At 39.2% G+C, this 144179-nt stretch overlaps 3 protein-coding genes and 1 long non-coding RNA gene across 14 annotated transcripts; all 4 read right to left on the reverse strand.

Annotated features, from left to right (window-relative positions):
• Nucleotides 1–648: 648 nt before the first annotated feature.
• LOC114061357 lies at nt 649–26863 on the reverse strand. The gene is made up of 4 exons (XR_003572100.1): nt 26852–26863; nt 26312–26319; nt 23022–23024; nt 649–1363 (listed from the first exon to the last, which is right to left on the reverse strand). It is a non-coding gene; the product is annotated as an uncharacterized LOC114061357 (long non-coding RNA).
• On the reverse strand, nt 2365–11449 carry RAB9A (RAB9A, member RAS oncogene family). 4 transcript variants are annotated; one of them, XM_027891774.1, is made up of 2 exons: nt 11302–11449; nt 2365–3386 (listed from the first exon to the last, which is right to left on the reverse strand). In XM_027891774.1, the coding sequence occupies exon 2, from the start codon at nt 3350–3352 to the stop codon at nt 2747–2749; it is 606 nt and encodes a 201-aa protein (XP_027747575.1). In that variant the 5' UTR covers nt 3353–3386; nt 11302–11449; the 3' UTR covers nt 2365–2746. The 4 variants fall into 4 exon arrangements, with proteins under 4 accessions (XP_027747575.1, XP_027747576.1, XP_027747573.1 ...); XM_027891775.1 differs by having other exon boundaries at nt 11307–11447; XM_027891772.1 differs by lacking the exon at nt 11302–11449 and adding an exon at nt 11066–11154 and having other exon boundaries at nt 2365–3387.
• Nucleotides 19041–31216, reverse strand: TCEANC (transcription elongation factor A N-terminal and central domain containing). 7 transcript variants are annotated; one of them, XM_027891760.1, is made up of 2 exons: nt 31180–31216; nt 19041–20412 (listed from the first exon to the last, which is right to left on the reverse strand). In XM_027891760.1, exon 2 carries the CDS (start codon nt 20402–20404, stop codon nt 19322–19324), a length of 1083 nt encoding a protein of 360 aa, XP_027747561.1. In that variant the 5' UTR covers nt 20405–20412; nt 31180–31216; the 3' UTR covers nt 19041–19321. The 7 variants fall into 7 exon arrangements, with proteins under 7 accessions (XP_027747561.1, XP_027747563.1, XP_027747560.1 ...); XM_027891762.1 differs by having other exon boundaries at nt 31176–31205; XM_027891759.1 differs by lacking the exon at nt 31180–31216 and adding an exon at nt 24948–25121 and having other exon boundaries at nt 19041–20413.
• An 8372-nt stretch (nt 31217–39588) lies between these two features.
• On the reverse strand, nt 39589–79413 carry EGFL6 (EGF like domain multiple 6). Of its 2 annotated transcripts, XM_027891756.1 has the most exons (12): nt 79335–79413; nt 72940–73049; nt 70769–70861; nt 67831–67950; nt 66188–66307; nt 64903–65037; nt 63057–63179; nt 54481–54810; nt 45050–45130; nt 42923–43009; nt 41280–41545; nt 39589–40090 (listed from the first exon to the last, which is right to left on the reverse strand). In XM_027891756.1, the coding sequence occupies exons 1-12, from the start codon at nt 79400–79402 to the stop codon at nt 39995–39997; spliced, it is 1629 nt and encodes a 542-aa protein (XP_027747557.1). In that variant the 5' UTR covers nt 79403–79413; the 3' UTR covers nt 39589–39994. The 2 variants fall into 2 exon arrangements, with proteins under 2 accessions (XP_027747557.1, XP_027747558.1); XM_027891757.1 differs by lacking the exons at nt 45050–45130; nt 72940–73049; nt 79335–79413 and having other exon boundaries at nt 39761–40090; nt 70769–70855.
• Between the last annotated feature and the right edge of the window lie 64766 nt (nt 79414–144179).

The following is a 144179-nucleotide window of genomic DNA, read 5'->3' on the forward strand; positions in this document are numbered from 1 at the left end:
TCACAGTTTAGGTAACCTGTCATATCACTTCAAGGAAGATCCGTTTGAGGTACAGGTGTTGAAGAAAGCAGCCTGGTTCTGGCAGCAGTCTCATGCTAAGCACTGATACAGTTTGCTGTGACATGAGCTCTCAGCTGCCCTGGCTAGTTTCTTCTTCCCCTTTCCATTCTGCTGTCTGTTCTAACAAGCATAGCTTTCAGCAGTCCCACCGATCCGCCACAACACTATTTTTTGCTCCTCATTTTCAAGGACATCTGGAACTTTGCATACATGTTATGCAGTATGTTCTGTCACTCTACAGAACTCTAAATAACCGCTAACAGGACCCCATAATATTTGAGGTACATCAGCACGTGAAACAAAACAGTGAATTGAAACATAAGCCACAAATGCCTACCTTACACGCAAATGGAATGATACTAAGCTTTTACAAAGTACAGAAATGAATGGTTGTTATTAAGCATTATTTTTTTTGTACCTATAACTGCTTGTCAGAAGACTTTTGCTTCTGTGAGTACTCAGCAGTCTCCCTGTGAGACCAATTCCTGACCTCAGCGTAATTCCTATAATTACTACAGCCACTTCTGTGATTAGTGTACTGTTGTGGTAAAACAGCTCCCAGGGCATAAGTAATACACTTCTATAGGATTATGTTTTATTTAATTTTATTAAACCTAATTCTCAGATGGAGGCTTGGTAACCATGATGTTATGTGGAAAGGGGACAGATGGGAAGACACAGACGGATGCCTGGGCACAAGAAAGACCACAGTGGTTCTCATTATTCAAATAAAATTGCTAATAGGAAAAAATTAAGGATATCTATAGTCATATACTCTAGTCACAGTATCTTCAGCTCCTATTTTGTTTCAACCTTAAGCTCTGCTAAAATGAATGTTAAAGGAAGCTTCAGTAGTAAGGTAGTAGTTGTACAACAATTTCATGTCACTAGCTTAGTAGCCCCTAATGCAAACAACCTTCATTTCTAAAGCTTTTTGTTCTCTCATAATAAGATTAGGAACCATTTAGCTACGATTTTCTTCACAGATCTTTTCATTCATTGACTAGAAATTAAACATAACAGAAGTAGCAGTTCAACCTGTATTTATCTGCTCAATGACTGAAGCTTAAAACACAGTTCTGTTGCTGTATATGCAGGACTCCAAGAATGAATCAGCCTTAGAAATGCACATAAGGTAAGAAGATGTCACTTTTAAGCAGGAGTAGCATATCTGCAGAGTAAAGTTGCCCTGGACAGGTTCAAGCAAGAATACAATAAATTCAGAAAAGCGTACTAAGAGTGACAAGGAAGGTTTGTTTTTGCAAGCTTTACTTCCAGTAAGTACACCTGGTACAGACTGATGCTTGCTGGTATCATACTCTCAAGAAAGGCTTTTCTATTGGAATAAAAAAGTTGCTGTACAGAAAGCAGTTGTGTAATGAATAACATGGCCTGTCCTACAGGCCTGAGACTTCCTTTATACCTGTGTGCCTCTTAGCAGTTAGATTACAGATGGAAGCAACAGTGCACTATCAGTTTTGCTACTGCAAGGACAGTGGTTACTCTGAGGGCCAATATTGAACAATTTCTCACAGAAGTATTCTATCACAAACTGCAACTGAAAGCCTCAAATATACTTTCTGTGGTTTTGTCTGCATGACTGCAAAAAAGACTTCATTAAATACAGAATTTGCTCCTGTTCATCATTATGAGTTCAATAATAAAAAAGATATTATCTTAAATGTACAAGTCCATATCCTAAAATAGCAATTTAAATAAGGATCAAATTCAGCTCAAACACTATCTATAGTTATACTTGTATTACACTGAAAGCTGTCAAAATCCACTGTAAGTCAAGAGCTTCCTGAGTTCTCTACATATTGCCAATCCTTAGTTTCACAGTGCAGGTTATTACTGGTCAACACATTCATAGCTCAGGTTAATAGGAACAAGAGGTTTGGAACTTCAAGGCTATACACTAAAAATTTTCCTAAAAAGTGTCATAATGTGGATCCTTTCAAGTGCTGTTAAAGCTGACTGAGTTTTCTTTTTCAAAAAATGTTTATACTTAAGTTACTCAGATTTTTCACCTTATTAATCAGAAACATGCTAGAATGGACTTAAGGCAAAGACACATTAGCTTTAAAAATCATCAGTATTTTGAATTCAACTGCTGGAAAAATTAGTGCAGCATTAGAAGAGTAAATGAAAAGAAAATGGACATTGAATATGTAGGAAATTTATTTCCTACTTAAAAACCTACACAAATTACAGCAACATTAGGCAATTAGAAGACCTAGAGGTAATTTATGTTAACTTATATTAAACACTTTAGAGATGAAGTACCACTCACAGCAAAAGGAATGTAGTGAGACTGAAGTTTAATATCTAGCATTGTTAAGAAACTGATGCCTAATGAAACAAAAGTGGAATGTTGATTTCATAAAAATATACACATATAAAAGTATCTTTGTGCCTGAATTCCAGAACAGTTTCTCCAAAGTAGTGCTTCCAGAACTTTCAAGTTTTAATTATATTCAAAGTATTTATCATTTGAGTAAAGTTGGCAAATTCAGTAACAGGTCACTCACGAATGGAGATTTTTTTTTTCCTCCCCCATGAAAGCAGCAGAATATTACAATTTTAATATTAGAGTGAAACCCATTTGTTATTTTATCTACTACACCTTCCCAATTAATTTATAGAGCAAGCTAGTCAACAATAATTTGGCAAAAAGAAATTTAAGTCAACAACAAGATGAACTGGGTTTCGGTTTCCGATGTAGGTTTACTGTATCTGTTTGAATAAAATGATCTGATCTATCTTCAGAAGCTAGAACTCTTCTGACAGCTTCTTCAAAGGCTGCTGCAACATTAGTGGCATCTTTTGCACTGGTTTCAAAATAGGGATGGTTGCCATTATTCCTGCACCAGTCTTGGGCTTCTTCTGTAGACACTTGCCTTTCATCAATATCAACTTTGTTACCCAGTATCACAAAAGGGAAACTTTCAGGCTCCTTTACGTCTGCATAGTAAATGAATTCTTTCTTCCAGTTGCTTAAGTTTTGGAAGCTTTGAGAGTCATCCACGCTGAAGGTTAGCAGGCAACAGTCAGAACCTCTATAGAAAGGAGTCCGCAAGCTCCTAAATCGTTCCTGACCTGCTGTGTCCCATATCTGCATTGTGACAAAATGTCCATCGACTTCCAACTCTTTATTTAAGAATTCCACACCTATTGTATGAAACAGCTGTGCATCAAACTTGTTGGTGACGTATCTGTTCATCAGCGAACTCTTTCCAACTCCACCATCTCCCAGCAGTATTACTTTAAGGAGCGATGATTTTGCTGCCATTGTTACAGGAAGAAACCCTCCTGATTTCCTAGACCTGTAAAGATTAAGAAAATCATTAAAAACAAAAGTTGTGAGCAGCAAATTTTGCACACAGAAATATCTAGAACTTGTTAAAGTCCATCAACATCAAGTTTCAAAATCAGAAGGATACACTAAATGAGTAAAGTCTAGATACTCCAGTAAGAATACCCTCTCAAAAATAGCATGTGTAAGAGATGCCTCTTACACACTGCAGTCTGCATGGCAGTCTAAACAGTACATTGCATGAATTACTGGTCTGTCACTTAAAACACTTGAAAGTCCCAAACTCAATCACCTCCCCAGTCACCTCCCCTTTGTACAGAAGGAGTATCAGATCACACTGAACAAGTGCAATGATTCATTTATGTTCACTGAAAAAGATCCATGAAAAAAAAGCGGAGTGAGAGAACTTTATAGAGCACATGCCTTGAACTAATAACTTCAGTGCTGCATTTCATTAGCAAAGTTAATCTAAACTAACTCACTGGGAACACAGTTATCTACAGAACAAATGCAAATGCTGTAAGTTTATTTTAAGTCACATGACTAGGTATCAGCAGACAAACATTCAATATTTTATAGTTTACTCCTTGCACAACAGCATTGATGAATGGAATACTATTACAACTACAAAAGCAAATTCACTGTTGCTACTTCAGTGGTACTCAAGATGCCAGATTACTGAGGCCAAGCCTACACTGACAGTTCAGTTAGTAGGTGTCAACTTCCCATAGTAAAACTGTCAAAAAATCTGGAAGTGCTACTGAATAGTCTGGCTGCCAGCATAGTCAGACTTAAAAGATAAATTAAAAAAAAAAAAAAAAAAAAAAAAAAAAAAAAAAAAAAAAAAAAAAAAAAAAAAAAAAAAAAAAAAAAAAAAAAAAAAAAAAAAAAAAAAAAAAAAAAAAAAAAAAAAAAAAAAAAAAAAAAAAAAAAAAAAAACAACACAAAACGCAAAACCTCTAGCATTAAAGTAGTTTGCTCATTAGTGCTTTGTAGCAGCCCAACCTTTGCCATCACTGCCACAGTGTTTATCTAATATTGTAAAATGGTGTTTTAATTGCTTGGGGGTAAAGTTTCATTTGAACAAGCCCAAACTTAAGTTTCTGTATGAGGAGAACTGGTGTTCCTAAACCTGGCTGATAGTAAAAGAGCTCAAAGTATTCAGTCCAAACAGGCTTCTCTGAAAATAGCACCTATTTAATATGGAAATGGGTCATAAGTTGCCTAGTCTGTCTCTTTCTTTGAAGGAAGGAATGTGGTCTTGCTAGTTGTAATTAGTGTTACTGGCATATACATCACCCACAGAGTGACTGTAGAATTAATACCTGACACAAGCTGGCATGAGAGTCATATGACTCTGTGCCGCTTTACAATCAAGGCCTACACTGGGAGTGAGAAATTTCAGGAATTTTTTTTATCAGTGACTTTCTATCTTTGAGTGGTTTTTTGCTAGGCACAACCTACAGTGAGACTGAGGGAATACTTTGAAGCCTCAACACAAATTTCAAAATATAAGGACCTGGCTGCTTCCATTAAAAATCTGTTCAGAGCAAGTAATTTAATCATTCATATGTGTAAATTAACAACATTATTTATAAATCATTAATTTTGTACAGATTTGTATCACAACAATGTTAGAACTGCTTAAGAGCAACAAGTAGACTCTTCAATTAGCCTTCGGAGAGCTATGGGATAACTGCTGTGGCTCGGGGTATGAACACACACATTTTAATGTATGTGAAATGCCTTAGCAGAGTCATTGGACTACTTGCATAAGAGTTACAGGTTCATGCTTAAGTCTTGAAAATGGTCCAGTGTATTCATTTATCTCCCTAATTTCTACTGTTAGTTAACAAATAAGTTATCTAAGCTACACCATTAGATAGGAGCTGCTTCTTAATAAATAATGCTTTCATGAGAACAGAATGTTCTTCTGTTCTTCCACTCCAGTGTAGGGAACAAGTTACAATTTATTTTTTCTGTCCTACAGAAATCAGAAGTTCCCTAGAAGACACAATGTGAATAAATAACTGGCCTAAGTAGTTTTGACTGGTACTAAGCACTTGTTTCTTTAGCTTCTGCATTTTAAACAATGACGGTTAAAATTCAAGTAAGGAAAGTGTTAACAGTATCTAGTACTTCTGCGCATCCAGAACCTGCAAAAGTTATTTTGCACAATTTCAACTATGTGGGCCATTACAGTGAGGTGTAAGAGAATGATGACCATCAAATTAGTTTTACTGGGCAGACAATTACTCACCAACCACAAACTATTAAAAGTGTTTTTTCAACTAAAACCAAACTGTTCTTTTCACACTAAGGCTACAGAAACAGTCTTCCCAGGACTAACTGAAACGAAGTATCTCAACTGGATATTGCAGGACACCTTGCTTTTCAAAACATTCAGTTCCCACAACATGCTAGGCTAGCTTTTAAGTTTTTGTCAAGTTTTTAATAAAAAATAATGGAATATATATTCAGTAATTTATAAATGCTTACACACTGGACCTGAAGCAGGAAAGAAGCATGTTACAAGCACTAAGTATTTTTGTTTGGAAGCAGCAAAGTCTTTATACAATTATAGTTTTATTACTATATAAGGGACTCGTGTAGCCTCAGTGATTTAAAGTATCTGCTGAACCAGAGTGATAGGTTCTAGCACAGTAGACTGCTGCGTTTTTTTTTTCTGCTTACACATCTTTAGATAAGATTTTTAAAGAGCTTGATTTTTGTAATTGTTTTTCAATTCAAATAAAACAATGATAAAATATTTAAGACACTTGCAGAATTAAAGTTATGTCTCTTATTATATACTTTGAACTTATCTGAACTTTTTGAAAGTTTTTTGAAGGGATGGTCAACATCTGATACCATGTTTCTGAAGATTTATTACCTTAATTGTTCAGTTTAAATCGTCATTCAGCATCTGAAAACAAAACAAAAGCTTAATTCCTAATGTGCACCTGATTGTCCATCAGTAACTGCAAGACAGAATTACAGGTAACTAATTGTTCCATTTATTTCTTACTGAGCTGCACAATTAATTTAAAGTAAAAGTAGTCTCAACACAGAGGAGTCTGTAACAAGAAGAATTTTCCCTCATGTTCGCCTATCAATATTCAAAGTCAGAGCAAAAAGATAAAAAGCATCCCCACTCAGGTTCATTTTGATAATATTTCTGAACTGCTTCCACCAACTTAGGACTCAAGCGCTTAAATCACTGACTTCAGTATTCCTGTTAAAAACAGAGAATTTTTTCTACTAAATATAACTTCTACCATGATCATATGCTGTAATACAAAAAGTAAATTAATTGTACCTTTCAGTATGTCCCTTTTAAACAGTCAAATGAACTGCAAGTCAAACAATTCCATTATCAGTTCAAATATTTGCTGTCAAGGCTAAAGATGACATGCTAAGCAACCTCAGAAAAAACAGCATTACAAAATCTTTGATTCTCAGTCCCTCAAAGCCTAGTGAAACACCACAGCCTTGTCCAGTCTGTCCGTCTAGACTGTCTTATTTCTTAGTCCAGGAATTTGTCTTTTTTAACTACAAAAATAATTTCATTAAGGAGGATCTGCTCACACCAGAGTACTGAAGGCTGAAGACAAATGATGAATTTAAGTTTTCTCTATGGAAAAAGTGTTCCCCAACACAGTAACTGCATTGTATCTATGTTGTCAGCAAGCTACAACCCCACATAAACTATTAAGCAAACCTAGTCAACTGGACCTATTTACAATTTCACTTTCACCACACAGATATCATCCACCGCAGCATACCATGAAAAAGTCCAGTGAAACAGAAAAACACACATAGGAACTGATATCTCACCTCCACTCCCCTTATTTTAATAAGACACCAAAAATTGGATCTGTTGAAATACCACCACTGACTTCCCTCAGCATTCTTGAGGAAACAGATGTAAAGGATACCTCTAATTTCCAGACTATTGTTTTTCCACTTGTATCTACTTTCTTGGAAACAGACAACAAAATTTATTTCAATCACCATTTTAATTCAGTGGTCACTGATGAACCAACTATCTGCTGTACAAAAGCAAGATTAGACCCAAAGGTTTTCTTGAAGATACGCAGTACACTGTCCTTTAACTGGAGCTGTCAGAGAACACCTATTTGACTTGGAGAAAGATACAGGATCCAAGGTGATACAGAATCCAAGGTAAAGACAGACTCAAGTGTTTTCTAACTAATCCGGTTTAATGACAACCTAATTGGCTTTCAGCCAAGACTTACTGAAAAAAGGGGATGTCTTTGATTTGAGAAAAAAACCACTGAAGTTACCAACAAGCAGAATTAGCAGTTCCATATAAATTATGTCAGCAAACACTGACCCTATTTCATAACTTCCTCTCCTCAAATTTACACATTTACAGCACATCTATTTCAGCTTTGAAGCTTATTCACAGTTTCATTTGCTAAGCCACCTTATTTTGTTAACCACTGGCATCAGATATTAATAGTTTAAAATGGCATACCAACACTTCAAGTATTTTGACTGACAAAAACACTCGCCTTTCAATAGAAAGGTAAATTCACAACCTCATTAGTAATTAATTGCTTCTCTGTAAAATATCTGAAAAGAAGTCCCAAGAACTATCAGAGTTGCAGTACAAGGAGCAGAATCCAAAACTGTCTAGTTTTCAACACTTACTATTTGTGGAGATTTTACATCTCTAAACTTGTTGCTTATAGCAGATCTGCAAGTTTCCAAAAATCTGAAAAGAAAGGACAGAAACAAATTTTCTCACTTTTCTCCCCTTAGCCAGTCCTTGCTCTTGTATTTAGGAGGCAGTGGTTTACACCCTGGCCAATTAAGTGGCACAAGAATGTTTTCTTTTAATGCATAAGAGGTCTGTTTGACCTTGAAAGATTTTTCAATTCAAAGGAAAACATCCAGATATGAAGTCAAGATGCTACATGCTTTGTACTTTTGAATGTGCTACAAGCACAAACATTAGTCAGCCTCCAAATTGACTCTCCCCTCCACGAGGCACTGATGTAATAGCTGTGGATCAGGAACACCCCTTCACTGACAGCCACTTGTCAGCTGCCTAGTTCTCCGGAAGCCTGGAAGCCCTTCAGTCATGCAGCTCCACCTATCAAAATCCTAATCTCCTTGCAAGTCTTCCTTCCTATGAAGATAGTCTGTGTTTTCTTTCAGATAGATGTTTAAGAATTTGCTGGCAGGTTATCTGAAAATTGCCTCTATTTTAAGCAGCCTAGACATGCTTTATATAACACCAGAATATCACTAGAATTTATTTGGAATTTCTAATATGAACCCAACCCAAACTGAACTGATATACAGCTATTGCCAGTCTTTTGGATACCAAAAAAGTTGTATTTAGGGGTATCTTTATGAGCTTGTTTTTAACTCCTATTCAGGACTCTAGTTCAAACAGTTGCCTGGCATGACTCAGGACTATGAACGAAGCAGCAGCCAAGGGGAGGAATCCTCAAGTCTCTGTAACCCTTGGATCATGAAATCATCCCAGTACCTACTGCCAGAATCACTTCTTTTATTCTAACTTCTATCTAGCCACAAAGTCAATCAGCAAAACTTGTCAAGAGAAATACACACCTCTGTCAGTTTAATCTTGCAGAGACCTGGCTTCACTTCCCAGCTCATTCCCTAGATTCAAGTAGAATGAGCAAACTATTATTTATTGGGATTTAATCAGAGCTGACATTTCTCAGCAGCTCACAGTTAAGTATCTTCCAACTTAAATATTCTATTACTTGCAGTCAACTTCAAAACACCCTTCGGTGCTGCTGCTCTTGATCCAACATTTCTAACAATGCATTAGCTATTTGACATTCTCCTTGCAACCTACTCCTCTGTTACTGCTTCCACTCTTTCAATAACTTATCCAACAATTATTTCTGCTCATGTGCTCATCTTGCTCTCTGGCATTGGTTTCCCTTTTCCTTCAGGGAATCTTAGTAATAGCAGCCTCTATTGGTCAGGCTACATTGTACATTCATATTCTTCTCAGTATAACTATGTGACAAAAGCCCATCCCTAAAGCATTAAGTGGGTTACACTGTACCAGGCCAACATAATGTCTGCTCTGTAGAGAATGAAACCAAAAACAAAACACCACGGAGAATGAACATTACTATTAAAAACAAACAAACAAACAAACCCTAAGGACTTCTTACAAGCTTTTTTGCTGGGAAGGTTTTATTCATTGTGAAATGTTTATGTAAAATTGCAATCCTAAAGAGCTGAAAAATCTGTTTCTCACGATTTCTTACTAAATTGACACAAAATAAAACAAAGCTTGAAATCTAAATATCTTATTTGACCCTCTGCACATATTTTTAACTCAAGGAAACGGATGGTTTGAGCACTCAAAAGCAAAACAAGGACTGCTAGAGCTTTGGGGTTTTTTAATACACACTGTCTGTCGCTTTTTAACTTTACAGAAAAGGCTTTACTAAAATTAAGACAGTGAACAGAGTTTCATGCAACCTGAAAGAAGACAGAGGAAAATAAGAATTCATTATAAATTTGATGTTGGTATGAAACACAACTATAGCTGTACCATCCTTTGGTTAGGTTTCTCTGGAAGTAAAAGTATTTTGGGTATGTCTGAGAAACAGCTCTCCCTCCAGTCTGCCATTACCGCTTGTTACCTTATAAGCTACTATAAAGTCATAGAAAAATAGGAAAAAAAAATCATAAAGGAAAAAAAAACCCAAACCACACACACCAAAAACCCCCAGCCACGCAAAACAACCCTTGCTCTAAAAAAAGCAAGCACTGACAACTTCAGTGTTGCACAACAGTTTAAAAGTAAAGACAAATAAAACCCACATGCTTATTTAGTATAGCTGTAAATTGTTGTGGGCAAGAAGGAAAGGATGTAGGACGAGAGGCTGCATAACAGCTAACTGCAGACAAGTGTTTTAATTCCTGACGAAAATTTATCCAAGAAATTCCCTACCTGCCTATCCCATCCAAATTAATAAAAATTAAGTGGTTTCTACGTAGTTCATTATATGTAACCTTGGTATAAAGGCTACTCAGTGAGGTTCTTAGAACTAGTTTTTTTTCACTTTTCTGTAATCCACTCAATTGTTTTGCACAAGTTAGATGCGACAGGGAATCACTTGCACTGCCCATTAACCACCCAGACGTAAGCGACTCGCCAATCCTGCCCTACCCCTACTCCTATCCTCCCCAGTCCTCCCCACACCTGAGCCCACACAGCCACCTGCCACCACTGGAAACTCCCCGGGCCCCGCAGAGGGGCTGGATCGAGACTCTGCTGCAAAAAAGAAGAAATGAAACCCAAGGGTGCCCTGAGCATTTCTGTCCCTCTTCAGCACAGAATCACAGAATCGATTAGACTGCAAAACTAACCAGTCTATGACCGAACACCACGATCTCAAGAAGGCCATAGCACACCACTCAGTGCCACGTCCAGTCCTTCCTTAAATCTCCAGGGTCGCTGACCCCACCGCCCCCCCGGCAGCCCATTCCAAGCACACAGCAACGAGAAAAGGCGATCAAGGGAGCTCTAATATTTCTTCTTTTTCCCATCTGAAACGTGCTGAGGACACAGGTACGAAACCGAGCTTCACCCTGACGGATCGGAGATCTTTGTCAGTGGTGAGGAAGCGCCGCCGGGCCGGAGCCGGCTGGGAACCGCCTGGCAGGGGCCGCGTCCCAGAGGAGCCACCGCCTGTCCCAGGTCACGGGATCCCGGATCACGCCACATTCCCCGCCACCGCACCGGCCCTGCGGAGCGCCCGGGGCCCTCTCCCACCGCGGCCCCGGCCAGGGCTGACCTCCCGCTCCCCAGGAGCGCCAGGGAGCCACGGGGAGCGCCCGGACAGCACCGGGGGAGCGAGCAGGAACCGCGACGGCGAGAGGAAGGAAAAGAACGCAACCTCACTGGGCTCCAGACCGCGGGAAGGGGACTGCCGCGGCTCCCGGGCGCGCTGGGGAGGCCGATCCCTGCCCGCGGGAAGGGGCTGTGGCTGCTCCTGCCGCCGCTCCCGGCCCCGCTCCCGGCCCCGGGCTGCGCCACTGCCGGGCGCTGGGTGAGCAGGGAACATGGCGGGCCGGGCAGGGGCGGTGCCGGCACCACGTGATCCGCGCCGAGCGCAGGGCCCCGCCCCCGGCGCAGAAACCCCGCCCCCGGCACAGAGACCCCGCCCCCGGCACAGAGACCCCAGCCTGAGGCGGCTGCTCAGCCCGGGAGGGGGACAATGGGAGGCGGAATAGGCAATGGGAATGGGCAATGGGAATGGTATGGGAATGGGCAATGGGAACAGGCAATGGGAATGGCTATGGGAATGACTATGGCTGTGCCCACAGCTAGCACACAGCACGCCCACGCCTGTCGAGGGCCATACCTCTCACAGAACACTATCGTGTCACGCCTGAGAGCGGCCCACCGTTCTGCTGGAAACACATAACACTTACTTGCTCCAGAACGCTCTGAATCATTAGACCCTAAAACGCCTAAAACCATTCAGAGCTATTTATTAAAGGCAGTAGAGTCCCACTGTGTTCCACATTAAGGACCCCAGGCAAGCAAACTCACAATTGTAAGGCAGCTTCACTTTACAAGCAGAAACGTTGAAAACTATACTTGTGTCAATGAAGGAATTAATCGACATACAAAGCACACTATTTAAAAAGAGTAGCCATACAAAGCACACTATTTACAAAGAGTAGCCAGGCGCTTTTTTTTTCCCCTATAATAATTCAGAATAACAACGACTTGACTGTTTAAACAAGATCACAGGGAAAAAAGGCTAAAGAAGCTGGTGATAGTCTTTTCTGTGCTCTTACAACTCACCACGAGGATAGGGCAAAATATAATTAAAATGAAAAGAGTAGAAATTAAAGAGGTTCCCACATCATCAAGAGAAAGAGGTGGTGACAGGCATAAGTACACCCATTAGCTCAAACAGTCATCACATGCTTCCGATCATAAGGGAGATGCAATCAGACTGGAACTGCCACTTGGCAGAGTCATTTTGTTTTGGATCAGACCTATGAAACGGCCCAAGGAGTGGAAAACAAGATCTCAGTACCATCAAAAAGAGATGTCTCCTATTGACAGGAGCAGGATTATGAAAAGGCAGTCCATGCTAGAGGCAAATATGATGACATGAGACCCATTCCAATTTAACAAAGCTGGACTTTGAAAATTTTCAAATACTTTATTCCCAGGATCTGCTTTCATCCAATGCTAAAGTAAAATACAAGTAAGTGCTGGAGAGGTAGAAAAATGGACTCTTTAAATGATGATAATTCTAAGACATGAGAGTGCTGATCATCTAGGGCATTATTTTGTGATTTAAAGAGAAAAAATTCTTCATTTAGAAGTGGAGAAAATACTCTATTTTGCACTTAATGCCTTGTGGGGTGAAGCTACCATGTCTTTGTTTTGAGACAACATTGGTTTTCAGACACTTGGATATATTTAAGGAAATTTAGAAGCACATTTTGGGTTTGAAGGGACCTTTTAAGGTTATCTAATCCAATCCCCCTGCAGTGAGCAGGGACATCTTCAACTAGGTCAGGTTGCTCAGAGCCCCATCCAGTCTGACCTTGAATGTTTCCAGGAATAGGGCACCTACCACCTCTCTGAGCAACCCGTTCCAGTGTTTCACCACCCTCATTGTAATCATATTCCTAGTTTGAATATAGTCAGTCTGTCCAGTTGAATCTAGGCTTCTTTAGTTTAAAACTGATACCTCTCGTCCTAGTGCAAGAGGCCTTGCTAAAATGTCTGTCCCTGTCTTTCTTATAAACCCTTTTTAGGCCCTGGAAGACTGCAGTGGGGTCTCCATGGAAACTTCTCCAGGCTGAACTACCCCAGATGTCTCAGACTGTCCTCATAGGAGAGGTGCTCCAGCTCTCTAATCATCTTGGGATCCCTCCTCTGGACTCGCTCCAACAGGTCAATGTCCTTCCTGTGCTGGAGCCTCCAGAGCTAGATGCAGCACTGCAGGTGGGGTCTCATGAGACCAGAGTAGAGGGGCAGAATCACCTCACCTGCTGGTCATGCTGCTTTTGATTCTTTCTGGATTGCAAGGGCACATGGTTGGGTTGTGTCCAGACTCATCCACCAGAAACCCCAAGTCCTTCTTGTCAGGGCTGCTCTCTGTACATTCTTTTCACCGCCTGTATTGACACCAGGAGCTGCCCTGACCCAACTCCAGCACCTTGCACTTGTCCATATTGATCCTCATGAGGTTCACATTCTTCAGCTTGTCCAGGGATTACATTTTTTTCAAGTTCTAGTTAGAAAACAAAATTCTTGAATTTCTCAGGTAAGATGTATTTTTATTTCTTGTCCATGGGAACATAAATCAAAATAGAAAAGAACCATGGTGTAACCATGCCTATTATGGTTATGATTTTATAGGCATAATGGAGTATCACAGGGTTACACTCATGGCTTATACACACTCATGGTTAATACACACCTATGAGTGCTTGAGGATTAGGAACTGAAGGCCCTTTTCCCTCATGTCCACCCTGTTACTATTATTCATGTACATAACAAAACCAATAGATGCTGTAGAACAATCAAAAACTGTAGAACAAATAATGCCACTTATAGGACTGGGCACACCAAGTATACCTGCCAGTTCTGAGGTTAGGTACAAGAAAATGCCGAGGTAGGATGTGGTTTGAAATGTGTGCAGCAAAATCATTCCCATTTTACATCCTGCAGACAACATAGGGTCCCAGTGGTGGGTGTTGTGCAGTCTCCCCCTGCCTGAAGCTGCTCCCTGACCATTGGAGGTGAGCAGGGCTGGGGCAGTGCTGGTGGGGGCAGCTGCTTCAGGGTCCTGATGCCAGCTAAAGCCACATTTTGACTTAGTCACTGAACAAGCCTGGTGGCCCCGTTCCTGAATCCCACCTTGTGCCCCAACACTCATGCAACAGCACAAACTCCTCCCCAGACCTGTCTGGTTCTCAGTGGAGTTTTGGCATATTATTGTCAACAGACCTGCCCTGCTCTTATTGTTTGAGTGATGTGGGACAGTGACCATTTTACTGAAGTCACTGTCCCTCCAGGCTTGTCACCCTCCCTCCACTCCTCGCTCACCTCCTCCTGTGCAGCAACCCGCCCTTGCTGCTCCCCTCATGTGCACCTTCCTCTGAAAGCTGACTTTGCACCTTGAGGATTTTACAGAGGTCTATTCATGAAGCCGTGTTGTTATGTCACATCATAGCCAAGGGCACAAAAAACATCCCAATGGCAAATAAAGGGCAAATTTTTTTGTGCGAGTATGGGGAAGTTCTGTATCAGCAAAGCTCTTGTATAAAAGAGCTTGTGAATGCTTTTTACCATCTGTAGTTGGCAAGGAGACTTTCTCCCATCCTGGCAAGTGATGACATGGCCTCAATAAAACATGACTTTGTCACCTCTTGGATGAATTACAGCAGTACAAAATAAGGGGATATGAAGTCATCTGCCTTTATGGCTCTGTTCATACCAGAATGCAGCAGGCCAGCCCTCAAGCAACCCAAGAAATTATCAAAGTGCTCTTGTTTCTTTCCTTATCTTTCAGGCAGTCAGTGAATTGGCCATTTACACTGTGAAGAGTCTCTGAAGGACTGTAATTCAACATATTTGCTCCTTAACCACAGCCTGTTACCAGGTAACTTTCCTTTTTGTCAGAAAAAAAGAGCTGTTTTTTTTTGTTTGTTTAAAGGGTTGCAGTTCTTGGCCTCAGCAGCAAATGTACATAGCACAGCAGACAGAAAAGGAACCCATTTTAAATAAAAATAAAGAGCACAAATTTCTTTTTGGATTTGAAAGGAAGCAAGAGTCATAAAAAACAAATGGCAGCTGAGTATCTCCCTAAAAAGTGTACAGTAAGAGAGTTATGAGGGAGATGGAAAAGGTGCTCAACAGAACAGAATTAAATGGATCTCACAGTAAATCTCTAAGAACCAGAGTTTTATCACTGGTGTTAAGGAAGCAAGATTGATTCCAATTATAGAGTATGTTTTAGAACAGTATCTTTGTTTTTACATTAAAAATTGTGTGAAATTCATTGTTAATTTAGCTCTCATCTTCTCAAGTTATGTATCACAAGTTCTGCAGCCACAGGCTCCTTGATCTTTGAGTGCAATTTATGTTTAAGATCTTATTGCTACTGTTAAATCACAGGATCCAAGAAGCAGCTGAATTTCCAACATCTCTGGAAAACCCAGTGAAAACAAATACAGACTTTAGCCTTATTCAACATACATTTGTCCTATGTTTTTGTGGATCACCTCTTATGTCACGCTCCTTTTTGGAATAGCACCACGGACATACTAAACATCCTATCAAACTAATTGTCTATGCTTTAAAAAGCTAAGAGATCTTTTCACCACCTGGAACAAATGGAAATACGGCAACTTCAACAAAATAAAAGAATCTCAATTTTCTTTTATCCTTGTTTCTGGACTGTATACTCCCTGTACTCCAATGATCTACACACTCCTGCTGGTATGTACACTGTGTAGCTGCAAGCTGACTTCTTACAGACATTTTGAGACAAAGCATACAATCTTATCCAGTCAAATATTTTAAGCCTGCACAGTTACACAATCTGGGTAGGGACAATATAACCTATTGACAAACTGTGGCCTGGAGTAGAACTTTGCTTAGTGAAACCATGACCACACCTACTTAAATAAGAGCAGTGATTCACCTGAATGACCATCTCTCATACTTGGCACTTCACGTCTGTAGACTATTCCCATATATAGTGGTACATGCTGCCACACATGACATTTGGCTTCTACTGAACATTTCAAGGAACAAGCATCAGGTACAAATAGAGATGGAAAAATGGCCAAATTGGTAAAGACCTGTGTGAGGTAAAAATAATCAAAGCCATAAGATGATCAAGAAAGTAATACAATAATTTATGACTTTTTATACAGTTTCACTAACTGTGACATGTGAAGTTGTGGCAGCGTGGTTATCAGCATGAACTAAGCATAAAGTGAAATCGAACCTAGATCAGTTTTTTTCACCAGCCCTGGAACAACAAAGCCTCGTTTCCTAGAGATTTGTGTCCTCAGCATACTTAATACAGTGCAGTTCACTCTCCCTGTCCCCTGCTCTTTTCTGCCAGTACTCCCAGGTGTCCTCCTTGTCCCAGACTACCATCTGAGGAAGTGGAAGCATATTTTTTGCCTGGCTTTTAGGTAATACTAAAAACTGTGTGTGTGTTTTGAACCAGCAGCCAGCAGCTTAGACTAGGTAACTCCTCAGTAAAGGTTAAGGGCTCTATCAATTTCAACAGGAACAGAAATTCTTTTTATTACTGGATTTCACAAAATTTACCAAATATATTCTCATCTTTTGATGTCTAGTTTTAACTGGACTTGCTTCAATTGTCGTTGGGAAGGAAAACAATGGAAAAATGCCTGCTCACAATGTATTACCACATAAAACTAATTTAAAATGCTGAGTTTACAACTGCAAGGGTACAAGTACTTGCCCTAAGAGTTCTGACTGTTCTCGGCTTGTAACAGAATAAAGTTAAGGGACAGTTTTAAAGGGGCATGGTTATAATCCAACTGATGACTATCTGTAGTTTGTATACCATAAACTGCAACTGCAGTTGCTAGTAACTGGATTTTATTATTCCCACATCTTAAAAGATAAGATCAAGATGTGAAAGGCTAAAACCAAATGACCCTCTTGCTGCTGCTGGCATGGCTCACTCAGATCACAGAGAGGCAGGCTTGCTTAGGGATCTGAAAGTTTTGAGATACCTGCTGTTTGCATACTTGCTGTTTACCTGCTCAGTAAATATGGATCATGGATATAGCTTAGCACTACACATTTAGGGTGAGCAGTTCAAAAGAAAATTATGTTACACATTATGTCACAAATGTAGTCACTATTACAGCTATAGATTTTACCCTTGAAATATATTCTGTCAAAACCACTGTCCATGCCTTGTAACATTTCCCTTTGGCAAGATAAAACTTGGATGAGCTCTACATTACTGGAATGGCTTCAAAACCAACTGCAGGCAGAAATTATTTATAAGTGTCTGTTACTTGCAGCTAAAATAGTCTTCTGTTACGCAGTGTTCTGACACAGCATAGTACTGGCGTACAGCTCTCCTCAACAGGACCATGACCTTCAAAATTACTGCACACAACGACACTGTGCTTACTGTGAACCAGTCGCACATAAGTTGGCCTTCCTCTAGTTTCACTGAAAGTTAAAAATAATACTTTACACAGAAGTACTCCCACTTAAACAAGCAGGACTACTTGTAACCAGCAATTCCAGCACATGGGTAAGGGCTGGGAAGGGCAGATATTAACTGATTGGTTACACAGTTGAACACTAGCTTTAATAAAGTGTAAAGCTTTAATATGTATTTTACATCAGTGCAGTTCCCCTAGAACACACATTTTCATATGATAAAAATCTTAAGTAATACCTCAGTAAATCACACCATTGAAAGTTAACTGTTAATACTCCACTGAATGGAAAGATTTTTTCTTCTTTTTTTTTAGTAGAAAATAATTTAAGTGTCTCTTCTTAATAACAGGTTGCACACCATTTCCCCCATATACAGATAAAAGCCCTGTCTCTTAGTCCTGGCTGGCTTTTAGTTCACCAACAGCTATTTTCTCATCTCATGTCCCTAACTCGTTTCTCTGACAGGTCATGTGGCTGGAGAGCTCCAGGGCAGTGCCTCAGCCCAGAGGAGCTGACCAGCCCCAGCAGTGTCAGAGCCAGATGGGAGCAGGAACTGACCTGAACTCCTCCAGCAAATACTCACCAGGTTTTTCTGCTCTGCTGATGCTGATGTTTAGCCTTGAACTGAAAAATGCCTGTTGTGCATTTGTAAGAGATACAGGGCTACTACTTAAGTGAGAAGAATGAGAAAATGTTGGGTTTTGTTGTGGGTTTTTTGACAAATAAATTCTTATAGTATACAATCAGTGACCATCCTGTTGACTTTGGAAGAAAAATATGCATAAAAACTGTAGCTGTTAGATTTCCTTCTATTTGCTGTTTCTGCTTAACCAGATGCACAATATAAAAACATTAATTTTCTTAGTTCAGGACAGATGTCCCAATTCAAGTGACAATATCCACTCAGAAAGTAATTAATGCCTATTAATTTCATGCCTTTATAACAAAGATAAAGTCAATAATATATTTACAAAATTTTCTGAAACAAACCATTCTCTAATCCTGCATTAATTTCTTAATGGTTGCAAGACACATCATCTTATACTGTAAATCTGGACTGCCTACTGACAGACTATCACAAGTCCTGTTTTCTTTCCAGTAGTTATAAAAAGCTAAAGCAGGATGTCATTCTTGTTTTCATTTGCTAGCTGTTTTCTCCCCCTTTTACATTGTATTTTTTGTTTCTTTTTTCCCTGTTAGAAATTAGCTCTCGAACCAACTCAACAACTTAACTTACTTACTTGCAAAAAGTGATTTAATTAAGGAGTGAACCCATGCTGAACATTCTGCAATGCAGGCAAGTACGTGAACTGCAGTTTCGGAAACAGTTTGTTTAGTGTAAATGAAACTTAGGTTCCATGACAGAACTCCTGCTGAAGGTAATAAAATATCCAAATACTCAGCCCCTTGAGAAAAAAAATGCAGCACCTGGAATATTTTTAATGGATTTCCTAGTGAATAATTTTATTCTCAGATATAGCGTAACCATGTCACAATTTTTTCCCTCTACTCTTTTATTTTCTTACATATTTACATTACTTAAAACCACATAGATTTATTGAAGTCATCTTCAAAAATACATTAGTAATTTTTTAAAACTGATTTTGCACTTTGTAGTGACAGCATCTACATAGTATCAATACAGAGTTTAAAGTTTCAACAGAGGCACCTTCTCGTATCAATGTTTCCAAACCATTTATTAAGGAGGGATAGTGTTACAAACAAATCCATCTGCTGTGATACCACTGCTCTCCACATTCATTACAAATAACGTAAGTCAGCATTTGTTCATCGGGATTTGTGTTTCGCACCCAACCGGGAAGAAAGAGAGTTCCTCTGGCGATCATAGTGACGGTGCAATCAAATTTTTCACAGCGCCTACACTTTATTTTGTTTGTCTGTGTGCCATTAATAACTTGTGGAAGCTGATGCTCCTGAACAGATGATTCGGTGTACAGAGCCCTGAGCTGTTTCAGTTCATCGCTGGCCATTTCCATCACTGTCATCTCAGCAAAAGCCTTTGGGCTCAAAGTCCCTGTAAAAAGGTTATGTTTCAAGTGGCAATTTTTAGGATTCTTCAGGTTAGAGATTTTACTTCTGATGCAATTTTTATATTTTTTGTCATTTTTAGCATGAAGAGCAAAAACATGGTTTTCAATTTCTTTGGATAATTCTAGCCATTTAACAGTTTCTTCTTCATCTTTGGCAGAACTAATCAAAGCTTTATATAGAAGATCAGTACATTTGCACCTAAGAGCTCTCACTGGGTCCTGCTGCAGACTTGCTTCATTATTAACAGATTTAGAATCTTCATTAATAGTGTGTTGCTCCTCAGCAGAAGAAAGCTGATTAATACTGCCTTCTGCATTGTTACAGATCAGATTTTTAACAATTTGTGATGGGACCAAAATGTTGGAACTAGTACTACCTAATGCCTCCTGCTGACATGGTCCTTCCGACAGCAACTGCTCTCTAGGAGCCACACTGCAATGCTCAATTTCCTCTTTCACATACACAGAAACGGACTTCTTAACTTGCATTGACTGAACACAGTTATTCTTGTAAAGTGCTTTCCACCTTGATAATAACTGCTTCGCTTTCTTTTTCAACCCTCCTGAAGGGCAGCTCTTGAGTACTCTGTATACAGCCTTGGCAACTTCTGTCCCCTGAAGATATTCTACAGTCATATCAACATCTTCAAGTTCTTTAAGATGATCCTCAATATCTTGCAAATTGTTCTCAGACAGTAGTTTTTCAATACAATGGGTTCTGTGTACAATACTTTTCTGATCAGACATTTTTAAACCTGAAAGTCAAAAAAATCATCACATTTACTGTATTTATGACATTAATTCATCTTCTGTATATTCACACAACGTCTTCTTTTTCATTTTATGTTATTTTACACTATTTTATTTGTAGATATCACTGGTTTTGCCACCATTTTCTTGAAATTGTGTACAGAAGAATTAGTGAAGCAAATGCAAAATGCAGGGGGAGCTCAGGTCCTGGAAAAATGCAAATGGACAAGCTAGTCCAACTCATTCCAGAAAAATACTGTCAGACAGGAGAGCCCAGAGGGACTTCTGCTGGGGTAGGCGAGTATAAATGAACTCAGTAAAAGGCACAATGACACAGAATAATAGAAAAATCAAAGTGGGCCCAAACCCTTCACATTGTAAGGTGCTTTTTTTGGCTGCTGTTTTTTGGGGACTGCATGTTTAGTTTTACTTTTGATTTTGGTTTTTTAAATTAGTCATTCCTATAAATATACATTAAGTTAATTTTTTCTTCACAAATTCTTATAACAAATGCTGCAATGTTTGGCTATCTGTAGTTTTGTTTCAGTGAAATCTGCAAGTTTCCGCCTGGTTTCTCATAAGAAATCCTTTAGATAAATTCAAATACATAGGATTTGGCATTAGAAGACTAACTTGAAATAGGAAGCAAGGTTTATCATAGCTATGTTTTCCGCAAATTTATTTGGTTTTGCCAGTGTATGTTGTAGCTTGTGCAATTGTCTCACTGATAAGTGTAGAAAATAGTCATATGCATAAAGAATGACCCAGAAAACATAAAGTTAGAAAGTTTAAGAGAATTTGCACAGTCACATTGTTTTAGGTAAAATTTTAACTTCTATAGCAGATAGATGATATACCTGTGATTTTTGGTTTTTTCATTTCACACTTTTTCCTCAAGTCTTTGTTACTTCAAAAGAATAAAATTAACCAGTTAATGAGGACTTGGCATCTGACCAAAAATTACTGACCTAAATGAGTTTTTCAAGTACCTAATGGAGATGTCAGAGTTTTCAGGCCATTGGAGTACTTTTTTGTCACCAGAACTTGATGTTAGGGATTTCTTCAATTAGTGAACAGCAAGTAGGTGAACACATTTTATTGGGAGCTGCAAACTCAAGTTTTGCGGTTACTCTGCAGCAAGTTTAAGTAAGTGAACTGACATAAATCAGTGAAACTTCAGCCCAAAACACCATTCTGGTTCCTACATGATCCTCTACTTTTCACTTGCTATGCTATATCTCTTCCTAAAGTTTCTCTTTATAGGTGTTATCAGAGAAACAATTCAAAGTAGTAAACTTCTAACTCATGTCCCCACCGCCACCTTTCTCTTGCTAGCTCTGGCTTCATATTACAGTTGGATTATCAGGATAGGGAAGCTTAAAAACAGTGACACCAGCAAAAGTTTCAAAACTATGACATCTATCAATTTTGAAAATTTTTAAAAGTTAAAGGCACATCCCTCTATTTCCTTTCAGCTGTAGCATTATTAAAGCATGCTCCCATATATTCCAATCTGTAAAGGAAAACAAAAGGGTGTTTTCAGAATGCAAAGTCTCATGGCTTGAATAAGATTTCCTTTTGATTTGTTTGCAACAAGTCCTTTGACCAAAAAATGCTCAGTGCATTGTTATTGTAAATTTACACACAAAAATATGTTGATATTACTAATGTTATTCTTCTGCTTGCTGAAAAGGAGAATTAAATGTAGAATGCAGAAAGGGATGGTGTGTTAAGTGTTCCTCTTTTCTGCAGTTAGCCTTCTAAATTTATGCACAAAATCAGTGTTTTGTCTGAAATTGCATACCTCCTGATTCTACTCTAGAAAAAGTCATCTGCCTGACAGAGGCAAGGCTAGCTACACACATCCATATGCAAAAGAGCTCATAAGCAGGGTTCTCGCAGGATCACTGTTTTCAGGATGAAAACTCCTGAGGACGGAGGTAGAGGAGGGACAAGTGATACAGCTGGGGAATGCGCACGCTCTGTTGCTCTCTATGACCACCAGCCTTACAAAGAAATTACCACACACAAAGTGCTCTGCTGATGATCTGTCTATGCATATACTTTTACCTGTGACAAAGGCGAGGTATTTTGATCTTTCATTGAGGACTATGCTTCATAGAAAGTTTCCTCTCTAATATTGCAGGGTGAACATCAGTATGTAAGAAATTGTGCATGGAGCCCATGGATATCACCTGCTTCACGGTAGTGGTCCTTGCTCACAGTGCAAGGTGCATCCACCTGACCCTTGGAAGCCCACCAGGGTGGCAAGGTTCTACCTAAGGACATTTACACTACGGAAATTATGAGATTAGCTCAGTTGGTTAGAACATGTTGCTAACAGCACCAAGGTGGCAGGTTTGATCCCCACATGGGCCATTCACTTAAGAGTTGGACTTGATGATCCTTGTGGGTCCCTTCCAATTCAGAATATTCTGTGATTAGAAATTTTAAATCTTCTTAGTCATGCATTGACCTTTACAAGTTTATGCAGCACTACATTTAAGTTCATAAATATTATAGCAGGAGTTAAGTAAACAAACTGAAAACAGAATATGGACATCAAATTACGAACAATTATTTTAAAATAATTTTGGAAATTAAACCACCTAACAGACTGTTCACATTTAAGTCAAAACAGTCACTTCTAAGGGAATGCTTCCGTCAACATGTACAACTTTATATGAGGTGGGACTGAATGACTCCCTTCAAACTTACTAACCAAAGCTAGGTAAAAGTAACAGAAAAAGTAAGTAATCAAAAATATGACAAGAACAGAATTAAATCCATAAATAAATATTGTAATGGAGTGGGATATTCACTTGTAAATGGCAGAAGCAGCCAGCAGAGAAACCATTGAATAAAGGTAAAAAATCAATGACACCAGAAAGATTTCTGAAGGGAAAATATCCTTGGAATGGCCCTGGCTTTGTTGTGTGTACCTAGTTTGCAAAAGATTTTAAGATCTTTCAATATACACTTCTGAAGTATTACACTAACTATTAAAATATTACACTAACTACTCGAGTATAAGCTTCATCTGTTTCCAAATTAAAAGGAAGTGTAGTGAAAAAAAAGTTGTGCATTTTTGCCCTATAAATCAAGGAAGGACTGGACTGATCACCAAGGTTGAGACAGACCATTGTTTTATACAATCAGAAATTAAACAGAGACTCCTGAACTTATAAGGAAATATATAAGGTAATCAAATGTGATTAGAATTTTTAAATCTTCTTAGTCATGCATTGACCTTTACAAGTTTATGCAGCACTACATTTAAGTTCATAAATATTATAGATAAATAAATAAATATTAGATAAATAAATATAGATAAATAAATAAATATAGATAAATATATATAAATATTCATTCAAAGGATGAAGCAAAGCTCATTACTACTGGGAACCCTGTGTACCATTTCATATTAAGTCCAAATCAAGCACCAATTCTGCTTTTCTAATCAATACACAACATGACTACGTCAAACAACTGTAGAAAACATGTTTTTCACATTCTTATATGGAGAAGTAAGAAATCACTGAGGCTGTGGTAATACTGCAGTGTATTTTCTAGCTGAAGTTCACTGGGAACCCAAGCATAGCAAGCCTGAGTTCTTCCCTTTTCCATTTGCAATTCCATATGGAAAATTATTCTACCACTTGAGGGAGCTGTAGCATAGAAAACCCATGGAATCTTGTGCAATGTGCATAATGAGAAACTCCAGCCTGCGAAAAAAAAAAAACCAAACCGAAACAAAACAATTTCCCTATGATCTTCAGGAGACTTCACATTTTTATGATACCTATTTGTCTAATTCTGGCAAAAAAACCCTGTAGAGTCCATAGCTGCTGGGATACAGACAGGAAGGAAAGGATGGACCCCTTATCCAGCCATTGTCCTTTACATTGCTCTTTCATTTGACTTTTTAAATTTAGAGTTTGACTGCTTTTCTACCTGATTCACTGCAATTTGACAAATGCTGCTGAACAAATATTTATAAAATTAACTGAATTGCACTCAGTCAGCACTGTTCTGCTGTCTTCCTAGTTCCAAGGGACAAGAAATCCAAGCAAAACTATTTTCTTTCTTAAGTTATTAAATGAATCATGCACCTTTGTTAAGGCAGGGATGTAAGAAAGAAAAAATGTGTCACAATTTTGTGCAGTACAACGGAAACTTTCTCACCCCTACCACAGCTACACAAGACATTTCATTTAAGCAACGCACAGAATCACATAATCAGAGAATGGTTTGGCTTGGAAGGGACCTAAAGGTCATCTAGTTCCAAGCCCCCTGTCATAGGCAGGGATGCTATTTACTAGACCAGGTTGCTCAGAGCCCTATCCTGGCCTTGGACACTCCCAGGGATGGGGTATCCACTACTTCTATGGGCAACTTGTTCCAGTGCCTCACCACCCTCTGAGTAAAGACTGTTGCCATCACTCCATCACAGGCCACCAGACTGGTCAGGTATGACTCACCCTCAGTAAAACTGTGCTGGCTACCTCGAATTGCCTCCTTGTCTTTTATGTCCCTTGGCATATCTTCTGGGAGGATCTTCACATGCACAGAGGTGAGGTTCACTGGTCTGTAGTCCCCTGGATCTTTCTTTCTCCCCCTTTTTAAAAATGGGGGTGATGTTTTCCCCTTTTCCCTTTTTCCAGTCACCAGGGACTTCACCTGACCACTGTGGCTTTCCAAATATGCATAAGAACATCTGCTTGAAATCCAAGAGTATATTGAAGGTTACAAGCTAAAGATTGGCTCATGTTTACAATAAGACTCTGTAATGACATGCTGATGAAGCACTTTCATTAAGAGTTTTAACTCTGACTGCACAGTATTATGAGTCACTTGTGTGTACGAGAATAAATTATGAAAATCAATAAAAATCTTGTAAGTCAGTTTGCTCCCAAAAAGACAAAAAAAGATTAGGCTACCTCAGGTTTACAATATGGCCATCCTGTAATAATGCCAAGTTGAATCAGAACATTTTTTAACAGTATTATGACTAAGTAGGAGAAAACAAAAAAACAAACAAAAAAAAAAAGCCCAGCCTAAGACACTTGCTGCTAACTGCAAAGTCAGTCCCTGGGAAAAACACTGGCCTCTACAAAACCATTTGAGGTAAATGCCTTGTCTTTGCTATACACCTTATCTAGTGCAAAGCCATAGTCTATTTTGTCTTAGCACGGACAACCCAGAAAACCCAAGACAAACTCAGAATGCATCCAAGTAAATGGGTATGAATATCTTGGAAGAGTGAACACCAGTTCTCCCTCATCCCATCCTCAGAAGAAAATCCAAACCACAGCCAACACAAGGATCAGAAGTCAAGTACACCTAATGGCATAAATTTTCTGAAAAAAATGTGGTAATGCTATAGCAGAGATGATACATAGGACAGTCCTGGAAACACAGGCTTACTTTGGGCAACCTAAATTCCATATAAACCATAAAAAATTATCAGTGCTATTTTAAATTCAAGAGTCTACACAGAAATCAGAGAATTCTCACAGCCAGCTTCCAGACCCAAAAACATTCCTTCATCCCATCTGCAGCGGGAGAGCAGATTTCAAAGATGTCACCAAGAAACCATTTACTGGGGCTTTTATTTCATCTTGGCAAAAATCAGAGCTCTTCCTGCCTCTCAGCAGGACTGCCTCCCACCCCTAAAAATTCTGAACTAGACAGAAAATCATCTTCAAAGAACAGCCACATGAATAAAGCTCAGTTGATACAGTAAGAACTGAGGCAACACAACAGCATAATTGCCAGCTGTCCATGACCACTGACACCTCACTGACCAAGAGAGTCACCTCTCAGTCACAAATGCAGAGGCAGCGGAGTGCACAGCACTATGAAAGAGAAATAGCTTTGTTCTGTATCTTTTACATCAGTGACTGCTTCAACTACAGCGCTTTTAACTAATCTGAAGCTGTATTGTCTCTGTCCCCTGTTTCTCTCACTGAAGTCACTCTCCCACAGCTTTCTTCCTAAACCAGGGAGTTTGCAGGGGAGAAATGGCAGAGTGCATCACATTCATGTGAAGATGTACACAGTAGCCTCTTCTACAAGACAGATTTTTAATCTGGATTTGGAGTTCCTTCTCCCAGAACCCCCATTTTTAATTAAAATAGAATTCTTATTTTCTTAAAAAAAAAAAAAAAAGGGAAATTAAAAGATAAAACAATCAATAGAGTGCATAATGAAATTCTCAAGCCTCAGGGATCAATTCCAAACTAGAGCTGTCAGCACATTTTTCTAATAAGATCAAACAAACATGCATGGATTTAATGAGATAGGAAAAGCTGTTGTCCTTACCAGACTGCTTAGCCACTGGCTTCGTTTGACATCAGCCAGAGCTCAGGAAAAGGCTCAGAATATTACAGCTACACCAGAGGAATAACACCCTCACTTGTTCCACAACACAAATTACTAGACGAGAAAATTCTTTACAAATTGAACAGCTACAGCTATTTTGAGTTCTAGTTGATGTTTGAGTGGGCACACACATCCCAGCAGAGACGTTACCTCGCTAATGGCTTCTCTTAATTTACTTCAGAATTAAATTGATTCTCACTAGAAGATGTTTTAGCTTTTCCTATATCCTAGCTGTGGAATTCTTCTACTGATTTAAGTACTTAACTAGTTGAAACCCTGAAAATGTTAAAAGTAATGCATTATTCCACTGATATCTTTATTTGATCTTCTTAATAAAATACTTTTAAGGAGTTAAAAATTACTAAATTTACTTTTAACAAGTTACAGATTACAAGTATTGAGTGGAGTTATGAGCTAATCTCTTCCACAATAGGACAGCTATACAGACTCACAATTCATTCCAATATATTCTGACTCAATATAGCAATAATAAAATGTTAATATAGTTCTGAGATATTTTTTTTATCAACAGTTTCATTGGAAATTATGTATAAATAATGTGTGCTTCTATTTGCTTTAAAATTTGCAGCATTTCACATACAGAAACACTTGCTTGGTTTCTCTAATCTACAACCAGATTATTTTTCAGTATCCACTAACTTTATTCTACATCCCATTTCCTAGTTTGGGCACAAGGTCACAGAAATGTTCCACTGGGTTATCTGGTTTTCCAAATTTTCATGACAAAGACTTCTCACAGCTGGCAGAGAAATCCCTTTTCTCTCAGCGTCTTTCCAGTGCTTGTCAGTATGAGGTACTAGCTGGGGCTTCAAGCAGGTCAAAAGTCAGGCTTTTGACACACAGGGTACATTTTCAAAATGTGAACTTCCACTGCGGCCACAAGTGCCAAATACACATCAGAAGAGTGTTGAATGAAACTAAAACAGATGACTCAGGCATGAATCTATGTTACCTAGCTATGGAAAAGACACAGATTGTGACAGATGTATTTTGCACTCATTAAGGTGACCTGCTATAGTGCAGTTTATCACAGGATTCAGGCTTTTTGTGGGGCTGCACATAATATTTCAAAAATCATATAATATTTTTTGTGATTATAAATTAACAGTCTCCTGCAAACTAAAGACTAATGCTTATCATCTGCACAAAAAAAAACAAGCTTGTTAGAAATACCTCTAGAATTTTCCCAACTTGCCTCTATCATGAAGAGCAAACCTTAAGCTGGGACAAGCAACAAATGATAATACTATTCCTGTAACATCACCTGACTCAGTACCCAACCAAGACTTCATGGTGTGAAAAATTTTTTTTGCACTTTGTGAAATCATTGCTCCATTTCCAAACATTCATGTTTTTACAACAGTAACAGATTTTAAAACAAAAAATAATTATTATTGTTAAATCCGACAGACAATATGAAAAATATTTCACTATTTTCCCACAGCAAGAGGATGCTATAAACATTCTTCCTCACTCAAGAAACCTATCTGGCAATAGAAATATGATCTAAGAAGCTTTGCGTAATTGTTTACTAATTAACTACTTTTATCCAATATAGCTTAGTCTCTTAAACTGTTCATCTGGATGGATGCGAATGTTCATATCCATATTTCACAGAATCACAGAACATGCTGAGTTGGAAGGGACTCACAAGGATCATCAAGTCCAGCCCTTAGCTCTGCACAGGACTATCCCCGAAAGTCACACCACATGCCCAAGACTATTGTCCAAATGCTTCTTGAACTCTGTCAGTGCTTCCCTGGGGAGCCTGTTCCAGTGCCCAACCACCCTCAGGGTGAAGAACATTTTTTTAATATCCAATGTAAACCTCCCCTGACACAACTTCAGGCCATTCCCTCAGGTCCTGTCACCAGTCACACAGAGCAGAGATCAATGCCTGCCCCTCCTCTTCTCCTCATGAGGAAGCTGTAAACTGCAATGACGTCTCTCCTCAGTCTTCTCCAGGCAAACCAGCCAAAGAATTTCAGGAAGGCTGTGATACCTTTAAAGTGGAAGCTGGTTTCTTCAACATATATAAACCATATTGACTTACACAGGTAACAGTTCAGGAAGTATGTGCGCGCTCTCTCTCTCTGAAGACCACTGGGATTGCATCAGACATCTGGTCTGCTCCCTCTACTCAGTGTCTGCACAAAAGAAGCATTCATAACAATGTCCTCCCAACACTGGGAAATCATAATTCAGAATTCCCAATACACTGAGATTGGCTTATACACCATAATGCTTTCAGAAGTAAAAAACTGGGAACTCTTCTACATTTCTTCTAAGGCTGTAAGTCTCTAGTGTTGCCATCTTTCCACTACAGATAAAATCACTAAGAGTTTACTTTTTTGAAAAAAATATATAAATCAGAGTTTTACATGTTCTATCATAACTGCAAAAGACAGACAATTCTTTCCTTATTTTCCCTTAACGATGTTACCAGTCATGTTTGTGCTTGGTATTAGACTTTAGATATTCCTCCACTATTTTGTATCTTCCTCTGGAATTTCTTGTTCAATTAGAATTAATAGCATTAATTTTTTAAACCTACCAAAGAGAAGAACATGTTGTGAAGTGCAGGTTTAACACTGGTTTTTAAGTGGCAGATGTTTTTACAGTCCTCAAAAATATTGCTTGTATCCCCTTGCAGATGTCCAGGATGTCTGAAACCTGGACAACTTCAACCTACATGAAGCTTTCCTAAGGTGGATCCTTTCAGCTAGCTTTTGCACTGGCACAAAAGTCCAACAAAACAGACTGGCTCAAATTTAGGAGCCTAAATAAACAAGTAAAAATGTACTTAAGATGCATCTATCCAAAGTATATTTGTTCACTTAATACTTTAGAAAGAAAACATGAATCATTTTGGAGAGGAACAAGCAATTCTTTCTCTGGAACACATTTCTTTGATAAAATAGCTTTAAAGATTATTCTTATATAGAGCTAGCAAGGACTTCAATTCTAGCACGCTACGAGTAAAAGTAAATGTTCAGTCTCCAATGTCTTTTTATGGATAACTGTGCTGACAAATTCATATTAAAATGGAACATGTAAATAATAAAAACATGCTTTATTTATAAACTTCTGTGAGTTTTTCATCATTTTTCAGATGAACACCAACATTTTATTGCTTTAATGTTCATTTTTTAAGTTAAGCATCAGCTCTATACTATTTCTATTTGTCATTCCATTGCCAGGGCCATACTTAGATTAGATACCAGTTTATCATTCTTTTACAGGTTTTCCATTGAAAATTTATATAACTTTTTTCCTTCAAAAACAAATCCTTTGTATGCAGAAGAGAACATATGTTCCTGACCCCTCTACAGAGATACTGTGATATAATCAAAAGGTATTTGTAAGATATTAGTGTCTGCTAAAATTCTTTCTGCTATAATATGAATAATTAAGATATAATTTCAGTCTTGATCAAGACACCTGAGGTACTGGTTGAAATTAAGTGAAATACACTTGAAATGAAGAGTGGGTTTATTTATTTAACTATTAAATGTACTACACTGAAAAGTGCAAAGTCTCTAATTCCCTTCTATATTTATGCCAGCATGTCTTACCTCAAGACATCAAAGCTGCATAGCGACCAACATAAAAAATACTTTAAAATTCCCATAACAGTACTATTGCTGCATTTTTCAAGGTCAGCCCCTTCTGTAGAGTGGAATTATAGGCACTTTTGATATAAATCAGAAGGATAATACCAGCAGCAAGGAGCAGCAGCCCAGTGTGTATTTGTCAGGAAGCAGCTGAAGCCAGCAGCAGCGACACCTTGTCTGGCCAAGGTTTGGGGTCGGACTCACAGCACCAGTAGCTGAGCATCATCGTCATAATCCCCATCTTGATCACTGGCCCAAGAAACCTGGTGGGGATCAGCCTGAAAATAAGCCAGCAGTTGCTCCCACAAAATGGGTGGGCCAGTGAACATGATAACTGATCCATAATACCACTAACTCTGTGTTTTTTCTCCAAATCCTTCATTAAAACTTCACAGAATCAATTAAGTTGTAAAAGACCTTTGAGATCATCCAGTCCAACCTATGACAGAACACCACCTTGCCAACTAGGCCATGGCACTGAATGCCACGTCCAATCTTTCCTCACACACCTGCAGGGATGGTGACTCCACCACCTCCATGGGCTGTCCATTGCATTGTCTAATCACCCTGTGAATAAATTCTTCCCAATGTCCAGCCTAAACCTCCCTGGCTCCTCATGCCCGTTCCTACTAAACATCTTTGGACCCCTCTAGCTGGAGTTTGACTGTCTTGCTCGGGGCCCACATGCTGCCTCTTCTCGGATCCCTGGCACGGCGCGGGCACAGGAGGAAAAGCAAGCACGGCCCTGCCTACCGAACCCTGCTTCCCAGGGAGCTGTTACCGCTGTTACCCGCTCCCCCTCGGCCCCCTCGGGCCAGCCGGAGCCTGCCCCGTGCTGAAGGGCAAACCGGCGGTGGGGACCAGCGGGACGGTTCGTGTCTCCCGGGGCTCTCCCCGCCCCTCACCCCCAGCGCCAGGGCACGGGGCAGCGGCTCCCCGGACATCACGGAAGAGGGGAAGCCGCACTCCCGTTAGCCCCGGCCAAACAAACACACAGCGCTGCCCCCGCACCCCCCGTGCCCCGGCAGCAGAGCCGGCGCCCTCACCTCCGCAGCGGGGCTCGATATGGCGCCTCCCGCCCGGCCCCTGCTCCGCCGCCATGTCCGCGGGCTGGGAGCGGCTGCGCGCTGGGCCCGCAGTGCCGGAGCGCTGCAGGACTGCGGGCTCGGGCGGCCCCGCTGGGGGCGGGAGGTGCCCCCAGGAAAAGAGGGCACGTCCCTAAGTATCAGAAATAGTGTGGCCAGCAGGACCAGGGAATTATTTGTCTCTTTGTACTCGGCAGTGGTGAGGCCGCACCTCCGTCCAGTTCCGGGCGCCTTAACTCAAGAAGGACACTGAGGTGCTGGAGCGAGTCCAGAGAAGGGCACTGGAGCTGGTGAAGTCTGGAGCACAAGTCCTATACGGAGCTGGGGTTATTTAGCCTGGAGAGGAGGAGGCTGAGCAGAGACCTTACTGTTCTCTACAACTACCTGAACGGAGGTTGTAGCTGGGTGAGGGGTGGCCTCTTGTCCCAAGCAACCAAGTGATGAGAGGTCATAGGCTTCACCAGGGGAGGTTTAGGTTGGACATGAGGAAGAGTTTCTTCACAGAAAAGGCAATTAGATGCTGGAATGGACTTCCCAGGGAGGTAGTGGAGTTACTGTTCCAGGAGGTGTTTAAGCAAAGCTGGTCATGGCACTTAGTGCCATGGTCTAATTGGCATGGTGGTTTCCATCAGTCATAGGTTGGACTGGATGATCTCAGGGGTCTTTTCCACCCTAATTGGTTCTGTGATTCTGCCGTCAGAGGGCCGTGGTGGATTGGGGTGTGGTCTCCAGTGCTGTCCCCCAGGGCTGGCACAGGGTGAAAGCATTCCAGAGAGGGCAACAGCTGCGGAGATAACTTGCTTTCCCGAGCAGCCTCAGGTGTGAGTGTTCGGCTTCCACTGAGGCTGCCAGCACATTTTGGTCATGGGTCTGGCACCTGACATGGCCATGGGGTGAAAGGGACACCACAGTGCTGCCTTGGGGTCCCTGTGCATGGTTTTCCATGTGCTCATCTGTGTGGTGGAGGGAGCCCCTCCATGCTCCCTTAGCCCTGAGATGAATGAAAAATAGGTGGTAGTCATGTGTTTCTAAACATTAACCTCAATCATAACATGGTCCTTTTTAAGCAAACACAGCTCAGGAAAGGCAGTGAGACACACCAGGCAAGTGACTATCAGACTTAAGGCTAATGGAGAGCAGAAAAAAACATTGTAAAAATTCTCTTTTTCAACATGGTACTATATTGCTTTAGGTATAATCAGATCATCTTTTGGATGACAAATGAAGCTATGCACAGGGTTAAAAAAAGAAGCTTTTATAAAACTTAACACAGTTACAGCTTTTGGATATAATGAAGTGTGCTGGAGATATCAGATTATGTGTCAACGTCTAAAATTTGATGTATTTTAGTCGAACCAAAGGTATTTGTCATTGCTTTCCTCTTTCCCATATGTTTTACATAGGTGTTCAGAATGATTTCTCAAGAATTTTGGCTCTACAGCAAATGTACAGGCAATGCTGGAGTTTATACTCAGATGCAGTAAAAAGTCGATATGATTTTTTTAGTACGTGTTTTGGGGTTTATTCACTAATGAGGCCTGTGTTGCCCTCTGCTGTCAGTAATCTGAGTTTACCTACCTGAACTTGACAATATGTTTCAGCAAGAATATTGTATACTGCAGACACATTTTCCCTATTTTCACATAATGAATTTCATCAGTACTAATCACAATGGAAAAATAATAGCCATTCATTTCTGTAAAGGATGTTAAAAATCACAAGTTGCTTAATTTATTAAATTATTGTACTGAATCAGATGATCAGTGGTCATTACTGAGTGGTCTCAAACCTTACCTTCCAGGTCCAAATATGGAGTGTCATCCAGTGGCCTATCTTAAATGTTTTGAAGTATCTTTGCAGCATTCATATGTCATGAACTCAGCAGCAACTATCATTGCAATATTCACAAGTCAGCAGTTTAGTTTCAGTTTGGGGCTCCCAGGATAGGGCTCTTAAATTATTGCTTTCTTTAGTCTTTCTCTATTTGTGTGGTTGTGAGCACAGTACATACAGGATTTTTTATGCCCTCAGCTCGAAGTACCTCACCTACTGCAGAGGCACAGAGCTCCCTGGGCAGGAAAGCACAAAAAGGAACATGACGTTCCTCATGATTAACCTTCCTCTGAGCAGGGATCAAAATGGAGGATGTCCCTCCTGGAGGTGTGTTCCTCACTCAAAGAGTTGCTTGGGCATCTGCATTAAATGGTCTTCAATCTAATGAATAAGGGATCATTATTCCAGTTTCCCATTTATAGAACAGATCCAGTGACGTTTTCTCAATTACCTATGAAGTAAAGCAAATCAAAACAAAAATATTATTAAAATGATATATTCATTAAATTTATATTTGCCATTTTATAATTGTGTATATGTATGTAATGATATATATGCACATCTTCATGTTTGCGTGGTTTAACAGGAATGTAATAAGCGCTACTCTAACAGTGACCACATCCTTGAGACTTCAGTATTGGCAGTGATAAATATCTGCTTCTCTAAATACCTTGGCTTCTATTCAACAAAGTGAGATATTTTGCCGGCTGATAAAGTATTAAGTATTCACAGAATTAGTAGGAAAAGTGTTGGTCAGTGTCCATTATAAGGTTCCTGTAAAGAATAGTATAAGTTTCAAATAAGCTTCCATATTTTTTTTTTCTGAAACAATGGTTCTATTTAAAGAAAAAAATAAAAGCAGAGTGCTTGGCTATTATTCATTCATAAAATTACTGTTTATATTTTTATTTTATTTTTAAAATTATGTCATATCATGTCATAACAGGACCCATGACATTCATTTAATGGTTCACCACTATTCGGGGCCCCTCCCCAGGCAGATGGAGCTCGTTAGCCCTGGAAGGCAATCCATCTACGTCCTGAGGACCTCGCTGCCACCGTCCAAGCGTGCTTGGCCCCGGCAGATGAACCTCAGGATTAAAGGGTGGGCTCAGTTCCGCGCACACTGTGTCTCACCTAAAAAATCCAATGTGCAGGCTGGAAGGTGGAAAGACCTTCCCCGGTTCTTCGTTCGCGAAGACTGGCCATTCACCACTATAGTTCTTTCTGAAGACCTTTCTCCAGTTTCAGATGTATTTGTTTGAAGGTTTTTGTGGCAAGAAGTCTGAATTTATATTGATTTTAGAGTTTCCAGAAAAAAAGCCAAATCTATTTATGATCTAGAAATATGATTCAGATGAAATTAGATGTTTTAAACAATCATCTCTTCCTCCATCCTTAATGATACATGGAAGAGACACTACACAAATGTCATGTCCATAGACTGTGAAAATCCGAGAATTGGGCCCTACTCTGGGACATGGACAGATTTAATTTTGTGAGAGTATCTCCCCCAACAGCATTTGGAGTGTGTTGATGTCTTGGGTGGCTGTTCATTTCAAAAGTCACTTTCACATTTTTAGGCTCTGATCCAGTTTGGAGAGGGAGATGGATGAGACTCTGAATTTTCTGAGGCTGGCATTGAGCTGATGCTACTTATGTGTGATCAGATAAAACCTTCAGCACAGAGCAGTGGATAAGTTTGGCAGTAGTGCTGCTCAGCTCTCCTGGTATGGCTGCTCATGCTGTTTATTTCCATGTCCTGAGATCCCTGTGCATTTTCTGTAACACTGGAATGTCCTGAACTTAGGGTGGATTATAAGGATGATGCACATAAAGTTAACTGGGTAGTGTTAATGAGACATTTCCCATGTGTTTCCTGGCTCTACCTCCTGGCAGGAGTACCGCTGCGTAGTGGGGGTATCATGCCACCAAGAAGACAAAATTGGATTGCCGGGAGTATCTGTGAAGAAATTCTGCCGGAGTCAGTGGAGTATTACAAAGCCATCTGAGTAACTTGCTTAGTTAAGTACTGCAGAGTACTTGACTTGAGAGAAATTGAGATAAACAGTTGTCTCTCTCCATGTCTCCTTTTCTGCTGTGAACACACTGAACCAATCTGATGTTAGCTAGTCAAATATGAATTTGTTGTGGCAGCCCTGGGGTTGTTTACGTACACACAGTGCCCTTGAAGTAGTAACTAAATGTTAAAGAACAGAGCTCTCAAACTATAATGGACATGATTTAAATCCATTGACGCTTCTCCTGAAGGAACCAGCAAGAAGATCAACTACAGAGTGCCCCTGTATGACATGGTGGACAGCAATGTCAGTACAGGAAATATGGGACAAATATATGGGAAATGGATCTGGACAGGGGGCATTACGTGCTTGATCTGCTTTTTTTTTTTTTTTTTTTTTGTCTTTTTCAGTGCAATTGAGCTTTCCAAAGGAAAATGCAGTCATTCGTAGATCATTTTCCTTAGAGGTATTAGCTAATTTGGAGCCACTGACTACATATATGATATGAAGAAGATTATTTATTCCTATTCCATTGCTTTGCAGTGATCCACAGTTAATTTTCATATCCCATTTGCTTGCACAGTCACTCAATATCACGAGATTCTTTGCAGCCACCTTTCAGTTTGACTGTTTGAACCATAAAGGCAAACATTTTTATCTTTTATCTTGCTGTTCCCACTCTGACACACATTTTCAATAGTGCACATAAGCCATTCTACAAGTCCCCCTTACCCTTAGAAAAGGTGACTGTTTTAACATTCTGGCAGTTTCAAAGAAGACAAAGAAAATTAGGACTGTCGTATATTTGCATCCGGGGCAGGAAGGTGATGTTAATGAATAACTCACTGTAAGTGAACATGTGGCTTTCCTGAGTACAGAATCTTTTCTAGCACTTTTTAAATCAACTGTGAACATTACTGAGTTTAGAATAAAATTAGTGCTTGAGGGGAGAATAGTTTTTTTTGTGGGTGAATTTGAAGATTACCTTATGGCATGTACTTCTTAAAGTTTTTTATTATGTACCATTTTGTACCATTATCATGTATGATAATTATTTTGCACCATTTTATCATGTTTGTGACTTCCTTTTTTGATGGTACTAATATAGTTGTAAATTGAGTCATTTTTCAGGTGGGAAGACAAATCTTATGCAGTATCCAAAAATACCATGTATTAAGCTATCAAATATAGCAAGAAAATATAATACTGCAGTGAGTCAAAACACAGAGGTTACAATGACTGTAATAACCTGCAGTGAATAAAACCCCAGAGATTTAATGTTAAACTGCCATCAACCTGAACTTAAGGCCAGATTCTGATTGCCTGCTTTACCCGCTTAAGTCTGATTTACTGACTCTACCCCGAAGGTGTCCAGTTCAGCAAACAGATTTTGGGCATCAGAGTTAAGCACTAATGTTCCCTGTAGAGCCAGAAGAAAGCAATGGAGCAGGGCAGTCAGCTTTAGAAAATTTCAAGAGCCTGAATGAGCTGCTAACTTTGCTATTGTCTGTCTATAGAACAAACAGTAAAAAATTAAACATGCCAAGAGAACACATGGGGCTTTTGCAAGTGACCTGCCTCCTTGGAATGATTCTTGGAGCATTTTGACTCTCAAGCTCTGCCTGGGAATTATTTGAGGGAGGGCTTGGACTTGGACCCTGTCAGAACATGTCTAGGGAGCTGTTCAGTGCTCCTGCACACTATCCAACTTGTTGGAGAAGCACCAACTTTTCATCGAAGTAAAAATGATATGAAGAAAAAAGGATTAAGTGCTGTTTTGAAGCAAGTCTGTTTCCTTTACCTGAGACTTTATTTCTATTGGCATCAAATACACTTTTTTATAATATATTGTATTATTCTACATAATATTTAGCTTTGAAATATTTCCCTTTCATTTGAAATTAATTAATAAAACCCTCTACATGTGGTATTTAGGTTAGCTTTAATCTGAGAATCTAGAAAGATCACTTTTTAAATGATTTCTAAATTGTGTCTAAAGAGAAGTTTTTTCTCTGGAGTATATTTGAAATAGAATTGGTATAATGCATTACAGAAATGTTGAGAAATTAAGAGATTTTCAGACTGAGTATTGGGTTATTTCCTAAAAGAAAAAAAATTTTAAAATCACTGAATCACTGTAGGCTGAATATTCCCCAACTAAATATTTCCCAAATAAAAAATTAATCATCAGTGTTCCCTCAATAGTTCTATAATGTGCTCCTCCTGAAGAACTGGGGAGGGTCAGAGAGACTGTGTCTAACTTTGTTGAAATCAAACTTTAAGGTCAGGTACTTGAGAGGTTAATAGCTATTGAAATTAGAAATTTGTTTCTATTAAAAATCTTTTGCTGTGATAAGCTTTAATGTAACAGTTACGACCAAATAAATTCTTAGTCACACTTTCTTGTATTTACCTTTTCATTAATATATTGTCTTGAGTTTCAACACTTCCAGTACATGCAGGTGTATGAATCTATCATTAACAATATAGCAAATTTGAAGTAAATATGAACCCTTTTTTTATATATAAACATAACATCTAATATCTGGAAAATGTTTTAAGTTTCTTTCAATTGCAGGTTAAAAGAACACATCTCTGCATTTCCATGTATTCACTGTTGACAATAAAAATGCCTCCATTAATTCTTTTTTCGGATGAAAAAACGTGATTCAAACTTTTTGTTACCACATTTAAGATTAAGTGATCACATCTGTTGAGTAGCTTTTGAAGGATGTAGGGTAGATTTGAGTCATTAGCTAGAAGCTCTTTTTTTCCCCATTAACTTGTAGGCAGAGTACTGTCTCCAAAGTGAGAAGACTTATTAGACTTAAAAGTTATAAATTATGTTATCAAAGTTCAAGCCACTTGATTATAGCACACATGTGACATTCTCAAATACTACCAATGCAGTTTTCTTCCTGTCTAAAATAATCAAGCAGATAATAGATTTCACATTTCACAGTAATGGAAAACTGTCAGGAACATTTTGAGGCATTAATGACTGTAGGCTTAATATGCCTTTAACTGTTTTCATCTGAAGAAGAAACGTGTAGCTTTTGCCCTGAGCAGTTCCATCTTTGGAATGAATGTTGCAAACAATATCAGTTAATTTGGTGATGCACTGATGTGGTTTATATGAATGTCTATACAGTATGGATTTATTTGGGTGCTTCTGCAGAAACTGTCTTTGAATTTATTCACAACAAAAAAAGATTTCAGTTTTGCTATTCAGATCTTATTATGTCAGAGTTATTTTTATTTTTCTGCTATGATGCAAACTATCTTGTATATGACAATCCTTTGTAAACAAATGAGAAACAACTTCAGCATCTACTACAGAAAGAATTGTGGCAGCTATTGCGGTTTGTACTGATCTGTGCAAATAATTTTTTTAACTTGTTCTCACCTCTATGGGGTAAAGTAGGCCTGCAGTCCAGGCCTTTTGTTCCTGAAGGTCAGTACATAAGGTTTCTTAAATGTTAATAATGCGTCATTGGTTTTGCTATTTTTTCTCTACCAGTTGGTAACATCATCTGTTAATGATGAATATTAAATGCTTATAAAATTATAAAGGAATTATTCCTAAACAATGATTTGTGTGACTCAAAGACAGTGATGACAAATAAGGTATTTTACATACTTTATTTTTAATGAAAATATTCCTCAAAGGCATGGATCCACTTAACAACTTGCTTAGCTCCCTAAAGAAGGAAATAAAGCTCCTCACTTTCTTCCTACTTGTTCAGTAGGTGGAATATTTACCTGATGTCTAAGACAAATAATTTGTCAATAGAATTGCCTTATTAAAGTTAAGGGCTTGACATGCTTGAAAGACCACAGACCCAGAGGGGTAACAAAATCTGGGAGGAAAGGTGTGCTACTGCAGGACACCCAAGATAAGAAGAAACTAACAAAACCAGCTCAGCACAGCTCAGTAATAATAGAATAGTAAACACTGAAGACCACCAGGTCACCCAAGATAAGAAGCAAGCTCAGCAATAACAGAGTAGTAAACACTGAATTTATATTAGATGAGTGAAATACATCAACAGCATATAAATAGTGGTCATCTTTTCTCCTTGGTGTGCTAACTTTGTAGCTTTGCAGCTTTGCTATCTAGCACCCATTTGCACTAATATAAAATAAACAAATACGTCAGCTTTGTGTGTGATTGGCTTACTGCACAGTGGGTGATGAACCCTGATTTTTGGTACAACATACCCACTAAGTAAGAAGATAAAATTATGTCACCAGAAGTAGCAGCGTCCTCTTAAATACTGCTTTATGTTCTTGTGAAATAGAAGGCCTAAGTGTAGCCTTGAGAAGAACTTTAGAAATAAAAGCATGTAGAATTTGTAAAAAAGTTAGACAAATAATACTTTAGAAACCCTGACCTTGAATTATAAAATACAGTAGTATTACACTCAAAGCATGTATTATAATTAGAATAACTCATAAAAAAGTGTACTCTGCACCTTGCATTTTTCCATTTGCATCGTTGCATTAAGTTCAAGGCAAAGTTTTATGGTTTTGGTTTGCTTTTCTGTAAAGAAAAGGATACAAAAATACACTACTAATAAGGCAAATATGAAAAATAAGATTAACTTCACTATAATGAAATGTCCATTATCAGGTATCTTCTGGGCATAGACCAGAAATTAGTATAACATTGTCCACTCCAATTTCTCCAGTTTTTCCCTTCCCACGTTCTGATTCAAAAGTGACCTGTCACAAAAAAATACATGTATTAGCAGTGAACATGTAGACTATGCAAACATTTAGCAACTCTTAATGTTAATTAATTATAAGTCTGTATCTGAGGAATATTTTATCACAATACAGGACTTAATGACTTAAATCCTTGCCGTTTTTAGAGCTTCCATGTGTTACTGGAACTATATTTAAAATCCTCTGTGGAGATTAACAATACCAAATGGATTACTTTAATAAGATTATTTATTTTCATTGTACAAAGAAAATGCAAATTGAGTGAAATCCTCTCATAATAATGTAGTTTTATCACAGTATGTGATGTTAATGCACTTCATTTATTAAAGACATTGCAACTGTTCATTTTTGATCTATTTGGATCCTTGGGTTTTTTGTATATATATATATATATATATATATATATATATATATATATATATTTACTCTCATGTATATTGAGTATAGTATGTATATAACATGGAGATAGGAGGTTCATTTTTATGAATAGAATGCCCGGGGTTTTATTTTCTAGTCTTTTTCTGCTTTATGTGAGGGCTTTTCTACGTCATTCCAGCTGTGCAAAGGACCTTGAAAAGGGCTTGCATTTCCTTTATAGTCACCATATTCAATTATATAGTAGATGCCTTTGCACAGCACTGAAAACGTTCAGTCACATAAATGGAAAGCAGACCCCAGAATGCCGAGGAGAAACTTGCTGAAGTCCTGAGTGAGGCAGTTTTCAGGTGTCCACCAGTGCACAGTATTCAAAGGTGATTGCCCACCCTTGATCATACATGATGTTGTCTCCTTTTTCTATAATGGTTTGGCTTAGTGTGGCTTGAGAGCACCCTCTTCTATGAAACAGAAAATTTTCGTTTTTCCAGGCATGTATGTAGGCTTCTGTTGCATGAGATATTAAGGAGAGATTTTGCTAACTTGTGTTAATTTATGATGTGATGCAGTTTTTTTACAAAATGACAGAATTACTGGTATCAGTGTTCTAATCAATTGTGGTAATTCACTTCTGAAACTACAACCAGGTGATAACTTCTCTGCCTCCTAAAATGTGGGCTCCTGTTTCCCCTTTCAGATAAGCCTTTCAATTGCTGATGCCTGTAAAACAGTTGGTGGAACGCTTGAGGATCAGGAAATTAAACTGTTGTGTTGGTTATGGTAATTGGCTTTTAAATTCTGTTATACTTACATTGTTAGTTGTCTCAGCTCCCTGAAATATCTCTATTTTTCCAGTTCTCCACCTTTCATCTTTTCCTGTGTTCTGCTCCCAGACAGGGGCAGTTTTTTTGTTTGCCAGGAACACTCGAAGTTTCCCCACTTTCTCACCAGCAAGCCGATAACTGAAAATCAAGCAGTAGCTGCTTTTTGGTTTCAGGTCAGTGAGAAGAAGTTTTAGACGCCCCATATCCTTCTTATGTCCCACAAAAGCTGGAACTGCCATGTAGTACCCATCACCTTGTAACACAAAAAAAAAGAAAAAAAAAAGCATCTTTAATGGATTTGTGTTATTTATGAGCAAATTGAATACACCTCCACTAAGAAAATAAGGGGAAGCTAGTTTACTTGAATAATTTAAAATCAGACTGGAGAAAAGCAGCAGGGAGTGTACTTTGCAAGGAATAAGTTTGTACGGTTGGAAGTCAGATCAGTTTACAGAGGAGATGAGTTCATATTTCACTGGCAATTACAGTCATTCTTCCTCGCAGTATCTTTCTAAGGCAAAACCATGTGTTTTTCAAATGCAACAGCCTGAAACATGCTGCTGTGCCTCTGTGGTCAGATGATTTCAGTTCTTTAACTAGCTCAGTTCTCTCTCCACTGTCCTCTGCACTGAGGAAAAACTCTTAAAGGAACTGATAGCTTATTCCCCGAGTCCTGGAGGACCAATGAAGTGACAGACACACACACAAAGTGATGAAGGAATAAGACATCTGGGCCCGTAAAGAAAGTCATAATCAGCAGATGTTAGTTCAGTGAGACAGAGTAAGGCCAGGATACGGTCTTCCTGGAAGTGACAGCACAGAAAAGGGATTTTGGGAATTATATGGAGCAGGACAAGAAGGATTAATGAAGAAAGACTGGGATGGAAAGACTGAGGGAAGAGGGAGAGAATGTGCATGTAGGAACTGGAGCAGTGGCCTGCAGGATCTGTAGGATCCGCTGGTCCCTACTGCAGCAACTTCTGCACATTTCCTGTGTCACGGGGAAGAGATATCCTTTCAAACAAATTCTTCCAGCCACACCTTTTTATGTACACCCACACAGCAGTCACACATTGCACCCATAGAGCTCTTTCTCAGGTTTGTGCAGGCCTCCTCTTGGTACCTGGTCAGGTATCGGTTGTTCTTGAATAGCACCTTTCCCTTGGCTCATTCTGAGGAATGCTGTCACTACTTTGTCTTGCACAGTTTGAAACTTCTGAGCAGCTACCCAAGTGATCTAAGCCATGTGAGTGACTACATTACCATACCCACCTAAATTATGGATGTGTGATTAAATGACTTACCAATCTTGGAGAGACACAATATGTAGCTGCTAAGGTATCCATTGCCTTGTACCTTGCAATTCTGAACAGTTATGTTCTAATAATTTTTCTTACAATTTGATTAGTTTGTACTGAAATATGTTGCTGACTACCAGCTGCTACTGGATATTTCAAAGAAAAAATATGCACTCCCAGTATCCTCTGCCTCATTTCTTCTTTTATAAAAATAACCCACTGATTAAAAAGCTAATTTTTTGATTCTGATTCTGGTTCCCCTCCCTCCCGCGTTTTTTTGAGGGGGTGAGCCATCAAATCAAAGCCTAGATAGAGGACAGATATTTAAATACCTCTGTCACGATCAGCAGGATTCCAGTCAAAGTCATCATCAGTATCTTGTTTCCAGTCACAGACTCCTCGACTGAAGCTGCAATCAACTGGATAAAACAATTTGGCAAAGAGAAACACTATATCATGGGTACTGTTAAAATAATTTGCTCATTATTCATACCACTATTAATGTACAGGTAATTCTAAAATTATGTATAATCTGAGTTCACATAGTCTTGACCTAGATTACGTTGCAAAAAAACCCAAAACATTAGAATTTATGTAGTAATCCTTTCTTTAACTCACAGGAAAATCTACTGTCCTTTTTTATTGCCAATCTTCCATCTGCACATGAGTTTATATGCTATGACTGCTGTATACTGAGTATCTGCTGATCCCCAAGTGTAGTTGGAGGTGTTAGTGTCAGAAGTGGTTTGGGATCTGGCAAATTTAGAGCTCTCCTCTCCGTTTGTTACACTGCTGTAGTTGTAATCAGCTGAGATCAGCTCCAGTTCTATCCGCTGAGAGAAGCTGGCCTCCCATGAGCTGAATTCCTTATGTCAGAACTTGATACTCCAACTACCTGGAGCTGGGAATAGCCCAAACCAGTTGACCTTTAGAGGATCCTGAAGGATGAACTGAAAATGGTGCCACCCAGAGCACACCACAGCCTTCATGACTGTGGAGATGAAAAGCATTACATGCACAAAAGAAACACTGTGCAGTGCAAGCATGACAGATCAGATTGAGAGTAATACGTCAGCCATCTGAACTTCCTCAGAAAGATGCATCTTTCTTCTTCTAATAATGTATTTTATCATGAGACAGAGACATTCAGAACATGGCATTTAGAGAGCTCTGCTGTATAAATCAGCTGTTTCTGAGTATGTCTAAATAGGAAAAAATGTCAGCCAGCACATCTGTCTGTTTTGTTTGTTTAAGGTTTGGAAGTATTTGTGGATTGGTTTTGTTTGAAACCCACCTTGCCCTAAAAATAACCTCAGCTACAGCCAACCCCAACACTTCAGCCCCTGCCCACTCACTGGTACCTCCCCAGGAGTTTGCTATTGCCCTGTAAATCCATCAGCTCATTAAAATCTCTCAGTCCCTCCTTATGGATTGTGGGTTTTTTCCATGGTTCTCAGAAGCAGGTCCATATCGTCAGCTTCATGATTCTGTACATTACAAGGGAAACTGTTTCCCACTATGAGAGAAGGGGAGGGTGCCCAATAATCATAGAATCATTAAGGTTGGAAAAGACCTCCAAGATCATCAAGTCCAACCTTTGACTGAACACCACCATATCAACTAGACCATAGCACCAAGTGCCACATGGAGTCATTTCTTGAACACTTCCAGGGATGGTGACTCCCTGGGCAGCCTGAAAACCCTTTTGGCGAAGAAATTCTTTATTCCTTTATGCTCTGCTTTAACCAGAGCTACACTGCGGTGTCTGTTATAGCTCCCAACAGGCAGTGGAGTTTTCTGCTTCAAAGTGCATGAAGCCATTTTCTAAGGCACAGCAGAAGCTTAAGTTCTGTATATAAATTGACAGGTCTTGGACCTTCTGTGCTCCCCTGACTTTGTAATGATTTTTTAATGTGAAAAAGAACATGTAGCATCATCTTACTGTGATATCCACAAGACTTACTGATGAATAGGGAACTATAACAAATTCATAGCCAGGTTACGTAAGATTCAGGGTAAATATTTATTCAGTCTTGTGCAGGGGAAACTCCTACTGACTTCTGACAGAGGACCAGAAGTAAAACCAAGATAAAGCAGACAGACACTGGCATATTATTGTGTGTCATGAAATGTATTCTCATTTTTTATATGATAGAAATTATTTAATTTGTTTATGATTATGAAATTATTCAAGTGAAGTTCAATTACAAGTCAGGTTCCAGTGTGAGGAAACTTTCTGTATATGGATTATAAACAGTTCTGTTTGGAAAAGGACATAAACCCAGCTTCTTACGTGGGAACTGGCAGAATGGTTTGGCCAGATATTGTCTCTAACGTGTTCACCAAATCTTTGGTTTGTGTTAAAGGCTTTTAAACTCATTCTGACTTGCCTGATACAGGTTGTCATGAAAACATACAATACATAAGAAACTAAATACTGTAGAAAAAAAAAAATCTACCTTCTTGCTCTGGTCTTGACACTGGAACTTTCCTATGTGCCAGGTGAGGGCCAAAGGCAGCTGCTTCTTTCACCTTGGGAACTAGGAAAAACAACAAGTGCTGAGTCATCATGGAAACAGAAAATGGAACTTTATTTCTTTGTACCAGATGGTATCATTTATTTAAATGAGACAATGTATGTATTTTCACTCTACTACCAAACTCCCATTCCTAACCCCAGTCAGACACTAACTCTGAATTTTAAAACTTGGTAGATGTATCTTGTGCCAAACTGGAAGAGTCAGTACATCAGTGAATGTTAGGTGCATTCTCCAAGACACTGGCCTGAAGAAGGTACTTACTTAAGAAACATTATTTTTCAGCAACAGCCTCAAAGACCAAGGGATAACCTCTCCTGTCTGGTGAGGCGGAAAGTTGTAGAAGTTTACGTATTCTTGTTTACGCTGAATAATACTCTGAAATACTTTAAGTATTTTAAAGTTCTGTGATTAAGCTTCTTTTGTACTATTTTAAGTGATTAATATAGAGGTGGACTCAAAAATAATGACAGTCTCGATTTCTTTATACATATTCTGTGTAAGTAAATAATCACACATGAGAGAAATGATCTGCTTTCACTGGTAGAGGATTCTATCCTTTGCAAACACATAAGCAGATGATACCTATGATATATTCTAGCACACCTCTGAAAGGAGGAGCTTAAACGTGTCATTTCAGAGGAGGAATGAGGGAAGATCCTCTGTATTACTGCTTACAGAAGGTTTTAGTGGAAAGTCCAAAAGACTGAAGTTCACTTTTCAGCCACACCCTGTGGGCCTCTGTGCTAAGAAAAGCTCAGACTGCCTCAACAATGCCAGATGATATGAGCTCTGGAAATTATTTTTCCCTACTCAGCATTGTATCATATATGCAAATGCCAAATATTTTAAAAGTCATTACTTTCACATGCATGCACATTTGTTCAGAGGGGAGTTTTTTTCCCATGAGTTCAACTGAACTAGTGCTTTCCATCTAAATACTCCAACATACAGTTGTAAACAGATACTCAATTTTACAAATATACTTGGAACTCAGAGCCTCTTAGCACCATAAAGGCTAAGCCATCTACTTAATCTTTCTTCTCCTTCAAAACTGTCAAAAATTGCTTTGTGAACACCAGTGAGATCACACTCTTAACGAAGAGGCCCTGGAGGTATTTCCAGAGGTGCTGAATTGAGCTGAGAAAGGAGACTCATGCAATTTTATGAGCTTTCTGTTGAATTGCCAGGAGCGTGTCCTCTCTTGTTGTCCTTGCAGCCTTCCCCTCACCCAGACCGTTGCTTAAATCATCTGGATAATATCCTTAAGGCAGGGATTAATACAGCTTTCTCCAAATTAATACATATCTACAGATACGCATTTAGGAATAGGCACATAGAGATTAGGTGTTAAGTTTACTGTCATGCCATAAACTTGGCCTCATACTTAGTGAAAGGGGCTCAGGTTGTGAAAATCCTTGCCAAAATGAAGAGAGGTACTAAAATATGATCGGTTCTGGAAAGAGTGATTTAACAGAAGACAACAGCTGCCAGCATGATTAATTTGTGAAGTTACTGAATTACACTTGAATTCACTTGAGGGATATACGTGCAGGTGTAGCTGTGTGCTATCAAGTGAAGAACTGTCATGCACAGAAAAAGAGTCCAGTTTTGTATCCAAATCTATTTTTGTTTTCAGTCAGGCATGACAGTCAGGTTTTCCACTTACTGAAAGATATCAGCTGCTTATTATCAGAAACTGTAAACTTCAGCTAAGAGAAAGGTTTCCAAGAAACCTTACTGCTTGGAAAGTGCCTATCTTTTATATCAAACCATCATCACACATAGCCGGGATACAAAGTTTACTCCCTGTTAAGTAGTAGGCAGGAGTCAAGATTACTCTTTTTAGCTCTTCTGGTATCAAGTAGTCTTGTAGAAAGGCAGGCCTCATCCCATGTTCCCTAAGAACATACTCTCACCAGTGAAAGTGCACAGAGTCCCACTTTAGGCACAGCAGAGTCCATCCTTCTTTCTCTACTGCTGAAGCCCTCCCATCTATTTACCTGCAGCACTAGTGACTATGAAATCTCTACATATAAACCCCTTCATATGTTGGTGCACACATTCTTAACCATTCATGTCATCATGATACTCTTATCAGGTAAGATGGGTTGATCTTCAGAGCAGGAATTAGTGGCAGAACCCATGTAACAGACTACTATCAAATTCCACAGTAATTGTGTCTATGAATGTCTGTGACAAGCTGAGCATAAAAAAAATGGAGATGTTCTGGTCCTGAAAACAACCAGCTCATTGCTTACACAGGTTCTTGCATCTGCAGGAAATTCAGTGTTGCTACCCTCAACATATATCTTTAAGCCATGTCAGGTATAGTTTGTCCGTTGTATTATACATCAGGAAGGGCAGCAGGGAAGGAAACACATCCTTTTATACAGTGTACAGCAGTGCCCTCCTAGAAATGCAGGCAAATACCGGTTCACTCTGCCTGTCAGAATTGTTAGCACTCGTCTGCCAATTGTGCCAACTTGGAGCACATAAGTTCTTTGGAGCTGGGTTGCACCTGGCTTGCTTGGACTACAGCTTGCATGAGCTGAGGGGTTGTCTGAAAAGTGCCACGTAGATAGACCCTCAAGTCAGTCTGTGAGTCAAATAAGGGCCAGTGAGATCACAAAAGCAATAGGAAGCTTCAGGAGCACATCTGGAAAAGCAGTGCTTGGAGTAAACTACAGCATTTAAAGGTTCAAAGTAAAGAAAAACAACAACAATAACAAACAAACAAACAAACAAAACCCAGATGAAAACTGAACCCCCTAACACAACAAGCAGAAGCTCAGTAGAACAAGGCTGTGGAGCACTGTTTTATGGACACCCCTCAGGAAACAGTACAAAAGCACTGTTAAGCATCTGGTAAGTTACTGGTGCTAAAGGAGCTTTCTGAAAACACTGATAGATTTTCCTTTCTGTGCACTTGGTTTCACCTCTCTGCTTTGCCACATGCTGTATATAATGTTACTTATAGTGCATTTGGAAACGGTATTTTAGTCTGAAAAAATATGGCTTTGTTTATAGCCTGGAAGTAATTTTCTATTTGTCTGCAGTAATGCATGTGCTATCCTTAAAGCTTTGATTCCTTTTTTTACCCCCATTATTGTGACTGTATTTTTTTATAAAGCATCTGTGGCATCACATTGAACTCTTGCTGAGGCTATACTGGAAGAGCAAAGATATAGCAGAATATAAGCACCCATGTATTTAACTGTGCTAGTTGTGGGCAATTTGGTATATTTTTATTTCTTGTTACTACTGTTTGATTTTTCTTTCCCCTGGAAAATGCTGGTGGCTGGTTTTGCCTAGGTAGTCTAGTTACTCTGATGTAAAAATAACATACTGAATTTGGGAAAAGTAACTAGCTCTTGGTAATTCTAACACATAGAATATAAAGTACCTGAAACTGCAGCATGTGGGAACTCTCACAAAAATGATACTTGCTGTGTTCTCCAATGTTCAAAGCTCACTAAAAAACCCAACCAAACAAACAAACAAAAAAACCCAGAAAACTAGAGTGGGCACTGTAAAAAAAATCAAGCAGAATATAGAAGTAGTAAATTTAAGACTAGCTTCCTATATACACAGTATATCACTATGTCAGACTAGAAGGAATATACCATATCTCTGCTACCACATCCTGCTCTGAAAGAATTACATTTGCCAGATGTCCAACATCTATAGCTCTAGACTGAGATGTGGTCTGAGCATTATAGCTCACAGAGTGGTGTAATTATCAGAAAATAATAAGATTAAGAACAAACATCATGATTAACTGAGAGAGAGCTCTTGTTCAAAATTAAGAACCCTGAAACCATAAGGGAAACTGCACTTTTAGTATTGCCAAACAAACCAGAACCCAAAACCTCTTGGTGCTACCAAAGGAAATGTCTCTGTAATAACACAGCTGGTTACATGATACTACGGAAGTTTCAAGCATGATATGAGTTTCATAAACTGATAAAGTAGAGAATATAGAATTTAGTTGCAGTTGGCAATACCGTTCTGGATTACCAATGGTACCTGAAAAGCACTGAAATGTTAGAAGCTGTCAGAATTAAGGTTGTGCTTAATCAATGAATTAATTGTAGCTTGAGTGTAGCATCTCTACAATCATTGCTTGTACAACCAAGTACTTTGGTCCAGCTTTCTGTGTCTTCTTCCATATGTAGAAAGGACATTTCTCACAGAGTAAGGAGCGTGCCAATACTTTGCTTTACTCTCATTTTCTATACATCTGCAAATTTTGCAATAAATAAGACATATTTATTGAGCTATTTAATATTAATTAAGAATTATTAATAAAACAATATTGATAAATAGTCTATCGATAAATAAATATTCCTATTTATTCAGCTGTGCCTTTCACAACAAAACATATCCTTCCTTCACACTGAACACGGCAAAGATCCCATGGAAAATAGTAATTTGAAGTCATTAGAGATTGTATCATAAGATAAAAATATAAGGAAAAAATTTTTATGGATGTCCTTAATTTTGATATATCTTAAATGTTGGGGGCTTCACTGTACTACCTTTAACTACTGGAGTTTGGTTTTTTAAGTGGTGAGTAGCAATTTTGATGAAGGTTCAGTATTTTGATAGCTGACCTATTTTAATAATTTCCATCTCCATCCTTTATTTCCCTACAGTATTTTTCTGTGACTCCCTATATACTTATTATTTAGTAAAACTGCTATGATAAAATAATAGACCAATTTAAAGATAAAAAATTAAGATCTCTGAAAAGTGTGACCTATCTATTTTTCCTAATTAACTACTCTTCCTGGAAGACAAAGAATACCTATATTAATAATACAAGAGGCAGATGCTATGTGAATACTTGAGGGGATTATATGGAGGAACTTAATGTGGTAGTAAAGGAATCTGCTGAATAGACACCCTCAAAGAAGGGAAAAAACATGATGTACAAATTTATGAGCAATAAAATTTGAGCTAATGATGTACTCCAAAGGATCATTCAATATCATTAAAAATTAAAGTGCTTTTAGAGCCAAATGTTCAAGCAATTAAATGCCTAAATCATGAATGAACTTTTATTAATAACAAGGATCAATTATAGCTCATGGAAATTTAGGAGGAAAGGAAACACAGTTAACAAACTACCTATCCTGAAATGAAAATGCAAATGGCACAATGCCTGAAGTCCTAGAATCACAGTTGGCATCAAACAAGAGAGTCATAAATAATACAGAGTTCACATACTTGATGAAACTACATCTTGAGCATACTTGCTATCTCTGTGTCACACAGCACACTGACTTTCCGCCAGTATCCCCTGGCAAAATAAAATCTCTCTAGCATGTTCAGCATATAAATCTCTTGTCCTTATAATGGAAAATTCTAGCCAAATGTAAATGGAACAAAGACAGTATAGGCAAAAATAGGGATAAAACACAACGCTTAAATATTTTCAAGCAATGATATTCATTGTCACTGCTGTCAGCTGTAGTGGTAATTTTGTAGAAACAAGCAATCTCTGTCTAGCCCACGTATATGGTGTTAAATATTCTAGTTTAGATGAGAAAGTTTTTGAAAAGAATCTCACCATCATTATGACAAAAAATCTCTTCTGTATTATTTGGTCTCTTACATGGACAAAGGATTTTCCCTGTGTGCGCTCATTCAAACAGATCTGGGAAATGAATGCATTTCCAATAGTGTAGCACTGAGTACTCAGCTGGAAGGTTACATGATCCACCCTTTGCAATTGCATCAGGTCATGTAGCCCAGTGTAGGAAATCATGTTCCCCTTGTATCACCAGGCAGAGAGAGCAGAGCCCTTATGTCCTTATAAACAACAAAAGATGGTGTCCCTACCCTTGGGGCAATCCTTCCTGAGCTTTCTGGCAATCCTTCCTGAGCTGTCCAAGCAGGTTACAGAAGAAACCTGTTGAGATGTCTGAGCTACCTCCTTCCGTCCTTGTCTCCCTCCCTCACTCCATCCTCAAAAGGCAGAAAGGGATAGGAGGGCTGATTTGTTTTTGTTTTTTTTTTTTAACTAATGGGCTGTCTTTCCTTACAATTGAAGAAGAAGAAAAGCACACAGTCCTTTGTGGCACAGAATTTTGAATAAATGTACCTATAACTAATAACAGTATTACTTATACATGTTTATTATTTACAGTAACTATGATCAGAACCTGTTAGTATTACGCCCTTAAAAGTGCTAGACTAGCAATATTCCTGTTCAAAAAGAAAAGCTTTTAACCCTACAGAAATCACATGTATGGGGAAGCACACTCTTGCCAAGGGTTAATCTCCCTTCAGGTTCTACTAGCATTTGGCTGTTAATTTTTCAATCTTTTTGGGTCCTTCCCAGTCTAACCACATTTAGCCCAGTTTATCTGGTCAATTCGCACCACACTCTGGGCACACAGAAGCTGCCCATTAACTCACCTTCATGAAGAAGCCAGAGTACCTGAGAACCTAACAAAAGTCAACACATGTATATTGCAACTGTCTTCCACTCACTTTCTCCATACTTTCTGCAAAACTCTGACCAGCTTTGGTTTCATTAGCATGACTGGGAAGAGTTATGTCCTTCTTTAGGGTAGTATTTTGTCAGAAACGTGGTGAAACAAGATTCACTAATTGTAAGAGTATGGTCATCAGAAGACCCGTGTTTTATGGTTTCTTGTGAGAGAACAAAGACAAGTCACTTAATCTTTTGTTCGGAGACTCTCAAATGCATCTGACAGGAACAGCATGACAAGGCTGAACCACAAAGGTAGTTTGCCACCCAGTGAAAACTTCAACGCAATTTGGCATCAGCTCTTTTAGGTAAGTAATTTACGAAGGGATCCTTATAAGACAGATAGGTAGTGGCATAAGCTAGTCAGGAGTGAAAGGTTGAGTAAAGACATAGTCTAGCGCTTAGGTAATGTGTCTGATATGGCTGGCCAGAGGAAGAGTGACATCCTGAGCACAGGATGCTTCACGTTGGAGGCATGGCACCATTAGCAGAAATTTGTCACCATTTCTTCTGGTTAAAAGCTAATGTATGGAAGTGTATTTTTGCATGTGGCTAAGTGGCAGCTGTTTTGATGTTTTGGAAATATCACTGATTCTTGAATTGTGAGTCACAGAATCATGTAGGTTGGAAGAGCCATTTGTACATTACCTGATCAGAAGGTTGCTCAAGGTCCAGCTCAGTCATATTATGAAAATTTCCAAGGATAGATATTTCCTCTCTGCATATCCATACCAAATTTTATTCACCTTCATGGTGAAATATTCTTTTCCTTACATCTAATGAGATTTTTTTTTTTCTTCTGACTTGTATTCATCACTTCTTGTCCTATTGTTGTATATTTTCAAGAAGAATCTGGCTGTTCCTTCCCTATAACCTTCAATTAAATAGTAGCTATAAGAGCTCTCCTTTACTCTTCCCTCTTTAGGTTGAAAAAGAGTTACTCTCAGGCCCCTATGCTTGTGGAGCATACTCATGCTAGTGTGTCCTCATCTGTCTTAAAATGGAAAGTTCAAAACTTCCCTTTTACTGCAAAGTTTCTGCCTAAGCAGTCATCCCATGTCTGTAATATTGCATGAGGCTTTTATCTCCTTTTCCATTTGCTTTTGTTGAACTTCATACTGTTCCTGTCAGCTTCCTTCCACAGCCTGGTCAGGTCCCCCTTAATAGCAGCGCTGCCCTTTAGTGTATGGGCCACTCTTTCCATTTTGGTATTGTCAGCAAACCTGAAATATGCCATTAGCACTCACTGTTAATATTTGCAGGAAGGGAGAAAACTGGTGAACTAAGTCCTGACTTTGCTCTGTTTATCAGCTCCCAAACATAATTTGAGGAAGCAATATTAGTCTATATCCTTAATCTAACTGGAACAGTCCAATTACCACTGAAAACAAAAGAAAAGGCAATTTTAGAATAAGCTTGTATTCTCAAATGTATTTAGGTGAATAATCACATTTTTTCTTGGCTATCTTACATTAACACTGCTATAGACGATTTTTTTCCCAGAGGACTTTAAAATTATCTTTCCTTTAAAAAAAATATGTGTCTTTTCAAATTAAATAGAAATAATTTGAATGTTAACTTAAAGGTATTTTGTGTTCATTTTTATTATTATAATTTAAATTACTGTGGGATAGTATATATTATTTTTCTATACTTTGAAAAACAGAAAGTATCATAAATAACCTATTGACAGTGTGTATTTTTCATGTTACGTATTTTAGGCACTACCTTGAAGAATGCTTGACTGAGCCAGCTGCACTAAAAAATAATTAAAATAGTAGAATTGCTTGGATTGGAAGGGACCTTAGAAATGATCTAGTTAATGCATTTGAAAATACATTTGCAAACAGTAAGAAATTGTGCAACATACAAGATAATAGGTGGAAAGAAACACCTGGAAGCAAGCTGAGGAAACCTTCATTAGTCTTCCTGATAAATGACTAATGTCAGAAATCAAGCAAGACTTCTGCTCAAATACCTTCAAATACTTTAAATTTGTGAGGGTCCATTCAGATAAATTCTTACATTTAATCAAAAGGAATAAAAAAACACTCTGGGATTTGTGTAGTTACTTTTCTGTTGGGAATGTCACGAACAACAGTGGTGCCTATTACATGGTCTGTATTATTGGAAACACAAGGAAACCAAAGTCTATGTTTTACCTTTGAACAATGCACACAACTCAGGATGGTAAGCACGCCTATCAGAAATCAAGGCTAATTATTGTCTTAAAATCAAGCAGCACATGATCTTGTTTTGCTGGAGCTTCAGTGAAGAAAATGAGAAGAAGCTTCCTGCTATCTGTAAGATTCTCTGAAAGCACAGCCTGCAGAGCACCGGTCAGGGTGGTGCAGTCCCCCTCTGCTCACATTGACTGCAGGCAGATTCCCTACAAAGGAGATTTGATACCCTCACTCTAACCAGCAGCTGTGTTATATTGCTTTTTGTACAAGGGCGTGTAGTGATAGAACAAGAGGGAATGGCTTTAAATTGAAAGAGGGTAGGTTTAGAGTAGATAGTAGGAAGAAATTCTTGACTGTGAGGGTGGTGGGACAGTAGAACAGGTTGCCTAGAGAAGTTCTGGATGGCCCATTCCTGGAAGTGTGCAGGGCCAAGGTTGGATGGGGCTTTGAACAACATAGTCCAACAGGTGTCCCTGCCCATGGCAGGGGGATTGTAACTAGATGATCTTTAAGGTTCCTTCCAAACCTAACCATTATGTGATTCTATGATTCATTTTCTACAAGTAAATTCTTCTCAAGTGTCTATGATGTTTTGTCATGGTTTTGTTAGTGTTTATATATATTTTTATATTGAAGTTAGATTTTTTTTTTTAAACAAAGAAACTTACAAAAGACATCTCCTCTAAGGCTTTGCTCATCATCAATTTGATTCTCAAAGTCTTCCTTCGCCTCTTCATCTGACTCTTCTGCCTCCTCTTCTGTAGTAGCTTCAATTTCTTTCTCTTCCTCACTGTAGCTCCCACCAAGCTCAATACCACCTTCATAGTCCAATAACTGCAAGTGGGTCTTAGAAGGCGATGTCACCGCTGCCTCTGGGATCACATTCTTGATCGTGTCATGCTTTTTCACACTATTTTTATGTGCAAGAAGTTTCTTAATTGTGTCTTTAGCTGTTCCAGGGATTCTTGCAATTTCCTTCACTGACTTTTCAGGGATAACTAGAACCAAGAATAAAATAGTGAATATTAATCTAGGCAATCATTCAGCAATGAGACCATTTTTAAATAGGACCATGATGTCCTTTACAGTGTCTGGAGACCCATATAGCTAAATTCTCTACTATGAGATACAAGTTCGGCTCTGCACAGAACTGAACACGTGCACGTGTTCAGCTCTTTATGTGTTGTGTAGACAGCTCTGTCTGAGTTACAGTGTAGAAAACCAAAGCGATCCTCTGTCATGAGTGCCTTGGACTCCTGTGTAACACAGGACGTTACAGCCCCTTACATTAATTATCTTTACACTGAAGCTTGTGTTAAAAAAAAAAAAATCCTGCTTCAAATTATGAACTACTAAAAATTGTCTATGGAGGTGAGATTCCCTGCACAACTATCAGCTTACTAGTAATAAGCCTATTTCTTTTGTGAACTTTTCTTTTTGTGAACATATTTCTTTTGTGAACTTTTCTGGCCTAATTTTCCTTCTGTGATAGGCTGAAAGCCACTGAAATAGAGTGTATTTTGAGAAGACATACATCAAGGTGCTCCATCGTATTTCATCTAGCTCTAAGGGGTATTTTGTTGTAAGGCGTAAACCACAAAATTCAGAGAGGCATCCAAGAATGGCAAATTGTTATCGTCTTGCAATTCCAAGATGGAGTAGAACATAAATGTAAAATTTCCTTAGATTTTTACTATTTTATGATTTCTTTTGGCTATGAAATACTATAGGTTAACCTTTTGATGATCTGGTGTTATCCTTTTAGTTATCCTGATATTATCCTTTTGGATAATACTAACTGTGGGGAACTAACTATGTTTTTGAATAACCATTCTTGTAGTATCTTGCAGCTTTGGATCCTGCTCAAAAACACAAGGGCTGCCAGAGGTGAAAACTAAAGAGTAGGATAAAAGTCAATCAAGATTCTTCAAATCTGCAAAACAAAAGAAAATTCTGAATTTGGAGTTTTACCTATTATGAAGTATAATGAAATCCATAAAGTCTATATTCAGGCACAAACTTCAAAACATTAACTGATAAGAGGACATTTTTACATTTACATGGCAGCTCTGATTTTCTAATCATGCTTTCCTTGTCAATGCATTGAGTTTCAGGACACAAGCCATTTATTTCTTTTAGAATTCAAAATTTTTTTTCTCTACAATCATTAAACTATGTTTGGATGCTTGAATGAGGGACGTTTTTCATCGGAATGCATTTGAAGTTGAATTTCTAGGCATGTGGGGGGGCAGGATTGATTTTGCACCGGTGGTGGGACCTAGTAGCAGAACAAAGGGCTCCTTTGAGACAGTATGGTGGGCAGCTGTTCTCCATGTTCTCTTGAGATAGAAAAATTATCAGTTTACATGAAACAAGATATTTTAGTTACGTATTATGAAAAGCTTGCTTACTATCCTTGCTTTAGGATAGTGAAACACAGGAGCAAGCCTCTTGGGTTATTTGAACTGTATCACTACAAGTTAGAAAATTGTTAGGCTACCATCTGTCATTAATATGCTGGATATGATCTGCCTCAGAGCAAAAGAACAGCCTAACTGATCTTTTTTAGTCCCTTCCAGATGTACTCTTCTCTCATCTGACAAAGACTGATGGCTCTTTGTGCTCATGGCCAAATCATAACGGAGGGTTAAAGCCAGGAGTACTTTGGATAAGTTTTTTCAAGGTATGTGTACAGTACAAAGCAAATTCAAATGGGAAATTATGGCAATACTGCAGGTGTTGCCTTTAATCAGCAACATCAGTTGCTGCTCAGCATCAGTCAAGAACACCACTGTGCCAAAATAAGATCTGAAAGGGTGTGGCAAGTATGCAAGTTTCAGAGAAGACATTAATCTGAGGAGTCCTAGTTTATGAGATGATCACATCCCATCATAAGTTCATCATAAGACAATGGGGCTTTTGAAACAACTGAATTTCCTTACTGCTATGACATGACCAACTCAGTCCTCTAGTGCTGGGCACAGCCTGAATCTGAGTGGGTGAGGAAGAAGAACTGGTAATTAGGAAAGAATTAATGTGTCATAAGCTATTGACAGCCTTCTGTAGTTTGAGTCCTGTACGTGAAGTACCTAGGAAACAATCAGAGTTGAGCAGTTCCAGGGTGCTGTACAAAAGCTCTTCCATAGAGAGAGACTATTTCTACCGGTGGGCCTTATATACTGCTTTCTGTCTTTAATCCTTGATCAGCATTGATGCTGCAGTACCTACAATCTTTTTGCGTTGAAAATAATTGGGGAAGTCAGCTATTTTTATTTCCCTCTGCTTTTGCTGTCTAGTGATTTTATTAATAAAACATGAATATGGTCCTATTTTGCTCCATGCTGTATAATAATGAAAACTTCATAGTAGTGTTTTGGGACAGATGTACAGGACTTGTAACCTGGGGTAGTACTTTTTTTTCTGTGTGTTTCTTTTCATAGAGACATAGCAGAATTAAAAACACCAGCTAATAAAACATAATTGTGGACTAGTAAGAAAAGGGGAAAATTCTCTGAATTTATGTTCACTCCTGGAAAACAGAATACCATTGTTGTGAATTCATCACATTTTATTTATGGGAATTGCAGCTACATGCTATCTAGTATCTCAGGAACAGAATCAGACTCTCTTGATGTGCTCATTGGAGCATTCAGGGTTTTTTGGAAGTTGCAGTTGGAGTAAATGGATGCCAATAAAACCAGAAACTGAAGATTTTTTTTCTTTGGATAAAACTTGCAGCCTTGCTTGTTAAAATACTTGCAAGTAAACTCTTTACTAATATTCCACTAAATGTCCTCTGGAGGATGATGTCATGAAGGATGTAAGATTTTCTGGGCCTAAACTCAGAATGTAGCAATATAATTAACAGGAAAGCTTAATTCCAAACAAATTTCCTCTTGACAATCAGTAACAAGAAACTTCACACTATTAATAAAGGCTATGGGGATTTTCAAAGCAGGGCTGACTGCTCAGCAAACCTGAACATCTGCTTTTAGTTTCTGCTTTGAAGTCTTCCTTGTGAAATTATAAATTCTTACAGCTCAACATAATAACCTCTGTGGTGTCAGAAAACCAATCTCCCTGTATGTGAAAATTTAGGAAGTACAGAAAATCAAATGATGGGAGTGGCAAAAACAGGTAGATGAAAATATCTGAATTCCCATGTGCTTGCAGACTCCAGTTTGCTGCTGCACTACAAAAATCTGCTCATGGAGACAAAAGGGACGAGACAAGAAGCACATTTTAGGACATACTAGTAGTCCCCTTCTTATCTGCAATCAGCTGTAGAGTAGCTGGAAATGTGCTTTTAAGGTTTTTTATGTCTACACATACATTACAGGAGGAATAATTCAGTGTAAGGACACCTCACCTTAAAGTCAGTCTGTTCTTTTGAATTCACTGCTTGTGGACTTGCCTGAATGAGCAACTCACCACCTCTGGCAATTGGGGCTGAGGCAGTGATTCTTCAGGGCCCTTTGCCCCAGGACATGAATGTAGAGGTGTTGGTCACAAATATTTGAGCATGTGACTGCATAGAGAACTTTGGAAAGTGAAAATAAATGTAGTGCGTTTCATCCCAACTCTTCCTTGTGTACCTTCAATCAGGAAGCATGCAGATTAATGCCTTCTGCTCCTGCAGTTTGTGTTTGTTGCCCTAACATGAAAATATCTCAATTTTCAAAGGATTTTTCTTTCTTTGAATTAGAGAGAATTAAAGCAAGAGGTAGAAAAACAAAGGCAAATGGTGGCTGGGGGATAAAGGTAAATCTTTTCTTTCATCAGTTGCTGTACAAGATTATAAAACCATGGAAATATATTGGTACAGGATGCCTAATGACCAAGTTGCGAAAGTTGAGCTGAAAAAAATAGAGAGCAGATGCCAACCCCTTGACTCTGTGCTGCATTGTATAAAGGGAAGTACTCAGGGGATGATACAGGAGAGGGACAGACAGTGATCCATTTTCCTTCCACACGCCCTGTGACCACAGCCAGTACTGGCCAGGGCTCTGAGCGTACAGGGGATGCAGAAGGACACAGCCTCCTCGGTACTCCAGCAGGCTCCCCACTGCTTCCACCTGCACACCTAGCAATATATTTAAAAACCTGGTGAGAGACAAGCCTAGGAAAGTAGCTTACAAATCCTTTTGTAGCTCCCGTTGTGGCTTTGGAGAGGTGATGAGGGATACAGACAACCCTTTACCATATTTAGGCACAGTTATACATAGGAGTAAAGATTAGATCAGCGCAACACAGTTTCAGAAATCTTTCTAAAAGTTCTCAGCCTCTTTTAAACAGTCTTAAGAGAGTCTGAAAGCTTTCATAGGTTAAAACACAGATTGTGGACTATTATTCTCTTTTAAGCACCATGGAACATCATCTACCAATATGTATTCCTGCCCCATTTCATTTCTAAAATTTTTACTGTCTTATTTACTTTCAGCTTCAGTAAAGCCAAAGCTTTTCTACAATTGCCATGTGACATGGAGAACACTTAATGTTTCAGCATACTGGTTGGTACACTGGTACATCCAATTGGTGTTTGTGTTACTGTTTGAAAAAACATTTTCCCCAATAGCAAGACACATGCCCTGCCCTCATCAGTTATACTGGTCAGACTTTTTTGAGAATTGCAGTAAAAATTTTTACTGTCTTATTTATACTTGAGAAAGCAGGGCAAATTCATCACACTGGACTGGCTTAATACTTGAGTACACCGGCCAGCAATGCTTCCAGTAGGAAATATGTGATGGCAAAAGCCTAAGTGTTATTCATTAAAGGATAGCAGCAGTATTTGACTTCATACTGAACTGAACTGTAAGAATATCACCAGTGATATAACCATGATTACTTCTGAAGCTTTGAAACTTTATTATGTCAAACTCAATGTTTCTCAGAACTGGCAAGTTAATAAAAAAGCTAAATCATATATGGGATTTGAGGGTTACCCTATCAGCAAAAAATGAGTGAGTAATACAAGAGGCACAGAGAGAGCTGGCCTGAAATTGTATTGACATTCAGATATCCAGCAAAACATAATGAAGAGCAGTAACCCCTGCCTCCAGCCCAGCAATAAGAAGAGTGTCACTGTTGAGCTCCTTAGAGTGATGCCTGAAGGTTGTAGAGAAAGTTAGTAATCCTTTTTCCTGTTATTTTGTAGTACTAAAAAAAGTGAATCAAAAATAGGTTCATTTTTTCTGCAGGAATCTTAACTGCTTATGGAACCTTGTGAGACTGTATTCTTAAATAAAAGCTGAAATATGAATAGTAGTATGTGGCAGGGGAAATGTGGTTTTTCAATGCACAATGGGAAATCAGGAAACACATGAACCTGAGAGGAGCAACAGATTGCAGCAAGGGAGAGACCAGATGTGGAAATGGCTAGGACCTTTTTAGGGATCATTCAAAAGGTTACATCTCTATGGATTCTCAAATGAAATAGGCTAGAGACAGTTCAGAAACAGCCTCTAGTGTTTCATGCATATTAGGAGTGTTAAATGGCAAAAAGGTGCCTGAAAAATCACAGGTCATATCCATACCAGCAGTAGTATTTGCTGTCTAATGTTTCAACTTTTTTCTAAGTTAGCATATTGACATACAAATTGAATGAAAGAATTTACCCCACCTTGTGTGCAAAGGTGATTATATATTACCTCACTTATTAGGTTATTTGGTGGCATGAGGAGATGTAGCCATAGGCATTTCATTATAAACAATATACTTAGTTACTCTCTTTTCATACTCCAAAAATTAAGCTATATATTAAAATATTTTTCATTTGTTATAAAAAACAAATACTGCTGCCATGGTAGCCAATTTGTTATATATGAGAGGCAATTGCTACAAAGCATTAATGCTTCCCCATGAAAACAGGATTGCAGCCCTGTGGGGATACTTACGTGGAGTACTGAGGACATATTTAAGAAGCCTTTTGTTTAACTGCAGCACAACCCCAGGCCCATCTGATGAGAGCTAGGATGGGACACAGAAGCTGTAGCTGCTGTCAGCAAAAGAAGTGTGAAGCCCCCCAAAAAGCCCCTAATTCCCCAGGATGGTGTCCCCATCCTATTAAATCCAAAGTAAAACTTTCAGCTTCAGTAAAGCCAAAGCTTTTCTACAATTGCCATATGACGTGGAGAACACTTAATGTTTCAGGGTACTGTTTGGTACACGGGTACATCCAATTGGTGTTTATGTTATGTTATGTTATGTTGGAAAAAACATTTTTCCCAATAGCAAGACACGTGTCCTGCCCTCATCAGTTATTCTGGTCAGACTTTTTTGAGGATTGCAGTAAAAATCAACTATTGAAACATTCAAGGCTAAAAGAATATCCTCCTCTTCCCTTTAAATAAAAGGTGTATGTGGGGGAATGCCCACGAGAGAAACCAGTCTCTCTTTAGCACCACTGATTTTCAGGTTTTACCCAGCATTGACTCTAGTATTTTTCTCCTCCTCAGTTGTTGTATATATCTGTCTGGCTAGACACTCACCTTTTGATCTTCTGCCTACGGCTGTGATTTCTCTCATTGCTATGTGTTATTCCTCTATCCTCTCTCATAGTAAATCACTTTTCCATCTAGTGTATTTTACTAAGTTTATGAATGCATGTCTCCTTCCTCTGCTAAGCGACTAATGGACTTCAGTAATTGGAAAGATGACATTAGGAAGTAGTTAGAGAGAGGGCAAATAACATAAGAGAAACATCAGTGAGAAGATAGGAATCACATGACTTCAGGACTGATTTTTTTACAGGGCTAGACAGTAAAAAACTGCCTCTACACAAGCAAAAATATTTCCATTGTTCATATTGAATTGTTTCTGTTTGAGGAAACCAAAAAGAGATTGGAAATTGTCAGCATCTTAATAAAAAGAAAACAAACAAACAAACAAACAAACAAATAATAATAATAATAATAATAAAAAAACAATCAAAAAACCAAAAACAAGTAATTTTGCTCAGAGATATATTTCATCAGTGGTACATTTTGTTTTAACAGAACCACGTCAAAATATGTCATGTCAGCTTGCTGTGGTGTTCATTCAGGTCTCAATCCCCCTTACTGTATCCTTCCATTGCAGTAAACTGCAGTGACATATCACAAGGGATGTGTTCTAGCAAGGAAACTGCCTCATGACATTGAATTTGGGCAAAAGAACCTTCTAAACAGCTCTGCTGTGGCAATCTATGTCCAAATCAAACCTTTTGGTACCAGTCAGGTTTTTATGTGTTTATTTTTGCTCATTAGAAATCAACATTTTTTACTAGAAATAGGAATTTAACAAAATGGTGTGATACTTGGAGCTGTCCTGTGCAGGGCTGGGAGCAGGACTGATGATCCTAGTGGGTCCCTTCCAACTCAGAAAATTCTGTGATTCTGTGAAAATACTAACTTATAAATATGTATTGGAAGTTTCAACTACTATCATAATGGGAGTAGGAACATGGATGACAGAGGGTCTCATAGAACATCTGTGAAATATAATCATAATACATTTCTGATCAAGGATTACTTGAGAAAGGCCCAGGAAGGTCTACATATATTATGTAGAGTTCATCTGCTATAGACAAAAACTGTTTTAAAGTTTGTACAGGACTCGGATGTCCTCCCTAGGAAAACATCTCTAATGGTGTTGCAGGAGAAACCTCTGCCAGGTTTAATAAAGGCATAAATGAAAAGGTTCATTTTAAATAGAAAGAAACGAACAGCCTTTCTTTCTTTCTTCTTGGAGGGTCATATTCAGTTAGAACTGGGCAATGACACCTTTATAAGAAGTCTTTAATATTCAGAAGAAAAAAAAGACAAAATTTCAAGGGAAAAGAGTTTAACACAGAAGTCACAGCTTTCCTCCCTTTTCTCATTTTTTGCTAAGTTAGCCTGGAACTCTTCTGGATGGAACTGCACAGCCCTCTAAAGGGCTAGCCTTGGGAGTTCATAGAAAACTCACAGTATGTTTTTAAAACTGTGTTCTCTGCTTCTTCATGACAAATTCTCTCCTCTGTTCTATTTGGTGACTCCTAGAGATACTATGAGACTTGGAGACTCATAGGCAAAAGTAACTTGAACAATTAATACCCATACTAACTAACCCATGACTCCTACAATTAATTGGGTTTTTTTGAGATGTCTTACTTAGTCGGTAATGCAGCACTGTTCAGCATGACATTTCCAAGAAAATGCCTTAGAATGATCAGTTGTTGGAGAAAAACAATATAGTGGTATTCCTGACACTCAGTGGTACTCACCAGCACAATCAAATCCAGTCCCTCGGTAGCCCTGTTTACATTTGCACTTGAAGGATCCCTCGGTGTTGAGGCACTCTGCATGGAGGTTACAGCTGTGTGTATTTGTCACACATTCATTCACATCTAGGGAGAGATATAAATACTTTAGTGAAATCCCAAGGTTCATGACAGCCTGTTTGTGCCAGCCATCTGTTTCCAGGTATTGTAAGCACTAACATTGGACCAAGACCACCCAGTGACCATCAGGGGCAGAAGAATTCACAGCAGGAGAGAATGCTGAGTGTCAGCTCCACATGCAGAGCTACTGGTATATGCATCCATGCAACACGTGGAACATCTCAGTAAAGACAAAGTGAATGTAGTGATTTTCTGACTGAGAACAGGATTCAAGCCATAGGTTGAACACAGAATGCAAAAGGCACCAAGAGAATGTGTGATATCAGTTAAAAAACAGCTCACCAAAACTTTCTCAGTCTTTCATTCACTGCAGAAGAAATGCAATGGAAAGAAAATCTGAGTATGCCAAGATATTAAGATCTTTAATTTACGTCTAACATGCCAGCATACTTATAATGCTGGATGAAAAAAAATAATCAAGAAAATTCAGTAGAAAATACTACGGTCAACTCACAGAAAAATGTACAAGCACCAAGAGTATTTGATTTTGTTCTTCTTTTTCCTTATTTTTCCCGATCACAAAGATGTTTCTGATTTCTCCCATGAGAGAGTGAAGTTGGTGCACAAATGTTTGCACCACTGGCCTTTTATCCAGATTGCATCATTTTTAGCAGCTGACAGGTCCTCTCATAATGTAAGTCAGCAAACAGACAAGTAGCAGGAAGACTGACTCAAAAATCTGGTATGTCTGAAAGCGAGACTTACGTTTGCAGATAAAATCCTGACTACTAAGACCTATCCAGTTTTTTCCCCATCCACACCTATTTTATGAGAAAATATTTTTTCTACCTTAAGACTCTCAGGGTTTGCAGACAACAAAGAATGAAAATTTAAGTCTCCGAACCTGCCTCATGATCTCCCTCCCACCCCTCAGTCAATATTAATCAAATATAAACAAAACTTATGAGTTCTGGTTTTTATGCACTTGTAGTAGTTCTAACCCTTCCAGGCCCTTATATAGTCAACAGCTTGAACAATGCCCCTGTGGCACCTGCTGCAGAAACTTATACTTTGCTGTTCTTCCATCATTCAACTAATGGATTGAAACAGGAGTAAAGGTGATTTGACATTTGTTTTGGCACCTGAGCATGTCAAGATAACTTTTGGCCTGTATTTATTTTGTTAGGGAGAAATTTGGCATGCAACAGAGACCTGAAAAGTAATTGAAACCTACTATTTTCACACACTTTTTTCCATGATCTGTACTGTCCATTCAAACAACTTGTTTTAAAATCATGGAGGCACTTGATTCACATTCTTCAATAATGTCACATAAAAAAAAAGAAAAAAAAGATTGTAGGGTTGCTTATTCATCACAGTTTGAAAGCCAAGACAACAAAACAGGGCTCTTTAACTAAACCTGTACAAGAAGTGTCATTTATTTTAGTCAACTGTTGCTAGCTTACTGCAGACTCTTGCACATCTTGACTTGGTACAATGAGGTGATTTAAATTGCGAGTGCCAGTGGCTACATTTTTCATAAGGCTACAGAGAAAACCCGGAGAAAAATTCAAAGTGTCATCAAGAATATCCTTAGGGTGACATCTTTTATCCATTTCTGAGGCAGTATCCTCAGGCTAGGCCAACATGCTCCAGGCAATGACGGGGAACATGAACAGTGTGGGAATAAAAAAGAACGAAGAAGGAAAATTCATGGGCTAACTCTTACCTACACAGTCATAATGGCCACTGATGTATTTCAGTTCATAACCAAGCTGGCACTTGCAGTAGTAGCTTCCAAAGGTGTTGACGCATCTGCGGTTGTAAGAGCAGAGAGCTTTGCCAGTGGAGCATTCATCAATGTCTAGAGCAGAAGGGATGCTGGTCAGATCCATGAGAAGGTAAAATGGGAAAGCAAGAACTAATTGGGATTTGCATGGGAATGGTTTGTTCTTGGCTATCACATGTTGTTTAATACATAACTCCTGTAATTTCATGCTTGGTGGTGGCTTTTGTCTTTTGCGTGTGTTCTGAATGAAGCAGCAAAATGTGAACTAAGTTCATGGAAGATTTTGAGACCTGAAATGATAAAATCTAGGGTAATTGGCAGTGTGGATTCTCCTCACTGGGGACAGTGATTTGCCCTAAGGTCTTGGAGCAGGCTCAGGAGGAAGTACACAAATTCCTTTATTTCCCAGAGAATGGAAATGTCAGAGAACAGTTTAAGAGAAAGTTCCAAGAACAGGATATTGAGAGCAGCAGCAGCAGCTCTTCTACTGAGCCTTTGCACCTCTCCTTGCTGGGCTAAGGCAAGACGTAACACCTTCCAGACTGTGAGTGATCTGTCCAGGAAGGCAGATGAGGGGGATAGTGAAGAAGGAAGCCTGTTATGGGAGGAGCCTAAGAACATGATATTCAGAAACCATTGTAATTTAATGCACTAATTTAAATTTGCTTCGTTGCTACACCAAATTTAAAATACTGACAGCTATGGTATTTGTCATTCCCTATCACATTTTAGCACATAGTAGTGACTTTGAGTGTAATTCATCATGTCACACTGCTGCCCTTTATGGCTTAGAACTGCTGTGATGCGCTGCTGGACACCATGGTCAGTCTTTTTATAATTTCTACCATTTGTTTCCATGCTTAGGTGATCAAAGGGAAGTGGACAACAATAGAAAAATATTTAAACAAACCTGTGCAGCTTTCTGAAGACAAAACATTGTATTTAATGGCCTCATAGCAATAAGGAGAAATTGAATCTGTTGATGACTCTAAATCATGTCAAAACATTCAATTAATTTTTGCAGATGAGACTTATCAGAATTACATGGCCAATAGTACAAGAAAAGTTATTAAAAAAAAAAAGGCATGAAAACTTTACATCACACTGTGATTAACAAGAAGAATTATTCAATCCAGCAAAGAGGATTAACTACTTCCTAACCTTCCCCCAGAATCTTTTGGTTTCAGGGATCCTGCAGAAAAGAGAGTGAGATCTCTAACCATACCAATGCATGTCCTTCCATTTGGTCCCAGCTGAAGGCCACCTGATGGACAGAGACACTGCACCTCCCCTTTGACTTCTTCACATCCATATTGACAATTCACCATGGCACATGTCCTAGAACCTGAAAACAGCATTTAAAATTACTAAAAGAGCAAAATTCTAGGCTAGGATCACACACTTAAGTTACATCTGAGTAAACACAGAAATTCTCCAGAACAACAAAATTCCATTCTGTATAAATAAAGCTGTCTATACATTAACTTATTAAAAATTCTGGAGTCCATGTGATAGATCTTACACTCGGATCTACTTTGTTCTTTCCTTATCCATCCTTATTCCTCTCTTTTTTGCTGATAGCAGTTCTGTGACTTTTTAATATCACCCTTTAGACTCAGAAAGAGAAATGAAAGGAAGAAATACCCATTTTTCAGGGATCTCAAGGCCCTGCAGCTGCTGTCTGCCAGTAATACACACCATGGTTAGTAATGCAATGGCATGAACCTGAGCTGTGATGTATAGATGGGAAATCCTCCAGAAGCTCTGGCCCCTGGGCACCTTTTGTGGCAATTTCAGTCTCCCTGCCATAAGTGAGAGAGAGTAGGAGCTCTGGTTTTCAGACCTGCTCTGCAGCTGCAGACCCTGTGCTCCTGCAAGTATTTGCCAAGGCTGGGTACTTTTACAATTATTCTGACTTGCCAGATGGGCACCCTGTCTGATGAATGGTCTTCTCCAAGATTTGGAGATCAAAGACTTTCTGAATTTATTGTTTTCTGTCATACTCATGTGAAAGACTGTGCTGTACCCCATACAGCCAGGTCCTTTGGTTTAGAACAGAGTTAAACAGATTGTTCCACTGCTCAGAAGAACTGTCTTCCATGTCCAACTGATGGATCTGCTCGAGTCCAGTGAACTCTATAAAGGCCTGTCACCATGTTACCTGGGTTTTGTGAAATTCAAAGCCAAAATACCTGTATGGAACTGCTCAGGTGAAGGAAAAAAAGGTAGTTTCTACAAACAAAACTTTGTGATTGAAAAACAAGATGCTTCCTCAGGCCTGAAAATCAGGTTGGCTAAAAAAGTAGAATGCTTTCCAGTTCATGGTGTCTTAAAGACAAAGAAGATAGGTAGAAATATCTATTTTCCCCAAAAGTTTAGATAAGTCTCAGCTCAATGAACAAATGTTTGCAAGAAGCTGACAGCAGCTATGGGAAGCATACCAACACAGATAAAATAAATCAGTCATGAGACACAGAAAGGTAAAGCAAGAATAATGGCATGTAAAAAGTAGCCTGTATTGGTGCTTTGCTTGGATAGATTCATTTATCCTTCTTCAGCAGGTGAACTGGCAGGACTATGCACCAAGATTGTACTAGCTGTCCTTCATCTGAAGTAGAACTATCAATGATTTTTAATTCTAGCAGGATTAAAACTCATCTGAACATCCAAATACAAGTATGATCTAGTTTACTTTATCCAGAAACTACCAAATAGAAAAGTCTCTTTCAGCTGCAGCAGTACCAGAGAGCTGGGGTAAAACCCCTATCCTGAATAAGCTAAATCTGTTCATCACAAGAAGAAAATCTGCTGGGATTAAATGTGATTAGATGATTTTGGTGTGCCTGTTCCATGAGCTTTATTACTTACTTGCACATGTGCCATCTGGCAGAAGCATGTACCCGTTGAGACAATAGCACTTGTAGCTGCCATGTGTATTCATACATCTGTGCTCACAGGGACGTGGCTTCAGTCCACATTCATTCAGATCTGCAGAAGTCATTGAAATTAAGTGAGTGCTGGGTTTTCTATACATATATTCATACATATAGGTGGATAATATTGCCTAATGCATTTGGTTCCCCGGAGTAAAATCGTTTGGATGGAAAATGAGCCAGCCCCTTGCAAAATGAGAGTTTAGCAGACCATCTGGCTGAAAGACTGCTAGTAAAACCAACATACACAGACTTCTACACTTGAAAAACTTATGTAAACTCTGGCCACATCTGGCAGCTTGTTAGGAAGAAGTGAAGTGGTGGAGAGACAATTTAATTACTCTCTTTTTATGAGTTATTTGTCTAGATTTCTCTGATTCTAGCTGGAGATTTTAGCCCTCCAGCTGACCTCTGTAGTAGAAAGGCAAAAATGAAACTGAGAACCACAAATGAGTTTAGGGGAAACAGACTTTTACTTTTGTTTTTCTGAGCTACACAGTGGTACCAAGGTTATCAGTAGCAGAAATTAAATACAATATACAATAAGAATTATGTGACCCTAAAAATAAAAGGCTGAATCTCAAAAATCTGAGAATAAAAGCATCCTAAATCTTTCTCAAAATCCTGGATGTAAAGGCTTTGCAGAAACTAACTCAATTTCAAATTTCCAATAGCTATTCTTCACAGGGAGAAAATGAGAATTCTAAAAAGTTTAATTTCTGTGGTATAGGGTGAGCAGTGTTCACAATGATATTTGGCCTATGACAAGGGGACAAAAATCTCTGTTTGTGACTTCTGTGAACTGACATCTCTACCTCTTCTAATGATGAGTAAACAGACGGAATGCATTAACAGAATGCACCAGCATATGAACCCCATTCAAGTGTTTACCAGAACATATGACCAAAATTATATATTCAGTAAAGATGCAGCTCTCCAGGCAAGGACTGAGTTTGTGTAGCTCCATTTCTAATCGGAGAAGCATCTGTTCTCGTGCCTATGTACCCTGCAGGCCACAGGGTCAGCCATTCAAAGCAAAAACTTTGTGGAGGTGCAGAACTGTTTGTTACAGCTCAGTCCAGGGAAGAAAGAGATTTTCTATTTCTAAAAGGCATTCTATTATTTAAATGTAGGGTGTGTTTGAAAAAGGGCAACCTATCTGCTAGCAAATCACACTGGATTTTTGTGCTACTGTGGCTCCACTAAATAACCAAGACTTTTTTAACAAAGCAACTAGGGAGCAAACTGGAGAACAAAAGTTATTCCACTTAGGCCATACATTTTCGAAAGTGCTTATCTGCACCTATCTCACACAATGCACTGATAGCATACACAGCTCTGAAAAAGAACCTATGGAGATAAGGCTAATTTGGCTCAGACTTGGTGGCAGACTAATACAGTCCCCTTATCTCTGTTATTTTAGTTAGCTCATGTTAAGCTTGCTCTGCAGGGCGTTCTGTGTAAGGACAGACCAAAGCAACATCTCCAGTGAATTAAAAGTAGGTATGAGCATTCCTGGCTGCTGGAATATGACCACCTATATGGCTATACCGTTGAAACATCTCTTGGACATTTCTAGACTGTGCCAGCCATCACTTTACTGCAAAAATCCCGGCTGTGCTTCAGAAGGTAGAAGAGCCCATGGACTAAGAGGTGATTTGCACATGTGGGTTTGTGTGGTGCTGCCACCCTGCCTCAGACTCTGAACCTACTGCAAGTGGCACCAAATGGATCTGATTGCCTACAAAGGGCATTTTAAATGCAGATGGAGTCACTGCACAGAGAACACCTAAAAACTGGGGGCTTCTCTATTGCTTTTTGGTAACATTTAAGCTGCCAAAAATTTTTGAAGGTAAACTTCTGGATTTAAAGGTGGAAGTTGTAAGTAATACCTACATATCTGTTACATAAAACTACAGCTGCTGTTTCCCTTTCCTCTCTAGAGGTACTGAGGAATTAAGTTCTTTCCCTGTGAAAAACATCAAAAGTGCAAAAGATGGAGTTTTCTAAACTACTTAACAATGTAGCTTTATGGTATATTGTTTGAAAGATACTGTGTAATAAACGGGTTGTTTTGACTATTAAAAAAATGTCTTTTTAGCACATCAATGCAAAATTTTCAAGCAAGGGCTGCAGGAGCTTGGTAGGGTAGCAAGGACAGACTGGTCCATTTGTGCTGTCTTTATGTCATGCTTCCATCATAGCACCTGCAGTTCACTCATCTGTGCTGCAGTAGGATGGACCTGCTCCTTTTGTCTGATCCAACACAGGGGTCTCATGTATTGGAACAGGAAAAAAAAAATTGAGTTCTTACCAATGTGTTAGCTGAAATATTTCTATGTTGAATTGCAAGTTTATGGAGGGAAAGTGGTGCATTTAAAGTTTCTGGAAATGCAATTCTAAAGACTCACAGTTCTGGTTCTCAGAAATACCTTTCAGCATTTGCAAACAGCCCAGGCAGATTGATAAATTACATGCCTAGCATATAATTGCATGTCTTTCTGATTAGAAAGTTAGTTAAAAAAGAAACATGGATTGCTAGTTGAGAAAATAACATGGGTTCTGGAATTGACTGCCATCTCTTCTGATAATTTCCTATATAATCTCTCCATGCCTTAATCCTTTGACTATAAACATGACAGTTTGCCCTTGTCATCAGCCTGTAGGACATACACAATATAGGTTCAAACTTCAGTCTGCTGAAGGAGACTTAAGGCTTTTACACCTCCAGCATCCCAGGCAAGCTCTAAGTTCTTAAGTTCTACGTAAACATGAAAATATCCTGGTTTACTACTTTGAAAGATGACGCAACCATAGTATAAGATAAGAAGACAGAAAATCAACAATCTACTTTCTGGAGCATGTGCACTAACCTTGATTACAGGTTTTCCCTGTAAATCCAGGAAAACATTTGCATTTGTTTGGTCCCATGCACTCGCCATACTTGCAACCGTGTCCACAGGTAGCTGGTGGAGTCAGGCAGAGAAAGGAGAGAGAAAAAGTTAGAAATATTCTATTTGAAAACTTTTGCCCTGCTTAGTTGCCTAAAAAGTTTTTACATAAGTTCAGCATCCTTCATACCTCTCCCTCCGTTTTTTAGCAGGTTTTTAAAGACCTGGAAAAGTAGGGATTACTTTTAGGTCTCTCCCTCATATTTTTTCATCCATGCTTACAACTCACATTTAGTAATTTTGTACTCTTGCATTTTTCCTGTTTTTAAGAAACCTGTGTGAGAAGCAGCTGGCCAGCAGCTTGACTTGCTAGGCTTGTCATCTGGAGTAGGAAAGTGGCAACAGACTCTTGAAGCCAAAGGAGACACATTATCCTACAGCAGTTTTACGGTCTTGGACATTCTCAGTTACAGCTGAGGAACATGTATATTCCATGGTGGAACATCCAGAGCACATCTGTCATGAGGCAACTGTCCTTACCACACATCCCAATAAGTATAATTGCATCTGGTTTGCAATAATTTAAGAGGACTATGCTTTACCTGGATGGATTAAAAAAGTAAAATCTTCTAACTCTCAGTCCTCTAGATCATCAATCAGAAATTAAACTGACTTTTATAAGGCTTAGAGGGCTCTTAAAGTTAATATGATTGTCAATGTGGGAGTTATTCAGGAAGAGCATTTAAATAATTTGAATGTATTTAAATATTTAAATAATTAAATGCATATAAATCAGGACTAGCTCTGTAAAAACAGTGAAGGAGTAAGCACCAGAATGCACATCTCGATACCTTGTGTAATTAAGCTGATCTGCAAACTATAGGAAAGTCACAGTGTTAATTACTATATAGCAAAATGAATAATTAAAATTCATACTTCTGAATTCAAGTATCTTCCCTACCTTTACAGAAGCATTCAGATGTATTGATCCACTGACTCTACAGACTGAGGCATTTTTCAGCACTGTTTCTATCCCTGAAGGCAATGTGGCACACTGCAAGACCAGCTTGTTCCCTGAGGAGATCCAAGACTGGAAAAGACCAGCTTGCAGTGCTAACACTTAAGCAGAGAACACTTCATCTGGATTTACAATACAGAATTGCAGTATAGGTGGCTTAAAGTAATTTGTCAGAGAAGAGTCCTCAAAGTTTATGAAAACCTATTGCTTTAAAACAAGACAATCTACTCCACTGGCTGATCAGAGCTGTATTTGCTGCTTGTCCCTCAATTTATTCATTTGCATAAAAACTAGGGTTTATTAAGGGTTATTAAGCCATGCAGAGATATGAAAATAATCCCTTTTTCCTTTTTTCAAATGCCACTATATATATAAAGCAGAGACATTTTATGATTTTCAGCAATGAATAACCCTAAGCCTCTATACAAATTCACCACATACAAAATGCCAAACCCTCTGGGACAACAGGTGCAACATCTGAAAAAGATTTCTAAAACATGTATTTTATGATTTTGTTGTATTTTGCCCAAGTACAGTTGAAGAGAAAGATTCCACATTGCCTTCTCCTTGGGATCTGTAGACTTTTTACAAATTAGAAATGTCTTAAGAGCCATTGTCTCTTCATTGAGCCAGTGATCCACAGACCAGAATGCTGGCGGGCTACCCCAGCCCAAGTCAGGCGCACCTATTGCTTGAGTTTTATTTATATTTTCAGAAAGTTAAAACTTCCTGGTTCTCAGAGGCTCTGTACTCTGAAGATAAAGGATACCAACTGATAGAAAACTATTTTAGGGGTCCTTATGTAGCATTGGAAACCACTGTGGTTTTGGTGCATACTCAACAGCTGTGACAGTATAGGCACTGATCAGGGCTGTGCAGGAGATTAGAACAGATGGTCCCTTCTGAATCTCAGAATCTCTGAATGTGCAGTTGAGGGTTTGTTATTATTTACCCAAAGCTCTGCGTTTTTTAGGAGACGGTCTTTCAAATATGTTTTATTTACTCTCCCACAGAGTTAAGAAATTTCACTCTTCAGAAGGTTTCTTTCTGTAACTTCTGACAGACATATATGAAATCCCTTTATAAGTATCAAGTACGCAGCCACAGAGAGGAAAAAGCATAAAGTTAATGTTACCTTCACAGTGGCCCTTGTTCTTTTTCCAGCCATAACAGCAATCCAACCTGGAACCATAGCGACACACCCCAGGCTGGCTCACAGCCACCAGCTGCCCACGAGCTCTCAAGCTGTGTAAGGAAGGACAAACACCAGCTTCATCAGCCAAATGCACTTTAGTTCATTCTCTGCATACTCCATTGCCCATTTCCCTTATGTTTCATCCCCTGTCAGGCATTTTCAATACATGCAAAGTCCCATTTGACTGGAGAAACAGGGGAGATGGGAATGATTCACCTGCAATAAATTAACTGTGCAACATAAACCCTTTCTAATAAGAAACACGGCAAAGGCAAAAAATACAGCCAGGTCTCCTGCTAGAATGAGTCATTTTTAATATCATTGAAGTCAATGGGGCTGCCTCAGTTTGCGCCACATGAACAACCTGGATCGAATATACGATGCCACACCTGACAGCGCTTTTGCATTGGATGATGAAATACTGATTCTACAGAAATGCATGTCCTGAACATCAGGCAGCCCCATAAAGCATAGTGACTTCCAGGCTCATAGTCACTGCATTCATGCAAATTGATTGCATAAGTGCAGACAGTCTTGAGCATTCTGGTTACACGGGACTGCCTGACCAGAATGTTAATTTCACCTGCCGATAAACCCAGGGGGTTCAAAGTCACTGCAGATTAACAACTGCAAGAGATGGAAAACCTGCCATGTTAGTTGCCAAAATTATAAATCTGATGCAATTCCACAACTGTTTAAATCTTCTAGATCTACTCTGTGCTGCAGCTAGTACTGTGGCTTTAGTTGTCTTCTCCCTCTGTTTGCTGTTAAGTTCTTCAATACCACATGCCTGTCTCCTTCATAAAATTCTTTTCTTTATCCAAAATCCTCTGTCCCCACTGCTTTTTCCAATCCATAATTTAAAATGTGCATTCTTCAAAAAGTCCAAAGTGTTGGTTTTGACACAGAATACACCTTATTGGTGGCAGCTTCATAGTAAGCGATTTGAGGTACTGAGGGGGCAATAGACAACAAAAAATACCTCATGGTGGGAAAAAGAAAGATGGCAAAAAGTAATCAGGCATGGAATTTTGTATTTTTTAGTCTGAGGTAAAGACATTGCTTTATCACATTACAGCAGCACTTTGCACTTCTCCTGTGCTTACCTATAAGGGTTGCACTTATATCAGAACAGTTACTGTAAACATCACTGAGGCAAACTAATAAAACAACTATATGCATACACTTCAAAGATACAATATATTACACCAGTGTTTTCTTTAGCAGCTGAACCATTGGAAAGAGAAGGGAGTTCAGAGGAAATGCATAAGCTCATGTACTTGAGATACTCTGAATGAAGAGATGGTCTTCATGTCACTGGGCAAGTAAAAAAGCCTCAGTGTTGGACTAAACTGTTCTGAAGTCACCCAACCTTTGCCATCAACCCTCTGCATCTGTAGACAATAAAATAACTTTTTTCCATTTTGTTCATCCAAATGCTGCTGGCTTAAATCACTTGCAAGTATACAAGTTAAAGAGCATATGTTCTGTTTGTAGGCTAGAAAGTGCCCTTGAGTTTACCTGGATAGTAAATGTACATTCCACTTCCATCCCAGAAAATCCCCTTAAATGCATCTGGATAGTGCTATGACTCCCATGAAAGGTTAAAATGCCTAAAGCTTGGAGGAAGAAGGATCTCATTCCTTTCCAAAAGGTGCACAGTTTCACAGAAAAAAATTCATTCAGTAATGTTTTATTTATTAATTCACTTCAAAATCAAATGACAATGTCTTTACGAAATATGCAATATATCTTAAGATTTTAGTACAAACTTCTCTTAAAACTGGAAATGTTTCCTAAAACCGCAGATGAAATTAACATAACTGTACTCTATAGATACTGCCCTGGACAAGGTCTTTCTTGTGTCCTGATTTCCACACTAAACACCAAGTTAAAACTTACCTCTGGCAGCGGGAAAGATCAACTAGGCTATTGAGAGCCCACCTGGATCCCAAAATCTGGGAGGAAAATCAGTTTTGCCAGCTTAGTCCCTCTGACCCATGAAAAATCAACATCCACGAGCTCTGCCGTTGCTGTCAGGAGTTCAGCATTTTGTGCAAAAGAAATAAATTTAGAAAGAGGAGATCCTTTCATGTAGGCAGATCCTTTCTGAGAGAAAGGATCTAGAACCTTTCTGGATATTGCGGGAGAAGTAATACAGACTGGAAGCACAGGGCACCTCTGACCCCTCCCTGTATGATATTCTTGTGGGATTTCAGAGGCCTGAATGTGATGGCTGGGCTTGTCACTTTCTGCTCAGTGTGCAAAAAATTCCTGGCCTTGAAGAATCTGCAGCCCAAATGCACAACTCCAGAAGAAGGGCAAGAGAAGGTAGACTGTGCAGGTCAGTGGCAAGAATGGTCTCTGAATTTCGAGTGAAGAACTCTGCCCTCTGAGAGTTCGCAGCTTACAGCACTGGTTGTAAAGGTAACAAGTGGCATAGTTAGCTGTCCATAGTGCCCAGGCATGAGAGATTTTATATGGCTCTGTTACTGCTAACTTCAGAAGGGTGATATTTAGCAAAGAACAGTGAAGATGAATAGCAAGTACTGCAGCCCAAGGCCTCCTTAGTTGAGGTGGCAGAAAGAAAGAGCTGCCTGCATTAGTTATCACAAGATTGCTGTGAGCCACTAGCACCATTATAAATTAAGTGGGACCCTCAGGTGTTCCAATTAAAATTCTAGGAGAGGTTTACTGCTGCTGTACCAGGCTGTATTGCTGTGGTTTAGCAATGGTACTCCCCAATTCAGTGCCCTCACTGAGACTCTCCAAACCTGTTTTCTCCTCCTGCTTCCCACTGCAGTGGGATGGAATTGAGAATTGGAGGCACAAAAGGTAAAGATCTCAGGCTGAGATAAGAACCATTTACTGGAAACAGCAATGAGACAAGAAAAAAATGTAACAACAATAATACTAATGACAGAGGGTATAAGAAAAAAAGTTATGCACATGAAAAACACCTCCAGTATGGGATGGCTCCTTATGCAATGTTTTCTTGATTGGAAGGAACCCCTCCTCTCTGCTAGACAGTCCCTTTCCTACATCCCCAGCAATCGTGAGGTGGTATAGAACAACATCTGTGTCCTGGCCATGCCTGCTCCTGGTTACTATCAAATATTAACCCTGTCGTGGCCGGAATCAGGATGATTGTGAACAGTTCTTAACATCCATGGTAAAGAAATTTGAATTATATATGGTATATTTGATAATAAAAGCTATGAAGAATGACCTGTTTACAGAGGATGATAAGAACTTTTATTCAGTTGAACAAACCAAAAGCTGAGAGGGGAATCTAATTGCTTCCTACTGCATGTCAGGCATCTCCTAATGAGACAGAGAAGAGCTCATTAAGATAAAGACCAGTTATAACCATTTACTATTATGCTACCATCCTTTAATACTCTGAGGGGAAAACACGAACATGAATGTCACAAGAAGAGTGAGAGTCCTGAAGAGCTTTGAAGAATTAGGAGAAAAACTGCTCCCTAAATTTAAGATACACAGTCTCTTTCACAGACTAAGACCTAACCTTGCTTGTAAGGACACAAACATAGGCATGAATGAAGTTGTTCCTCTTTGAAGTAATATGAAGATTACAAATCCTATCCCCTCAAAAAATCAGACCAATTTAGAGCAAAATATCTAGATACTGGCCAGGATCAAGTAAGTATGTAACTTAATTCCTATGGTGGTGTGAGGAGTAGACCTTTCAGCAGACCAAAGCTGATTTATAGGGTAGGACTGATATCACTGACACCCCCAATAGCTTAAGTACACAATCAATTGCAAATAAAAATATTAAAAGTACAATAAAGGGTGAAAGGGGGGAGTAAAGCACACCTAAATATTGGGACTTGCTTGTCCAACAGAATCTTCCTTCTACTCCTACCCCTCTTTATTGTTGTTTCATTCCATATAATAAGGAAATAGTTTTACATTGCATCATTTTCTCAAAATTAGTATATGGCCAAATCCAAGCTACTAAAAAGGTCTGGATACCAATGAGCAGTCAAAATTTCAAATCTAATTGCTGGGCTGTTAAATGCGCTGGACCACAAACTTCATTAGCAGCCGTTTGACCTATAACAGCTAAAATAAAAAGAAGCAAAGACCTCAACAGTGAACAAACGATACTTGTCATGTTCTCCTGACCAGTGATCATTTACAGTGTAAGGCCTGCCTGAATTGAGTGATGTGACAGTAGCAGCTGCAGAGGATAAGCAAGCAAATCTACAAAAGCCTCATTTAATCAGGTAGGTAGATAACAAAGTTAGTTTAATATAGTCCTGTTAATATTGTCTTTTACTAAAGTTTTATCTGGGAAGGAGCATTTATGAGTTTGGATTTTGTTGTTGATGTTGTTTTTTGTTTCTACCAGCTGCTGAATAGATTAATGCACTGTTTCCATAAGACCTCTACAGAACACTTTTGGTCAGTTCTCATGCACACAATAGCTGCCTGCTGCTGGCAGGGTGGGGGAGAAAGGTCTCCTATACATTATTAGCAGCTTCCAGCTAACTTAAAGGCAGGATGTGGTCCCTTTCTTTAATGTTACTCTAAAAATATTTCTGGACACTTTTGCTTGCAAAAACTAGCACCAAACCTAAAATTTTGATCAACTGTTATATTCAGAAGGACAAAAAGATGGCATTTCACAAATTAGCAATTTGAAATAAATGCCTTAAAACTCTTAGTGTGTGCAATACAGAGGTAATACTTGAACACTGTGCAAAATGAGGTGTTTTCTCTGTGTTGCTTGTTTGGTTGGGTTTTTGGAGTTTTGTTGGTTTGTCTGTTTTCACAAAAATTTATTTGAAGGGTGACTTTTGTCTAGGAAAAAAATTCACCTATACTCCTATTAAATAAAATGAAAACTGTGTCACCTAATAACTTCTAATAACTGTGTCTTAGATAACCCTTCAGCCAGTTTCAGGCACTCAACATGACAACAGTTCTGCTTCACTGTGAGTCCCTCCCAAAAGAATAAATGCAGTTTAGCTTTGGCTTGCAGAATTTTCTTCATTAAGGATTCATGTGCCCACTAAACTCAGTAAAAGAAGTGCTTAGAGCAGAGAAATTAAAACTCCAGGTATGAAAGCAACACTTCTAAGAGACATAAATAATCATAATTAAATCAGGCTTTCAAAACTGAATCTGATTTTTACTATTTTCTGTTTCTTCTTCTTAACCATTCAGAGGCAGATAGGATCCTCTTAATTTAGGATTCCTTGTCATCCAAAACTTCCATCAATATGTTTGAAAATCTTTTCTTTCTATTTTCTTCCAATGGAAATGGCAGAGTGACAATCTTGGTAGAATAGTGAGATGCCATCACCATCCAATACCAACTTGGACAGGACAGGCTATAGAGCACTCAGTCATAGGCAGGTTGTACATTTCCCATCAGTTTCTTGACTTAATGTGAAATAACATAATTTTTATCAAACATATCACTCTTGGCTTTAGTTAACTCCAGGCCATACTTTCTTCTAGAAAGAGATAACATCCTTATTTTGCAGTTTTACATCTTTGTTGGAATGCAAATACACATCCAAGAGACTATCAAACACAAGCATTTAAGCAGAGCTCCGCTTTGAGAGCAAATGTGTTTTCTCTAAGATATATGAGCAGGTCTGGAGTTTATAAACTTCCAGTTACTGGGGAGCTGACCACTCGACAGCCTCACATGTGCTGGAACAGCACAGTGTCACTTGCTGATGACAAAAGTTCCTGTTCACAAATCTGATACTAAATAAATAAACCACACAACATCTTGAAGGCTTCACCCGCAGTTGCTGTGAATTTCCCCTTTCCGAGCTACTCGGAAGGCTGCAGTACTTGGCTTCTGGAGAACTGGGAGAGGGAACGCTAGAATGGCTTGATTAGGAGTAAAAGGTTTTATTGATCCTCTCTCAAAATCTCATTCAGTTTCCAGAGCGTACCTGTCTCTGCAGAACCTGAAACCTTGTGAGAGCGGGAAGATTGTAAAGCGCCTGTTTATCCAGTCAGACCAAGAACTGGAGCAGCTCACACCTTTCTATAGGTGGTACAGCTGTTTCCACCGTTCGGACCGTCACTGACGCTGCCGTTTTTCCCAGAGCAGAAGAGCCCCAGCACTGGTGAGCCCCTCGGGGAAGCGGTGCACACGCCGCGGGAGCGCCCGAGCCGGGTGGGCGCCGTTCAGCACCACGGCCCCGGGGACCGGCCGGGGGAGCCCGGCGGGCACGGGCACGGGACGGACTCGCCAACACCCGCACCGAGGAGCAGGACCCAGCCCCAGCCTGGTCAGACCCCCGACCCCTCCGGCCCCCTCCCCGCCCGCCGTCCCCGCTCACCTGCCCGCGGCGGCCAGCCCGGCGGCGAGCAGGGCGGCGAGCAGGGCTCTCCCGGCCACCGGTACCATCGCCGGGGCGCGGGCGGCCCCCGGCGGTGTCTGTGTGTCCCTCTGTCTGTTGGTGGGGCGGCAGCGCCGGAGCGCGGGCGGGCGGCGGGACGGGGCCCTATAACCGGGCGGGGCGGGGCGGACCCGCCTCCGGCTTCGCTCCCCCCGCGTCCCGGGACGGGGCAGGCAGGGACCCCCGGCGGGGCCGGGCGCGGAGTCACGGCGGTGTCCCTCTGGGATAGCCATGTCCCTCCGGCCCGATACCAGTCGCTGCTGCAGGCTCACCCCGTTCCGCACCCGCTGTCCCCCGTGGCACCGTTGCGATGGGCTTCTGTCAGCGGGAAACGGCATTTGCATTGAAAGGTTTCCAGGCTTTGCCTTTCAGTCGCAGGACCATCCCTGACCAAACTTTGTTTCATAGGCTAAGGAAAGTGCTTGGATATAAGGAAAAAGTTCTTAACTAAAAGGGTGGCCAGGAATTGGAACAATCTGCCCAGTGGAATCACTGTCCCTGGAAGTGTTGGAAAATCTTTAGATGTGGTGCCTGGGGACATGGTTTACTGGTGGACTTGGCAGTGTCAGGTTAAAGGTTGAAGTCAATGGTCTTGGAGTCTTATCCAACCTAAACGATTCTAGGATTCTAAGTTGCTATTTAAGCTGCATGTGCTCGCTGGTGACATTCTTTCTTGATAGCTAGTCCTTCGGCTTTGGTGCTGCTGCCACTGCACATAAACTGCCTCACCACTGATATATCCTCCTAGGATAATGCTTGTACTTCGGGAGTGCTGGGGTTTGTGTTAGGGTTCTTCTCAAGATTAACTAATAACTCTATCTTTTTGCAGTGATGTTGAAGCTGTGACTGATGTTTGCAAGCAAACTAAAAATGTTTCAGTGGTAAAATATGTTCTGCCTGTGTTGAAGATACAGACTTTCCCCCAAAATAGGTTCAAGTCACCTTGTAGAGTGGACCAGAGGTACCAAAAGATGGCAAATTTAGTCCCACAATTCAAATGACATCAAATTAAAATTAATCTAATTAAAAGAAACACATGTGCAATGCTGATTGTGTGTTGTGCAGGATGGTAGAGACACTTTTTTCTTCTTCCTGGACTCTGGATGCAAAAGCCATTGCTGGTTTTCAGCTGTACTGCTGTCTTTCTGAAATGCAGTAGTACCTTGAGACTCTCTAACTCTCTTCATTAGACTTGCCTTCCTATATGGGAGGAGTAGGCTTTTGGTTTTAGCTAAGTCAGTGCCATGTAGAAAGCATTCTAAATACTTAAAGCTATATTAAAAAATTTGTAGTTTTATTATGCACATTTATTCCAGCAAATAGATATGAATGAATAATTTGATGCTGGGCTTGCCATTAAAATATTGATCAGTGTTCAAGACAAGTTTTATTGGTCAAAAGACAATTAATTTCTGAATAGTGGTGCATGTAGTCTGTTATGAGCTATAATTATTTCCTCAAAAATCTTTACTTTTTATGAAGAGTGCCTTGTGGATAGATAATAAAATGATTACCTGAAACTCTGTCTTTAATTTAGAACAATAAACAAGGACAATGGATTTAATGACGCATGTTTATATGTGCTAGGATATTCATATTTCACTCTTTAGAACTTCTAGCCTGCAAGATACCTGAGATCCCCTTGTCACTGAGTTTTGCTGTGTGATTCCCAAGGTGAGAAATTCTCAAGTCTCAGGTCATGATTCATCCCTGAAAAGATGGGACAGAGTGAGACAGGACACATATACTCACACTTATCTTGTTAATTAGGTTTTGCTTTAACCACACAGAGAGTTACATGTATCTTTTTCCACAGAAGATGTCAAGACTTTAACTATAACCTCACTTGGTTATAATAAGAATTAAAATTGTTGTAAATCAGCCTGAGCCACAGTGTGTAAATCATGATGTCCTTTGGAGTTTAAACATGCTGATTTGCCACCAGGACATGAAGATTCATTAGAACTCTGGAGGAATTTCAGTTGCACATCTGACACCCTTTCCTCTTCATTCACATTCCTTGGCCATCTAAATAATATTTTTTTATTATTTTTATCAATACTGCAGTTTTGCACCAGTAAATCTGCATTGCTTTGATAGTAGCAAATTTTAATGGAATAACCTCTCATCCACACCTCTTTAGAGGAGAGGAAAAACTCCATGCAAGGTCTCAAGGGAATAAACTGGCTTTCTGGGCTGGTCCCAGAGGTCAGCATGATCTCCCCCATGGTCTATCAGCCCTGGTGGTCCCTGCTAAGTAGTATTTCACATTGCCTGCTGGAATGGGACTAGCCCTGAGTCTCCCCCATTCCCTGTGATTTGTTAGGGAAATGTTTATTGAGATTGTAGTCATAGCTGTCTCCGAAATGAAAGCTAATGGGCAGTTTTTAGACCAATCTCCCAATCTTGTTCTGAGTTCTCACAGGGGCTCTTTCATACCAAGATGATGTAAGAGTGACCTGTGACTTCTATAGTCATATATAACATGTCTTACAGGAATCACCCTCAGCTTTTAGGGAAACCTGTTTTGTACTTCATGCAATCCTGGCAATTAAGACCTTAGGCTTCCTCATGCACTTCAGAGTCGCCTCATGGTGTATTTTGCAAAGTGCTGGGAAATACACCAAAGTCGTATTTGCTTAGGTTTTTCCTACTTTTCCCACTTGCTTCTTCCTCTCTGATGGTTACTGTGGAACTGCTCTGTAGGCTCATGGGCCCTGGAGCTTCCATGCAGGCGAGGAGATTCAGCCTCCACAGCATGCTGGAGGCACACAAAGTACAGACCCTGACACAACTCTTGCTGTACCGTGATTTAATATGCTTTTTTCCTCTGAAGCAGTAGCTCTCGTACTCTAAGGGATGGAAGGGTGCGAGAGAAGATGGTTTATGAGGCTATGGAAGAGCTGAACTAGGTTTGCCTCTTTCTTTCCCACACTCTGGGTATCCTTTCCTCTTAGAAAGGAAAGGGTTGCATTTTTAAATTAAACCTTGAGCTCTGAAAAGTGCTGCAAGTCCCATGTGAAGAACCCAATACCAAGTATCTAATACATAAAGCCCCCTGTACGAGCCCTTGTTTCCCACCTGGCCTATTTTAGTTGATACCTGTGCAATCCATGCGTGCATCAGGGATTGCCATTTCCAGCAGTTTTATGAATGAATGTAATAGAAGATCACTATGTGGATTTCACTGAGGAATTTTTTAAGTATAATTTCCTGGTTTTTATGTAATTTTCCTTAGTTTTAGGTCTCCTGCCAAAAAGATTTAGACTTTTTTTTTCTTCATATTATTTCTCTACATACTAACACACAAATCTTTCTCTGCTTGACTACATTAGCCTGTAACAAAAATAATTCAGTCACAGTTGTTCCTCTTATATTTAACACTTTTCATATGGTAACCCAATAACATGCTGCCTCTTAGTAGTTTTTTGGTTTGTTTTTTGTCAGAAAAAACACTGTACCACAGTGATTTTAAAGTTTGTTTAGAAATACTTTGTTTAAAAAATGTAAAGTTCACGTAATCTATGCCTTTATATTTACATATTAATAAGTGTTAAATAAATGTTATTGTCCTGTCATTCAGTGCTTTGGAGCTTTAAACTTCAACAGGTTGTCCTTTTTAACTGTTTTAAAAATTACAGTGAGATCTTTTCATAGTCCCCTGACATTTTAGGAAAATTGTCAGTGGTCATGAGGAACCCAGAACTACAGGAGTGAGAACTGGGCAGCTGGGCTCTGCACTTACAGGAAGAAGCCAAGAGTCTAAAGACTTTTGTCTGCCTTCATTTTTCTAGATGTTACCAGTGTCTATAAGTATTGGAGGGAGGGTGTCAAGAGGATGGAGCAAAGCTCTTTTCAGTGATGCTGAGCAATACAACAAGAGGCAACTGGCAGGAACTGATGCACAGGAAGTTCCCCCTGAACATGAGGAAGAACTTCTTTACCGTGCAGGTGATCGAGCACCAGAACAGATGGCCCAGAGAGGTTGTGGAGTCTCCCTCACCAGAGATACTCAAGAACTGCCTGGATGCAACTCTGCGCCATGTGCTGGAGGATGACTCTGCTTGATGGGCCTGGAGGTTGGACCTGGTGACCTACTGTGGTCCCTTCTAACCCGACCTGTTCTGTGATTTTGTGATTCTGTGATTCTGTGATTCTGTGATTCTGTGATTCTGTGACTGTATCTAGCTTGAGAGCTGATATGTTTTTGCCAACCAGGATGCAGAGCTGCTTTGTAGAATTCATCAAGCCTTCCTGCACGTTAAAGTACTCAGTTTCTAAAGCAGATATTTTCAGATGTTGTTGAAGTTTTTTGTAGACTGAATGATTCTGTGATTGAATGAGGTTTTATATCTGTCAAAACAGTGAAATCCCTTTAGTCCACTGGGGTAATTAAGTTATGTATAAAGATCATCTGCTATGTGTATTGCCATCTAAATAACTTTGGATAGAAAGCTCTCTATAGCATGGTAAGGCCAATTTGAGAGTGACCAGAGACTGATTTTCCCATTCAAAGGTGAAATGTTGTTTTTAGCCTCGTATTCTCAGCTGACAGACTGTTGTAGTCATGTAATGAATTCAGGTTCTCTCTATGTCTTAGTGTTTGGAGCAGGTGTTGGTTTAAGATTCTAATTTTTCTTATGCTGCAAATATGAATTATTTAATCTTTAATTAGGAATCACAGAAGATTGATGAAGTTGAAACAGAAATACTTAAGCTAAAACATTTACATTAAGCTATAGATAGAGTGAAAAATAACAGTGCACTAAAGACTGAAATATTGCTATAGTGGAAATCCTGGCTATGTCCCTGTTTTTTTTTTTTTTTTTTTTTTTTTTTTTTTTTTTTTTTTTTTTTTTTTTTTTTTTTTTTTTTTTTTTTTTTTTTTTTTTTTTTTTTTTTTTTTTTTTTTTTTTTTTTTTTTTTTTTTTTTTTTTTTTTTTTTTTTTTTTTTTTTTTTTTTTTTTTTTTTTTTTTTTTTTAGTTAGCTGAAGTTCCATTTGTATTGCCAAGTAGTTTCAGATCAAGTAATTTCATAGGGTTTTCATGGAGTAAAATAAACAGAAGAATAAAAGCAAACCATTCATTTCTTCTCATGAATCATTCTATCAGTTTTAACAGACCATTTTGAAACACTAAAAAGTCATGAATGGGGTTTCTGAATTGGAATTGCTGAATAGAATCATGATTATAAAATAAATTGTGCTTTTTTTTTTTTTTTTTTTGGCTGGTTGAGTCTGAAATCGTCCACGTAGTATTGCTTCAGGCTATTTTGGTAAACAAAATTCAAAGTTCAAATTCTTGCAGTTATTTAACTGCAAGATAAATAACTGAGGTTTTAGGAAAACTATCAAATATCCAGAGTTTATGGGACATGTTAATATTGCTTCTCTGATACCATGTGCACCAGGAAAAGTTGGCAGACTAGATTGTCAAAGGCAGAGCACTGGGATTAACAAAACTCTGCTACTAGGAAAATTTACTTGTAACCTCAACCTACTTGTCTATCTGATGGCCTATATCATACCCCCCAAAAGTGTTCTGTTTACATTCCTTTGATATTTAATATTTGATAACATTTTTCAGATTGTTACCATGGTTAAACTCAATGCTGTGGTCCATGGGGCAACACTTGCTGTTCTCCCAGATACCCATAAGAAGGGTTCAGTATATCCAACCAAATTATGGTTTCTGTGAGAGAATCCTTAATTCTAACCAAAATTATTGTAAGCATAAAAGCTTAGTGCTTAGGAAATCCTTTGTATTTTATTACATCTAAATAATTAAAAATCATACTTTCAGGCTGGTGGGGGACCTAACACAACATGAACAAGAGCCTGTTAAAATTACACCTTCAGGCTGCAGTTCACTTTTCTAAACATATAAGTAAGAGGTTTCACATTAGTTTTATATTCCACAGTCTGGAGTTCCAAGTGACATTATAAATTTGTTTGGCAGTAGTAACTAAACTGAAGGATACATATGCCTATTTGATGACTGGTTCAGGAAAACATGAAGAAGAACTCAGCAAAAGCTGACAAAGTTGTTCTTGGCAGCTAAGACAAAGGTCATTAAATGAAAAGAAGATAATATGGAACTGATAAAAAAATCTGAGGGGATCCTAGATAAAAATATGCATGGAAATGTCTAGTCAGGGTTTTCTTTGCTGTAGTTTGGTTCTCTGTCATGGATGTTCATTACTGGTTCAGTTGTGTCAGGTATGCTTTTGAAGTCCATCTTAAGGTTTCAGCTAAAACCCACAAAATCCATTTCATAAGGTTTGCATGAAGCTGAGCATCCTAAAGAGCCATGAAACTTGAAGCTGAGCATCCTAAAGAGCCATGAAACTTACTTCCAAAGTCCAATTCTAATTTGAACTAAAATGCAGATACAGAAAAACCATCTGCGAGTTCATTACGGACAGCACTGGTATTACAATAAATAAACACTTGCTTCTTCTAGAAGAAATCTTTCCAAATGACCTTCTTCAAGTCCTCAAGATTTTTATCTGTCTGTCTACACATGTTTTTGACTCCTTTCATAAGCTCTTTCCTCTTCCCTAGACCTTAATTTTCAATGCTTAAAAATGTGGCTATATCACTTTTCTGAAAATAAGCCCCTCCTGATCTCTGCTCCTAAAAGAACCATTTTGTCACAAACACTTTGTGTAGAAAGTGTTTTCCTCTTCTAGCTATGAAGTGATATGGGAATATTTTAAGTCCGTTTTCACTCTCTGTCACAAAACCCATAATGTACAAGATGAGAAACTGTGTCCTGGAGGGCATGAGGCACAGCATTGCCAGCCTGTTGAGGGAGGGGATTGTCCCGCTCTGCTCTGCACTGGGGTGGCCTCAACTTGAATATTGTGGGCAGTTTTGGGCACCACAATGTAAGATATTAAGCTGTTAGAGAGTGTCCAAAGCAGGGCAACAAAAGTGGTGAAGGGCCTTGAGAGGAAGCCACACGAGGTGTGGCTGAGGTCACTTGGTCTGTTCAGCCTGGAGAAGACTGAGGGAAGACCTCACTGCAACCACAACTTCCTAGTGAGGGGCAGAGGAGAGACAGGCACTGATCTCTTCTCTGTGGTGACCAGTGACAGGTGAGGGAATGGCCTGAGTTGTGTCAGGGGAGGTTTAGGTTGGATATTAGGAAAAGGTTGTTCACCCAGAGGGTGTTTGGGCACTGGAATAAGCTCCCAGAGAAGTGGTCACAGTACCAAGCCTGACAGAGTTCAAGAAGCATTTGGACAATATTCTTGGGCACATGGTGACTCTTGGGGATGGTCCCGTGCAGGGCTAAGGGTTAGACTGGATGATCCTTGTGGGACCCTTCCAACTCAGCATATTTTGTGATTCTGTGAAACTGATTAATACTTTTTTCTTTCTCCTTCTGATTTGGCTCAGAAGTATTCAAACAAAAAAAGGGCGTGGGGGCAAATCAAGACAAAATAAATAATATCATTTAAGTTTCTGGGTTCCTAGGAACTCCTGCAAAAATGTCTCAGTCTCTGAAAACACAGTGGCTTTCTAATACAACATACTTTGTAATACTTCTTGTGGCATCTTCTGATGCTTATAAAGCTAGCTATAAACTAACCAAACATTTGTGCACCCTCTATAAATTATAAGATAGAAAACCACAAAAAGCATGCAAACCTTTTCTAATTAAAATCATACTTGGAAAGGAAGAGCCTCACAGAGATTTTCTTACTTTAATGCTCTCTTCACTGCCCAGCAGCCATGCAGGAATCACTCAGAATTCTGGAGTCCCATCAAATATGATACTGAAATGTCAAACCAAAATTTTGGAGGAGATGTTCTTACTCTTCAGCTGAACTTCCTGAATTCTCTCAACATTTGGTCAGTGTCTTTTACCTCTTCTTCTTGTAAATATTATGACTCTTGCCCTCATACAAATCTTAACAGAATCTAGAGAAGATCCAACAAAAAATAGAAGTGATGCAGAATTAACTCAAATGAAAAAATGACCAAATATGCAATATTTTATAAAACCTAGTTCATTCTTTCAGAAAGGACTCTTCACATAAACATCCAGTGAATACAGTTTCATATTTCCAAGTGCACACATTTCATTATTTATTGTGTTGGTGCTTTTAAAACTATTTTCACTGGTTTTGGTCCCAGTGTGAGATCCAGGTAGAAGATTACTTATCTGTGTTTTCTCGCATAATCAAGACTGCCCTCTTGAAGCTGAACTGCTCTGTTGCTCTCTGGGATATAAATCCTTGCAGGTTTCTGGAGTTGCAAACTATTAATTTCCTTAGGTAATGTAGACATCTTTCACCACTCACTACTTTTGTACATTGTCACTCTGTCTTCTAGAGTGGCACTTACTCTCACTTCTGCATTTGAGAGAATGCTCCCAAGAGACCTCTTTGGAGCCCTCCAATACTCACAGGATGAGGGAGAACTGTTTAAAACTAAAAGAGGAGAGATTTGGACTGGAATTCTTTACGGTGAAGGTGGTGAGGAACTGGAACAGATTGCCCAGCAAAGTTGTGGATGCGTCACTCCTGTGAGTGTTCTAGGCCAGGCTGGGGCTTTAAGCAACCTGGTCTAGTGGAAGGTGTCAGGAGGGTTTGAACTAGATGATCTTTGAAGTCCCTTCCAACCCAAACCATTCTGTGATTCTATGATTTGCGTTTCTGAGTAGGCATCCATCTCTTTGGTTTTAACCCCTCTGTCTTGAAACTTTTTCCTCCAACATGTATTCCTCTCCTTTAAATTTTGCATGTGAGCCACATATTTCTTAAGCTTATATGTGGAGATGTGTTATTATGGATAATTTTAAAATAAACATCTGTTTAACATCTATCTGTTACTAATAGGCACAGTGGAAAGCTAAGTGTATGCCTCAGGTCCCTCCTGGAAAATATTTTTGCTGCGTTTTTTTTCCCATTCCCAGCTGTGTGCATATTGTAAATAAATTTGTACTCTGAAACCATAGTGTTTATGTCCAACTGCTTTTCTCCCTCATCCATTCCTTCTCTCCTTTTCTTAAAGGTGACTATGCAGAAACATCTGCTTTCTATTACTCCGTGTCAAACAGAAAACAATAACAGTGCTCATTAAGAAGTTTCCATGTTTAACCTTTGCGTAACAACTTTCAGAGAAAGAAGACCTCCCAGCTTTTTTCTTTAAGAACTTTGCTATTTTCTCACCATAAACTCTCCACAAGGCGTTCAGCAGTAACTGGAAAATGACTGCTTTTAAAATAATAGCTGTTGTTTCAAAATTTACGCAATATTTCTGAACCTCCTCATTCACACGACTAACCAGAGTTTGTTTCCCTGAATGCACAGCATGGTTCTAAATTAGCCCAGCCAGCTAATGAAAGCTCAAAAGCAATCAGTGTTTCAGCCTGATTGGTAGGTGTTAATTAATGTCTCCTGCAGTTACATGTGGTCTGAGATCAGGAATGATGGAAAAGCCCTCAGGTACACGGTGATTATTGAGGATGGTCCTGTGCAGGGCTAAGGGTTGGACTTGATGATCCTTGTGGGTCTCTTCCAACTCAACATATTCTGTGATGCTATGATTCTCTGACTGATGGTAGGATTCAGTAGACAGCTGTATACCTGCTGGGCTTGTTTTGAAATGTTGCATCCCGCTGGTATCTGCTGTGCTTAAACATGTAAGAGTGCTCATTTTTTCTGTTCTTACTGGAGACTGAATTCCCCACTTCTCTACATGGGAGTGTATCCATTCTGAAATCTAAAGTACTTCCTCACTGCACAGCATTTAATATTAACTTTCTGTATTTAGTGCAGATGGATTTATATGCTGCTTGCCTTTTTTTTTTTTTTCCCCCATTACTGGTTTGCCTAAGCAGACAGGTGGAAGTGGATAAGTATAGATGCAGGTTGAATGGATGCCAGGTATAGAAACAATCTGTATGATGTAATCTGCAGATCTCTACAGTGCTAGTAACAAAACCAGACTCATATTAGCAGTTACAGCCATTACCTTGGTGTGATTTTACCTGACACAGTGTGTTTTGTGTATCACCATTCTTGACCACGTGTAGTAACTTCTGATGGTTTATAACAATGAGTAATGGCTAATCCTGACTTGCTAAATTAAAATCCAGTTTAGGTTGGAGGGAATTACAGACTCTTTGTCACTGGTCTGTAATTGCATTTGTGCTGTGTAATCACACTTCCTGCATGAAGAGTCACCATGAGGGATTGGACACTGGGATATTCCTTAGTGAACAGATGCCTACAAACATCTTAGACCCATGGGGGTAAAATTGTCACAGATGAAGTGCACAGATTTCAGAAGCTTTCAAGATGAAAGTAAGGTCTGGAAATGTTTATTGGTTTCAGCTTTCTCTGTACTTCTTACAGTATCAATTTTCCTTTCCCACTATGAGTCTGTGAGTATGTAAAGGGGAAATCTGAAGTAAAATCAAACAACATTTCCAAGCAGTTCTGCCGTTTATGACTGTGATTCCCAATGTTTCTGCACCTTAACCCCACCTGAGTCATATAATCACCAATTTACGGAAAAAAATCCTGAAAGTAGGAGTTCTTTGTCCATCTTGACAGAAGTGTTCTGATAGGGCATGCAAAAGGTAAACAGCTTCTTTCCAAAAAGGTGAATCAATTACCTGTCTTGCTCAATAATTTGGATTTTCATTTCTTTATCATTAATTTCAATCAGCACAATAAAGAAGTCAAGTATCTTCTTGCTGGAAGCAGAAGAAATAGATGTGCCATGGCTTGAAATGGCACTAGTAGCTAATGAATCCTTCTGTGTCTCTATGATTCTGAGCCTGGCAGAAAGCTGTCTAACATTTTGCAGCAGTCTTCCATTTCCAATATCATTATCAGTAAAAGAGGCATATTTATTAAGCTTAGATATAACTCATATGATAGGCAGTTTATTAAAAAGGAGAGTTTGGCCTACGGGAGGCATCCAGTGCATTAGTGCAGTAATGGTGAGCTCTGGTGACAGTGGAAGCTGTGCAGACCCTGTGGGCTATGCAAGCAGCAGAATGCACTGAGAAGGAGGATTAAAAGTAAAAAGAAGAGTTGTGATCCAGAACTTCTGACTGCCCAGGGTAGTCTTGTCATCCTGCTGAGAAAAAAAGATGGAATAAGTAAGAGTTAAAAATGGTTTGTGTCAGCATTGGAAGAGGGCTGTCTTTGTCACTGACCTTTATGTAGGAGAAGGGCTTTTCTGTTCTTGAAATTAATGTTTTTTGCAGTATAAATCTTAGTAGTTTGAGAGTACAGAGAGGCATCTTTGTGTTTGCATGTCTTAGAATTGGAAAACAATGTACAGTGCCCTGTCTCTCCCCAGCAATCTGTTTAAGAGAGCAAGCTTACATCTCCTGCCTTGAACAAGAGGGGTCTCTGGAGAAAATCTCTTGCCTAGAAACAATTGCATTGCTTTGTGTCACTGAGTGTTCACTGTTTTCTGGAGGCAGATTATAATACTGAATAAATGCCAGTGTCTGTCTGTGTTTTAATGTGCATAATTGTTCTGGTTTTCTTTATATAATTGAACATTTTTTTCACACATGTGCTGCTAATTGATAAAACAGCCCCATGTGAGAAAGAATGGCAGGAAATACAAAGTGGAGAAATCCCAGCCATCTCACTGTAAAATCTGTGCTCTTTTGTGCTGCACACAATGTGTTGCATTCTTTTTTCTATTTCATAACTCTGTGTGCTTTATTTGCTTAGAATGCATCTCTTGATTTAGAAGTGAGTAGGTCAGTTCCTGTGTGTTGGGGGCATTCCTCAGAAACTTCAGCCTTTGAGCCCTGATCTATGACAGGAATGAAATGGCTGAGCATGGATTTTGTGACTCAGGTCCATATAGGAATGTTATATTAGATTTCCTGAACAACTAATTAACTGAAGAAATGTCTCATCAGAAATTTTTTTTTCATATTTTCTCATATATTTTTCTTATTTTTACTTTCTCCTTGAAGATTAGATTGACCTGTACTTCTGGCTGAGGATTGAGAATATGAAATTCTCCTTGTCTTTTCTAAAAAGCCTCATGTTCAGCAAAACACAAAACTAAATCGCTTATGACCTTCTGTAGTACAAGTTCAGTTTGAAAGTTTGATATTTAAGCAGTGTGTACTGCCAGTCTATCCACTGTTCTAGGTGTAAACATGATGTAGGCAATCCAGGTGGGGACAGGTTGTCAGAGAGGTATGAAGACATCCTAAAGTTCTCATTTCCTGTAGCAATTACATCCTCTGAAGGTTTCTTCAGACAGGCCAGAGGCCAGCAGCAGAAATCCCATCATGACCATTCCTCAGCTGTAACTGTTTGCTGCTTGTGCTAGTCAGGAATTTGACATTTGAAAACGTGGCAGCACCATCAAGCCAAGATGAATCAACTGATAAAAAAAGAATAAACATACACAAGTTTGGAATGATGACACATAGTTTATGCATAGGCTGGATTCCTCTCTTGGGGTGGTACTGCTGATAATGGTGTTTAGATACTCAGGGTCAGGATGGCAGCATAAACCAGCAGATATAGTCTGTACTACCTTCTAATTCATTTTTTTTTAGAAAAGGCATTGATTCTGACTTACACATGAAAGATAAAAAAGAAGTGACTCATTGTCTTCAGTAGGCAACTTAACCAAAAATTTATGGTAATGATGACACCAAACTCTGTCTCTCTACATCACACTGTTTAATGACATTCCTTGCTGAAATATGAAGAGATTGCATTGCATTGCATGCCTTAATGTTACTGTTCCTTTTCAATACCTTCTCTGATATAACATAACCTAACTTGGAGATTTTATGGTTTGATTGTGAAAAACTTTCATTCTTTTCCTGCTGGGACAGCGGCTTTGTTAATAGCGACTTGAGAAGAAGAAGAAATAAGTTTTGGTAACTTGAGGAAATTCTCTTCTGGACATCAAAATATTTGCCTATATTATATAATTTATTTCTCTCAAAAGATACCACAGCACATAGAACAGTGAGTAAAGCCTTAAATAAAACTAATATAAACCCCAATGCATATAAATGACTTGTACCAAAGAAATTGCTTTTTATTAAATGTGGCACTCCACAGCTCAGAAGGGCATCTTCCTTCACTATGTGTTTCAGAATCACAAAATAGGTCACCCTGTAGACTATCTCCTTCTCCATTGCTATTAAAGGTCTGGGTTATTATTTATCTTGTCTCATTCTTTTATGAGAGACATGGCAATAAAACTCACTAATCTGTCCTCCCACAACACTCTGTTGATAAGCTGGGTAAATCATAAATGATTCCTTTCAATGACAGTAAATTTGTTTCAGGGAAAGAAGGAAGAAGTAAATTAAAATGGGAACCTAGGGAACAACTGAATATCACTTTTGCGTATCTTCAGAGATAATTTTTATTACTAGTACTAATAATAATCCCCAAATTGCATTCTGGGAGAAACCTACCTCTTCCCACACCATCCATTCTCAGACCTTGGATATAGGTTGTGTGCGTTTGCCCTAATAGGTAGCTGGATAGATTGACTGACTGATCCATTGGTCAACTGATCTACTGAGTCACAAAATAAGTTGGGGTGGCAGAGACCTCTGGAAGTCCTCTATTGAACTCACCTGCTCAAAGCAGCTCTAATTAAATCAGATTATTGAGGACTTTGCCCTTTCAAGTCTTGAGCACCTGAAAGCGTGGATATCTCACAACCTTTCTGGACAGCTGTTGCAATACTTCACCACCCTCATTAAAAGACGAAAAATGTACTCCTTATATCTAACTGGAATTTCCCATGTTTCAGGCTGTGTCCATTTTCTCTTGTCTTGTTTCAGTGAACCACTGAGAAGAATCACAGAATCATAGAATCATAGGATTAACTGGGTTGGAAGAGACCTCCGAGATTATTAGGTCCAACCCTTGGTCCAACCCCACTGTGATTACTAGATCATGGCACTCAGTGCCACATCCAGCCTCATCTTAAAAACCTCCAGGGATGGTGAATCCACCACCTCTCTGGGCAGGCCATTCCAGTGCCTGATCACTCTCTCTGTAAAGAACTTCTTTCTAATATCCAACCTAAACCTCCCCTGGCAGAGCTTAAGCCCGTGCCCTCTTGTCCTACTGTTCATTGCCTGGGAGAAGAGACTGACCTCCACCTGGCTACAACCTCCTCTCAGGTAGTTGAAGAGAGTGATGAGGTCACCCCTGAGCCTCCTCTTCTCCAGACTAAACAACCCCAGCTCCCTCAGCCTCTCCTCGTAGGACTTATACTCAAGTCCCTTCACCAACCTTGTTGCTCTTCATCTTCTTCGCTTCATCTTCTCTATATCATTCAGTCCGGTAGTTGTAAGTAATGAATGAAGTTTTCCTTTAACCTTCTCTTTAAGACAGAACAGACACATTTCTCTCAGCCTTTTTAGATATGTCATGTGCTCCAGCCCTCTGACCCTTCTGGTGGCCCTCTACCAAATTTGCTGCAGTATGCCAGTGTTTTTCTTGAACTGGAGAATTTAGAAGTGGACAAACTGCTCCAGATCTGGTCTCACAAGTGCTGAATAGATAGAAATAATCTCCTTCTCTGATATACTGGCCACACTCTTGGCTAATGCAATCAAGGATTCAGTTAGCTTCTTTGGTGCACACTGCTGTGTGCCAGCCTGTTGCTCATCCAGACACAGCTCCTTCTGCAAAGCTGCTTCCCAGTCCTTCCCGAAACTGTATTGCCACATGGTGGTATTCCATTCCAGATGCAAAAACTTGCATTTGCTTTCATTTAACTTCATAATGTCCTTCTTAACCTATTTCTCCACCCTCTAAAGACTCTTTGAATAGCAGCCCTGCCCTCTAGCACAGTGAACACTCATCTCAGTTAAGTGTCAGCTGTAAGCATGCTGAGGATGCATCATGTCCTTCCATCAATGTTAAACAGGATGGACCCCAGTGTATAAACGTAAGGGATGCCACTGGTCACTCCCTGCCAGCTGGATTTTGCACTACTCATCACAACACCTCCACACACCAATTTCTCCAGTTTTCTTCCTGCCTTACTGGTCACTAATTTGTTGATAAGGGGGCAGTGGCAAAGGCTGTGCTTTGACTAGCCACCAAAGTTACTCACCTTTCCACAGAAAACAATCAGGTTGCTTCAGTGTGATTTCGCTCTGCTGTTTTGTCACCTGTTCCAAGAGAAATTTCTATGCACTCAAGCTACCCCTTTACATATATTTACTGTGGATATAAATAGATAAATCAACATACATAAACACAGACAAGCTTGCATATGACGTGCCATATCACTAGTCTTTAGTGAAAGAGCACCTAGACACAGTTCATTCCTAGACCATATGAAATCTAGGGTGTTCAAACCTAGTAAAACCTTTTCCTCTTCAAATTTTGTCAGTCAAATGCTTTTCTTAAAGGACAGAGAAATCCAAAAGGTGGCAGGATTTTAGAACTAGATTTTAGTTTATTAAATCAGGTAAACACCAAAGGCAGGTCATATTATCTTTTCAAACTGCTTGCATTCATGCTGAACAAAACTACTTCAGGTTTCTAACTTTAGGAGTACTTTTGGAGAGCTTTTGGAGAGTTTGACATGAATTTTTCTTCAACAGCTTTGGGTTGAACATTTCCCATCTCCACCTCCATCTGGCAGATGTGTAAGGAAAACTGTGTACTTTCACACTTGCATTGCTTCCATAGTACCAAAACATGAGAAAAAAAATCTCACCATATAGAAAAATATAAAGCCTTAATTAATTATCACTACAGCCTTTTTTTTAATTAAGTTTTTAATTTAGTAATTTAATTTTTTTTTGTCCCTCTGGCCCACTGAATGAGCAAAATGGTGTACTTGCATATATTGATGTAAATAAATTAGCTTCACTTTTATGTTTCTGATAGATTTTAAATAGATTAATAGGCACAGCTTTCTTGTTAACTTCACTTTGGAGAGGCACTGGGGTAGCGAAGATGGAAGAGACTGAGAAAAAGTGGAAAACTATTTTCCATTCATTGCTAAAGGGGGAATTATTATTATCTGATTTCTTCAATGTCACTCTCAAAAGTGCATTTTGGAGGTTTTCTTAAAGGTACCAACTGTAAAAAAATACTCTTGAAATTTGAGAGATACTAAGATAAATACATTTTTTTTAATTATCTGCTCAGATTAACAGTAAAAGTAACAAACAGTGTTGTTTCTTCAGCTTTGAAAATTACCATTAGATCTGTCAGGATGATTATTGCAGCTACAAAACAATCTCTTGCAAAATGAGTTTGTATAGCATATGTTGTCTTTGTAAAATTGGAGGCATTTTATAACATCAAAGTTATAACATTACAATTGTCAAATTGAGAGAATCTTTCCATTAAACTTGGATTATACATGTTGAATATATGCTTCACATTTTGATACTGTGTATGTAAACCTGCTCTTGCACTAATGTTTTTCTCTGTGTGGATTATTTCTAGAAAGACTTGAAGGGCTAGGAAAAAAGGAACAAAGGGTGGAAACAGATTTTATAGTTTGGTAGGCTATCTTCCAGATTTGTGGAGAGGTCTTAAAAATAAATTTTTCTTCATATTAGAATTATCTGCCACAGCAGAACTGAGCCTATACTATCATGTTACAAACAGAAATCCAAACACAAAATTCGGACTAGGTAGCTTATAAAAATGGACATTGAATCTGGTCTGAATTCAGAGTGAAGGGATGTTCAGGACCATATCTAGTTTAGTAAAAGAAGGTAGACTATTTTGCTAAAGCTCTTGGATGGAAATTTGGAAATGTTATGGGTTTAGAATCTGCCTGTAGCATTTGTTTCTGGTATGATAGTGGGTAAGCCACAGGAGCAACTTACCATTTATGTGGTCACAAAAGTCCAAGATTTGATAACAGCATGGTTGCATAAATATTAATCCATTATATCTAAATTCTATACAGATTGATGTTTACATTACTTTATTCTTCTCACAGAGCTAAAATAATGTCAACTCTGCCTTTTTTGAATTGAAATTAACTTGTCTTCTCTGAGATCTCCTCTTATGGTGTCTCTAGAAAAATTCAGTCTATCTTCAGTAGGTAGCTTACACTAGAAAAAAGAACCCTTAAAGACACTAGTTATAATAAAAAAATAGAAGCACAATAGAATTTAATGGCTGGAGTAATTGTAATTCTTAGCATCCAAATTATTTTGTAGTAATAACACAATGTGGTTAGTAAATGGTGAATCATGACAAAAATGTCAAAAACTGAGATTATAACAGTTTTAGATTCCTTTTCCTTTCCAAACAATGAGAGCAGAGTAGATCTATTTTTCTTCTAAAGATACGTCAATAAAACGATGTGTTCTAGTATAATTGGCCTGAAGCCTACAAAGTTGTTAAGTCTTCTTGTTCCCTGGGTAAAAACCAAACACATACCCTTTCTGCCTTTCCTTCGGGATAGATGGTGATGGTGTGTACACAGCACAGTGGTAATGAGCTAAACCAACACAATGTCCTGTGCTCTGCTTGGCTGGTTGGTGGATGCTTGGCCACAGTGCCTGTGTGTTATCAGCTGTGACATGTTTCTGGCTGAGTCTGACCAAGTCCCAGCAGTTGTTCCCTGGTGGCAGAATTACTTTGCACACACTGAGCTTTCTGAGGAGAATCCCCTGTGAAACAGTTTGAACTGATATACATAAAACTGGATACGTGGCTGTGTCAGTTCTTGCTTCTCCCTGCTCTGTTGGGCCACACCAAGTCTATCGTAGTCAGGGCTTACCAGAGCCCTTCATGAGTCTTGTGAACGCAGTTTTTAATCAGAGGGGGATGCTGCTTCCCTCAGGACAGCCACGTTTCGTGGTAATTCTGAACACATGGGCACATGTTTAATACCACAAATGTCTGTGTTTCTGTTTCTCTGTAGTAAAATACAGGTCTCATGGTATCATTTACCCTCTCTTAAGCACCAGAACAGGAAGGAGTGTGTTCATAGTATTACTGAGTCGGGGATTTAAAACCTAATGGAAACCAGTTCAAATACATTCAAGCTTTTATACAGTGCCCATTTCCTGAGATATTACTTTATGATGTTGGTCAAGAGTGTCTGTGTATTTGTATTTTTTGTGCATTAGCTTCAACAAATTAGGGGTTAATTTGTCGCAAACTTCTAAAGAGAAATGAAACAATATAATTTAAATGTGTTAATTCCATACAAGTTTGGCATGTAAGAAAGGAACTTTGACAACTAGTTAATGATGTTCTGATTCTAGTCCACCCATTAATAGCAACCAAGGAAACCGGGGAACAGAAAAGGATCAGATTCTAGTCTGGGATGTATTAAGGTTTCTCTTCTCAATGGGCATTAAATACGTACATCTAAGGGAGGAACTTGGCCTTGCAGCAGAGTTTTTCAGACCTAGCTGTATGACCAAACTCCTTAGATGAAAACATAAACTACATTGTGCCTGCTGTGAGACTACACTTCTTGGGAAAACAACCCAACAAGAAATGCTTCTCACTCCTATTCTCATCTGTGCAATCATCTTAGTAAAAAGGGATTTGAGACACTTTGTCTCTTCTGTCTCTATTGCTTTTCTGTCTCTGTAGTGGTTAGATTTCTTCTGTATTATTCTGAAACATAAACCCATATTTCTTTTAGCTATTGAAACTTCCTGAATATTTGCCTTGTTTAGGTACCCCACAAAAGATCAATGGGAATTGCATACTCAAAAGACAGTTAAAAGGAACTCTTTCTTCTTTAGAACAAAGAAGAAATATGGTTAAATATATCATATTCAATTAAATATATCAGTTCCACTGATTGAAAGAACTTGTAGGCAGGTAACCCATCACTACTGTAAAGCCATTTTATGAGGAGACAATTCTTTATTATTTAGAAATTTTTCTGGAGAGAGGAGAGTGAAAGTTGTTACCTGATACTTGGTTTTATCTGGTGGTGGCTCCATGAGTTGTAGAATTTGGGTTTGAACCTGTTAAATTGGTGTTAACTTACAGGACTTAGCTGCAGCTTAATAAATAGAAAAAAAAGTTGAAGTTAATCACAGCCAGTGTGATTGCTACATGGTGCCCTCTGCTAAAATCACAGCTCTAAATTCATCAAGCCTTTTCTTGCAAATAATTAGAAGTGAATATTTGCAGCATTGAAGTAGTTTCTCTGCCTCAAATCCTGCAATACTTTCTCAGAATCTGTCTTGAACCTTAGTACTTTGGACAAGGAGAAAAAGTAATAGGTCATAAGTATAATATGCCTATGGGGTAGTATACTAAATCTACTGTCAAAGAAAGAGAGTTGAAGCTTGTTAGTCACCATGGGAGGTATAGGTTTTACCCTTGGTTTTGGGGACAGTTGCCTATTGAAATTCTGTTGATGAAAAGTTCAACTAAGGTAAAATGGGGGAGCAGTATAAGAATTACTTCCTTCTATTGGAAAGTAAAGTAAAGATGAATAGTCTGAAGAACTTTGAATTTTCTTGTAGTGTAACAAGAAGGAACCTGTCAGAAAGGGACCTCCTGAACACCTATTTCCTGAGTATTTAGAAGCTTTCTGACTGAGGTAATGACTGAATGATCAGATAATCACTTGAATAATCATCTGGCATTAGTTGTTGAGCTCCCACACATGTTCTGTTGAATAATCCTGTACTTCTGCATGATGGGTGGTAGTTTGATTCTTATGAAGTTATATGGAAATATATAATTGGGGGTAAAACTGGGATTCACCTTACCTAACTCTATCTGACCAATCTTAGGTTGGGACACGAAGTTCTCTGAAGATGACCATGTCCTTGCTGCAAAGCAAACAAAGGATGACTGACTTGTGCATAGGCTTTCAGATACCCCAGCTAGGACGGGTGACTCTCAGCTGCCACTCTCCTTCACTGTATTCCAGAAACTGGTGCAAATCACATCCTTACACACATCAGGTACCTCTAACTTTCTGGTAGACTCAGATCATCATAATCCAGGTCATGCACATTTATTAAATGGAATAGAGAGTCTCATCTGCCCCTTGGGAAACATTTTTTCAAACAGAAGAAAGGAGGTTTCTAACATATTTCCACCTACACCTTCTCTGGTCAAATACAGCAAACTTATACAGACAGAGAACTAGTCTCCCCACAGAACAGCAATTTTCCAGGCACCAAATATTTGCTCCTAATTTGTTATAGAGTTATTTAGTATTTTCAGTGGCTCAAAATACAGCTTGTAACTTACCTTAAAACAAGAGGTAAATGAATGGAATGCTACAAATACACAAAAATAGTCCTTGAGGATGATGTCCTTAATGGTATTTTCTTAGTTCTCTGAAAGAAATGTCTTCACTAATGTCACTCTTTTCAATCATGCATAAATGGTTTTATGTGTAGTCTGTGTAGTTTAATTAGATTATAATAAAATAGTCAAAAATTCTGTATTTGTCATGTAGTTGACATTTTATTTAGTTTTCATGTCACCCACATAAAGTGCAGTGGAGGCCTTTTTTTGTTGTTGTTCACTATAGTGGATCTAAAGGACATGCCTTAGGATAGGGGGATATACATGATATACAAATCTGCTTGAACTCTGTAAACACTAAATAGCTGCAGCAGCCTTTGCAGTGGAAGGAAATGGTCATGAAAAACAGAACTTCTGGATTTGGGCTGGGCTGTGGAAGATTAAAGCAGTTATTTGAACCGTAGTGTTATCTGTTGTCATAGAGGAATTAAGGTCTTGTCAGTGCAAGGCTTTTTGGTGGCTGCAAGAACAAGACTTAGTTTTAACATTTCCTCAATTCTCACTGGTTAGCTAAGGGATGTTAATATTTCTACCAGAGCTTTCACATGCAATTCATATGCTACTGGAAAGTACTTTGATAATGTAACTTTATGAGCAAAAATACATGATCGTGCAACATGATATCTGAGGATATTTGTGAAGTGTTCTCCGGATAAGAAACCCTCCTGTCTGTACAGAGCCAATTATTCTTTACTGCTGGCTGCTCAGCAGGCTGAGTATCATGAAACTGTAACTACAAATAGACTTTTTAGGAACCAAAAAATACCAAGAACCTTAGAATGACCTGTGATTGTCTGCCTTCAGCTTATTATTCCGTCAATAATACTTTGTTAAAGACTGCATGTGAACATAACATGTCTCTTAATGTAAGTGCAAGAAAATTTAAGCTCCTTTATAAGATACCTGAAATAGTATCATTCTCAAGAGCAAACACAGACACGAGCATACAGCACACCAGTGGGCAGTGGGTGAACCCAGTTTAGCTTGTAAGTAAAAGCTTGTGAAAGGGGAACAAAAAATTCAAAGAAGTAAAAGAGGGAGCACAAAAAGCCCAAAACAGTCTGCAAACGCATTTTATTTAGGAGAATGATGAAGAATAGAAAGAACATTTGAGATGTCAGGAAAAGGTGCTTCAAACCATCAGCAAAGCTTGGGAAACCAGAACTTCTGAAATTATTTGCAAATATTTTACAGAATTGCACGGTAGCCACATCTGCCTCTTGGCAGTCTCAGTTTCTAGCTACATGAACTTGAATATGGTTTTGGATAGTTATTCTTGCCTAAAAGTGGTTTGGGCCTGTGAGAATTGTCAGCTGAATTTACCAATAATAAATAATTTGAACATTTAAAGTATAGGCTTTTACTGACTGTGCAGAATTATATCTAAAGAAACATGTTATCACAATTACATCAAATGCTTTGAGAAGATGTCAGTAGTGCTGAACATTTTAAACAAAAAATGTTTTGCATTGTAGAGAAAATAGTCTGACTATCTTCATAAAAAGTAACTGTAAAGCACAGAGAATATATTTCCAGCACTGTACTTGGCAGCATGCTTCAGCTGTGAACCATATCAATCTGTGAAATGCATTTTTGATCCAGCCTCAGCATTTTTAGCAAAGAAAATACTAATGAAATATTTTTGCCCAGCTTATTAAACAGCTAGTAATATTTTAGAATTACTGGTATGAAAAATAAGTGTTAGCTTTGAGACTTCCTCATTGGTGTGAAACATATGTAAACATCTGTAAATCTCTTCTGAAGTGAAGTACTTCCATCCTTCCCATTTGCATTTCCCACTAGCTTGCTGAGCTAGTGAATGCATGAGTATTCTCAAGAGTTATGCATTTTGGGGCCTGTTTCCAGTCTAAGTGCAGTGGTCTGATTTCAGATGGGTCACTCAAGTGACCTAATAACACTGAACATTTTTTCTGTTTTACAGATATAGGCAGTTGGCCAACTGTTGGAGATAACAGCACTTTACAACATGTATCCTCTCATTGTGAAACCATATAAGAAAACAGACATATTGTGAAATAACGGGAGTGAGTGAGATGTTATTAATAATCTTCTTTATTATGGTGGTGCCCACCAAGACAGGGACTGAATTCTGTGCAAACATGCAAAACTGAATACATTTCTTGTATATTGGACCAACTGACTGTCATCAGACCTGGAGAGATTAATTTTATACTTTTTAAAGGATTATTCCTAACCCAAAGATTTTTAAAGTCAGAGGAATGACTTCTAAGCAAATTTAATTGATTTTGATTGAAGTTTATAATGAAACTGGAGCTTCACTGTTCATGCTCTGGGTCAAGAGCTGCACACGTGAAGAATGTGAATGTCATCTGCAGTGAATGTCCTCTCCCAGCCACCTCTGCTCTGCTCTTCTTCGGCTTTCAGTGCTGCACAAAGCGGCTCATGGTTCATGGGACCTGAAGACACAGATGTGGCAATTTGAGAACTACCAAATACTGACTTCTTTGATAAACTACCTACTGCTTAGTTATTCTTATAAGCTTACAATCTGCTTGGCAGTCTGCTCCTTCAGAGCCATGCTCAGAGGCATGGATACCAATAACCTGCGAGATGCTAATAACATTGACATTAGCATCCAGAGAAGAATTACTGGCATAAAGCTGGGAAGAGAATACAAATCTAAAATTGGTCCTGGCAATTTTGTGTGTAAATACAAAGAGCATTGATAATTTAACTAGAAAAATGCAGTGTAATTTAATTTTCCCAAATAAATCTGTGTATGTCCTACATTTCCTTTATACTCTTGCTTAACAATGTCTGGATTCTGGAGAGGGGGGAAAGTGGGCTGGGAAATATTTTGCATGTGGGAATATATGGCATATATTTCAACTCTGTATGTACATATTCATTATGTATGTACATCTCTTGCAGGTGTAAGGTTAGTAATTGTCAGTACTCACAGACATATTCATATCTTTTAACACTATGCACATCATCTTGCAATGCCTGGAAAGAACGCATTTTGGAACAGCAAACATCCTTTCAGCTCCAGGTGCAGAGGAGTGAGTCCATGAACGCTCCTGGAAAAATAGAATAAAAAAAGAAAAAAAATACCGACCCTTGTTTAAAGGAGACGACTAGAGGTTGTCTTTGGTTCTTACTCTGCTGAAACACATATTGTAACTCTGAACAGGGCACTGGGAACCTGTGTCCTGTGTAGAATATGAGAGAGGGAAAGTAATACAGTGAATTTATATCTAGTACTAAACCTGGCTAATATTTTAAATTTTTCACAATTTAAAAAATGGTATGACTGACACTGCTCAAGGCTGTTTCCTCAGCTGGTCTGTAGTTCCAGAGTCAGCCAAAAATGCCGTAGGTGTGTTGAAGTATCAGAGTGAGAGAAGTTACATATTCATGACACTCAGGTGATGTTAGAGGAGATAAACTGATTTATTCTTGCTGAGTAGCCTGCCAATTTCTTTGCAATTAGCTTGCATATCATCTTACCCTAGAAGCAGTGCTGTGGAATAAATGAAGTAAGAGTCATTGGGGTTTTATCCTTTTTTCCTTTTTTTTTTTTGTCATCCTTTAAAGAGGTCAGTAGTGATACCTATTTTTATTTTTTTTAATCTTGTTTTCCTAAAACAGAAACTACATTCACAATGATTTTATCTGAGAGTATTTTTTTCCTATTCTTCTCTTACAGTCATTACAGTGCCATGTAAGGACAGCAATTAACTGAAATGTTCTGACATTCACAATGGCCATTTTCATTAAGTTCTGTCCTTGAGTAGCATTTTGAATTTTGCTTTGCAGTCATTGTGACTATGTAGGTCTCAAGGGATCCTCTTTTACACAATTTTTGTATTCTATTGTTCTAAGGACTAAAATTTTTAAATAGTATAATATAAGTATAAAGAGAGGGAGCTGGGATCATGGCAGCAATGGTTCAAATGCAAGACTATTTAGAAATTATATATTTAAAACTGGAGTTATATCTATTGAAACTAGAAATATTTGGTGGTCTTTGTAAGGAGTGCCTATCATTTATTTGGGCGGGATGTGAAGTTTGGGTAAGATTAACCCCACTTTTTACTATTGTCTCCTTGACTGACGTTCTCACCACCTCAGTTATAGTCTGGATATAGAAAGAGTAGCATTGGGTTTTAAGGGTGTGAAGACATCTGCACAGGAAAGAGAAAAAGCAGATGAGAGTCAAGGCATCAGACAGCTACCTGATGTGGATCTTACAGGAATCAATTAATTCTGAATTCTTTTAGAAAATTATTTGGAGTTTTCCGGTTTTGCATTTGTCTCATGTGTCCAGTCCAGTGGTGCCCTGAGGGAGCACAAATGTAGAGTAAGGGGAAAACAGGTAGCGTGGAAATGGCTGAAAATTATTGTCTAAAAGCAAACTAGTAAGCATTCATGAAAACTGCAATTAGGACAACAGTTGCTTGCTTACAGCTCCAACTGAAACAATGTTTTATAAGAGAAAAAAAAGTTTCCATGCTTTGTAGAGTACTGCTGAAAGTATCTCCTTCAGAGGTCTGAAATATCTTGGATTTGGAATTTCTACCCCCAATCATACCCTTAGAAAATTTAGATGCTTCCATTTATAATATATGTATCTGGAAAGGGGCTGTACTTGACCAGATCTAATTAGTATAGTACAGTAGATGGACTCTTTTATGCTGTAGGAGATGGCACTGGCACACTGCTAATCAAAAGTAGAATATCGCAGAAAGTAACACCAACCTAAATTCACCTTTGAAAAGAGCATCAGTCAGGAAGCAATATTAAATAAATGAGGGCTTGCATGTGGTCTGCTCTGTTAGTTGTATCATCATCTGAAATATTGCACATTCATCAGATATTTTTTCATGACCTTGGCAAAAAAAGTAATAAATGGAAATGAGGAGTTAGTGTGCCTATATCCAGTAATGATTTCATGTGCTTACATGCAATGCTGATATGCTGATGGCTTGAATCCTATAGCAGCCACAGCAGGTCAGAGCAAACCCTGTAACCTATTTTCTGAGCCTCACTGCTCATTTTTCAGATTGCTGGTAGCTCTTACTACATGGAAAGGAAATTGCTGTTTTGCTGACAATGTATTTTTGGTATGATTCATCTTTGGTACTTAATTCAGATTCCTTTTTGCAGCCCATCATTTCTCTGCTCTCAGTATGTCCTCAGGAACACTTAAATTAAGGAGTTTATATGAGTCTGTCTTCTACATCATCAGATGTTACCTTTTTGCCCATTAACAGCTTTTGAAGCTCTTGATTTCTAGCCAAATATCTGACAGTAAAATCAGTATGATGCTTCTATTCCATTTCTAGAAATAAGTTAATTAAACTCCCTTAGGGCTCTGAAGAAAAGGCTCCTATCTTTTGTCAGTTTAATTTCTGCTCTATCCATTTGTTTTAGTGCTTTGTGAAAGAATACTTCTATTCTATTGCTTGTTTAGTTAACCTTTTTCTTGATTTTTTGTTGTTCTTCGCAGATGTCAGAATTTACCTTAAGTAATGTGTGAGGACTTAGAACACAAGAATTAAAAACTCTTCATATTTCTCAAAATATCTCCATATCTTCAAATTTTTCTTCATATTTCTCTCTTTCTTGAATTCATGACACTTGTTATGCAGAGGGCATATATGGTCAACTATGACCTACTGCAGTGTTATTTATATGAAATTGAAATTAATATGAAACAGAGAGCACAAAGCCTCCTCTCATTTACTTCTTTGATGGTTTTTAATCTGTTTTTACAGGAGAATATGCTGAAAAGAAAATCTGCAAGAGAAAAGGGAAATACATGAAAGAATTGGGTTGTGAAGAAATGGAAAATTAAAGTACATGCATAGAATATTAAATACCTCATTTACAAACAGCTCTTTTGTGTATACATGATGTTATTATGTTATCTCTAAAACACCGAAATGTTAAAATTATATAAACTTTCCATACATTCAAAATCATATATAAAAGTTTAATTTTTAACTCCACTGTTCAAATGGGAATTGTGGATCTGCTCACATGATGATGGTTTTATTCATTTATCAACAGGAGGAGTCAGTTTGAAATCCCAGCTAGGCAGCCTGAGAGAGTAAAATATTAGATTTTCTGGGCTACATCTGCTTGTAACATTCTGACATGTTCTTATCATTAACGTGAACCTCTAACATTCATGAACACATTGTGAATGAAGAGCAAAGTTGTGGAACTAGTGAGAAGCAAAAGCAGGTTAAAGCTTCACGAGGAGAGTTCATTTCCCCTTTGTCGCTATTTTGTCACAGTTCACACAGAGCCCCTGGTTGCTGCTACTCTGTGGCTCGGTAATTCTTGTCAAAGAATAAACCAGAACAACTATTCTACTGAGTTAAGCTTATGTCAAAAGCAACTGTGAGAGCAAAACTGCAAGAATCAAAGAGATTGGGAAGCAGGAGAGAAGGAAGCTCATGAGCGTTAGCACGTCATCTTCTACAAGGATGTGCAATTCAGCTTTCAGAAAGGTCGTTTTTCTTTATTCTATTTATACAGTGTTTTAAGTTTAAATGAAATGGTTATTTGCTGAAAATTGATACTGGTACATAAAGTGTAGTAATGATTTAAAAGATTTATGAAAGGCAAGTTAATGAAGTTGAGCTGGTCAGTCTCTTCATTCTTGGTCATCCTGTACATAACAGCAAATTGCTTATCTCTAACTCTGCCTGGTCTAGGAAATGTGTGCATTATTGCATTGAAAGACATGGCAGTTTGACAAACAGATGCACACCTTGTTATAGCTGCAATTATTTATCAAGCATGTTATGATTACGAATAAAGGAATGTATAGCTTAGCTCCAGTATTACCACTTACTCCAGTAACTTCCTTTTTTATATAGATAAAGAAAGCTGTAATATAGACACATGCATAATGGACCCTTTTGATATGGCAGTGGATGCATTTCCCAGGTCAGGAGTGGAAACAGGACACAGACACATATGAAAGTGAAAGAAATAGCACAAGTGGAAATGTGTTTAGACAATCCATCCTAGTGGTAGTGGTTTGTTTGTCAGTCTTTAAATGGGCTCATGTGTAGTAATGCAAAAATCAGGAGTCCTCAAAAGTGGTGTTTAAAAATACTGTGTGTGTAAATCTGATAAGAAAGACAAAACTTGAAACAGAGTAATCTAAGAAAAAGGTAAATTCATAGACCTTAAAGTAACTGAAAACACAGTGACTAAAGAAGAAAACAGTAAGCAACAGAAGCACAGAATAAATTTCCTATGTTGGATTTCACCATATAAAAAATGGCAGTCCTCATACTGCAGTGGGCTGAAGCAATTCCCGGCTTTCATTCTGATTTGTTATGAGAACACGTCCTTTGTATCTCAACTCTCCGTGGCCCCATTTTCTATGATGAAACAAAGCCATTAACCCATTGATATCTCTGCCAAAATATGACTTTCCTCCAGTGAGGAGCTCTGTATGTGGCTTTTCAAAAGTGAGAGCTCTCAGGAGTTCTCAAAGTGTATTCAATTGCCCACAATTGCTTTGAATGGGTACATTAAGTGGATAAGTAAATTTCCAGATGGCAGTTAAAAAAATGAGATCAGAAAACACATCTCCCACACCAAAGAGTAGTGTAAACAGGACTGTGAAAGACCCCAAGAGGTCCTTATTGAGTTCTGAATATTCCTGAAATTGAGTGCCAGCAGCTGTGCTGCTAAGCACAACAGAGCTGCCTCTGTTGACCAACACCTTGAAATACAGAATAGCCAATCTCATAGAGGACAGCTGCTTTTCTCTGGTTTTTTTGGTGTTTTTTTTTTTTTTTTTTTTTTTTTTTTTTTTTTTTTTTTTTTTTTTTTTTTTTTTTTTTTTTTTTTTTTTTTTGGTGGTTGTTGTTTTTTGTTGTTTGTTTGTTTGTTTGTTTGTTTTTCTCGTGCTTCCATGACAACGTAACCTCAGATACAGCTTTCCTCTCTCCTCCAAATAAAGCAAAATGCATTCATGCTTCTTGGGTCACTAAGAGCCTGCTCTGTGCATACCTTCAGCAACCCCCTGCATGAGCTCCCTGGCAGCAACATCTTGTCTCTCTCCATGTAAAAGGATGGTACTCTGAATGTAAGACACTGCGTATGTCCCATGTTTCCGATCTTTCTTATTTCCCACTCCTTCCTCTTGCTTTTTTGCTAAGAGCAGACAGTTTTGTGAGGTTCAGTTTTCTTCCTTCACTCCCAAATTCCCCATATTCCCCTTGCCAGGGTCCTGTGCTCAGTCTCTCTTCCCCTCATGATCCCTGCTCAGAGGCAGGAGCAGCACACACGATTTGCCCTTTGCCTCTGCCCTCTATACGTGTCAATCAGGTCACTCTGCTGAGGAGCTGAGCACGGGTCTTGTGTTGTGACAAGCTGTTAGTGGGAGCAGTTATTTGCTTTGTAGCAACTCCAGGAAGTGAAAAACACCTTCCTTTCATTTTTTCCCCATATAATTATACTCCTGGCTAGAAGACTATTATTGCCTGAGAGTCTGGAATTCATCAATGCCTCATGGAAAATTATCCCAAAAATAACACATGGAGAGAAAAAAACACCTAAATCCTGTTTAGTTCAGCTAAAACTGTTACAGGTTAAGTCTGGTGCTGCACTCCTCCCCACACTGTGGGAAGAGAAGAATTCAGCTTCAGTAAAGATTTTGGGAGATTTCATGCAACTGCATGATGACCTCTCATGTGACTTGGCTGGTGCCCTCAGCCCTCTGCTTGTGAGATGGCCACAAGACAGAGTTCCTGATTAGTGTGAGTCATCAGGATGCTCGAGGTTTTCATATTCTTTCCACGGCCTTTCCTAAACAAGTAAATTTCACTCAAATTTAAAAAGAAAAAAAGACCAAAAACCAGGAAAATTAGAAAGTCTGCAGGAATGATTGAGTAGTTTCTGTTTCTTTTCTGCTCCTGATTTCACCAAGAGCTGCATGAGTCAGTTTGAGAGATTTTTAATTCATTGCTAGCATAGCAAAATCCTTTCCTCTCACTTTATGTGCTTTCATCCTACTGACTATCCGAATATGCTTTGAAATATGAATTATAGGTTATATTCTTAAGGAGAACATCCTTAACATAAAATCTTTCCCTTTACATAATATTCTATGATTCTATGTTTTGATGCATTGCATAACCCATTTATACCATCAAGTTTCTTATTAAATTTTTGTAAAAAATTAAACTTTTTTACAAAGTTATCTAATGAAGATAACACATGAAAAGCCAAAAAGTATTCCTCCTGGTATACCACTATCCTAATTAATTTCTGTATTTTCCTTGTTAGTTTAAGAAGCTGCTTTTGGGATGTCTGTTGCATTTCTGAGTGTGAAGAGGGGCCCAGTACTCTTCTGGTTGAATTCTTTCTTTGAGAAGCAACATCAGCATTCCTGGTATTTCCTTGTAAAGGTCCATCATTGCAAGTTCTGAAGGTGCTGGTGAGAAATTGTTGTTTTAAATACTGCAAAATAACAGTGTGGACATACAGTAGGAATGGGATCTGGAGTACCACTATGAATAATCTGTTTTAAAGCAGGCTGTTACAGATTTTCTACAAATCATAACTGTTTTCAGTTTGGAAAGTGTTTATTCAAATACAACTATACTTGTTCTGCTCTGCTTTTGATGGCATCTGCTATGGTCATCTTGAAAAAGTTTTTACTTTTGAAATATGCTAATGTTCATAACATGCTCCATGAATTCTCAGACTATTTTTTGGCTCCAAGGAGGAGAATTTTGAGGTAGACAAGGTCTTTTAATATAAGGATTAAGCTTTCAGGACTCTAAAAGATGACAACTGTAAAGACGAATTCATATTTAGCATGATTTTTTTTCTAGTTTCTAGAAGCAACACCATTTAAGGACACTATAGCGGAGTTTTTAATAATTAGAATCACCAGATTATAGCAGAATTAATTTTTTTTATAGCAAGCAAAAACATTCATCATAGATTAGTGTTAGGTTTTTAATATAATGACTGGAAATGGCAGTTTTCACTTTCTAACATTGAAACTTTTTGCCTGTGGTTTGAATATGACATCAACTTAACTGAAATACAGCTTCATTGTGTGGGTTGAACTCACAAAAAAAAAAAGCAATTATCATGTTTGTTTTGGTTTTATTCTCTTGTGCCCAAATAAAAAGATTTTTTCCTTATATATCCAATGTTATTTCACTTCACATATCACATCATTGTTTTTGAAGATAATATTTTTAATGGCTTTTAGGGCTGATTTTCAGGCACTTTATGGAAGTCAAAGATATGATCTTTGCACTGAAGAGTCTGAGGGAATGTGAGGGTTTGTGTTAACAGATAAGCTGCACTTCAATTTAAATCATTCTTGACAACATCAAACATCCAGGTGCAATATAATCTGATACGGCAAATTGAAATTGATGTATGAATAGGTTTATCATATATTCAAGTTTTCATAGTTTGCTTTTTTTTCTTCACAGAGAAACTTTTTGAAGCTGTATTTGAAGTCTGCACGTGTACTGTGAGTCCATTTAGCCATGGACACAGAGCTTGCTGTTGGGAGGGGTCTTGCATAGATTGCAAAGTCAGCAGTTATAAAACTGTACCTTTTTTGCTGTATTGGTACCACTGCACAGGTACACAAACCTATAGGGAGCAGAGGAAACTCAGACCAAGTTGGGATATGAATGGCTAGGAGACATATTCTCTGGATAACACAGTCTATGTTCTTGACACCACACAGCAAACACAGAAGTGCTTGTCTTTGTAAAGATCACCATATTTATAGTCTGAATTAAGTTATTAATGTACAATTCCCTGATTTAGATTTGTGCCGCCTAAATTCAAGAAATTTTTTCATTTTTCAGTATATATAGTAAACTTATCCTTTGTGACCAGACATGAGACAGGTTATATTCTGCCTTTTTGCAGTCATGAAATACACTCCCATGTCCTTTTTCATCAGTTTTCATCAGTTTAGATTGCAGTAAATCAGTGAAATATTCTCCTTCTTGCTTGATTGTGAACTAAATCCCTGGCAAAGCATCTGTGATATATTTGTATTGTATATTATGACATATTTTTGTAATAATAGATTGTGATGACATAAATTTGGAATATTAATATATGTTCAGTTATTAAAACAGTGTTATTCAGATTCACTTATATTCCCCAACAAAACCTGGGGAAAATAAAGAGGCACTGCTAATTGGTGGGTCATGAGAAATGATGTAGAGAAGCAGTATACTGTTGAGGGCTGAGAAATAATGGATCTGTATCATCCCATTCACTGATTTGCTTACTCACAATCTTTCTATAAGGCCTGTAAATACAAACAAAAACTTAAATGTTGAGTCTCAAAATGGAGATTCACAAGTAATAGCTTTGTTCTAGGGAGGATGGTCTCTTTGAGTTTTGTTTACAGCCAAGGGTGACAGTCAGGTTACTCTTAGGTAGTTGCTTAACTCTTTTAAGCGTCCAAATGCCCTGCAAGAACCTATCCCCAACCATGGAACATGTTTTGCAGTCTTTCACCAACTTCCCCAGTGGAAGTTCAATCCTAATCATAAGCTGTATCTTCCTAGAATTATTAGCATCACTCTTCTGAGAAATGTTTCCAGACCTATTTCCAGCATTTCACAGAGCATCTGTGCTCCACAGACCATACATTGAAAACCTCTGCCATAACTGGAAACAAGGGAAGCTCACCTGCCTTTCTGAATTTTCCAGAGCTATTCCCCTTCCCCACAAACACAAGAGGTGTCATGGAACACAAGAGCACGTGCATTCTGTGCTTGGTGCCAATGCTGCTTAGTGCTGAGAATCAATGACGAGATTGCCCAGGCTGGTCTATTAAGCTGAAACACTCCTGTACTGCTTAACAATAATTTTGCAGTTGTTTGATTGTAATCATCAACAAATGCCAAATGAAATATGTAGCAGTGGTATTTTACTGTAACATGGTGTTCTGAGTAAGTGTGTATCATGACATTTTTATGTCGATACAATGTATTTTCTTAGACTACCTGGTGTATTTGGAAAAGTCAGAGGAATTTCCAGGCACAAGATCCTTTGTAAAGATCTCAGAACTCTTGTTCAGGGACTACCTCTTTGTTGAGCTAGTAGAAAAGAAATGCATGGCATAATCTTCATCCTTCACCCTGAAGTTTTGTAGAGGGTTGGTGAATCCAACAAATACTTTGTCATCCACTCACTTATTCATTTTCAGAGGTTTTTTAAGCCTAAGCAATTGAATAACAAGAACTGAAGTGGTGAACTCTGGTGTTACAAAACAAACACCTTTGCTTTCCAACAACACAAGAAAATGAGATCTATACAATAATGACTGACTGATCTAGTTTGACTCTATCCTGCCTAGGATGCAGAGGCAGGTGCTCATCAACAAGAAACACCTAATAAACACATGCCAAAATGAATGTTTCCTCTGGTCCAGATTCCCTACTCTTTGATAAAGGGGTAATGAAAAAGCAAAAAATAACTGTAACTGGGGGAAAAAAAATGGTATTTTGCAGTTCCTAATTTTTCACCTTGCTTCTTTTCTGATTTACAATAATAATGCCTGAGTCGAGGTATAGTTGATTGCCTTAAACAGCAAAAATGATTTCTTAAGGTGTGATACAGTACTTCCAATATGTTACCATAATTTTTGGAAAGAGGTGTATTTTTAAACCCTAGCATTTTCCAAGGTTCTACTTACTGATTTTAAAATGTCAAAGCATTTCATCTGTAGTGATTAAGCAGAGATATGTGATGACAGATACTGGTCTTCATCACTGTTTGCTTCAATGCATGGAAGCAGAATGTTAAGGTGTATTGCCTTTGGTTATGGCAACACTAGCAGGATTCATAATTTAACAGTAAGAATTTTCAAATGTGATGTAAAGACAACTCTGTGGATGAAATAGAAGGTAAGAAATGAGTAGCCAAGAAATTTAAAATGCGCAACTGAATACAAAGTCTGTTCCTGATTCAGTATCTTAAAATCAAGGAAGGGAAAAATGTTCTTGCTATTATACTGGGTTTAATAGATCTGTATATTTTTTACACATCTGAGAACTTGGAATGCAGGCAAGAAATGTGTATTTATGGAGATGCACATATTCTCCATAATTAGTCTACTACATGATTGTCTGAAGAACCAATTGTTCAACCTCAGATATGAGCCTCTGTATAAAGTGTAGTTATATAGAAGAATTGTTAGGCTATAAAATGTTTAACAGCTATACATGCAGTGGTGGCTGAGATTGTGTTGGTACATGGCTTCTCTTCCTTGCCTTTTTATAAATTTCTAAATAAGTCTTAAAGTTTTGGGGCATGTGTTTCCTCAGGTGAAAAGGTAACATGGCCGATTCAAATGAAAGTTTGAGGTAACTCAGAAATCCTTTATTATATACACAGTGATGGATTACCAACTGAGTGGAACATAAAAGTTCTTGCCATGTTATGAAAGTGCCGAATAAATGTTACTCAAAGCTATACTAAAATACAAGCCAGCTCCTGAACAGAAAGAACACATTTCTTAAGGAGATACAACATGATTACAAAAATCCTAGTAAGACAGTAACTGAAATGTACAAAACTTTCTCAAAACAAGTATTTTGCTATTAGCTAAGGAGAACAGACAGACAGTTCTGAATGCTTTTTGGGTGTCACTAACTACAACCACCCATCTTCATTTGCTTTTGTATTTTGTGACACATCAGATGAAATAAAGCAGCCTCCAGCTTGGACTATGGGGTCAGTTTGAGGCAGCAGGTATTTTGGGTGATGTTAAAATGCAGCAAGTCCCACCTGCCTTGTGGTATGTCTCTGTTTAAAAGCAAGGTTTAATAACATGCATTTGTGAATATTGGGGGTTTTTTTGCAGAAACAGGGTACATGTGGTATGTGGTAAGCAAGCTGCACTAAAAACAATTTTTTATTTCAGTGCAGCCAGGTATGCCCAGTACAACTGAAGTCTTAGTTCAGACAAAGGTCTAGAGCTCTATTTAGTGCTATGGCACTGGCACCAAATACTTGTAAGAGTTCATTTGTTTTGAAAAACGAGCCATTTGAGCGGGTTTTGGCACAACTACTCAGCCACTCACCCTTAAATGCTGCCATGGAGATATTTTGCCTGCTAACTTCATGTTCCTGGAGTAAAGTCTTTGCAGAAAATCTTGCTTGTCAATCAGACATGCTCTTCTCTTGATCTTGCTCAAGCCGCAGAGCTTGTTTGCATAGAGAAGTCAGTGCACAGTGAATGAAGCTATGAACTTAATAACTGTCCAGAGATCTTATGCTATTTCTCTGCTTGAACAGCTTTGGCTATTCTCTGGGCTTTTATGCTTCAGCTATCAATTGGAAGTCCCTTTTGAAGAAATTTAGAGGCTGAATATGACTCAGAATTTGATAAAGTATTTAACTTGCTTTAATCTTTGGAGAAGGGTGAGGGAAATTCCAAGTGACTGAAAGGACACGGAATAAGTAAAGTCTTTGGAATTAAAATCTGTTAGAGCTTTAGCTAATTTGATATGCCTCAGTGTGTGCACTTTCATATTCCCTGGTAGGCAGGGACCAGTAAGCAATCAAACAAGTCTAAATATGTCCCTGCAAGTCAGTGAGTTTGAAGTGTATCATGAAGCATTTCTCACTGTTTGTATTACATACTGAAGAGCTATACATTAATGAGAGATGGCCTGTCCCCACACAATTGTAGGTTGTAACTTCTTGTTCTGATGTCTGCTGCTCTTTCACTAAGTGAATTTGAATCCAATGGATCTAAAGATGGAAAGCACTTGGAAAACTTAGTATGGTTTCAGAACGTAGAGTTGCAGCTTGAAAATTTTTAAGGTGCTTTGTGTGTTTTTTGTTTGTTTGTGCTTTTGCTGATGTGACTCTTATTTGCCCCACTTCCTGCTTTTGCACTGAAACCTCAGATTGTCTGTTACATACCTGAAGAAAATTCAGCTTCTGCTTTAGTAAACTTGTCCAAATCAGGTTTGTGGCCTGGGAACTACAAGGTTATCACTATAGTTGTGTGACAAGATTTTGAATTGGAAAAAAAAAATCTTCCTTTATCCTAATGTCATTTTTAATACTGCAGCTCAGTTTCTCTACCTGATAAAATTGTTATGATTGTACCTGTTCTACAGTAGCTACCCTGAAGTTTAATCTGATGGATGAAAAAAAAAATACATTATTAATCAAACTGAAACAGAAAATAGTGTACAAATTTGAATTTCAAGAATATAGAGAACCTGAATATGATTGATCACTTTTTTAAAAGTGCCATTATTTGTTATGCCACTGGATGTACTTTAAACTGCTACAATTTCTTGAATTCTCTTTGAATAATTTTGAAGTCTGTAATAAAATTTTCTTGGAAAGGCCTCCTTGTTGCATGGTGGGTAAACATCAGACTTCTCTGCCTGTAGGTCTCAGTAGCATTACTAACACCAAGCCTAGCTGAGAGAAAAGGAATTGATTACCTTGCCATGGATTTGGATGAAGAGCAAGTGACTGTATGTACTTATTTTGTGCAAGTCTTTCTGTGTTATGGTGTTCAAGCTGTACTTGCGTGAATCGAGACCGCCATCCCATGGCTGCTCAGAGGTTAATTTTCACAGTAATTCCAGCACATAGTGGTTGTCCCCCTCACCATCTCCCTTTGAAGAGTGTTTGTTCTAGGTAACACTTTGTCCTCACCTTATTTTAAATTTCGTGTTTTGCCATGCTGTGCACTGTTAAACTTCTTCCCAGTTACCAACTTTAGTTGCCTATGACAGGTAATTTTTATAGCTCTGGAAAGCTATCAAAGGGTAAGAGAGCACAGGAAAGAGATCAAAACAGAAATATGGCATAGAGAGATAAAAAGGGTCCTATATTATAGACACCCAGGCTAAAAAATAATAGATATTTTGTCATCCTAAAAGAAGTATTTTGGATGCTGCTACTTGCCAAGCTAAAAACTGCAACAGAGCTATCATAGAATCAGAGAATCATAGAATTGTTTGGGTTGGAAGGGACCATAAAAATCATCTAGTTCCAATCCCTCTGCCATGGGCAGGGACACCTTCCACTAAATCACGTTGTTCAGGGCTCCATCCATCCCAGCCTTGAACACTTGCAGGGATTGGGCATCCACAGCTTCTCTTTCCACAACCCTTTCCAGTGTTTCATCACTTACACAGTAAAGAATTTTTTAATAATCCCTCATATAAACCTACTCTCTTTACAGAACCTTAACTTAGTAAAGAGGCAAACTGTAAGGCTACTGTAATTCCATATTTCCATAGTACTTCAATATGCTCTAGCTTCTCAGAGGAAATAGTCTAATAGCTAATATTGTTTAGGGACCCATGATAGCTTGTCCTTCACAGATGTTTTTATGGATGCTTTCTAAGATAAGCGAACATCAACTGCTTGTTCCCCAAGTGTTGTCTGTAGAATGGCTTCAGAGCTCCCTCAACCTAAGCATACTGCTTCTGTTTTAAATAGAAATCCTCAAAGTAAACCCCAGCCACTGGAGGGAAGGACTGAGAAATTTTTTGTTTATACAAGTGGAGTAGCTGTTTGTTTGAGACTGCTTGTTGGTATGTGTCCCACTAGAGATGATGACTGCTGCTGCCAAGTTTTGAAAAGAGCATTTACAATGTTGTCTAATATGTATTTCTGCTGAATATGTAATTTTTATTCACTGTATTGTGCTTGACACTAATGAAATCTGAAGACGTAGCCATATGTGAAATATAAAAGGGCTGGTCTTCACAGGAACAATCTATAAATGTAAGGAAATCAGCTGAATATGTAAAGTCAATACACCTAAATTACTGTATCTTCAACTCCTCTGTAGATAACATCATCCTTGAGTAAAGACATTTCAGTTTACTGCAGACTAAGCCAAATGGTAAAACTACTTTATAATGCTATGTAGTAGGCTCTAATTTACCCATTCACTTGGTACAGGCTGAATGAGCACTTTCTGACCTGTTTCAATATAAATTTAGGCAAACTACTCTTTTTTTTTCTTTTTTTTTCTTTTTTTTAAGTAAGTCATGTTAAAGAAGCTTTGAAAAAGCACTTTACTGGCTGAATTGGTAGAATAACATTCACGTGATACAGCATCAATCAGCTGGAGGAAGAACAAATTTAGAGCTGTTGTAAATGAAGGTGAATTTCTTCATTCTGTTTAATTCTTGTTTGTTTTTTTTTTTTACTGGCAAAGTTGGTGTTGGACCAGAATCAAATGCAACTTGTTTTTATCATTTACCAAAATTCCTAAATTACATATTGTTTGGATTTTCTTGGGCAAAAAATACTACTTCGAATATGATTAACTGTGCTTATATAATTTTTTTCTTCAGAATGTGACGCCAGTCTGCTTTGATGCTGCATAGGTTAGGATAATCAGCAGTGCTTTGAGTGCAGCTAAATTCATTGACTGCTAACAGCAGAAATGGTACAATAGGTTTATTGGTGCATGACCATTCTTCAGCTAGACTGTGGCTGCAGCCTTGCTTAAATCTGGTTATATTTCTAGTAACTACACCCAGCCAGCAACTGGGATCTATTCTACTTTAGTAAAACATGCTAAAAATATGTCCTCCTGCCTCAGACATGTTGTGTGTCTAGGAAAAAAGGCAGGTAAAGGCAGACCAGGACACTAAATACGCTTATGAATAGTCATACCATCTAGTATAGTCAGATATGGGCACATGATGGAACCTCTAAATGTACAAAACTATTATACCAATATACGTTGTAAAAGGAGAAAGCTCTTATTATCATTTCCTCACTGAAGAAGATGGAAATCATTAATTGTTCTATTATTACTCTATATAATTTTCATATGGAGAAAACACAGGTGAATGTTTTCATACACTTGAAATCACCAGTTTGTTATATTAATATTGCAGTATAAATAGTTATTGCCACCTCTAGCCAGTAGGTGGCAATAGCTATTTAATTTAGTAAAGGAAGGCAGCTATTCGGCTCTAGTTGTGGCACACATGACAGTTTTGAGCCTCATCAAGTTACTAAGTTCCCAAGTCTTGCCAAGTGTATTGTCAGCTCTGTAGCTGACGTACCTGCTGTGCAGGCAGGCAGTCATTTGTCAGAGTAGCCAGATCTGGGACAAAATTTAAGTTCTAGTCTTCTATTCTTCTATGTATTCTATATACTAGCTCATTGTGAAATTCCCATCATTTCTCCTTATCTTACATACAAATTTCTAATGTGTTCTAAAGCTTCTATCAGCAAATACTTTCCCAAGTCCTCTCTTTCTATGGCATATATGTGTGGCTTTGTACTTGTATTGAGAGACACTAGAAAGCTGTAGATATGCTTATGTGTGCACACTGTGTGTACAGATACAATATCACCTAAGATATAAAATGACCTTTGTTATCTGCAGATGATGCAGAATGTTATTATCTATAGGATATGAAGAAGGAAGGATTTGTATACAGTCCTTAATACTGATAAGAGTATAATAGCTGTAATGCTCAAGAGTGCTTAGCACAGAATCGTGAGTGTTTTCTCAGATTAATGAGACATTACTCTCATAAAGCATTATGTCCAGAACTTTTGGCAACACTGCTGCTCAGAAGTGTATGTAAAAACCCAAAAGGTCTGGTCCTTGAGTTGTCAACCGATTAGCTTTGTTTTCTGCAAACAGACATCAGGTGTCTCTGCTGTTTGGACCAACTGTTCAGCATATCTTCAGCCAGAAATTTAATATGAGGTGAGAATGAAAGAGAATGTCCACGAGAGAAGAGGATAAACAAGAGGCAGATGGTCCATGTGTGAAACTTGCAATGCCAAATAGAGGATTAAGCTGCTCTTTTAAAATGCTACTTCACAACCTGAAAGAAACTGAGAAAAGTTACATTTTCACTAGCTACAGAACGAGAGAATTTCTTCATCAGAACATCTCCCATTTGTTGAACTATTGTAGGAGCTGCTTGTTTAAAAATTGACCTAACAGCTGTTCATTACTACTCTCTAAGTAGAGTAGTAGCAGCATAAAAGTGCCATCTCCCTGTGGGGTTTTATCAAACCAGTTACCAGACTGATCAGCTCTGGGTTGGAGCTAAGAAACAGGACTCATAAGAAAACCCTTTTGTCAGTCAAACATTTGCCCAGTCTCAACAACGTGTCAAAGCTTCTTCTTCCACCAGTGCTTCTGCCATGATGCTGTGGGATGACTCAAGTTTTCTGATTGTGTGTGCTGTACACAGAGGCAGCACAGGTGCATGGAACTTTGCATGGAAGAGATGATAATTCTGTCAACAGTTTATGGGATCAGTAGGAAAGCCACAAAGGAGACACAGTGGTAAGAGTCCGGTATGGACTGCCAAGTCAAGAAGAAAAGATGAACAAAGCCTTCCTTAAAAAAATGGAAGAAGTCCCCTGATCCCAGGCTCTGCTTCTCATGATGCGTCTTGAACCACTCTGACATCTGCTGGGTGAACACCACAGCAGGGTCAAGCAAGTTTATGTAGCTGTACCAATGACAACATCTTGTCTGCTCCTGTGTGCCTGCAGGGACAGGAGCAAAAAGCTAAAAGGACTTAGTGTCCCAGGAGCCAAACTCTTCTCATGGATGGTGGGAAAAAGCAGGATTTCATTACCTCTGAGACAAGGGGAAAATTAGTGTGGGAATAGAAAAGAGAAAAAAAAAAAAAGAGCGAGACCAATATAACCCTTGACAAATCGGGATTCCCTTTAGCTGTCCATGTGTAACAGCAAAGGGGTGGTGGTAGAGCTGATGTAGGGCTTCTCTTACAAAAACTGAAAATGGTTCATATCTCAAAAGAAGTGTTACATGGGAACATATTTTTGATCAGTTTAGTCAGAAACATTACTTTTGATCAGTTTAGTCAGGAAGGGTTTCTTTGTTCCATGGTGGAATATCCAGGTAGAAGCAAGTCTCTCACACCCACATTTCAGAAAGCTATTGATATGGTGAATAGGACATTTGTTTGGTGAGTTGCACATCCAACACTTACTGTGACGCTGTTTGCAAAGGCTATTAAAAGTTATTTTGACCACAAGGACTATTATTTGGGGAGGTAGGTGGGGAGTGTGTCAGATTTCTTTTACTACCCTGTTGGAGCTCTTTAAGTTTAAATAATTTAAATTCATATAAGAGCAAAGAGTTGAACATGACTCTCCTGTATTGTATGTGAAGGATTTGAACATGGGGCTGCACAGACATTTGGAGGGGTGGAGGAAAGCATCCAAAGTCTCTTTCTCAGGACTAAATACTGACTCTCTATATCCTTGCTCTATACCATAAACACAATGCTCATGTCTGTTCCAAAATTTATCATTGATTGTCTTCATTGTTTTATAATTGACAACTTCAAGAATTTCTTGGAGAGGAAAAAAAATCTCTAATATATTCACAAAATGGGAGTTTTCTTTCTGAGGCAATTTCTTTTCCAGAAAAGATGATCCCCCTTGCTGATCTGTGCTACCAGAACTCTTCCTTTGCACGAAAGGAAATGACAGTTACCATTAAAATGTCACAAATGTCATGGATGGTTTTCAGTGCAGAATCATTACTACTTGTTGAGTAAACATGTCCAAGCAGAGAATAAATAAATCCCCACCACAAATGAGGATTTGGTGAGTGGTAATAGAGAACTGTGCTAGGGTACCATCCTAAACGTATCTGATACCAAGCTGTAGCAAAATTAACTAGCACAACTGGCACAACTACTTTTCTCCACACAAAGGTGGGTAAGAGTGGGCAGATGTGGGGTTTATTAAAAAAATTATTGAAGTCCATGTCTAGGGAGGGAGGAAACACAGTTATATATGAGGAAGGTGCAGGAGGTAAGGGCTTCTATTCTGCTTCCTGCTACAGATTTCATTGTGAGTTGTCGACCTCAGCACAAATTCAGTTTGTGGAGAAAAGACCCCCACATATCTCATTTCCAAAGGCTTTTATTGTGTTTCAATGGTTGATGGTATTGGAATATATGTAAATATTGTGAAAGAGCCACAGGGTATCTCTTGTCACTCAAGTGAGTTTTCTTTTACTGAACCCTCAAGGAACACATTATTTGGGAGTTTAGGATGACTGGTGTCTCCAGGCCTGACCTTAATGCAGTAGCCAGATTGTGTTGGAACAAGTTCCTGTTGTATAGTTAGGGGTTTGCAGGCTTGATTTCACACTTTGCAAAGCTCTGGAGAAGTGACAGTTTACACAAGGTTGCAGGGGATGAAAGACCTTTAATAAACTACACAGCACACTGTCTAACCAAGATGAATGTGTATAATGGCTGATGACCCAGAGGTAACAGTCCATATTGTGTCTTGGGTACCTGACAGCAAAATGGTCTCAATGCATGAGCTTTCTATTTGGGAATTCACTTTTCCAGTAGTCCTAAGGAATGCAAACCCCCTCACTTTAAGGCATGTTTGAGACTGCAATTGTTCATTCAGGCTTTACCTCTGAAAGTGCAAGGTGTTTGCTTTTTAGATAAACCTTTCTGTAGATTTTCTATAGTTGACCAGTAGTGCATTTTTGCTCCCTTATCACACTAATTCTTAGGTACTTTCATTTTGACCTACTTATGCTACAAAGATAAAAAAAAAATAGACTACTCAATGTTGTGTCTATTTTGCTAAATAAAACAGGAGCAGTTTTACAGTAGATTTTCGGTGATGGTTTTCTTCCATTAAAATGTCAGATTTTCCAAAAGACTTTATTTCTATGTTCAAGTCTCCAGAAACATCTTTTTAAAACTTGGTATGTCTGCTTTAATTACACTTTTTTTTAATACTTTAGTCTTCAGAAATAAAATTTAAAGGGAATATTTTGTGGGTTAAAAGAAAAAGCGAGATGTATAAGGACAGTAGCAGATGTGCTCTGATGTTTAGAGTGAAGATTAACAAAATTCTTTCAGCAAGTGCAGGCAGAACAGTGAACTTCAGGAAAAAATCACCACTTCCAACATATAGGCTGTTGACACTGAGTCAGAAACTGAGAGTAATGACACCAAAATATTCATCTTAAAAAATGTTTGGTATGAACATGAATTCTTTTCTCTTTGCCTCACAACTCCTCAAAATGTAACTCTGTTTTGGGTTTTAATATTTACCAACGAACTGCTTCCTGTCAATACAGTATAATAATTCATGCTGTAAGGTACTGCCATGGTGAAAGAGAGGATCAGGTTAAACTCATTAAAGACCCTAGGCTGAGATGTAGCCTTCTCTCTGAACCCTTCTGCTCACTGTCTTCGCTGCTCAGTGCATGTGCTCCAAGGCTGTTTTCACTGGAGACACAGGAGGCCAGTTCATTGTCCAGATTCCCCAATCAGCCACGTGCTTTCTGTGTGATTCCAACCAAGTCATGCTCAGACCCTCCAACACACAGAAGAATTTCTGCCACGTAGGAGTCGGGCACCTCACTGTGTTTGAGAATCAGAGATGTAGACTCTCTGTGCTTCTGGTCTCTCCCCGTGCAACTGGGATTTGAAAACAAAACAAACAAACAAAAAGCCTAAACCAGAAAGCCTTTCCTGTTTCATATGGAAGCCAAAAGAAAAAAAATTCATCCAAGACTGAAACACTCACATATTGTAGTGATTGAAATCTGAAGCAGTGTTAAAAAAAATACACAAAAAAAATGTCTATGTGGAAAACAAAAGTATTGGTATACGGGCAACTTCTATGAGGCTTGGCAAGGATCCTGCCCCACTGGGAACTTAGATATTAAAATAAGGAGATAAGAGTAGACTGATCCAAGCAAAGGTAAATGGAGGCTATCATCTCATATGTATGCTCAAAGCTCCTTTTTAAGCTCAGATCCTGCATTAGCAAAGTAGTAATCACTAGGATTCCTGTGAAAGAAAATTGAGGTGTAGGTAAGGGTTTCTCTGCCCAGATTTACCACTTGGGTTGCTTTCCTAGGGTAACTGCCTCTTATAAGAACAGAATATAAGTGCATAAAGAAACAGAAAGTCTCTAATAGCATATGTGAAGCTAGTCTAAGGCTTTTCCCATCACAAACCCACAGGGAGAAAAGCTCCATAATCTCTATGCAATAGACTTGTATGCATTGAGGAACGCAAGTTTCTTCTCTGTTAGTTGTTTAATGAGTTTATTCACTAATCAAATAGGACAGATTATGCCTTAGCATTGTCTTGACTTAAATATATGGATTTATTTGTTTTGAAATGTACTTTTACTATCTGCTTGGCTTCCAGTCCACACTTCCTCCTCAACAGAAGAAACTGATTTGCACATTACCAATGTATTGCAAATTACAGCAGTTCTAATAGAGGTTTTGCAGTGCCTGCAAATCTGGAAGCAGTGCAAGAAGGTAAATCTTCAAATCACGGAGTAGTTTGGGTTAGAAGGGACTTTTAAAGGTCATCCAGTCCAACGCCCCTGCAATGAGCAGCGACATCTACTAGATAAGGCTGCTCAATAAATATCTTATTCTAGAAGAATAATGATCATTCATCACTAGAGGAGCAAGTAGAATGTATTGTTTACTGGCAAGCCTCTTAATGGATGCCTGGAGACACTTCTGAGCTGCACATGCTGAGTGCCAGCCACCATTAGTCACGCTGACCACAGTGCTCTGACTTGCAGTGGAGACACTCGGGCACCCACATTGTCTCTGCAGGTCTCAGTTCCTAAGATAACTCATTCATTCTGTAATGTTAATCTGCAGAGGGTGCAACTGGGTGCAAATTTCACCTCATTAAACATGCCCCAGTGAATTAGCCATCTCATTTAATCCAAAAGGTTTTCTTTTATAAAAAGAAATAAATGTGGTCATTGGATAGTCATGACCATGGACAGTCCATCTGAGCTTGTACTGCCCCCTACTCTCTCTATATGTTTCCCTGAAAGAAGGAGAAATCCATTTGGAAGGAGCATTTTGTATGCATTTGCAGTGTGTCTGCTGTCTTAAGGTGTGTTAACACTTCTAAATAAAATAATAGACTGGACTGTTTCTTAAGTGGCAGCCTCCTCCTTGTATCTGCTTTGGACCTCCCTGGCTATCTGACTCCAAGACTCATGTCCTGGAGGGAGCTGGTCATAAGCAGCTTGGACTTGAGCCTGTTAATACTCTTGGTGACAGAGCTAAGGTTCAAAAAAGCAAAAATAATATAGATAGATTCCTAATAGCCCTGTTGTACTTCCTTGCTTTTGCTTAAGTTTAAACCAACCTTTTAGAAACATGATTGATCTTTAGGCAGTGGGTTAGGGTATGTAATCTTCATCTATTAATAGACTAAAAGTATCATATAGAACCTATTCAAATCAACAGAAGCTTCACTCAACAACAGTGCCTGGTTTATTCTATATTTTAGTTACTTCTACCTCTCAAACAGAAAACGTGAATGTGTATCTGTTGAAAATGTGTTTGGTGTTTTTTAGTTTGAGAAGATCCATCTGTCTTTATTTCATGCATCTTCACCACTAAAAGTAGAATCAAGTTTCAGTTTTCAAAAATCTTGTGTGTAAGAATGATTATGTGGCTTGAGTTGCAAAAAGAAAAGGCAAAAAAAGCAGCTAAATATCTTGTGGGTTAATTTTAAGATTATATAAAGAACACAATTGGGTTTTAATTACTGTCTTGATAAAACCAAGACGATCTAGGAAAACTGATTATTTTGGTGTTTGCTATTACTTGTTTCTTTAAAATAAAAGTATTTTCAAAACTACTTCAATAATTTCTTTAATATAGTATAACTACTTCAAATTGATTCCTGGTTACTGCCCATAACATCTGGATATTGCAGCAGTGCACATGCTCTATAAAACATACACTCAGATCTACCATATCCTGAACCTTCACATGGATGAAACTAATATTCCATCAGAAAAGAGAAGAAAGTGGATGTCTGTGTGGATTGCACCTTAGCAAAAAAGTGCACTAGGCATGATGTTAGGTACTTCACAAAAGAGAAAAAGAACACTGATGCACTGGGAATCCAGGTCATGGCTTTGACCCTTGAAATATGTGTTTTAAAAATGCCATATGCAATAAAAAGTGAACCACAATATTGTTTTGCAGATGTGGAAAACTGAAGCACAGAGACTGAAATATCTCAGACAGCAATACAACAGCAGACCCAGTAATGAAACACAAATACCTTGCTCTGTCAATTTACTAAGCAATTTATTCAAGGGTTTTTGGGCAGTTTTGAAGGTTGATAAAGGTTATGTCAACTTTAAACCCCACTTGCACACTTGTGCAAACTCGAAGGCCCATGACACCCCTTTACTTGCTTTTGGAGCCCTCATAGAGCCCCTGGAGCTCTGAGGGGAGTTCGCAACCTGCCTGTGGGTTGCATGGCAAATCACAGCTGCAAACGGGTTTAAGAAACAGTTTCTAGCTGCCCCTCAGCTGTATGGTTCCTGACTGAGACGGGAGCCCATCTGTGCAAGCGGCCTCCTTCATTTCTGTCCTGGCAACAGGCAGCGGTCTCAGCTTCAGAGCAGTGCCACGAGCTGTGCCTTCCAGGAACAGGGGAGGATGGATGCAATGTGTTCTTACAGGTGCACAAGTCACCCTGTGGGCTCCAGCCACAGACATGAGATTAATACAAAAAGGAAAATGGGAAAATGAAGTATCCACAGTGAATGCCTGATTTAACAGCCATGAACTCTTCATATTTCAAATACGCTTTCTGCATTTGTAATGGGACTCTTCAATAATGTTTTCTCTTTCATTCTCTGCAAAGATGTTACTTTTAAGACTTCCTGCCACCTCTGAGTGCAAAACTTACAGTCTGCTTAAAATAAGCATGGATTCTTCTGCTTTCTATCATGATAACAGGGACATGAATTCTTTCATGACTTCTTTCATGATATGATCTTTCCAATGTGGTCAGTAACAAGGGAGTAGCGGAAATTTTATGAGGAAGCAAATAAACTTTTCAACTTTGGTAAAGGTTGTCACTGTGTGTATTTTATTTGTATCAACCATCTCCCCATTCATCTTAGTTTCTCACTAACCCCACAAGTAAACACTTCCTTGAAAATGTCACCCTTGGAGAACAGCCTGTTTCCAAATGACCATTGTTTCTTCTCATTTTCTCCTTAGATCTTATCTCACATACATTTCTTCTGAGAGCCATCAGCAATAATAATCACACCCTCTCCAAGAACATGTGAGTAAATAGCTCTGGGGTGTTGCTGTTCTTTATGTAAGTGGGAGTTGGACTGGGATGAAACAGAGGATGATACCACTTAAACAGAAGACTGCTAGATTGTTTTGGTGAATCCACAGCACTCTAGCTGAGCAACTGTCTGTGTAATTTAAGAGACTGTTTCACGTGTGTCTTTGTCATACATTGATGTATAGAAAATTTCTTCCCTGCTCCTGCTCACAGATGCATGTGTGTAACTTAAATCACGGGCTAGGCATACAATGGGAGAGAAGCATGGGAAGAGCTGTCCTTCTGATTTTCCCATTTTCACGTATCAAGAGGAGGTTCCTGTGTTTGCTCAGCTGGGGAGAGTCACCCCAAGCCTTCTGAAGGTCTCCTGCTGAAGTGGCACCAGGATGTCAGCTCAGCCCAAGGGCTCTTCCCAGAAGGAAACAATAGCAGCTCCTGCTCTCACACAGTGAAGGTGTTCTGGAGCACAAATAACAAGGCAAGAAGTGAGTATTTCGAGCCGAGAAGAGGCTGACTGTTTTTGAGATGTCTTTATTTGCAAAGAACAGGGGTGTTTCACAGCACCTTGGTGCTCATTGTTCGAGGTTTCTCTGTGACACCAGAGGAAATGTCTGGGAAGGAAAACCAGTTAGGCATGTGAAGTTCAGGGCGGATCTCCTGCTGTTTCTACATCCTTCTGGAAGGGGCAGCTTGTCTTCACTTAAAGCTATGCAAATCTTTTGGATAAAACTCAGCATTGCCGATTCCACGGAGTGTGTACCGCAGACAGAAGCAGCCTGCTGTTCTTACCTGATGCCCTCCCTCCTCAGTGAGATGCACAGATGACGTACTGTACAAAAAAAAAAAACAAAACAGGGGAGGCCCATTGTCTTCCTTTCAGAAAAGCCACCCTGTTAGAGGCACTTTCCTCCAGCAGCTGGTGGTGCAGAGACTCGACATCACGTCACGGACAATTGTAACGGGATCCGCCCTACCCTCCGCGCCAGATCCCGGCGCTGCCTCCCGGCTCCCCGCGGCCGGAATCGCCCGCGCCTCGCCCTGCGCGCACGGCTGCAAAGCCCTGTTGAGATAACAGGAAACGGGGGCGGCGGGGAACCCAAACCTGAGGTCGCAAATGCCTCGGGAAGCGGCTTTTCCTCGACAGAGATAAGGCGCTGGGGCCGGGGAGGCCGGGCCGGGGCGGTGGCCCCCACCCCACCGCGGGCCGCGGTTGCGGTGCCGCCTCCCGCCGGCAGGGGACGCGCAAGGACGCGGAGCCGCCCGAGGCTCCCGCCCCGCCCCGGCGGTGGATGAGACCCCCCCGCGGTGCTTCCAACCGGGAATGGAGGCGGGTCTCGGAGGGTGGGCAGGGCGCCTCCGGGGGCCTTTGACAAAGGGAACCCGCCCCTGCGCCTAGAGAAGGAGGTGGAGGTTGTTTGGAGCGGCGGGTATGCCAGCCTGCGGGCAGGCGCCGTCTGTGCGAGCAGGGATGCGACGTGATCCGCAGCTCTGTCATTCCGGCGTCAGGAACTGGGAGGGAGAGAAAGGAGCCGGTGCCTGTGGGTGGAGGGGACCGACCGCCTCCCCGCCTCGTCCCGCAGCAGCAGCTGTACCACGTGCGGGGACATTTTGGGAGGAGCGCTCCCAGCTAAGCCAGCGTGAATAAACACCCTGCAGGAGCGTGCGGGAGCGGCCGTGTGTGGCAGCGCATCGGCAGGACGTGTCCCTGTACGGCGGCTAGCAGAGCTTGCCGCTGAAGGAAATCGCAACTATGCAATATAAAGCCCTTTAATCAGTGAATGGTCTCCCTGTAATGTATCAGTAACACACAGAATCCCGCAGACCCTCCCCCTTCGCCTGCTGTTGTCGCTGAGGTGGGGTGTGCCCAACCCTCGAAGGGTTGCTCTTCACTACGGCGACAGCATCCAGCGACTCACTGCGTTCTGGAACCGGCTCCTCAGCAGCCGCACGGCGAGGAGCACTCGGCAGCCATCGCTGCCTGCCGTCCTATGGCCTCTCAGCGTGGGCATTGTCAGCCAGCCAAAAAAACAGCAAGCCACGAGCTTCGCAAGCCGCCTTCTTTCCCCTACTACGAGATTTCCATCATGTCTCAGCGCTAAGCATGACAAGAAAAGTCACAGTTTTAAATGCGAATTTCTTCAGACTCTTGTTTATATCTTTGGCCTGAAAGCAAGTAGTTCACATGTTTTGTGAGGTGGCAGGGTAGTTTTTTTTTTTTAACTTCTGACTCTTTTAGCAGTATATTTACAGTCTGTCCTTGAAAAGCATTTGTTAAGATTAACGTGCACTGTAGAGCATTTTTCCGATTACCTAAGCTCAACAGCCTCATTAATAGCTGGGTTAATCCCCCAAATCTCTCAGTATCTGAACCGGAGAAATTTTAGCGATAGATCTAAGCTGTGTAAGTCGGTCCTATTTTCTCTTTATTTGCTTGGTGCAGCAGAGAAAATCAGAGTGCTTGCAGCATTTGTGAGCAACCAATGAATGCACTGCCCTTCTTTACTAAGGCTCACTTGCATACAGCTCTTTGATCTCATGTAATACAGGTGAAAAAGCTGCTCAGCTATTGTACAGGTCTACAGTTATTACTTAGTCTGTGAGGTATAACCCAAGAATAGGGAGAAAATATCTAAAAGATTTTTAACAATTCTTTTTATTAGAATTTAAGGAAAATGTATAAGCTGCTCTCTGAACCATGTTTCTTGTGAATGTGGCTGAATGGTAATTACTGAAAGATACAAACTGACTGCAGCAGGCCAGCCAGCAAACATTTCTTTCCTGTAATCTGCTGAAGGAGCCTTGTGTGCTTCCTCTTTTTTTGTCTCCATCTTTTTGGCTTTGGGGTAGTTCCATTTCAATGGCATCTCACAGTCCAATTACAGCCTTAGGGAGCTAAGGGCTCAGGTCCAGTACAGGATTGAAAAAAGGTGATCCACTTAGACCCCTGTTTTTGGGCCTGGGATTTCTCGATATGAATTGGACACCTAAACTGCAAGTACAGGTAACAGGGGGGGTGCTTGGAGATGGTAATCAGAACTGCACAATAAGTTGGAAGGTACCTGAGTTTTAGCTGATAGATACTGTGAAGCATAGGTACCTATGACCAGCTCACATCTTGCAGGATGCTCCCACAAAACGAGACTCAGCGGAGGCTTAAATTCATCCCAAGGGATGCAGGTGATACAACATGCATTTATTTTCAAATATTGTTTTTATGCAACATTTCCCTACTTGCCCGGGGGAACATACCTGGGAAACGGAAGAGCTGAAGGGGAATGCCCAGGCTGCCGCTGGGGTGCTTGGGACATTGCTCAGGATGTCCTACTGTGGAAACACAGTTGAAGGTTTGGAGAGGAGGAATGCATGGGAACAGGCTTTGTAGTTCAGGATCTGCAATCCGCTGACGAGAACACTTAACAAGGAATGGGGAGTGCAGTTTCAGTCCCAAGTTTCTAAGTACCTCTGTCACTTGATGCCTTTACTGAATGCACAGTGGTTATTAAATCTATCACAATTAAGATTACTGCTCCAGCTAGTCCACTATTTTCCCAGTATTTAATTTTCCATTTTGTGAATCAGAATTGTGTCTATGGTGCCCTCTGCTTAACAAAATACTGTCGATGTGTGCTGTTGTTCACTGAGCATGCCTGTCAGCTTGGTTCCCCCAGGGAACATAAGCAGCGGGGAGCCTCGTTTGTAAATCTCCAAAGTGTGGTAGGCACAGAGAAGCACAGCTTAGCCTAGATGGTTGCTTATCTGGGCATGCACAGCACTAAATATTAGGCTAGCTAGTATAAAAATAAGATGGTTTCTATATAGTGGCTATGATTTTTTTGGATGTTGGTGTAAATTCAGTTTAAATTTTACAGCAGTCTGTTGTGTTCACAAAGCTTCAGAAGTGTTCAGAGCCAGTTTTCTGTCTGCCCTTGTACTTATATTTTTTACCAGTTTTACCAGAAATACCAATTTTGTATTTCCTTTTCTTTGTTCCCTTACGCAGTTTCTCTTGTGGGTGTGAGAACTATGTGATGTGCTCCATATGGAGCAAAAGTCTTGAATTTATCTGTTTTCTGTATTAAATCTCAGCTGAAAAAACCCTACATTTGCTGTGTTGTCTGACTTCTTCAGAGACAGTGCAGCTTCTCTAATCGGTTTTATAACAACATCAGTTTTGTAGTGGGGGCAGGGGGGATACATAGATAACAGGAATAAAAATCTGTAGGAATCTCATTCACATGACTGTTTTGCTCTGACTGTGCCTGGATGTGATGAAGAGGGTGTTCAGTCATGCTGGTGTGGGAGCTGCACTCTGTCCCTCAAACAGCCCTGAAGGGGGGTTTGCACAAAAAAGCAGCTGGAAGCTCTGCTTTGACACCAAGTGGGTGGTGACTCCAGAGCAGACCATGGGGAGAAGTGGTGACCTTGTAGCTGTCTCATTTCGTGCCCAGTTCCAAGACATCTGTTAATTTAACATTGGCTGTGAGAACTGTCAGAGCAAATGGCTTGGAAATGAGGTGCAATAGTGGGGAAAACCTGATGCTATATAACACTGCTCCTTCAAAAAAAAAAAAAAAAAAAAGTCTTAAACCTCATACACCCTCTCTCCCTTCGTAGCTACAACATGCTCTGTCACTGTCAGTGTCTCCCATGTAGAGGGTGATGAATCGCCATTTTAGGCAGGCGTTTTATGGCTCATAAATACTTGGGTGTGTCAGGCTGTAATGGATCCCTAAGGAATGACAGCACTGTTTGGACAGTAGCTGAGCACATCTCTCTGAATTCCCATCCCTTCAGCATAGAAAATGGATTTTAATGGTCACAAACAGATGGTGTTCATGAAAAGGGAGAAAAAAAGATCAGATTATAGCTCATGTCAGACAGGGTGGAGAAAATAATCTGCTATATTTAAAGCTTTATTTTATTAGGAGAAGGCTTCAAGCAGTTGTACAAAATAAAATCTGAATATTACTATTAGCAATAAGGGGATCTCAAAAGACAGAGCAGTTCAGGTCAAACTAGGCAGAAGAAGTCCAAGAGTGGAGTTATATTTTATCTTGCTTTTTTTTGTTTGTTTGTTTTGGTCAAATCAGAGGGGTTTGATTGCCATAATTCAACCAGCAGAGTTAAACTAAAGTGTTCTGCATTCCAGAAGAATGTCATTAACAGTACCTTAACTCTTTGAGCATTATCTAAGTCAGCTGAAAATGTGGTTATTTCCATTTATTAGAAAGTCAAGAAAAAAACATCCAGGCTTGATCACCCTGAAATAATTATTTCAAACGGAATACTGGACAGGTAATGCCTAGCAATTTTGCTTCATATGCTTGTTCAAGCCTCTAGAGAGCACATAAACACCCATTAGTGCACACTTCACGTGTAATACAGTGATAAATACAAGGCCTACTATTGACTGAGGCTCAGACACGAGACTTAAATTTCATTGTAGACACTTAACTCTTCAATTGTGATCTATTAAAAAAATCCATATAACACCTTAGATATTTCTTTCTGTTATCACCTCCAGTCACTATCAGCAAACACATACAGAGTCCTGGGAGTCAGGACCAAAGCCCATAAACTTCAGTTCTTTGCTGGTTATGGCTACAGATTTGCTGATGATATCTGCTCTTTCTAATCTTTGAATCTTCCATTCTGCCCACTTTCAAAACAGTTAGTTGCTGTCTTTCTTTTTCCAATTTACCCAACAGAGTGCAGAAGGTGGTGGCTAAGGCATGTCTTCTGAAGTACCAGGTACTCTTCTGAATACTTTTGCCTTGATGATAGAGAGAGCTTAAATGTGAATGGCAGCTGCTCCTCCTTGAGCCATATTTTAAAATGTAAGAATATGCATATATAGAGGGATAACAGGTATGTGAGCATATTAGCAGACCTTTTATGAGGAATCTTTCTTCTACATTGTCATCTCTCACAAGGTGGCAGAAAAAAATTTGCATCCTTTTCACTCTTTGCTTTTTACATGCCAGGGTTGCATATTATGAAACAAAATTTCTGAGTACTTAACACCATGTATGGATTTTAGACTGCAGCATGCATTCCTAGCATCCAGTCTCTAAAGCTTTTTATAGTTCCTGTCTGCTGTGTGTCTTTGGAGTCAAAAGAAAGGTAAAATATTTTTGCTACTCTGACAATAAAGCTTCCAGTGAACAATTTACAGGGCTTGAATTCAAAAGATATCTGAAATGGGACTTTGGATTACCAGATTAGCAGGAGTGGGGTTGCTACCCTACTGTATTTCTTCAGTGCCATGTGATGCCTGGCTGCTGTGTAGAAAGGTCCAGCAGTGCCCTGTTAAGGCTCGACTGAGCAGTGATTAGGTTTTCATTCCTGAATGTGTCATCTATGAGATTTGCAGGCCATTTCCTTGATATAAGGGGGAAAACCAGAGGAAGGGTGTGATTAAACTGCTGAAGTGATTGATGTAGCCAGTTGCTGTGGTCCTGGCTCATGGCCAGCAACACTGGGAAACTGCAGTGGGCAGCCTGGAAGTACAGGAAGCACAGGGATATGGAGGAAACAGGTAATGGGCGAATAAATCAAATTACATATGTGAAAATGCAAGAAAAAATTAATATTTTGAAGACACAGTGTTCTTTGGCATAATCTTTTATATGAATCCTCTTGTAGGGGTTATGACACAAAGGGGAAAATTAACTCTCAGAGTAAAAACAAAACCTGTGAATTTTTTTTTTTTTTTTTTGTGAAATGATTAAGAGACTTTTATCCTTTTTAAGAGACCATAAAGACTTAGCCTCTGCAGGGAGGGGTGAGAAGCAACTGGGACCACAGCTCTGTTGAGTTTGTACCAGAGAATCTGAATTTCTTTACAGGCTTTTTTTTGAGACTTGCAGTAGACAAAGACCCAATATTCATCTCACTGGCCCTGAAACAAGCATGTTATAGTTGATTGTCCATCTTACTAACCTCCTCTGAGCTCCAGTGGGAGCCAGTAACTGACATTTGCACTGTGCGTGGAATGTGAGTTTCAGTGTGTTAAATCAGCACTAGCATACACTGTTGTCAGGTCCTATTTTTATGAAGAAATAATCACAATACTGCTTAAAGTCTGTGCTTCTGGATCTGTATGAGTATCTCAGAATTTCTAAGAGAAGGAAACAAGGGAGGAGGAAAGGAAGGAAGGAAGGGAGAGAGGGAGGGAGGGAGGAAGGAGGAAAACATAAGAGGAAAGAAAGAAAGAAAGAAAGAAAGAAAAAAGAAAGAAAGAAAGAAAGAAAGAAAGAAAGAAAGAAAGAAAGAAAGAAAGAAAGAAAGAAAGAAAGAAAGAAAGAAAGAAAGAAAGAAAGAAAGAAAGAAAGAAAGAAAGAAAGAAAGAAAGAAAGAAAGAAAGAGAAAGAAAGAAATAGAAAGAAAGAAAGAAAGGAAGAAAGTTGAAAGTATGAACCAAATGCAAAAAATCAAAAGAGAACTGAACAATATAAAATGGAATATGCTTTTTTAATGCTCACGATTTTTGTGGCATGGCCAATCACTTTTCAATACTTGGACTTGGTGAAAGTGGAAAAACTACAGAGAAGTGTAGACAACATTTTTTGCAGATCTTTCTAGGGGAAGAAAGAACTGAGGAACAAAGGGGACATGAGAAGGTCTTTGTCTCTTTCTCAGTGGGGTGAGCATGCCTGTTATTGTGTGAAACAGAAGGTCGCAGTGTATGCCTGGTGGCCCTCAGAGCTTCAGGCCATTCGGCTGATTATTGGATAGCCGTGGCTGGAGCCTGGGAGAACAGAACTTGTTGGGTAACAACTGCGGGGCTGATCTCTGTGATCTGGGCAGCTGTCCCTTCCTGGCTGCACAGACACAACTGACTCGTTTCACTTAACGCCCCTCTGATGGTAATAACTTCTAGTCCTGGCTAGCTGAAAATGGATGGAAACTAGTGACCTGGAGGTGAAAGGTGCCATATCCCATTCCAGTGCCCTGAGTCACTTGTGCTCTCATTACAATGAGCTCTCTGTGCTGCGGAGGGATGCTACTGCTTTGCTGCTTTCCAGCACTGCCTCTGAGCTGTGGTTAAACCAGAGGCACTGCTTTCCACAAGCTGTTCCCTATGGCCCCTTGTTTATTTTAAAGGGCATAGTAACACATTAATGTGTAGCCTATGACTGTATCGCTAATTGCAAATATCACCTTGCTTTGTCTTCTCTTACCTAAAAAGTCAGGTCTTTGCTAAAGGCTGGAGACTGTACAAATCATAGCAGAGCATGTCTTGTGACCTACCAGATGTGATTGAGGACAGGCTGTAAGTTCAGTGCAAATTATTTCTGTTTCACATTTTGTCCCATTTTTACAGCAATGTGGGCTTGTAATTCCTGGAAGCTGATAGCATTTCAGCCAAGGAATCTGCTTGTATACAAGGAAAAGAGCTACTGTTTTTAGCATGTTGGTGTAGCCTATAAGGTTTTGCGTCTTTGTAATGTTCCTGAGACTACACAGATTAATACTGCCAGCATATAAAAAGGACCAGGAGAAGCTTGTCTATCTAAGTGACACTTGTCTGGACAAGTCAATGGCAATAGTGTACTGATGACTGAGGTGTTTACATGCATATGGAGATGCAGCTCATTATTTCTGCAAGTACCATTCAACTCTGATGTTGAGCAGCTCTTCACCTTATCTAGTGTACCACACATTACAGACACCCGTGTGCTGTGTCAAAGTAGGATGGACTTATTGTGAGAAATCTACATCACACGAGCCACATTTAGAAAACTGTATTAACTAAAACCCCTTCTTTGACCACGCAAAAATCATGGAAAACCTATTAGTTAAAGTAAGAAGAATTAGGAGAGTCTGAATGAAATTTCCTCATTATTTCCCCTCTATTGTGCCTCACTTTCTTCTGTGATATGTTCATGTTTGCCTGAAGTACAACACTGAAGCACAAATCCTCAAATGTGCGTTTGCTCTGACTGGTTAAAACAATGCCTTGATACTATTTATTTTTGTGAAATGAGTGCAGGCCTCTGTAGGGGCCTTGTGCCTCAGTATTTTGCAGTAAAGGTCAGGAGTCTATTCATGAGACTTCCAAAGTGTTATTGTTAAAACATGTCTTTGCTATGTCACTGTTTTCCCTTTCCTCTCCTCATTCAAAATAATACATTGTTGTTAGTGACTTATAAGCTCTCCCTGTAAGTGCAGCATATCCAGCTTTCCTTGATTTTTTTTCCCCCCAAGTTTCCTTCCTATTTAAACAAAGAATTGTTTTAGCCTTTTGGGACCGAAATATTTCTAGCCTTGCTATCATGAAAAAAAAAAAAATCTCTCTCTTTCATGGAGTGATTTATAAGTGCTGCAGTTTTATTGCTGTTGGGAGCTGCAGCATTGTGATTTGTTACAACAGAAAAGTTATGTTCTAATATGGGCATTGTTGCAATGCTCACTCTAACCTTTCTATGGCTAATGTGGCTAAAACTGTAGACTTCTAATACATTATTCACTTCATGAACCCCTGTGAGTGACACTTCAGCAAGAAGGGAAAAAGGAAGATGTGCTATTGTAATTCAGTAATATTGTGTACAACTAGTCCTTGTACTCATTTCTGCATTTTGTCACTTTCATAATATATCTTGATTTCAGGTAGCTTTAACTTAGCATTTAATCTTTACTCAATGGCTTTTAAAAGAAAAAAAATAATACATAAGATCATCCAAAATGACATTTTCAGTTATTTGGACTCTCAGTTATTACTTAGATAGTCTTTAGACCAAGCCTCCTGATGTGTTGTCTTTGACCAAGTCATCTCCTGTGGTAAAGTCACCAGTCCTTCACCTGGGCACACTGAGGGATGCTGAAGCCTTATCTTGTCTGCTACATGACAGAAATTAATCATTTCCTTGATAACCTACTTGTTTTTTGAGATTTATATGTCTTTACATTGAAATCATTGATTCACACTACATTTTATTCTACTACATAAAAAAAAGTCTTTTTTTTCCTCTTGTGAGAACATTTATTTGCTATAACTATGTTACCTCTCAGTCTCCATTTTGATGAACTGAGCAGATAAGCTCTGTAGGTGTCTTGGTGAGGTGAATTCTAGAGCTGAGGAATATTTTCTGTGACCCTTACAGCACTCACATGAAATTAGGAATGAGGTTTCTGATGGAAATGCGACTTTTGTGATCACAGTCCAACACCTTCCCATTCTTTTTCTCATATCTTATTAAATCTTTGGCTGGTTTAAATCCAAACAGTCAGAGGTGTGGCAGTCTCAGGGTCATTACAGTCTGCATATTTAAAGTTTTACGAACATTGTTGCACAGGGAGGAGGTGATACTGATAAAAGAAAGGCAGGTAGACCTCAGCCAACTGGCTAGTCTGTACCCATGGGCTGCCCAGCCAGCAATGCCTAAGCTCTTTCCTCAGGGTGGTAGTGAGGAGACAGCAGGAAACACATTAGGGGCAGGAATTCCTATTGTATAAGTGGCAGAGAGATAAAGAAACAAAGGATGCAATTTCATAGGGACCCATCTTTCCTAAATTGTTTCATGGCTGCAGAATTAATCCTGAACTTCAGACATCACTACTGGATAGAGTGCTCCCCACTCAGAAAAGACTTTCATGTAAATCATATATAGATGTTACAAAATTAAAGATGCCAGCTATGTCAGTTATTATTTTCATACTGGGAATACATTTGATATTTGGCAATTTTTAACTCTCTATACCTGTGAATTTGGGCTTTGTTGATACTAGCAAACATTATGATTATTTGGCCACAAATATGGTCTGCATTATACAGCATTCTGCAGTGCTAGGAATAGAAGCTATGCAGGGTGAGGCATTCAAGACATTTCTCTGTCATGAGAAATGTATCTGCCATAACAAAAAGAATAAAATACTCCAACCAGCTCTGACAGTCACCTCTGGTAACTAATGTATTTTGTGATGACTTTTACTATCCTTAGCATGTTGTGAATTATCCTGCCTGTTGCTTTAAACAATTAGCAACACAAATTCCAATAGCTTGCCCCACCATACTCACAATCCACCAATTACATATCTAAACGTATGGACTCAGAAGTTAGGCTGTCATCTCTTGGAGGAAGCAATTGAAGGACAATACGTGTCAGCTGGAAGATTAAGGGGCCTATGCTTGCTGGAAGAGTTGAGTTCCAGTTCTCACTCTCTGCCACGTCAGTGACTTTGGGATGAATGGCCACTTGACATCAAGATGATTTGCATAGAAACATTGATGATGGTACAGTAAAGTGAGTAGAGGTCAGGGCACATGAGTGGTGATCAGTATTCATGGAGCTCATGGGACGACCATCACACATCTGGGAATGGACTAAAAAGTAATGAATGTAAAAATTGCTTGCTTACAATTTTAGACAATTTACAGGCCTCTCTATGTATTTCCTTTGTTTGCATTTTTCAAGGAAAAGTTCTTTTGAGTAGCCATGTGATGATATGAAGCCACACTTTTACTTGTAGAAGCTTTAGCTGATTCAAAGATGATTAATAAATTTTTCAGTCATTAAAGTCATGAGATGCACACTTGATAGCATGTGACAACAAAATAAGTCGTTTTCTGCCACACAAAGAAGCTTCTTGGCCGGTTTTGTCTAACATGTTATATTACAGATGCATATTTTATATATATAATGTAATAAAAATATAAATACAAAATATAGATATAAATAAAAAATATAATATGTAATGCTATGATAATATATTACTATACACCTTTTATATTATGTATGTGTATTATAGCATCAGATTCCTTGCTGAAGCAGCATTTTTATTTAGCATTTATGGTAGCTCTGAATTTGTTGTGTCTGAATGGGTAATAGAACAGTTACAAGAAGGTAGCCAGAGCTGGCATATCAAGTGCCGTAAGCTAAAACTATGGATGGTGCAGCAGTATAAAATAGTGGGAAAAGAGTTACTATGAACATAGATAAGGGAAACTAGGCATGAACTGATGGATTTATTTATTCTTTTTAATAATTCCTTAGCTGTGGAAAATTTGCATCACTCCATCACCATTAGAGAAGCTATTTCTCTACTGAGGATATTGCAGAACATAGACCTGGAGTTCTGTGAAGGGTCACAATACACATGTAGCTGTTTCAGGGAGAGTTACTTGGAACAACCCAAAGGAGGGCCAGAGTTCGGTGGTTTGGACAAGCAGAAACCCTTTTCTGGGCTGCCGTGGGTTTGTCAACCAGCCCTCCCCGGGGCTGAAAATAGTTTTTTCCAGGTGGATTTCCAAAGAAAAAGCCAATCAAAAGTTTTAGTAACGCCTTTGCCAATTACATATTTAAGAAAATGGAAGAAAAGGTTGTTGCGCAGATGAAATCAGAAGCCATGTAGGAGAAGACAGCAGGCCCCAAGTGGACCAGGCCCCCTTCTCTCCTGTAACAGAGTAGAGAAAAAAAGAACTTTAGAGAAGAACTTGGACAAGACATGCTGCAGAAGGAATTCTGGCAGAGAGATAACGAAGCATCCAGGGTCAAAGCTGGCAGCTGCAGGAGAGAAAAGAGAAGCCCGAAGGCGGGGGGGGGGGGGGGGGGGGAAATTCTTCTCTCCTTCTCTCCCCCCACCCTCTCTCTCTCTTCAGCAGGGAAGAGACTCAAAACTAAAAAACCCTGCTACGTGTAGAAGATTGCTAGGGAGAGGAAACCCCTCTCTGCAGCTCATGAAAGAGCCCACGCAGAAGCAGAATGCATGAAGATGTGACTCCATGGGAGGCCTAAGAGGAAACAGAGTCCTGCTGGAGACCTGTGGCCCATGGAGAGAGAGAGACCTACGCTGGAGTGAGTCAGCTCGGGTAGGATCTTATGATTCCCAGTGAGGGATCCAGGCTGGTGCAGCTGAATTTGCAACCCTGAGGGACAGCAGAGAATGGAAGAACTGTTGCCCAAAGGTGAACTCACGCTAGAGAGGTCCATCAAAGACTGTCTCTTGCAAGAAGGGACCCCACAAGAAACAGGGGTAGACTCAAAAGCCATTACCCCTTGTATCTATGGGAAGACCATGGTAGGCAAGTGTCCCCTTGCAGTCCTTGGAAGACCCTATAGGGCCTGGGTAACCCCCCAGCCTCCGGTCTTAGCCCAGGAGGGGGGTAGGCCCAGCCCTGAGGCTGACATAGAAGAGAGAGAGAGAAGGACAGTTCCAGCTGCGACAAATTGGAGTTGTCGTCCTAGAGATAATAGAAGAAGAACTTTTGAGTGCTGCAAAATTATTTGAAAGATCTATAGCTCTGGAAATGAAAAAAAAAAAAAGAGGCTGCTTCTCCTCCTGAATTGACACAAGGGGGGAGGGGTATTTCTGTAAATAAATAGCCCTTTTGCCTAGTTAGAATTGTTGTATATATAGTTCTTTAGGTTTTATCTTACTAGTAATAAATCCTAATATTATTCTCCCCAATCAGATCTCTTTTGTCTGCATAAACCTTCTCTCAATTTATAGCGGTTGTGTGGGGAGTGAGAAAAAATTGACCCAGAATAAACCCACAACATGGGCTCATTCTCTTGTATTTCTGCAATGCCATACTCCATGGGGGGCTAGGCGAGGAAAACTGGATCCTACATTCACTTTTGTCCTCGAAACTTTAACAGATGGAAAATCTGTTATAAATCTATTAACTAGTGGTTTGTTATTGTTTCTGAACTTTACAGTCCAAGGCTGAATTTGTTGAATTTCATCTTCCAACTACTGTGTCTCATTAGGCATTATTTTTGTTAAATCTCTTCCTCACTGTAAAAGTATATATGCTGTAATCAAGTAATTTCTTAACCTCTTGAATAAACATAAATGATACAGTTTATTCAGTGTCCACCTAACAGCTGTATCTTCCTGCTTTAAACCATCCTTGCAGATTTTCTTGCAGCCTCCTTTTTTAAAGCATGGATTACCCAAAAGGACATCGTGTTCTAGCAGTGAGCTCGTTGAGGACATATGCAGAGAAAGTACTATCTCTTTGCTACTCAGTATTATTCCCTGTTTCTTCATCCAAACAATCTTTTTTTACTTTGAGCTGTTCTGCTCAATTAGCTGTCTCATAGAGCCCCCAAGGCAGTTCCTCATTGCAGAGGGCTGATCTCCATTCTTTTTTACCACTTGTCCAAGCTTTTGTTTTGAAAACACATTTTGCTTGACTGGGCAGACAGATTGCTCTGACTGCTCTTTTAACCTTCGTGATACCTGCATATTTTATCATAAATTCTGAAATTATTTTGAGACGATTAATGAAAATTATGATTCTGCACATTCCCCACTGTTTATTAAAGATCTGTGAATCAATCAGTCCTTCTTTAACTTAACATGAGTTCCAGTGATTGATGTAGGATTGCATTTTTCCTACAGGTAGGGTAAAATGATATTATGAAATATCATGCTGGGCTGTTACTTAGGAGTATGAAACCTTCATATTTGCTTTTTGAATGAAACTTGCAGTTTCAGAGAATAAAACTGTATTTCTTTGACATGTCAAATTTTCTTTAAATCATAGAGTTGTTCTTGGTCTGTAACCATTGTGCAGCATAGCTGGACTTTCCGTTGACTACTAGACAGTTTAGTTTAAGCCACCTTTTCCTGTGGCTCATGAATTTACTCTGAGAGGATCTACCAAGGCTTTTATAGTCACAATGCATTTTTGCCTACTGTCCTGGATTTCCCTTGGGTCTCCAAGAGGGAACAAGAGAGAGAAGGTAAAAATTTTTTCACTCATTTTTGTTCAACTTAATATATCTTCTATCATAGTAGCCAAGCAGGAGAATAGCATACTGTGCAGGAGTAATCTGCCTGAAAGACATGGCACACACACAACTCCCAGGGTTTTCCTACTAGTGTAATGACTGATAGACATGATCAGAACATAATTCACATGGCAGGTTCTTCTTAATGCTAAATAATAAAGCTGTTCCCAGTGCTCTAGAGTAAGAGTAATTGTCTCTCTGTCTGCCTTTGATAGCATCAGCAGAATCAGCATTGTTGCCTCGGTTGTTAGATACCTAACAAGTCTGGGATTCAGAATTAAGTCAAAGGAAAAAGATGCCTTCGAAATAATTTTGCACTGTGAGACACCTACCTGCAATCTTAAGTGCCTTGCCTTAGACTAGATGAGTACAGAGACTAAAAAGGGAGGTTCACTAAACTCTTTCCTGCTGTAAAAACGTGTAAAGGCTTCGGAAAAACAGTTTCAGTGTGGAGAAGGGCACCCACCTCTTCTTCCACAAAGAAGGACTTCCCCAACACATATGTGCAGATAGGAGTTAGAAGGGCTGTGTCACAAACTACTTATTCAAGTCCTCGATGTGAGCGCACAGCCCTGCTGTCTCAGGAGCCTTCTGACTGACATCCTCAGGGCTCAGTTCTGGAGTTCAGGATGCCAAAGGCATCCTCGTGCTTGTGAGCCAATTTGTTGTGGTGAGAAGATGTACAGTTTCATGTGTGAACAGCCATTCTCTCAGTTTTGTGGGGTGAAGTATCTGTCTGATGGCTGTCTGGTAGGAAAAGCATTTGTGGCTAGAACTGGCTTTGTTCTTTTTAGCTGATGAAGACAGATAAAGAGTGTCATCAGCAATTTGTCTATAAGAAGGGCTATTATAGCAATTAGCTTCTAACTTGCATTTCATGTTTTCTACTCATTATCTTTGATAAATGAAGAGTGCTTAGGATCAGAAGTGCCTCCTGAAATGGAAGGGCTTAACCATGACACCTGCACGTGCAGACATGAATTGAAATCACTGATACAGTGATACAGTGTTTGCTTCATATCAGCACAGTTCTACCACCTGCTAAGTTGCTTCACCTCAGTGCTGTCAGGTCACGTTCCAGTGAGCACGACATGCATAATCTACCTGTGAGCTTAGACAAGCGGAGTAAATTCACACTCCACCTCCACTGCCTTGCTTGCCTTCCTTCTGGTGCTTTGCGTGACAAGACGAAGTGTGTGCCACTGGACTGGAATAACAGAGAAAGCCACTTCCAACTTCCTTAACATGATAAGGATGGTGTGGTGAAAGGAAAAAATTTTCTTTAAAAAAATTGCTCAACTTATGCTTTAAATATTTACAAAACTGAAAACCAGTCATAACCCCAAACACATTCATCACCATTCCAAATCCTCTTCTGATTATACTGCTTGGAATTCTACTTGGCAATGATAAAGAACGGCATTTGGGAAAGATCAGAAGAAACATTTTCAAGTTCACTCTTCTGGAATAGATACGAATTTAGATTGCTCAGTTCTAGTGTTTTGATCACCACAGTGACTTCAGAGCTGTGCATTTCTGGTAAGGAGGATCATTTTAAGTAGTAGGCTCAAACCTGTCTGCCCTTTGCCAGCACTTCTGGCACAGCCACAAGAGGAATTTCCCTCATGGTAAGGGAGATGCATCATGTGGGCTGCTCCAGCTGATGCTCAGCATCAGGGCTGCTCCCTGAAAGGGATCTCAATGAAACTGATCCCTCCATGCAATTGGGGCAGCTTCTTGCCATTAGCCTTGGGATAAGAGTGTGCACTTTGCCTCAGAAGAGCCAATGCACTGGATCAACATTCAGTATTGCCTCGTGGTAATTGCTCTTGCATATACTGTGTGTTGTGGTCTTGAAATAAGTTACTGTTTTAGACTATGGCAGATGCTCTTCCTGAGCTCACAAACCACATACTAAAATCTTCAGGTGGCAAACAGATGCAAGAAATGCAGCCTATGGTCCAGGATGCTGCAGGAGCTGCAGGTGCAATTCACAGTTAGGATGAGCCAATGGCTCCCTCTGTGTTCCCTGACTCCATGAGGAATGGGACAGTGTTGGGGTGACAGCTGAATGCAGAGCAACTTGGTGATGTTAGCAATGGCTGACCCTACTCACTCCATTGGGACTGAATTAACTGGCATTCCATGTGATGGTACAGTGCCTGTGGTTGTGCAGTGACACACTGGCCAACAAGAGCACCACTTTTTCCAATACCTGCCTACAGAGCCTCTGCTTATGTAGACTCTACATATGTAGACTAAAGGATGCTCTTCCTGCTTTTTAAAAAAAAAATGCAAATAAAAACCCCAAACTCGATCTATTTGCTCTCCAGACACCACAAACACCTTTTAAATAGTCTAACTCTATCCAGCTTGTTGATACTTTGCCTTTGATATTCAAAGAGTAAATCCCACCTTCCCAGCAGAGGCCTGAGCACTAAGGCTTCTGCATATTAGAAGCTGTTCTGCAAAAAGGGAGATGCACTTGAGCTACTGCAGTAATTACTTGGCTATCAGACTAACTCATTGCAGACAAATCTGTATAAAATTTACTGTTTTGTATTTCTCTCCTCCGTGTTAATGCTGCAGCACTGGAGCCAGAGAATGGAGAATGGAGTATCTGAGCTGCAGAACTACAACCCAAGATAATTCACACGGTGTTTTAAGTCCCTTTACTCATCACTAATAGAATTCCTGCCAAACCCAATTACTCCTACCAAAGCTGAATTAACTTGCCTCTGTCACAGTAAGTTTTTTGCTCTGTTTCAATATAAACTGAGGGGAAATGATTTTACCAAGTAAAATACTTACCTGCCTCCAGATTATCCCTATCTATAGGTAGGTACTGAAGTAAACATTTCAAACTGCTACAACATTTTCAAATAAAGATACCTCTCCTTTTTGAATTAGATATCTCCTGTCATTCATTGTCTAGGTATTAAATGTCATAGGGTGTGTCCATCTTTTAAAAAGTTTTAAACACCTTTGGGAGAAAAAGGGAACAAAGGCTGTCACCTGCAGTGGGTGCATATTGGGTCTCAGTCTCCTGATCTTCCTCCAGGAAAATTGCCTCATTGAAGTGGATGGATTTATGTGAAGAACATTCTGTAGAAATTTGTGTCCAAATTAAAACGCTGGCTTTAATCAGTAAAGGGCAGATACTGAGTAGCAAAAAAGTAGGAGTTTCTTAGACACATCTCCAGGTTTGAACTGTAGGACACGGCTAAAATCGCCAAAAATCGTGCCACTTTGTACACATGGTTGCTTTGCACATGCAGCTCAGCTTGCTCACAGGAGCCATCCAGACAGCAAATCCACAGTTTGGCAGGAAATCCACGTCTTGGCAGGAAAGCTTTGTGTATATGGGTGAACAGCATTGAAAAACAGTTTTATTCCTTGCCTCCTATCTGAACTTGAGCTTGGGAGACCAGAAGAGATCACTGTCTTTCTCATCTCTTGCCTTACATAGCACAGAGTGTTAGAAAAGTTGTCTTATTCCCCAGCACTAAGCATGTGGTTATGGCTGAACCAGAAACTGAGTTCAGAGTGGAGTCTGGTGAAGCTGTGATATTCTGGCACAAATCACACTTCTCCTTTAGGCTCCTTTGGAACAAGACTCGTGGTTAGCTTC

Source organism: Empidonax traillii, unplaced genomic scaffold (genome assembly GCF_003031625.1).
Source record: "Empidonax traillii isolate 1590-97213 ecotype Southwest subspecies unplaced genomic scaffold, ASM303162v1 scaffold329:size853407, whole genome shotgun sequence".
Lineage (NCBI taxonomy): Eukaryota > Metazoa > Chordata > Aves > Passeriformes > Tyrannidae > Empidonax > Empidonax traillii.

Bases quoted from the DNA above. Each gene is read 5' to 3' on its own strand.
- RAB9A (XM_027891772.1), bottom strand. From the start codon at position 11,129: ATGTGGCGTGATCCGGGATCCCGTGACCTGGGACAGGCGGTGGCTCCT. The intron at 3,388-11,065 runs GCCAGGCGGTTC...TTAATCTTTACA, and splicing joins TCCTCTGGGACGCGGCCCCT to GGTCTAGGAAATCAGGAGGG.
- TCEANC (XM_027891760.1), bottom strand. From the start codon at position 20,404: ATGTCTGATCAGAAAAGTATTGTACACAGAACCCATTGTATTGAAAAA.
- EGFL6 (XM_027891756.1), bottom strand. From the start codon at position 79,402: ATGGTACCGGTGGCCGGGAGAGCCCTGCTCGCCGCCCTGCTCGCCGCC. The intron at 63,180-64,902 runs GTAAGAGTTAGC...ATCTCTCCCTAG, and splicing joins TGGCCATTATGACTGTGTAG to ATGTGAATGAATGTGTGACA. The intron at 54,811-63,056 runs GTGAGTACCACT...TCTTGGTTCTAG, and splicing joins GACTGGATTTGATTGTGCTG to TTATCCCTGAAAAGTCAGTG.